General features: G+C 42.5%; 5 protein-coding genes across 7 annotated transcripts in view; 1 reads left to right on the forward strand and 4 right to left on the reverse strand.

Moving 5' to 3' along the window:
* The window catches only part of LOC110503527 (mediator of RNA polymerase II transcription subunit 29), a 3,798-nt gene extending 2,361 nt beyond the window's left edge, over positions 1-1,437 (reverse strand). The window contains exon 1 of the mRNA XM_021581886.2: positions 1,247-1,437. Coding sequence (XP_021437561.1) covers positions 1,247-1,399 — 153 coding nt within the window. The 5' untranslated portion in view covers positions 1,400-1,437. The remainder of the gene's footprint in view (positions 1-1,246) is intronic.
* Positions 1,438-3,617: 2,180 nt separating this feature from the next.
* On the forward strand, positions 3,618-18,850 carry LOC110503528 (serine/threonine-protein phosphatase 2A 65 kDa regulatory subunit A beta isoform). Its single transcript, XM_021581887.2, has 15 exons — positions 3,618-3,781; positions 4,620-4,710; positions 6,308-6,408; positions 6,550-6,782; positions 7,026-7,173; positions 7,559-7,714; positions 8,606-8,720; positions 8,838-8,908; positions 9,716-9,850; positions 10,805-10,978; positions 11,408-11,468; positions 15,576-15,730; positions 16,705-16,847; positions 17,141-17,232; positions 17,488-18,850. Exons 1-15 carry the CDS (start codon positions 3,704-3,706, stop codon positions 17,502-17,504), a joined length of 1,770 nt encoding a protein of 589 aa, XP_021437562.1. The 5' UTR covers positions 3,618-3,703; the 3' UTR covers positions 17,505-18,850.
* Positions 18,851-33,144: 14,294 nt separating this feature from the next.
* Positions 33,145-87,586, reverse strand: LOC110503529 (serine/threonine-protein kinase SIK2). Of its 2 annotated transcripts, XM_021581889.2 has the most exons (16): positions 87,118-87,246; positions 86,161-86,207; positions 81,245-81,361; positions 78,934-78,997; positions 68,401-68,562; positions 58,876-59,000; positions 57,962-58,085; positions 51,606-51,820; positions 48,854-49,006; positions 48,333-48,503; positions 44,889-45,120; positions 43,577-43,876; positions 42,723-42,868; positions 35,202-35,312; positions 34,860-34,954; positions 33,145-34,765 (listed from the first exon to the last, which is right to left on the reverse strand). In XM_021581889.2, exons 3-16 carry the CDS (start codon positions 81,284-81,286, stop codon positions 34,189-34,191), a joined length of 2,517 nt encoding a protein of 838 aa, XP_021437564.1. In that variant the 5' UTR covers positions 81,287-81,361; positions 86,161-86,207; positions 87,118-87,246; the 3' UTR covers positions 33,145-34,188. The 2 variants fall into 2 exon arrangements, with proteins under 2 accessions (XP_021437564.1, XP_021437563.1); XM_021581888.2 differs by lacking the exon at positions 86,161-86,207 and having other exon boundaries at positions 87,118-87,586.
* Positions 87,587-88,620: 1,034 nt separating this feature from the next.
* Positions 88,621-94,541, reverse strand: LOC110503530 (layilin). Of its 2 annotated transcripts, XM_021581891.2 has the most exons (7): positions 94,326-94,539; positions 93,159-93,456; positions 92,136-92,293; positions 91,533-91,577; positions 90,530-90,616; positions 90,129-90,243; positions 88,621-89,781 (listed from the first exon to the last, which is right to left on the reverse strand). In XM_021581891.2, exons 1-7 carry the CDS (start codon positions 94,399-94,401, stop codon positions 89,451-89,453), a joined length of 1,110 nt encoding a protein of 369 aa, XP_021437566.2. In that variant the 5' UTR covers positions 94,402-94,539; the 3' UTR covers positions 88,621-89,450. The 2 variants fall into 2 exon arrangements, with proteins under 2 accessions (XP_021437566.2, XP_021437567.2); XM_021581892.2 differs by lacking the exon at positions 90,530-90,616 and having other exon boundaries at positions 94,326-94,541.
* A 17,974-nt stretch (positions 94,542-112,515) lies between these two features.
* Positions 112,516-114,432, reverse strand: LOC110503531. The gene is made up of 4 exons (XM_021581893.2): positions 114,368-114,432; positions 114,189-114,249; positions 113,922-114,021; positions 112,516-113,643 (listed from the first exon to the last, which is right to left on the reverse strand). The coding sequence occupies exons 2-4, from the start codon at positions 114,235-114,237 to the stop codon at positions 112,827-112,829; spliced, it is 966 nt and encodes a 321-aa protein (XP_021437568.2). The 5' UTR covers positions 114,238-114,249; positions 114,368-114,432; the 3' UTR covers positions 112,516-112,826.
* Positions 114,433-144,179: the final 29,747 nt, after the last annotated feature.

The following is a 144,179-nucleotide window of genomic DNA, read 5'->3' on the forward strand; positions in this document are numbered from 1 at the left end:
CTGCATGTCATGAGTGACTCAGAAATATTGAATGCAGTGGTTGAATTGGGCCAGTTCCTAGACCCTGCACTTATGATCCAAATTAGAGCCAGGTGGGGCTCTTGCACCTTTGGTAATGTTAATTTTGAATATAATGAAAAATTGTTGTCCACATTTAATATTTCCTCAGCCAACAACACGAGTAATCAACAACATACATTTAATATTGCCTGCGCCCCAGACGCACAGAGGTCTAAGGCACTGCATCTCAGTGCAAGTGGCGTCGCTGGTTTGAATCCGGGCTGTATCACATCCGGCCGTGATTGGGAGTCCCATGGGGCGGCGCAGCATCGTCCGGGTTTGGCCTAGGTAGGCCGCCATTGTAAATAAGAATTTGTTCTTAACTGACTAGCCTAGTTAAATAAATAAAAACAAAGTAATCAACACCAGATAATCCAATAGGATTGCATTTCAGTTGTTCAACTGACTAGGTATCCCCCTTTCCCTAGAAGGGTTTACCTATTCAATTGGTAATCTTGTCCCATTCTATGGGAGCAAATAATATTCCTCTGTGGGCTTTCAAATTTCGAGTGGCACTGGGAGAAGAATATGCATGCCACGCAGTTTAATTGCCACTTAACAGAGCAGGATCACAGCTTTCTATTCTACCTACATTTATTCCTCAACTGACAGATGGACCATTTTAAAACCAGGGTTTTTAACAGCAACATGGATTAGGCGCATAGGGATCACCAATGGCGTTGAATGCATTGTCGGAGATCTGAGCTGAATCTAACATTAGCTGTTAGCCCTTCTCATGACACCAATGGATGTATTGGAACGCTGTATCACAACCCATAGTGCGGCGCACAATAGGCCAACGTGGTTTGGCCGGGGTAGGCCGTCATTGTAAATAAGAATTTGTTCTTAATTGACTAGCCCAGTTAAATAAAATATGACGGATCGATTGAATTCTAAAGGTGGACTTGAGTTATCATGAGCTAGTCAGCTGACTACATCCTTGGCTGAGTGCCCCCCGCACGCCCCAGAACGAAGGACCCCCACCTCCCAAATTAACCACTGGTTGAATGACACTCACCTGACTCAATCAATGAGAAGATTTGAAAGACAGATGGCAGCGTACACATTGATTGATTACTCGAAGGATCGCCAAGTAAAGGTTGTTCGAAAATGCACTTCTGTGGCAGTGAAGAGACCAGACTGACTAGCCATTGTTTCCAGCTCATGTAAACAAAACGTGGAGTACCTGGAGGCTCTCTTTTAATTGTGGAATAAGCATTTTGAATCGATGAACTGGGTCGAAATCTTGCTGTTGACTCAACTGCTGTTGTTGAAGTGTAGCAGCTTGCTGCATTCCAACTTGTGGAATCGGTCCACCGGGTTGTTGCTGCGCTGCCATTTTGGTAAACTTCTTCGGTGAAATTTTTACGGGGGACTACATGCTTTCATTGTGTGTTGCCGCCACCTACTGGGTGGGGTGAAAACTGAAACTTTAACCCCAAAGACAAATAGTCATGGAGTCGTCATGGATCCTTTTTTTAGGCACTCTTACTTTGGACAAAGCCTATGAGGAAAATTAATGGAGTTTTTGTAGGATTTTGGGATAAACGCCTTAAATAAGGTATGTGGTAAACACAGTCTTCGATCTTAAACGTTTTGTTCTAGGAGATAATCAGCTAACCTCACTTTGTGAATTTATGTAACAATAAAAACACATACTTCATAAAGGTCATGTTAACTGACTGCTATTATCTCATAGAACAATGTAAAATATATGCCTATATTAACCTCAGACCTTATTTTTCGGTGTTAATTCCAAAACCATATTATTTCCCCATAGGGATGGCCAAATGAACCAGAGCTCATTTATTTCTGGTAAGGACTAAATATATTTTCTACAAGTGAAAAACATAACTTATCCGTTGTAGTGACCAGCTAGTCAAGTGGCTTCTCTATCAATTAAAAGTAAATGTCTCTTAAATGGAAGGCAGTCAGGAGGCAAGAGCATGTGGAACCATTCCAGCCAATGAGAGGACAGATGTGTGCACAGCTGTGTTTTCTCAAAGTTGCCAGGATATCCTACTTATGTCAATACACTTGCAACACCCTAAGCATTATGTAGCGAATAAGCACAAAAAATGTGTTAACCAAATAAAATTCGACAGTATGAGTCATAATACCCCAAAAACCTAGCTGTCAAACAGGGAAATAGTTCCAATCGTTTTTCAACCATTATTTTTTTCCCATAGCAGATTTTAGAACAATTAAAAGAAGGGCTGTGTTCTGTGAAAGCTTACCCTGGCATAACATTTTGATAACCATGTACAATGCAGTCAAAAGTATTCACATTTTTACAAATGTTGTGTTAAAGCCTTATTCTACTATATATATATATATATATATAATTATATATAAATATATATATAGATATATATAGAAATATAAATATATATATATATATAAATATATATAGAGAGATATATAAATAAATAAATAAATATATATATTTATATAAATATATTTATTTATATATATTTATATATCTATATAAATATATATATATATATATATATATAAATATTATTTAAATATATATATATATTATATTCTATTATATTTAAATATATTTATATATATTTATATATATTTATATATCTATATATTTATATATATTTATTATATATTTATATATATATTTATATATATAAATATATTTATATATAAATAATTATATATAAATATATATATAGATATATATAAATATATATTTATATAAATATATATATATTTATTTATATATATTTATATATCTATATATAAATATATATATATATAAATATATAAATATATATATAGATATATAAATAAATATATATATTTATATAAATATATTTATTTATATATATTTATATATCTATATAAATATATATATATATATATATATATATATAAATATATATATATATATATATATATATATATATTAAATATATATATATATATTATATTATATTATATTTAAATATATTTATATATCTATATATAAATATATATATATATATTTATATAAATATATATAAATATCTATATATAAATATATATATAAATATATATATATATATATATATATATATATTTTTTTTTATATATATTTATATATATTTATATATATAAATATATATGAATATATATAAATATATATATTTATATATATATATATTATATATATATATAAATATATTTATATATATTTATATTTATTTATTATTACTTATTATTACTTATTAAAAGACTGAGCATTTTGTTGGGTTTTTTAGTTTACGTATTATTGAGTATTAGATCATTATTCTCAGATCCCTACACAAGCTCTGGGGCCTTTTTGGTGAACTTTCAAATCCAGCGAGAACATCAACTACCGGTATCATACTCTCGCGCCTTCCAAAAATAAAAGTCGGTTTCCATTAGTTACCACAGTCAAAATTGACTATATCGTAAAAAAAATAAAAATGTTGCTCTTAATGTAAGGTTAGGGTTAGCCTTAAAGTTGGGGTCTGGTTTAAAACCAGATTTTAAGGAGATAAATGGTAGAAATGGGCGGGGTTTATTACTTAGTGACTGTGGTAACTAGTGACAAACATAAAACGCCGTAGAGAAAGGAGAGTCCTAGTGATTCGCTTTTGGCTTACTGCAACACAAATCTAAAATGGCAGGAGCTGATGGAGATGATTCTCTCTACCCCATCGCCGTGCTCATTGACGAGCTTCGTAATGAGGATGTGCAGGTAATCACATATGCTCTGTTTATACGAGGTATTATATTGGTGTTATTTGTTTTACTTAAACATGTTCAATTTCAAATAGGATAGCTAGCTAACCGTACCTTACATCCCGAGGCCCCTTGCCTTGGCCTGTTCGTGAAGTCTGCCTGGCGCACCCAGTCTGGCTAACTAGATAGCTAACGTTAGCGTGTTTCTTGGTGTGATAAATATCAACCGGTTAGTTACTGCCGTGTTAGTAACTGGTGTTAGCTAACGTTAACCAAGTGACCTAACGTTAGTAACTAGCTAACGTTAGTTTGCTGGGCTACTGTATCACTATGCTAGTTAGCAGCTAACTACCATAACTAGTTCATAAACGTAATCTAACTAGGTGGTCAAATTCGCATGTTAACTTGCAGAGGCACCTAGCTACTTTATTTTGTTACTGAAATATCAAAATGTACACTTCACACAACTTTACTGTAAAAGCATGTCTATAGCTGCTAACGTTAACTACATAGCTTCCTTCCTTGTTGTACCCGTCGGTCATCCAGCTCCACCCTGGTAATGGTTGTGAGACTATCATTATTGTAACAAACTAGTTATCTAGGTAACGACTGACATGATTAGTTATGTACTATATCTGCATCTTGCTTTGGTGTCTCTTTCAAAAACACCGATTTTCTATACTCTAGTTAAAGGTTGTATGTTCATAGGAAGGCATCTACATGGGAATATGCCCACGTCTGAAATAGTATTTTTAGTTGGCCTTACTGAAACGCTAAGATGGTTTTATAGATAATGGTGGCATCTCTTTTAAGTTTCATGTAATAACATTACCTGGTATTGTCTACTTTCCAAGCTGCGACTGAACAGCATCAAGAAGCTGTCTACCATTGCACTGGCCCTGGGAGTGGAGAGGACCCGCACTGAACTCCTCCCCTTCCTCACAGGTACATTGCATTCAAAGTATTCAGACCCCTTGACTTTTTCCACATTTTATGTTACAGCCTTATTCTAAAATGGATTAAATACATAATGTTCCTCATCAATTTACACCCCATACCCTATAATGACAAAGCGAAAACAGGTTTTTAGAAATGTTTGAAAATGTAAAATAAATACCTTTTATTCACAAGTATTCAGACCCCTTTCTCTGAGACTAGAAATTGAGCTCGGGTGCATCATGTTTCCATTGATCATCTTTGAGCTGTTTCTACAACTTGATTGGAGTCCACCTATGGTTAATTGATTGAAAAGGATTTGGGGAGGCACACACCTGTTTAAGGTCCCACAGTGCAGGCCAGAGCAAAAACCAAGCCTTCAGGTCGACAGAATTGTGTATAGAGCTCTGAGACAGGATTGTGTTGAGGCACAGATCTGGGGAAGGGTACCAAAACATTTCTGCAGCATTGAAAGTCCCAAAGAACACGGTGGCCTCCGTCATTATTAATTGAAATAAGTTTGGAAACACCAAGACTCTTCCTAGAGCTGTCCACCCAGCCAAACTGGGCAATCGGGGGAGAAGGGCCTTGGTCAGAGAGATGACCAAGAACCCGATGGTCACTCTGCTAGAGCTCCTCTGTGGAGATGGGAGAACCATCCAGAAGGACCACCATCTCTGCACCACTCTACCAATCAGGCCTTTAGGATAGTGGCCAGGCATAAGCCACTTCTCAGTAAAAAGGCACATGATAGCCCGCATGGAGTTTGTCAAAATAAGATTCTCTGGTCTGATGAAACCAAGACTGGTTTGTGTCAAGATGCCAAGTTTCATGTCTGGAGTAAACATGACACCATCCCTACAGTGAAGCATGGTGGTGGCAGCATCATGCTGTGGGGATGTTTTTTAGCGGAAGGGACTGGGAGACTAGTCAGGATCGAGGGAAATATGAACGGAGCAAAGTACAGAGTGATCCTTGATGAAAACCTTCTCAGGACCTCTGACTGGGGAGAAGGTTCACCTTCCAACAGGACAACAACCCTAAGTACACAGCCAAGACAGTGCAAGATTGGCTTCGGGATAAGTCTCTGAATGTCCTTGAGTGGCCCAGCCAGAGCTCAGACTTGAACCCGATCAAACATCTTTGGAGAGCCCTGCAAATAGCCTTGCAGTGACGCTCCCCATCCAACCTAACAGCTTGAGAGGATCTGCAGAGAGGAATGGGAGGAACTCCCCAAATACAGGTGTGCCAAGCTTGTAGCGTCATTCTCAAGAATACTCTAGCCTCTAATCGCTGCCAAAGGTGCTTCAACAAAGTACAGAGTAAAGGATCTGAATAGTTATGTGAAAGTGATATTTCATTTTTATGAACTTGCAAAAAATGTCTCAACCTATTTTTTTGCTTTGTCATTATGGGGTATTGTGTGTAGATTGAGAAACACAAGTTAATCCATTTTAGAATAAGGCTGTAACGTAACAAAATGTGAAAAAAGTGAAGGTCTGAATACTTTCCGAATGCACAATGTCCTAAAATGTAAGACCCAAGTTACAGCAAACATGAGTTGTCCCCCTCCCCTTAATTATGTTTCACACCTGACCTCTTGTAGACACCATCTATGATGAGGATGAGGTGCTTCTTGCCTTGGCTGAGCAGCTGGGCAACTTCACCATGCTGGTGGGAGGCCCTGAATATGTTCACTGTCTGCTGGTACGTATCTGTTGCAAACAAAATCTGTCAGTGAGCATATAATGCATACAGATATTCAACAGACCTGACAACACTTTATTTTTTTACTTATCCAGTCAGCTACACATACGCACATTTATGTCCCTGTGTCTTTCTTCGCAGCCGCCGCTGGAGAGCCTGGCTACCGTGGAGGAAACGGTTGTGCGAGACAAGGCGGTAGAGTCTCTGCGTAAGATCTCCCAGGAGCACTCTCCTGTGGACCTGGAGGTGCACTTTGAGCCTCTGGTGAAGAGGCTGGCCAGTGGTGACTGGTTCACCTCCCGCACCTCCGCCTGTGGCCTGTTCAGCGTCTGCTACCCCCGCGTGTCTAGCACTGTCAAGGCTGAAATACGCCAGTGAGTAGCTATATCAGGCGGGATATAGCTTAGACCTGATTAACTAAGATCCCAATGGGATTGAAATATTAGAGGTGCGGACATTACTTTCTCATATCAGGGGTCCAATGCACCCACCTTCGGTAGTCACATACTAGCCTTGCAGGCCCAAGTCTATCAAATTGGGACGATTAACTACACTCTTCTGTAGAGCCAATCCAATGGATTTATGGTCTGACGGTTGGCGGGGTGTTCTCTCCACAGGCATTTCCGCACTCTGTGCTCAGATGACACACCCATGGTGCGCCGCGCTGCAGCCTCCAAGCTTGGGGAATTCGCCAAGGTTCTGGAGCTGGACTATGTCAAGAGTGACATAATCTCCCTCTTCACCGCACTGGCCTCTGATGAGCAGGTACATGCATGTATTGAAAACACACACACGGGGTGTCCTGTAGCATTGCGGTGGGAAGTGCGTGGAATTCTTCCAGCCATTTGCTAAAATCGGCTGGCTTGTTGCCATGGAATTAACATGGCCATACAAATGAGATGTTTTTGAATGGGGATGGATGAATGTTGAATGGGCTTAGAACCGTCATATTTCAGCGACTTCAATAGGTCACCCCAACTGGGACTCAAAACCGGGTCTAGCTATTGTTAACCCAACACCTCAGCAGTTACACCATGACAACCGGCCCGTGGGGGAATCGTGTGTTCCCTCTGCATTTCTATGATGTTGCGACAGTATTTTATTAAATTGGTACAGAATCAGCAATAATCCCATGCCCCCCCGCCTGTAGGACTCAGTGCGCCTGCTGGCTGTGGAAGCCTGTGTGAGCATCGCCTCGCTGCTGCCCCAGGAGGACCTGGAGACCCTGGTGATGCCCACCCTGCGCCAGGCCGCCGAGGATAAGTCCTGGAGGGTCCGCTACATGGTGGCTGACAAGTTCTCTGAGGTGAGCATGTGGAAACATTGATGTGCTGCATGTAGCCATAATGGATCAAAAATATTTTCTCCTTTACTGAACTTGGAACGGATGATATTCAGTGCTTCACATATGGTCACTTTAAAACTGCCTATCAGTAAACATGTTGTGCTAAATTGAGAGATTTGGCAGATGCAATTGCTCAAATGTTTGTCTAGGAAGAGTTATATTTTCAGTGGGATTACTGTATTGAATTTAAGTAATACAATCCAAGGAAGAGTAGTGGACATTTATGGGGCCTGTAATGTTCATAGTCCCCCAGCGTAGAACGTTCTTTTTGTTTTCTTTACCACACGAATCAATTGATTTCTAACCCAAATGACCTTCTCTTGTCATTTAGTATAAAATGGGCCATATTGCCACTTCCATAATGTTATAGAAGTTCAGTCAATCAATATAAAAGCTTTCAGGCAACCTCTCACAAATTAAAGCTCAGCATATGTTTTTTTTGTGCACCACACTTACTGAAAGGACTTCTACCACTCTCTCCCTTGCCACCATGAACTTTTGAACTTTGGTAGCATATGTTCCCGACCCCAAATCCAATTAGATTAGTGTGCTGATCAGCAAATCAGAGCAAGGTTAAAAGGGGGATTGTCAGAGCCGTAGATGGAGAGCTCTGCTGGATGTTAATTGCCATGCCCATAGTTTGTGGTAACCAATTTAACAGTTGGCAGGAAACATCCACACAAATTAAAGCCTGGCAATGGCAAATCGTTGTGTGCACTTTCCCCTTTGCTACCATGGATTTTGTGGCCTGTGCGTTCCCAATTTGAATCCCATCAGTCAAGTGTGTTGGTTATGGAGTCTCACGCAAAGGTTTAGTGGTGGGTGTTAAATGCCTTGTCACTGACTCCACAGCTCCAGAAAGCAGTCGGCCCAGAGATCACGAAGAACGACCTCGTCCCAGCCTTCCAGAATCTGCTCAAGGACTGCGAGGCTGAGGTCCGATCCGCTGCCGCCAAAAAGATCAAGGGTGTGTGTCTGGATGCTATCTGCCAGTCATAAAGCCTATGTTGAAATAATAGTTTGAATGAGAAGCTTTTACCGTCTAATAGACCACGGTATTTACAATCACCATTTCTGTCCTCAGAGTTTTGCGAGAACCTTCCAGAAGACAGCAGAGAGACCATCATCATGACTCACATTTTGTCCTGTGTCAAGGTAAAAAAAAGAAGCCACTTGACTTTTATCCCTTTTTTATTCTGCTAACTTATGTATGCAGGTTTCTTTGACCTGTCAATTTCTCACTCACCCATGACTCACGAAGGGGCCAAAAAAAATCACTTATCTAAAAAATAAAAGCTGTTGTGTTCTGAAGTCTCGACAATAACGCATGTCAATCAATTTCTTGTGTTCAGATGTGCCAATGCGGAAGTAGCAGATATTTTTACACCCACAAATCCATTTTTAGCATTAGTATCTACTGAGCTGTTAAACTGAGGAACTGGTTGTTTTTGACTGTACTTTCTATATGTGAGCCATGAGGATATTATGCTTTTGTAGGTTGGGGTCTATGGCTAGATGAGGAGTTGCGCTCAGCCTTTGGACAGCAGGGGGCACTGTTGTATTCTAAATTACTTCCAAACCACCATCATTCCTATTCTGTCGAAGTGTTAAGAGCTCACTGGTTGGTTCCCGAGTTTAAATGACACCCTTTTATTTAGAAAATATATTTTTTGGCGAAAAACGTCTCTTCCATGAACATCCCCAACCAAAAAAAAAAATGTGTTTACATTTGAGTTATTTACCAGATGCTCTTATCCAGAGCGACTTACTGCATACATTTTCCTACTGGTGTTGCAAGCGTCATACTCAAGCAACTGAGCCACACAGGACAGCTCTGTGCCGGGTCAGCTTGCATTAACTGATGATTCATTTCAACAGAGGCTAGTTTCTTCCCCTCTATTTGAAAATACCATATTTGCTGTCACTGTGCACTGCAATGTCTGACTCTTTCTCCTCTGACAGGAACTGGTGTCTGACACCAGCCAGCACGTGAAGTCTGCCCTGGCCTCTGTCATCATGGGCCTGTCCACCATCCTGGGAAAAGACAACACAGTGGAGCACCTGCTGCCTCTGTTCCTGGCCCAGCTCAAGGATGAGGTAACACCAGTCACTACTGCTCCTACTCGTTCTATTCATTAAGTACCAAATGGTTGAGGGTGGGGGGGACTGCCTGGACTTGGAGAAATGTCTCCCGTGTCTAGTCTGATCTGATCACCCTCTTTAATATCCTCCAATGCTATTGACCTTGTTCAGGATCAGATGTACCTGGCTGGCTCCCTACCAGAGTAAAAACCTAGGGATGACCCTTATAGGGTTTGAACCTTTTTCCCTGGTGACATTTGTTCTAGTGGTGCTAGGCTATTTGATGCGGTTTTCAGTGACGTGTGGTTTCTTTCTGACATATCCTTCCTAAATGTAACATGTATCGCAGCTAAAATCCTGTTGAAGTAAGATGTCGGCATTAGCCGACACATTTACGTATCTCTGGTGGTTTATTAATACCAGAGTGGAAGGTTTTGGTAGATGAGGGAAATTGCACCGACAGCCTTCCTATTAAAATATGTTCTAGTTGCCTCGCAGCCAAAGCTGACTTGACAAGGTTTATGTCATAAAGGATTACAGTCAGAACGGACAACCGAGGTGCGAAACACCCCAAATGACTCACGGATATAAAAAAAAATATCTGTATTCTTCAATATTTCTACTACATATATTTAGTCTCTCAGCTGGCTGCTATCTCTGTCATCTCCTATTAGGGTCACAGAAAGCTTGATGTGAAATCTGTCTGCGTATTCTGAGGCTAGGAATCAAGGGACTGGCGGAAGGTCTTTGGCAATTCGTTTAGCCTTTTTTGCTAATGTCATGTCGAGATTGGAGCCAAGATTGGCATCATTATAAGCAGATAGGGATGCAATTAGCGGTCACAATGACTTTTGCCACTTTTTAAGACCACTTGAAATAAAATGGCTTTAATTCTTAAAGGAAGACAGACATATGAAATGTAATTGTCCCCACAACTTAAACAAGAGATCCCTCTCTCTTGCCCTGCAGTGCCCTGAGGTGCGCCTCAACATCATCTCCAACCTGGACTGTGTCAACGAGGTGATCGGCATCCGCCAGCTCTCCCAGTCGCTGCTGCCTGCTATCGTGGAGCTGGCCGAGGACGCAAAGTGGAGGGTCCGCCTGGCAATTATCGAGTATATGCCCCTGTTGGCCGGACAGCTGGTGAGTCATCGGCTGTGTCCCCAAATGGCTCCCTATTCCCTTCATAGTGCTCTACTTGTAACTAGAGCCCTTGCACCCTTTTCCCTATATAGTGCACTACTTTTGATCAGAGCCCCCTGCAGTCCCACCTCAGAAGACCTGTCTGTTGCATCCTCCCTTCCCCCTAATCACACATCTGTCTGTGGCCTACATCTGCCTTGTGCCATGCATATGTGCCACAATTTATGGTGGGCAAGTGCTCTTCACTAATATCATCCATGAATTTGTAAAAAAAAGAGCTATGCAAAGTAATTCAGCTAGCTTTATTTTTTGCTTTCTGAGTAGAACTCGGTTGAATTGGAACCCAATTCAATAAGTGTTGCTTGCACTGTAATGTTTGGATATGGAACTGGTTTAGAAAAGTATTCTCTCCTAATCGCTCTTCTCCAGGGAGTGGAGTTCTTTGATGAGAAGTTGAACACCCTCTGCATGGCATGGCTCATTGACCACGGTAAGACCCCTCCCCCATACACCACTTTTCAATGCATTTGTCCTCTGTGCGCTTAGTCAGTAGTGTCCTCCATTGGACAGAGGTGGGGATCACGTCCCTGATGGATTGTGTCCCATGCTGCTCTCTAAGCTCTCACTGCTTCCCTCCCCTGCATCCTATGTGGTTTGGGGGGCAGAGATGGAGACGCGTCAGGCTGCAGCTCTCTCTAAGCCTCACGGCTGTGCCAATGACAAAGGTCTGATGACAACCCAGTGACTTAGACTGGGAGAGGCCAAATTCTCTCTCCTTAATTGCTTGCTGCCTTCTGTAGCTGAGCTGGATAGAATGGGAAAACTACTGCAATAGGCTGCAACCCAAATGGCACCATATCCCCTATTGTGCACTACTTTTTTTAAATTTAACTAGGCAAGTCAGTTGTGATACAGCCTGGAATCGAACCAGGGTCTGTAGTGATGCCTCTAGCACTGAGATGCAGGGCCTTGGACCGCTGCGCCTCTCGGGAGTCCAATACCCATATGGCTCTAATAAAAAGTAGTGCACTATATAGGGAATCGGGTGCCAATTAGTATACAAACCATACTGTAATACACCGTAACAGGAAGGCATTTGGATATGAGCAAATCAGCTATTTTCTGCAGTAGCCTTTTCTGTCAAGTTAGTCACATCTCTGCTCAATACAACATTGAATCTATCAGGGACAGGTTTTTGTGCAGAACGTATAGAATACGGGAACAGGCATCCTGGTGATCACGATACCGGTGATACTTGGCCTGTTATCACATTGTTAGTGAAATGTTGGTATTGTAACAACCCCACTCTGAAAATAGGCACATCTTGCAGTTTACGTATTTTTGGTCTTTTGAATGCGCTGGTTAGATTTGCATGTGATATGGAGACCTTGTTGGCTACGTCTTTTCGCTCTGCCTTTAATGTCAGCAGAATTAATTTTTTTACCTGATCCCTTTTTCCTATTGTTCTTTAGACGGGTTGGTCGTTTAGCAACAACCATTGCTTGCCCAACTATGGGTCAAATCTGGCGGGCACTTTGGCTTAGACTGTTGACAACATGTAGTTGTTGACAATTGTATTTAGTGTCCAAATGTTTATTGAAACATAAATAAATTTACACAATGAGCACTTGTCTCTCAAACATTGTTACAGTTGTTGGTTAGCTTGCTAACTATTGTTTGCCATATTAGCTTAGACATGAGTTTCCCTTTGAGTTTTTTTCAGCAGCGGTGGCAAAGTTAACGTGGAGGGCACGTAGTGCTGTCTCTGACCGACATGTTATGCTTTCTTGACAGCAGAGATGATCTGTTTTCAAGCTAATTCTCTGCAGTTCAACACATTTTGCCATGGGGCTGAGAGAAAATGTCAAGTTTGTATGTTTGCTTATGCCATCTGAGTTACTCAAATACCAATTTCAGATAGAAGATGTGGTATATTACCTGGAAAAATAAAAATGCACACACCAGTCAAGTTTGGACACCTACTCATTCAAGGATGTTTATTTTTAATATTTTCTACGTTGTAGAATAATAGTGAAGACATTAAAACTATGAAATAACAATGAATCGTGTAGTAAACCCCCCCCCCCCCCCCCCCCCCCCAAAAAAAAAGAGAGAATAAAAGAAAAAGTGTTGAATAAATCAAAATATATTTTTAAGTTTTCAAAGTAGCCACCCTTGGCATGCTCTCAACCAGCTTCACCTAACCTAGAATGCTTTTCCAACAGTCTTGATGGAGTTCCCACATATGCTGAGCACATGTTGGCTGCTTTTCCTTCACTCTGCGGTCCATCTCAATTGGGTTGAGGTCTTGTGATTGTGGAGGCCAGGTCATCTGTTGCAGCACTCCATCACTCTCCTTTTTGGTCAAATAGCCCTTACACAGCCTGGGGGTGTGTTGGATCATTGCCCTGTTGAAAAACAAATTATTGTCCACTAAGCGCAAACCAGATGGGATATCGCTGCAGAACGCTATGGTAGCCATGCTGGCTAAATGTGCCTTGAATTCCAAATAAATAATTGACAATGTCACCAGCAAAGCACCCCGACACACCACCTCCATGCTTCACGGTGGGAACCACATATGCGGAGATCTGTTCACCTACTCTGCGTCTCACAAAGACACGCCAGATGGAACCAAGAATCTCAAACTTGGACTCATCAGACCAAATGACAGATTTCCACCGGTCTAATGTCCATTGTTTGTGTTTCTTGGCCGAAGCAAGTCTCGTCTTCTTATTGTGTCCTTTAGAAGTGGTTTGTTTGCAGCAATTAGGCCACGAAGGCCTGATTCACACAGTCTCCTCTGAACAGCTGCTGTTGAGATGTGTCTGTTATTTGAACTCTGAAGCATTTATTTGGTCTGCAATTTCAGAGGCTGGTAACTTATGAACTTATCCTCTGCGGAAGAGGTAGCTCTGAGTCTTCCTTTCCTGTGGCGGTCCTCATGAGAGTTATCATAGCACTTGATGTTTTTGCAACTGCGCTTCAAAGTTCTTGAAATTTTCCAGATTGACTGACCTTCATGTCTTAAAGTAATGATGGACTGTCATTTCTCTTTGCTTATTTGAGCTGTTCTTGCCGTAATATGGACTTGGTCTTTTATCAAATCTTCTGTATTCCCCCCCCCCCCTCCCCGCCTTGTCACAACCGATTGGCTCAAATGCATTATTAAGAAGGAATTCCACAAACTAACAAGGCACACCTGTTAATTGAAATGCATTCCAGGTGACTACCTCATGAAGCTGGCTGAGAGAATGCCAAGAGTGTGCAAAGATGTCAAGGCAAAGGGTGGCTACTTTGAAGAATCTAAAATTATATTTTGAGGAACACTTTTGCGCTTACTACATGATTCCATGTGTCATTTCATAGCTGTGATACCTTCACTATTATTCTACAACGTAGAAAATATTGAAAATAAACATCCTTGAATGAGTAGGTGTCCAAACTTTGGACTGGTACTATAATGTATTTGACCACTTTCTTGCAAGTATATCCCTTTTATGCATATCAGTGAGTACCTGGCAAATTTGGAGTGGTGGGGGGTGTTTGCTTTTCAAATTAATGCTAGTTGAATATAGGGGAAGTACTGCATAACATTGTCAAAACGCCTCAAAACAAGACATGGTATCAACACAACGAGCTGGACCGAGAGCCACCTACGATTCCCGTCTTAGTCAGGAACGATGACGAGAAGCTGCGATCTGACCGTTCAGAATCATTATCAGCCAACCTGTACATAAAGCCTTCAACAGCAAGATTGCATCTCTTTTGGCCTATCGCATACATTGTATACTAAACGGTACGTTCAAAGTAGTATGATTAGCACACAGTATGTAGTTTTAGTAAGACGTTGGTAAGACAGGTTTTAATATCCCATATCCCAACAGGCTATTGGCATGGTTCTTCTAACCCCAATGTGGTTCTCTAGCAGTCTTGTTTATGGCTGTATTAGGGGCCAAATAGGATTTGGTCAGTCAATGGTTTAGAAATGTGTTGTACCCAGGCCCCCTGGTCTCCCGCTCTTTGTCCAACAGCTAGTATTGATTATCAGGAAATCAGGCTTGTGTGTACCCAGATATCAAGTCACTGTATTCTGGGCACAATTTAGTGTTTTGAGCAGTTCTGCAGTCACTAGCCTCTTTAGCCATGATTACTGATGGGTATGTTTTCCATGCGAATGGGATTTTTGCCAATATTGTTACAAGGCAAACAAACTGACAATAATCCAAAGATGGCTGCCAAACTGGAATGGAAAGAGCTCAAAAGAAGTGAGAATCCTGGCAAATTTTCAAGGGCTGGGTATTTGATGTTTTTACTGAGTATTGTACTGACTGCCTACTCTTGTAGAGTTTGGATGTCTAAATTTAACTTTGATCTGTGTAATTGAGTTTTGTACACATTTTCTTTTTGGTTAGATTGCCATTTCAATTGAGAAATGCTAGTCAATAGGTTCAATTAATATTAGTGTCAGGGCTTTCCTTTACCAAACAATCTTTTTTTCTTTTTTTTCTGACAACTACAACAAATATACTACGAGTCCTAATTTCTATCTAGTTCTACAGGCCAAGGTCTCTAAGCATGTTTGTGTTGTCGACAGTATACGCTATCCGCGAGGCAGCCACCTGTAACTTGATGAAGCTGGTGGAGAAGTTTGGAGCCGAGTGGGCCCAGAACACCATCGTGCCCAAGGTGCTGGGTATGGCCAATGACCCCAACTACCTGCACAGGATGACCACGCTCTTCTGCATCAATGTGAGTCCTCCTGACCTTTATACCACACACACACAACCCTCAGACCATAGGCTTATACTAAGATGGAAGCTAGATCTACTCAGGTTTTTATAAAGCTAGCCATATTACCAAGGTGGATATTGATCATGTAGCTGCCGCCAAATAAAGTGGCTTGTACCTTCACGTGCATGTCGCACATGGGTAGTTGAACGCCAAACTATTCATTGAGTTGACGCTGAACCATCAATCCATGGGTGAGTCAATGCCACATTTTCACTTTTGCCGAAATCAACAGGAAAGAAGATCTTGCAAATTTTGCAGGCTGAGGTGTAAAATAGGATATTAGAAGTGGGTATTTTATTACGCATCATTAGTGCATTGCAAAGCACAACTATGCACAAACAGCCCCCCCCCCATCAATAAAATGATTGTATTAAGTCATACAAAAGTTTTCCTGTGCGTGAACTTTCAAATGTGTGATGTGTATTTTATTACTATTAACACATTTGATTCATAAAATATTGAATCGGTCTTCCTCAAATTAAGCGGATGACGCAATCTTTGCGAAAGGGAGGGAATCTTATTTCAATGGTCCTCGCCTCGCGGCTCTGTCATTTCATTCAGGGTAAGTGGAGTTAGCCGCCTGCCCTGGAGCAGGTTAGTTATGAAGGATTCTTTGCATAGAAATGTACCTGGCTAAAAGGTGAGACACTTTCGTATGACCGGTTATCCTGCGTTAAACTGTTGACCAAAGTTACCTCGCTTACCTTTCAAACCTGATTTGTAGTATAGGGCTCATGTCATTAAACCTGAGATGGATTTAAACCAAGCCATTTTTGAAAAACATTTGTTTTAAAAGTAAATCATACTGTTTTATCATGACTTATTTTACATCCTGATATTCTAGGCATTTATCAGATGCTCTTATCCAGAGTGACTTAGACAAGTGACTAACAATCATTTGTTTATGCGTTGTTGGTTTCCATCCACCCCAGTCACTGTCTGAAGCCTGTGGCCAGGACATCACCACTAAGCATATGCTGCCCGTGGTCCTCAAGATGTCCAACGACCAGGTGGCCAATGTGCGCTTCAATGTGGCCAAGTCCCTCCAGAAGATCGGCCCTGTCCTGGACAGCAAGTAGGTCCTCCTCATCCACCACAAAGCCCTCGTTCAGGCATACCTGAACAACCATCTCCAATGATTGTACACAGTCTACATCAGGGTCGTTCTCAGTAGGCACAAATTGGGAGAAAATATTGCTTGAACTGGTCCAGTAAGGATGCTCATTTTTTATTCCGTCGCAGAATGTTTTGCGTCTACTGAACATGACCCAGAATGTCCATGCTTAATTCTAGCACTCCGCTAATCTATTATGGCATGGGAGTGTGGGGAAAATGTGTGCTTTGTCTGAAAAGTTTTGTTTTTCTCAGTGCCCTGCAGACTGAGGTGAAACCAGTCCTGGAGAAACTAGCCACAGACACCGATATGGATGTTAAGTACTTTGCCCAGGAAGCTATACGTGGTAAGGATAGTACACTGTCCATTTTCTTCTATGAAGTCTCCTCATAGGACCACGTTCAGTTTGGCACGTTGTGGCACATTGCTGATAAATGTCCTTAATAGAGCTGCCGTAAGTCCTTGTGCTACATGTCAAAGAAGCATGTTTGTTAGGCTGTTTCTATATTATGTACACTGTTATGCCCTGCTGAATGTGTTGCCCAATGTGAACGTTAGTCCATCTTGTCATTCTTCTGATTCCTTGTGTTTTTCCCTGTAGTTCTGGCCCTGGCATAAACCAACCCAAGCTTGGCTATCCAGAGGAAACAAAAACCCAAGATGACACGACATTGAAAACACTTTTCACAATATATTTATTGATGTTCAAGAGCAAATGGTGAATTAATGGTGTCTATTAACATCTATTCTTTTTTTTTTTTTTACTCTGAAAATAAAATGTCCAAGAAAAGCGCAGGCTTCTAATTTCCCCTCGCTGTAAATTTTTTGCTTCTCCAAGTGTGATGAAACGTGCATTTAAGCACAGTATGCTGACCACTGTGCATAAGTAACATTTCTGGTTTGACCCACACATTCCTCCCCGTACATACATAGCCGTTGACTGTAACGTTACTATTAGCACGGCCCCTTTCGCTGACACATTTCTCTGTACGAAGCACCCAGAACACGCAAGCCATCTCTTGGTTGCTTGTCCAAGTGCTAGACACATGCTATTGCTACAGCAGATGGTGAGGAAGGCTGTTTTATTTGCTTGTGAAGAACCGCAAGGCTAAAGGCACCCACAGATTTGTTTACATGTGCTGCTTCCTCTCCTGGGACATTTCTCATGTATTCAGAAAAGCTGTTGTGCAGCACCCCATCCTCTCTTTCTGTCCCGTGTGTCTACAATGAATTACGGTTTAATTTGTTCGAGAACATTGTGGGTTACTCATTTCTATCTAGACTTAAAGGGATACTTTGATTTTTGCGACGATGCCCTGTATCTATTTCCCCGGAGTTAGATGAACTTGGATACCATTTTTACCCTTTTTTTTTTTTTGTCTGTCCACTATGAAGGTAGTTTCATGAGCCAAAGTGAACTAACGCTAGTTGGCAACTTTGTTCAAACTGCACACCGAGACAAATGGTATCCACAAGTCTGTTTGTTTGACGCAGGGAGGAATTGTGGGAGAATTTGTCCACAATCTCTCTTGCTTGTTGTGCCAATTACTGATGAGCAATGGCTTTTTTTTTGGTTTTCATAAGGTTTAACTCTTGATTGTCCTATTTTATGTCAATGTTTTCTGTTCTCTAAAGACAAGGCATCATTCCTCACGGGTTGTCAGTCAGTTTAAACAAGGCTGACCACTACAGCTAAAATGACAGGAGCACTAAGAATATCAGGGCTCTGTGTAGGTGGTTGCATAATGTTTTATTATTGGATGGGAAGAGGGAGTGTGAATGATTTGGTCAATTACGGGCAACTCTTTCCCTCATTGTCTCCCTCCCCATTTCCCATGGTCTATTAAATAAATTAAAAAAACTTGAGTTTCCCATATTATGAAGACCCCACTTTGGTTTTTATAGACATCTCAATTGTGATGCTGTACTTTATCTTGAACTGAATAAAGTAATATAAAAATGTGGTTGTTTGCTGATGTTCTTTTACTCTAGAAACCTTACAATATAACCTTTTGCATTTTAGTGTTGTAGCTGTTTAGTTGTCTGCACACCCAAGGAGTTTACAGATTTTGCTACCTTTTAAAGGTAGTCCGCGAAATGATGTTGCACAGCAGCACTGTAATGAGCTAGATTAAAGACTACTCCAGTGGTGGCTTTGGGTATCGGTGAAATGGGCAGCCATGTCACCGGCCAGGGCCACATCTTGCCGGGGGGAGCCCGCACAAAAATTCTGAATGGTGACATTTGCGCAATCGGTTTTCTATCGCTCATTTGCACTTCACATTAATGATATGTCACCTTGTGGGACTGAGTCAATTAACCTAATTGGAGTGGGCACCCTGATTCTAGTTTGTGAGCTAGGTAGGCTACTGCTTCGGAAGGTCTCCTACTCAGAAGTTTGAGATGGGGCGGGGGTAGGTTGACCTCAGAACTCCCCGCTTGAAGCCCGGGGTACTGTAGGGGGAAATCTATCAAATAGTGCACCTCTAACTTTGTACAGTACTAATGCAATTATTAAAATCAGTCACACTACGAAATGCTACCAAATAAACCACAATTCATTCATAATACTGTGAATATATAGTTTGACATTGTTGCATTTTATTTCTGGTTTGTGCGAAATTGTTAACGAGTAGTATAAAACCAGTCTACACACAATGGTGAATTGATTTAGTCTTGACTCTTGGTTGACAGTGTTGGGGGATGAGTAATGTATTGATGCTCGAGTGCCAAATCAACACAAATGGATAAGAAAAGGTCTAATCCATCAGGTAGCCCAGTTTAGGAAAGAGGAGAAACGCGCAAAAGAAAAAGATATGCAGCTATGGCATCTGAGTATAATATGATGCATGTAATGAAACAGGTTAACACGTGTTATACTAGCATGTGTTGCTTGCTATGCTATTACACATACAGCGACAATATTCCGTTTTCAGTCCAACTAGCATACATGACATTGGATATCATTTCACACAGTTTCATCATGATAATGATGCCTGCAGCAAAACGATCACAACCTAACTAGCACATTATTGATTTGGTCACCTCAACTTTCATTGAGGTGACATCATAAAGGTTTTCTGTGATTGTATTGACTAGGTCCTGAGCTCAGTAAGGGGAATTTCCAATGCTAACTTAAAAGACATTTATACTATGCAAATATTTTGCATATTTTGTGATATATGTAGTGCTGAAGGGGGGGGGGGGGGGGGGGGGGGCTCTGCTCTGTCACACAGAGTGTGCGTACTGGCTTGCTTCAGGCTCTTATATAATAGCCACGGGACCAACACAGCAGAGAAGTTTAGCCTGGCACGCTAAAGCTCTTAATTCTGACCTGAGTTTAGCACGTATTAACGGGTGGGTGTAATTAATTTGGTATGCACTTCCCTCTAAGCGTGTTCTGACTGTACTTAAGCATGCGAATGAAGGTGTAGCGGAGGTGACTACAGATACACCGTATTCGGATTTAGACTTAATTCCCTCATCACTCCACGACCTTTGCGCGCAACATAACTAATAAAGTTGAGCCACCATTGAAAGTGGCACAACCTCTACTTATTTTTTTTCCGATAGAAACAACACCATTCTCCATGCACTGTAATTTAAAAATGCATAAGAGCTAGGTAAACTGTTTTGGATAAGGGGATTGTAAATATAAATGACAATTGATTAAGATCTATTTTGTCACTGGAGAAGTGAAATCAGATGTGGCAACAAACTGAAGCATATCTATCTAACCAACATATCACCTTTTCCACAGTGAAGTTTATGAAATGCTGGCCTTATAATTTGCGATAAAATTTGGAGACCCAAGTTATAGACTTCTGTAGCCATGTGTAAATGTATAGTATAGCGCCAAACCAATCAAGTTGATTTATGATTTATTGAAAGTTTTAAATATATGGCTGGACTTCGCACTGTATTTTTTACAATTTGTATCCCGTTAAATATTAGCCACTATCGGTTGCCATCGTCAGTTATACTCACGTACATTTACACCGAGTATACCAAACATTAACACCTTCCTAATATTGAGTTTGCACCCCTCCCCCTTTGCCCTAAGAACAGCCTCAATTCATCAGGACATGGACTCTACAAGGGATCAAAAGCGTTCCACAGGGATGCTGGCTCATGTTGACTCCAATGCTACCCACAGTTGTGTCAAGTTGGCTGGATGTCCTTTGGGTGGTGGACCATTCTTGATACACAGAGGAAACTGTTGAGTGTGAAAAACCAAGCAGTGTAGCAGTTCTTGACACACTCAAACTGGTGTGCCTGGCACCTACTACCATACCGCATTCAAATGTACTTAAATATTTTGTCTTGCCCATTCACTCTCTGGCTGGGCATCTCAAGGACATTCAGAGACTTGTCCCGAATCCACTCCTGCATTGTCTTGGCTGTGTGCTTATAGTTGTTGTTCTGTTGGAAGGTGAACCTTCGCCCCAGTCTGAGGTCCTGAATGCGCTCTGCAGCAGGTTTTCATCAAAGATCTCTCTGTACTTTGCTCCATTGATCTTTCCCTCGATTCTGACTAGTCGGACAGTCCCTGCTGCTGAAAAAACATCCCCGCAGCATGATTCTGCCACCACCATGCTTCACTGTATGGATGGTGCCAGGTTTCCTCCAGATAAGACACCTGGCATTTCAGGCCAAAGAGATCAATCTTGGTTTCATCAGACCAGAGAATCTTATTTCTCATGGACTGAGAGTCCTTTATGTGCCTTTTGGCAACTCCAAGCGGGCTGTCATGTGCCTTTTGGCTGAGGAGTGGCTTACGTCTGGCCACTCTACCATAAAGGCCTGATTGGTAGAGTGCTGCAGAGATGTTTGTCCTTCTTGAAGGTTCTCCCATCTCCACAGAGGAACTCTGGAGCTCTGTCAGAGTGACCATCAGGTTCTTGGTCACCTCCCTGACCAAGGCCCTTCTCACCCGATTCTTCAGTTTGGCTGGGCAGCCAGCTCTAGGAAGAGTCTTCGTAGTTCCAAACTTCTTCAATTTAAGTATGATGGAGGCCACTGTGTTCTTGGGGACCTTCAATGCTGCATAAATGTTTTGGTACCCTTCCCCAGATCTGTGGCTCAAAACAATCCTGTCTCGGCGCTCTATGGAAGATTCCTTCGACCTCATGTCTTGGTTTTTGCTCTGACATGCACAGTCAACTGTAAGACCTTATAAAGACAGGTGTGTGCCTTTCCAAATCATGTCTAACCAATTGAATTTACTCAAGGATGATCAATGGAAACAGGATGCACCTGAGCTCAATTTTGAGTCTCACAGCAAAGGGTCTGAACACTTATGTAAATAAGGTATTTCTGTTTTAAATTCTAAAAGGCCGTTTTCTCTTTGTCATTATGGGGTATTGTGTGTGAATTGAGGAGGAAACAATTTGATTTAATCCATTTTAGAATAAGGTTGTAACGTAACAAAATGTGGAAAAAGGGAAGGGGTCTGAATACTTTCTGAATGCACTGTACATAGCAGTTTAAACCTGGAGCCTGGTGCACAGTTCACGACGACTGTTGTCATCACAGTTCCATAATTAGTGAGGATTATTAGGGTAGATTTATAGGACTAATATTCAACCCTAATTTGACACTTTTCATGTATTGAACAATTGAATATGGCAACTTTGATTCACCAATATATTTTGTGCTTTAAGGCTCTCCAAACCTGTTTTTGTATTATTCATCAATACTTTCCTAATCCTAAATAACATAGAAGAGCAGAGTATTTTTTTACCTACCAATTGGCGGCGAAAAGGAGATGAATATGCATGTATTTACACAGCTTTCTTTAATTTATCCCTAATATTCTGAACCGTTCTCTTCCTATATTCTAATTAAAGGTACACCACATTTAAAGGGATGGCTTTAGATAAATGTACTGAAGACCCTATTGAATGGAAACTCTACGAGAGAAAATCTTTTGGCCAGCAAGTGGGAGGGTTTTCAGCAGGGGCCCAATTTCAACTTAAAAAAATCTATGCACTTCTCAGTAGTTGGTATTCAGACTTACCTTATGCAGGAGTGTACCAGGCTTTGCAGGCATGGTTCCCTTGCGTCTACTGAATACATTTAATTCAACCAAAAAAAAACTCCCACTTGCTGGCCAACAGATTTCCTCAATGTGGTTTTAAGTACATTTATTTTAATCTATCCCTTTAAATACGGTGTACCTTTCATTTGAATTTTGTCGACAGACTAGAATACATTATGAGAACAGGTTCAGAAAATAGGGATCAATGAAAGAAAGCCATCTAAATATATGCATATTGCATCACTAACTGATATATATATATATATATTTTTTTTTTAAATACTCTGATGTAGATTATTTAGACACATTTTAGGGTTACGAAAGTATGTACAGTACCAGAGAAATGTTTGGACACACCTACTCATTCTCAAGGGTTTTTCTTTATGTTTACAATTTTCTACATTGTAGAATAATAGTTAAGACATTAAAACTAGGGAGATGTGGAAGAAAAAAGGGGGATGTGGGAGAGGCTATGATTGATCTCAAAGGTGAACATGAGATCTACACGTTATACAATCTGAGGCGAAGCCACAGCTGGGCCTGGTGGGTCACGGGCCCTGCCAGATTGAATTCTGGCCCACCCAATCAGGCGGTCTTAAAATATATATACACATTACCAGTCAAAAGTTTGGACACACCTACCCATTAAAGGGTTTTTCTTTATTTTTTACTATTTTCTACAGTGGGGCAAAAAAGTATTTAGTCAGCCACCAATTGTGCACGTTCTCCCACATAAAAAGATGAGGCCTGTAAAATTCATCATAGGTACACTTCAACTATGACAGACAAAATGAGAAAAAAACTCCAGAAAATCACATTGTAGGATTTTTAATGAATTTATTTGCAAATTATGGTGAAAAAACAGTATTTGGTCAATAACAAAAGTTTTTCCACCATAATTTGCAAATAAATTCATAAAAAATCCTACAATGTGATTTTCTGGAGTTTTTTTTTTTTTCATTTCATTTCATGTCTGTCATAGTTGAAGTGTACCTATGATGAATTTTACAGGCCTCTCTCATCTTTTTAAGTGGGAGAACGTGCACAATTGGTGGCTGACTAAATACTTTTTTTGCCCCACTGTATATTGTAGAATAATAATAGTGAAGACATCAAAACTATGAAATAACACATATGGAATCATGTAGTAACCAAAAAAGTGTTAAACAAATCAAACAATATTTTATATTTGAGATTCTTTAAAGTAGCCACCCTTTGCCTTGATGACAGCATCAGTATTTCTGTTTACATTATAGGGAATAGGCTGGCTTGCCAGTCCTCCATATTACAACACACCCCGGAAAATGTTTTTTTCGTCATTCTTCTGAATTGACCGGTTATATGTGTTAACTAGCGGTGACCCACTTCTGTAGAACAAGTTCTAATCTGACATTCAATGCAGAGCTATTCAGTTATGGGCCTCAAGGGCTAATGGTTAATGAATTTATCAATTAATGAAATCATGTAATTGATTGGCCAGGTAGTTCACTCACCACCAGGTCTGAATCAGTCCCTGATTAGAAGGAAATAATGAAAACCAGCAGGCCTGGAATTGAATCACCCTCTGGTCTATTGGTTAAGATGGATGACCAGATGGGCTGCTGGCCCTCTTAACAACAGTAACGGTCAAGCCAGCTGCTTCCCTTCTCTCCCCAGATGTCCATCCATGCCTGGGCCATGTGGAGACCTGGTGGCCTATCTATCCACATGTGTCAGTGCTTCAAAGTGTGTTTGCACAGCTCTCTCAGTGATCAGCCCAGCTATCTTCAGCCCATTCATGGAGACCCATTATGTTCAATTGTTTTCAGATGTTCTTGCTCATGTTTGAGCATTATGGAATGGCAGCTGCTCTGAAGATGAAATATAACTGGCACCACGCAGCTATACCAGAGCTATAGCCTAACGTTACTTACACCTCATGTCAACCCTGTCTCTGCTGCTGATCAGAGAGGTAAGTGGGAAAATATGTGATGTAGGCTGGGCAAAAACTGTCTGCATCAACGTTGTTTCTACGTTATTCAACCAAAAAAATTACATCCGATGTTGAATCAATGTGGAAAACTGATTGGATTAGCAAAAAGTCATCAATTTAAGGCAATTTGGTATCTTTTTCACCCAACTTTTTAAGTAAATCCAATGACATGGTGAATGTTTTTGTTGATTTCACATTAGTTGGCAACTTAACATCTCAACCAAATGTAAATCAAAACTAGATGTTGAAATGACGTCTGTCCAGTGGGTAGGCCTGTTCACAGGTGAATCGTTCAGGGGCTGGTTTTGGTTTCCTGGACACAAATTAAAGTTCATCCACGTTACAAAATTACACATTGGTTTTGTCGATGGACCACTTACAAGGGGATGGATTCCAACCTTACTGCTGAAGTTCAGCGCTCTAGCATGATTACAATTTAAAGGTAATTTCCAATTGAGCCGACATATGCAGCGTTTACCGTGAATCGAGTCTCTGCTAATGCGGGGACATTCCCTTTAAATTTCTATCACCCTGTTGTGCAGCGCTATGGATTGAGTCCAGCCCAAGATAAGGAAACCAATGTCATTTTGTAATTTGGTTAAACTATCCCTTTGAGCCCATTGCCCTAAAACGCATGATAAATAGTGGTTCTCCTTTGAAAGTGCTTCATAGACCAAAACTAGCTTTTTAATCTTTGTCTGGGAAAAGTGCCCCAGAATATTGGGGCTCCCTAGCGGCGCAGTGGTCTAAGGCAGTGCAAGAGGCGTCACTGCTAGTACCTAGTTCGAATCCAGGCTGCATCACTTCCAGCTGTGATTGGGCGGTGCACAATTGGCCCAGCATTGGCAGAGTAGGACGTCATTGTAAATAAGAATTTGTTCTTAACTGACTTGCCGAGTAAAATAATAACATGTTGCAGCTAGAAATATAATAAATAAGTGACACGTTTTGTATTCTACATGATGACAGAATCATATTTGTTCTGGGTGGATCATACATCTGTCGGAATGTTCTTTGCTGATGCTGAACTGGCCCTCATTAGGAAGCAAACTGTACAATACCTGAACTTGTCCAATAAGAATCTGTTGCAAAATGGTTGTAATGAAGAGCACCTCAATGTCAATTTAGGGAGGAAAGGGGGTTTATTTGTTATTACAACTACACTTAGATGACGTCAAATGAGAAAAGGTGAATGATATGATGATTCTGGAATTCAATCCATTGCAGATAGAGGACTTTCACATTTGTGCAACAGCATGGCCTGGATGAAAGGAGTGGACATAGGTGTTGTACAAATGCTATTGTCTATTGAGGACTGTGATTTTTTTATTTTTAGTTTTGACTTGGCCCTCTGCAGCAGCATAGTGAATGAATGATGTTTCAAGTTGTCCTTCATATGCAGCAGTTAGAGGGCAAATTCATTTTTCAGGTAGATTGTTCTTTTTTTTTACCACTTTCACTTGGTTGTCACACTGAAGGGCTACACAAGGGAAGACCTTGGCAGCACATCAAACACCCTTTGTTACACAAAGAGCACTCAGGCAACCAAACCAAACCAAACACTAAACAGAGCTATCGCATGAGAGAGCGTCCGTTAGAATGGGAGCGCTTTTTAAATCTCTCCATCTCCAATCAGCATACATAACCAACCCAAGCCGCGGGCCACCCCCGATTTGTAGCTCATCGCTGTTACGTTATGCAAAGGTTAGTCTTTACGTCACATGGTAGCATAACAGTACTGTACGCGAGGACAGAGTGTTGGTGGTTTAATGGCATGATAGGGAGCCTGGAGCGAAGATGTCACATCTGGACGTTGTTCAATTTGGAGGTTGATGGAATAATCCTCTGCATTGGATTGCCAAAAGTTGATTTATGTCAGGATTTACAGTGATTGTAGCCTAAGTAACAGTTAAACAGAACCTTTTTAAAAGTATGTTTGATTTAATATTATTAGCCATAATTCTTATAGGAAGACCAGAGCTTCTGAATTGAGGAGTTATGGATTCTATTATCTCTTGGATAATAATATTTGAAGCCATCAAACAGAACTGCTGCAAACTTTGAAACTAAAACAATGCAGCTGTCTCTTCTGAAACTAGATAAAGTCATTCATGACAGGATTCAGCTCAGTGGGGGAAGAGATGCCCTCCGGTTGGTTTCTCTCACAGTGACAAAAGACGAAACATAGAAGACGCAGGGAAACAAGCTTTTTTTTTCATTTTCCTAGAGTCAACTTGCCCTCAATATGTCCTTTCTCTCTCACACACTATTTTGAGTAGGTTAGTCTGTCTATTCCCGCCCACTCGACCATAGAAGTGTCTTGCCTCTGTTTCTGTGAGGGCACTGATGGACAAATTCAATATCTTATAGTTAACTGTGTGAATAAACCATACAATATTGACTGCGTAATATATTTAATCCTACAATTGTATCAAATTAAGGGCACCCTGATCAATAGGCATGATGTGTTTTCTTATCATGTAGTTTTATTACATAAGTCATGGCCAAGCATATGCTCTCATTCCATGTAAGAAGGATCTTGCGTAACTGATGGGCAGCAGTCAGTGTAGGTCTCTGTCTGTCTTAGTGTTGTTCTACTTTATCTGATCACCAGACGGTCAGAGACCCTAATCCCGGCCTGCACATGACCTAGAAATAACAACCTTGCATAGTCACGTCTGTCACTATAACACACGAGTAGGTCAGGCTAAAGGGATGTGTCAGGCTAGACCGGTACCTTCATGTGGTTTGCCTCTTTCATTGTCAGCCCTGTCCGTCCTCCATCAGGGTTGTGTTCATTATGGCATGTTTTGCAACGAAAAACTAAAATGTCCAGTTAGTCTTTCCGTTTCAGTCTTTGCTTTTGTTTGGTGCCTAATGAATATGGCCCAGGACTAGCTGCCTTTGTTCAGTGTAGCTTCAACTGACCAGAGGGTTAAACTGATGAGTACTCTGACCTCAGCTGGAGAGCAGAAGTACGCTGTTGTCATTCACACATCACCATGGCAACCATTGATTTGCGTTTTACCAGCAAAAACAGAGGGTAGAATATTGAAAATCCCCATTTTATATCTGGTGCTAACATGTGTCCTGTGTTATCTTCTTGCCATTCTGATTGTTCCCACATTTTTAGACCGGTATAAACAAGTGGAAATACACTTTTCTAGGAAGGCTTGCTTCCACTCAGCCACAAGAGCATCAGTCAGGCAGAGCATCATTCAGGCAGGTAGCGTTCTCCTGGCATCAGCCAAACCCAGATTCGTCAATCGGACTACTAGATGTTGAAGAGTGATTCAACAATCCAGAGAACCTGGTTTCCACTGCTCCAGAGTCCAATGACGGCAAGCTTTACACCACTCCAGCCGACGCTTGACATTGCACAGGCTGATCTTAGGCTTGAATGTTCAGCCATGGAAACCCATTTCATGAAGCTACCGACGAACAGTTCTTGAGTGAGTGTTGCAGAGGACAGACGATTTTTACTCGCTACGCACTTCAGCACTCAGCAGTCCCTTTCTGGGTAGGCTACCACTTCGCGGTTGAGCCGTTGTTGCTCCTAGACATTTCCACTTCACAATAACAACCCTTACAGTTGACACGGAACAGCTCTATCAGGGCAGAAATTTGACAAACTGACTTGTTGGAAAGGTGGCATCCTATGGCGGTGCCACATTGAAAGCCACTTAGCTCCTCAGTAAGACCATTCTACTGCCAATGTTTGTCGATGGAGATTGCATGGCTGTCTGCTCAATTTTATACCTGTCAGCAATGGGTGTGGCTGAAAAAACAGAATCCATTAACTTCAAGGAGTGTCCACATAATTTTGTATGTATATTGAAAGCAGGTGCTTCCACACAGGTGTGGTTCCTGAGTTAATTAGGCAATTAACATCCCATCATGCTTAGGATCATGTATAAAAATGCTGGGCGGGCCATTATTTTGGCCACCATGGCTATGCCCTCATAGGATAACGATGCCCCCATCCACAGGGCACGAGTGGTCACTGAATGGTTTGACAAACTGTGTAAACCATATGCCATGGCTGTCTCAGTTACCAGATCAACCCAACTGAACACTTATGGGAGATCCTGGAGCGGTGCGCGAGACCGCATTTTCCATCAATCTCAACATGGAACATTTTTGTTGCATCACTCCAAGAGAGTTCCAAACACTTGTAGAATCTATGCCAATGTGCATTGAAGCTGTGCTGGCCCAACGCCCTATTAAGACACTATGTTGGTGTTACCTGAAGCTGTAACTTGTCTGAATGGGATTACAGGCCTGATTTGATTAACTGTATTCCTGCTCAAGTTCTAAGGACAAAGACTAAGCTTTGACTGGGACATTAGCTCAATCTGTGCTGGGAATAAGGAGGCCGCTAGGTTGAAGACCAAGTGATCTCATCATCCACTTATGGGGAGGTCCTCAGTCATAGTTCGGCGGACTCACTAATGCACTGGTATGAATAGGATACAGTAGAGTTGAGTGCACTAATGGGAGGACATGACATCTCTTGGTTCACTCATTTCAGCTCCCGGGGAGCATCATTTGCTGATCCATACCCAGATAACTTATAGCAAGGGCATCTGCCGAGAAATGGGAGCAATGCTTGAACTAATCAAATAACCTCCAAAGCAATGACGCTTGGGCCGTGTTTGTGTTGACAACAATCCAGTTAGCAACCTAGACCGACACCAATGGGAATGGGAACTAGTTCAGTTATGAGTAGAACTCCTGTAGGGGATCCTGATTGAATTCCAGACAAGAGAACCAAGAGGGATATAGGCTATAGCCTTTAGGAAAAGTGGAACAATTCACTGTCTGAGATGCTCTATCTATTCATACCCATTCCTGGGCCATATTCATAATGTCTGAGTAGGAGTGCTGATCCAGGATCAGTTTGGCCTTTAAGATCATGTGAATATTATATGGATGGGGGACATGATCCTAGATCAACAGCTTTATGAATACAGGCCCCGATTTACACCACATCTAGATGACAAATGTGCTGTGCTTGTGAGGGCAGACATTTCAATCCATAAAGTTTAGACCATTAACTCTGGTCCAACTATGCCATTAATTACTCACATAACTAGGACTGAGTCAATGGTGTTAATAAGAACCATGAACATATTTATCAACACAGTAATGATGCCACATACCCATCTATTTGAGAGTTTTTACAAAACACATGCCACATTACCAATCAATTTGGATGTTGAACAGGTAATAAAGTGCTGATAACTGATAATGGATGGCCTTTGTGAGACCTTGGATTTAGTTCCTGAAATGAATTCAGGCTCATGTACTGTGGCTCAACTGTTTATGATAAAGGGCTACGTGTCATACTGCTACAATTGAGGATCCGTTGATGTCCCTATTTGGGCTGTTGTAATGGAATCTCAAATAGTGAGCTATGTTTTGGAGAATGACAGTGCCTATAATTCAACCATGGACGTAAATGTATTCATCATTGGATTCAACCCAAGAGTACGTAGTCAGATTTGAAAAAAAAAAAAAAAAAGTAGATCAAGATACTCACAAGTTGCTCGATAAACCTTTTTAATCTCAACAGCAAGTTAGCTTATGTGTGGTCAACATCAATGAAGATTTTCTAACAGGTGTTTGTCAGTAGGAGGTGCAATTATGATACTGAAACACATCCACTACTAATCTTCATTATTTTCTGTATATTTTCAACTATTACTTAAATATTGCTATAATACTTTGTAAATGGCATATACTGATTGACCAAAAAAAGCACTGTCAAGAAGCTAAAACCAAGAAGCTCCTAACTCCACATGGTGGGGTTGTACAGGGAAACTTCTGAGGGGACTTTGGTTTTGTACCTTTGTAAAACCTGGGACTACTTATTTCTGGAAAGGATACCCCAAAATAAAAACAGAACGGAATTAAAACCAGAAAAGCTCAAATATTATCTTAATTCAAAACAAAGTAAAAAAAAAAGGCACACTGAACACTACTCACGCTCAACACAATATTTTTTTCATCTTGAGAGCACTAAAGAGTCTCTAAACCCCTAATTTGTACAAAGCACAATGAACAACCAATAGTGTTATTCTCACTGGTCTTTCTTTGTAAGAACCAAATGTTTTGTGTCCACTTATTGAGATAAGACAGCGAATGGGTCCCTCACTTTTGTTTTAGTCTTCCGGGGAAGCAGCAGACTAGGCTAAACACCATTCTGACTACCACCGTCACCACATCTCTCACTCTAGCTACATTTCCTTTATCGCCTCGTAAAAGTGCTCCAGTAATTCAACTTCCACAGACAATCCTGCAGTCTATGGCTACGTCCAAAATGGCACCCTATTACCTATATAGTGCACTACTTTGACCAGAGCCAATAGGGCTCAGTTCAAAAGCATTGTACTATGGAGGGAATAGGGTGCCATTTGAGATGCAGATTTTGTCTCTGACCTCGAACACTTCGGTTTTTCATCCCATTTAATGAAAAGTAGAGTTATGTCATCATCAGAAATCTGTATGCTTCAAGTAGATTCAAAAGTTGTGTTCATTCGAAGCTTGTTGTAAGAGAGCCATGGTGAAACTTGTCAAAATTAATCCAGTGTCGGGTTACTAGCGTCTTTTTCCCCCTTATTTTTTACAGCAACCTTTAGGTTAGAGAAACATTACTTCAGAAACCCAGTAAACCCACTGTTAGACCCACATCAGCTGCATACAACAGGAGGTATAAGGTCACAATCTGGAGATAACTCACCTAACAACAATAGCGCAGCAAACTGATTTAACTTGACTTACAGTGGCATGCAAAAGTATTCACCCTCCTTGGCATTTTTCCTATTTTGTTGCCTTACACAACCTGGAATTAAAATTGATTTTTTGGGGGGGTTGTATCATTTGATTTACACAACATGCTTACCACTTTGAAGATGCAAAATATTTTTTGTGAAATAAGCAAGAAAGAAAACTTGGGCGTGCATGACATTTCACCCCCCCAAAGTCAATACTTTGTAAAGTCACCGTTTGCAGCTACAAGTCTCTTGGGGTATGTCTCTATAAGTTTGGCACATCTAGCCTCTGGGATTTTTGCCCATTCTTCAAGGCAAAACTGCTCCAGCTCCTTCAAGTTGGATGGGTTCCGTGGGTGTACAGAAATACTTTACCACAGATTCTCAATTGGATTGAGGTCTGGGCTTTGACTAGGCCATTCCAAGACATTTAAATGTTTCCCCTTAAACAACTCGAGTGTTGCTTTAGCAGTATGCTTAGGGTCATTGTCCTGCTGGAAGATGAACCTCCGTCCCAGTCTCATATCTCTGGAAGACTGAAACAAAACAGGTTTCCCCTCAATAATTTCCCTGTATTTAGCATCATCCATCATTCCTTCAATTCAGACCAGTTTCCTAGTCCCCGTCGATGAAAAACATCCCCCAGCATGATGCTGCCACCACCATGCTTCACTGTGGGGATGGTGTTCTCGGGGTGATGGGAGGTGTTGGGTTTGCGCCAGACATAGCATTTTCCTTGATGGCCAAAAAGCTACATTTTAGTCTCATCTGACCAGAGTACCTTCATCCATATGTTTGGGGAGTCTCCCACATGCCTAATTATTTGCTTTCTTTAAGCAATCGCTTTTTTTCTGGACACTTTTTCGTAAAGCCCAGCTCTGGAGTGTATGGCTTAAAGTGGTTCTATGGACAGATATTCCAATCTCTGCTGTGGCGCTTCGCAGCTCCTTCAGGGTTATCTTTGGTCTCTTTGTTGCCTCTCTGATTAATGCCCTCCTTGCCTGGTCTGAGTTTTGGTGGGCGGCCCTCGCTTGGCAGGTTTGTTGTGGTGCCATATTCTTTGCCATTTTTTTTAAATAACGGATTTAATGGTGCTCCGTGGGATGTTAAGTTTCAGATTTTTTTATTTTTTATAACCTAACCCTGACCGGTACTTCTCCACAACTTTGTCCCTGACCTGTTTGGAGAGCTCCTTGGTCTTCATGGTGCTGCTTGCTTGGTGATGCCCCTTGCTTAGTGGTGTTGCAGACTCTGGGGCCTTTCAGAACAGGTGTATATATACACAGATCATGTGACACTTAATTAGTCAGATTGCACACAGGTGGACTTTATTTATGTGACTTCTGAAGGTAATTGGTTGCACCAGCTCTTATTTAGGAGCTTCATAGCAAAGGGGGTGAATACATATGCACGCACCACTTCAGATTTGACATTTTATTTTTTGAAACAAGTTATTTTTTTCACTTCACCAATTTGGACTATTTTGTGTATATCCATTACATGAAAACCAAATAAAAATCCATTTAAATTACAGGTTGTAATGCAACAAAATAGGAAAAACGCCAAGGGGGATGAATACTTTTGCAAGGCACTGTATTCCTTTTAGCTCCTAGTGAAGCAAAGGGCTTCAAACTGATTTGTGTAGTTTGTTGGAAATATCTAGCCGATTTATACAATTTATTTTTTTATCTGCTGCGATGGTGTTAGTGGGGGGATTATCTCCTGATTTTTCATCACGGTCTACGCAGTGATGAGCGGTCACTGTGGATATGTTGGCTGTGAGTCATCATACTGGAATTCTCCCCAAAAACATCACACATTAAAGTACGACTTTCTGGTGAGGAAAAAGCCTGTTGCTTCAATATTGCTACAATAAAATATTGACTAACACTGCACTTATCAAGTGCGCATTAATTCATTACTTTGTCTCTTGTTCGTTTATTATTTTTACTACTTCAAAACACCCAATGTGTTTTTGAGAGTTCTTGGCCTACTTCAATACAAAATAGCATCTTTGTCGTTTGGTTTGTGCTTTCGGTAAGCCAAGTTCCGTTGTGCACGTCTTCCAAAAACGACCAAACTGTGCTAAGTTTTCTTGCATCGTCCAGCACTTGTTCTCGACGGGGCCGCTGTGGCTGCAGTCAGCTTTGAGGCAGTTGTATTCCTGTGGAGCGATATCACTTCACACGTGACACCCCCCATCATGGCAACATCCATCCACACATACCCAGCCAGCCATCCATGCTGGCACACCCATCACCCAGGCAGCCTCCAGGCCTGGGTCCTTGCATAGGGCTGATGGGAACAGAGAAGTGGGAAGGGAGATCGGGAGGATTTTGGTAGAAAGGTTCTGAGGTTGGTTCACCACAACTAAAAAAAATAGTATTCATTGATACAAAAAAACAACACTTCCCCTGTACCTTGACCCCCAACTCCACTCCATGACATCTACGACATGATGCTGTGTAGATTTTCAACTGTCGGTAATACTGCTTTCTCCCCACAGTTCTACCGGCTTCAGTTCACCAGTAGGAAGCCATGCTGCGAGTCTACAGTCTCCATCATCTCGCTGTCCAGAAAGGAGTCCTGGAGCTCGGTGGGTAACGCCAGCCCCTCATACCCGGCAACAGGGGCCTCTCCTGGGCCAGGCCGGTGCGGCTGCCCGGGGTCCAGGTGGAACTCGTATTGCTCTGGATAAAGTGCCTCTTGCGGAGTGTGGAATTGGCCCTGCTGGTCACACAGCTGGTAGCTGTATCCCAGGGCCTCAGGGTGCTGGTTCTGCAGCTGGCCGGCCAGGGCAGGGGGCATTAAAACTGGGCTGAGGTGGGAGTGAGGGTGGGGGTAGTGCTGGGCCAGGTAGTGGTCGTAGACCAGGTTGGCACTGGGCTCAATGAAGGGGCTGAGGGCCTGGGAATAGGGAGGGGAGGCCTGGGAGCTGCCCTGCTGCTGGTGGGCCCCAGCCATGGCCCCCTGCTGCTGTGGATTGTGTATTGCCCCTGGGTCCCCTGGATAGGAACCTTCCACTATCTGCATCTGGTTGAAGTAGGCTTGGAGGTGGGTCTGCTTCTGGAGGTACATCCTCTTCTGGTGCAACCTGAAGATATAGTGATATAGGTTACAGCGACAACCAGGAAAATAAGATGGCAGAGGGATCCGTTTTGATAAGTATGAATAGTCTAATAATGTACCTATGCTCCTGCAGCTGTTGCTCTAGACTCCGAGGATTCTCCTTACAGAAGAGCTGGCAGCTAGCAGGACTCACATTAGCCATAACACTAGCTTTCTGTAAGGGACAGAGTGGGAAATATGAGGGATTCAATAATTTTATCTGTGGTTGCAATGAGGGTGACCAGTCTCAAATTTGCCATCCATAAACATTGACAAATATAAAATTACAATGAAATGTATATAAAATCATACAGTAATGCATACAAACTAACAAATTTGTTAGCCATTTGCTATTGTAATTGATTACTCCCCTAATAAATATTTTGATAAATACAAGCTAGATTTGAGCCGTGTTTTGGTACCTGTAGTCTGTGTGCGAGATATTGTGTCTCCAGGCTCTGTCTTCGAGACAGTAGAGGCTGGGCACCACCATGGTATAAAGCTAAGTTATCCTCGTGCTTAGATGCCTCACCCTGAAAACAGAGTTCAGAGGTTACACTCACAATCACACTGGGTTACAGACCGCCTACGCACACACAAACACAGAGCAGGGTTTTCGTTTGCCAGTAATTGCCAGCTTTTGGCAAAATAAATACGTAAAGCAGTTAAATAAAATTGTCGGTGGCCAAATTGACCGGGAGAAAAAAACTATCCCAATGAAAAACCCTTGTTATTAATTGATGGAAATTTGACAGTCATACTTATCGGCCTGTAGGTTAATTTGCCTAATTTTGTAGAATTAAATTTGGGCATGTGTATTGTTGTTAGTTGTCAGGTCTTATTTATCACACGAGCACAGCATACAGGGCCTATTTTCAGCTAAATATCACTTGTCAGACAGTGCTAGAGCTGCTGTAGCTCCTCAGCTTGTTGCTGCTGGAGTGAAACGTGCAATTTTTCAAGTCCAGTCATTTCGCAACAATTCTAAATGCAATCGCATATTAAACAGTTTATCACCACAATTAGATTGTTTATTTTTTTTAACCCGTTTTCCTTCCCAATTTTCTGATTACGATCGTCTCATCGCTGCAACTCCCCAACGGGCTCAGAGGCAAAGGTAGAGTCATGCGTCCTCCGAAACTCGACCCGCCAAACCGCGCTTTTTAACATCCGCTCGCTTAACCCGGAAGCCAGCCCACCAATGTGTCAGAGGAAACACCGTTCAACTGACAACCGAAGTCAGCCTGCAGGCGCCCGGCCTGCCACAAGGAGTCGCTAGAGAGCGAGAAGCCAAGTAAAAGGCCCCCCGGCCAAACTATCCCCTAACCCTGGCCAACGACGGGCCAATGTGCCTTAGACTGCTGAGCCACTCGGGAGGCCAAGAGCTACTATTTTTATTTCTCAAATGGTAATTGAAGCATGCCTTCCATTCGCCATTGAAGTGCATAGGCAACGGTAGGCAGGCTGTCAGTGCATCACCCATCACTTTGCAATGTGAGCTGGAGGCAGTTTGCATTTTGAAAGTTTTACATCAAATTTTGAGTCTTACCTTGCTTCAAAGTAGCATAGGCAAATTCTGACCATATCATTTTTTTATAAAGACTGCCATTAAAACTTTCATTGTCCAAGAGCACAATCCTAGTCATATAGTACCCCATCCTAGTTGTTGCAACTTTAGATTCCCCAACTCTAAGTTTAGAGATTTATCATTAGCACGTCTTCCATCCAAATGGCGACAGACAATATGCGCATTTTCTCACGATTTTTCCTTCAAATTGACTTGTTGCAAATAAAACGCTTTACGTGATTTTGCGGTTAAATTCCCATGTATCAAATAAAAAAATACGTTTCCATCGCATTTAACTTTCCTGATGGTTTTCTCACAAAAAAGTTTACATTATATAGCGAGTATGCCCACTCTGGTACTGGCACGTGCACTCTAGCTAACAGCGCTATCTGCACGCTTTTATCCTACACGTACTTTACACAAAGGTTGGATGTAAAACCTGGTTATATAGTCACATATGGAACCGCTCACATCAGGTGCGCTGTTTAGAATGGTGTGATCCCACAAATTGCATTTTGACAAATGTTTAAAATGAAGTTTTATTGGCTTCATTACAGCAGTTGCATGTTACGTTAAGAAGACTTACCATAATCTAAATATGATTACGTTCATTCTGAGCACCGTGGGTGGACGCCTTAATGGGTTATGCACCCTATGCATATGGGTCCGATAAATCTCTGATGGCCGGTAAATTAAAATCTTCCCGGTAAGGAAACACTGAAGCGGAGGCGCACGCACACACACAAAGCTCCACTGAGTAAAGTTATTGCCACTCTTGTATACAGGGCAATGTATTGATGCTGATTGTGTATAGTAATTGTGTGGTAAGCAACTATAGGGACCTTGTAGACAAGACATGCTGCCAATCAGCCCTTAGACCACCAGTGCTGTGTCTCAAATGGGACCCTATTCCCAATCCCTGTAGAGTGCACTATTTTTGTCCAGAGCTCTGGTCAACCAACCAACCAACCACACAGGCCTTGTGTTTACACTGTTCTAGGGCAAGGGAAATAGATGCACTGATTCACAGATTGATCACGCTCTCTCTGTAGGGGCCATTGAATTGACTCGTTGTTGCCTGTTTACAAGCAGCAGCCAACGGTGAATCAGTTCAGTCACTCTCCCTCTTTCTCATATTACCTCAACAACAATGGCTGCATTCACTATGTGCAGCACCAGGGGTTGACTAACTGTCAACAAGGGGACAATTGGCTACCTCTTCGTCCGGACGGAACATTATATAACCAGCCTCGTCTGTGATTCACCGGCTGGCTGGCTAACAGATCACTGGTGAGGTCAGGAGAGGTGCTGCTGGGTGGGGTCAAAACAAGACATGGTATCAAGTAATGTTTGTACCATGTTTTGTGCTGATACCATGTTGTGTTGCTGCCATGCTGTGTTGTCATGTGTTGCTGCCATGCTATGTTCAAGTCTTAGTTCTCTCTTCATGTAGTGTTGTCTCTCGTCGTGATGTGTTTTGTCATATTTTTTATAAAATATTAGTCACATGCGCCGAATACAACAGGTACAGTGCCTTGCGAAAGTATTCGGCCCCCTTGAACTTTGCGACCTTTTGCCACATTTCAGGCTTCAAACATAAAGATATAAAACTGTCTTTTTTTGTGAAGAATCAACAACAAGTGGGACACAATCATGAAGTGGAACGACATTTATTGGATATTTCAAACTTTTTTAACAAATCAAAAACTGAAAAATTGGGCGCGCAAAATTATTCAGCCCCTTTACTTTCAGTGCAGCAAACTCTCTCCAGAAGTTCAGTGAGGATCTCTGAATGATCCAATGTTGACCTAAATGACTAATGATGATAAATACAATCCACCTGTGTGTAATCAAGTCTCCGTATAAATGCACCTGCACTGTGATAGTCTCAGAGGTCCGTTAAAAGCGCAGAGAGCATCATGAAGAACAAGGAACACACCAGGCAGGTCCGAGATACTGTTGTGAAGAAGTTTAAAGCCGGATTTGGATACAAAAAGATTTCCCAAGCTTTAAACATCCCAAGGAGCACTGTGCAAGCGATAATATTGAAATGGAAGGAGTATCAGACCACTGCAAATTTACCAAGACCTGGCCGTCCCTCTAAACTTTCAGCTCATACAAGGAGAAGACTGATCAGAGATGCAGCCAAGAGGCCCATGATCACTCTGGATGAACTGCAGAGATCTACAGCTGAGGTGGGAGACTCTGTCCATAGGACAACAATCAGTCGTATATTGCACAAATCTGGCCTTTATGGAAGAGTGGCAAGAAGAAAGCCATTTCTTAAAGATATCCATAAAAAGTGTTGTTTAAAGTTTGCCACAAGCCACCTGGGAGACACACCAAACATGTGGAAGAAGGTGCTCTGGTCAGATGAAACCAAAATTGAACTTTTTGGCAACAATGCAAAACGTTATGTTTGGCGTAAAAGCAACACAGCTCATCACCCTGAACAAACCATCGCCACTGTCAAACATGGTGGTGGCAGCATCATGGTTTGGGCCTGCTTTTCTTCAGCAGGGACAGGGAAAATGGTTGAAATTGATGGGAAGATGGATGGAGCCAAATACAGGACCATTCTGGAAGAAAACCTGATGGAGTCTGCAAAAGACCTGAGACTGGGACGGAGATTTGTCTTCCAACAAGACAATGATCCAAAACATCCTGCAAAATCTACAATGGAATGGTTCAAAAATAAACATATCCAGGTGTTAGAATGGCCAAGTCAAAGTCCAGACCTGAATCCAATCGAGAATCTGTGGAAAGAACTGAAAACTGCTGTTCACAAATGCTCTCCATCCAACCTCACTGAGCTCGAGCTGTTTTGCAAGGAGGAATGGGAAAAAATGATGTGTAAAACTGATAGAGACATACCCCAAGCGACTTACAGCTGTAATCGCAGCAAAAGGTGGCGTTACAAAGTATTAACTTAAGGGGGCTGAATAATTTTGCACGCCCAATTTTTCAGTTTTTGATTTGTTAAAAAAGTTTGAAATATCCAATAAATGTCATTCCACTTCATGATTGTGTCCCACTTGTTGGCCGAATACTTTCGCAAGGCACTGTATTCACCTTAAAGTGAAATGCTTACTTACAAGCCCTAACCAACAATGCGGTTAAAAAAATAATAATTAAAAACACAAAAAAAGTAACATAATTAAAGAGCAGCAGTAAAATAATAACAGCGGGCTATATACAGGGGGTACCGGTACAGAGTCAATGTGTGGGGGCACCAGTTAGTCGAGGTAATTGCGGTAATATGTACATGTGGGAGGAGGAGGAGGGGGCAATAAATAGCCTGGGTAGCCATTTGATTAGATGTTCAGAAGTCTTACGGCTTGGGGGTAGAAGCTGTTTAGAAGCCTCTTGGACCTAGTCTTGGCACTCCGGTACCGCTTGCCATGCGGTAGCAGAGTCTATGACTAGGGTGGCTGGAGTCTGACAATTCTTAGGGCCGTCCTCTGACACCGCTTGGTATAGAGGTCCTGGATGGCAGGAAGCTTGGCCCCAGTAACGTACTGGGCCGTACGTACTACCCTCTGTAGTGCCTTGCAGTTGGAGGCCAAGCAGTTACCATACCAGGCAGTGATGCAACCAGGCTCTCGATGGTGCAGCTGTAGAACCTTTTGAGGATCTGAGGACTCATGACAAATCTTTTCAGTCTGAGGGGGAAAAGGTGGCCGTGCCCTCTTCACAACGGTCTCGGTGTGTTTGGACCATTTTAGTTTGTCGGTAATGTGGACAAGGAACTTGAAGCTCTCAACCTGCTTCACTACAGCCTCGATGGGAATGTGCTCGGTCCTCCTTTTTCCTGTAGTCCACAATCTACTTTGACTTGATCACGTTGAGAGAGAGGTGGTGCCAGCGCAACAACATGGCAAGGTCTCTGACTTCCCTAAAGCTGTCTGTTGTGTAATCGGCAAACTTAATAACGGTGTTGGAGTCGTGCCTGGCCGTGCAGTCATGAGTAAACAGGGAGTACAGGAGGGGACTGAGCACGCACCCCTGAGGTGCTCCCGTGTTGAGGATCAGCGTGGCGGATGTGATGTTACCTACCCTGACCACCTGGGGGTGGCCCGTCAGGAAGTCCAGGATCCAGTTGCAGAGGAAAGCGTTGAGTCCCAGGGTCCTTAGCTTAGTGATGAGCTTTGAGGGCACTATGGTGTTGAACACTGAGCTGTAGTCAATGAATAGCATTCTCACATAGGTGTTCCTTGTGTCCAGGTGGGAAAGAGCTGTGTGGAGTGCAATAGAGATTGCATCATCTGTGGATCTGTTAGGGCGGTATGCAAATCGAGTGGGTCTAGGATTTCAGGGATAATGGTGTTGATATGAGTCATGACCAGCCTTTCGAAGCACTTCATGACTACAGACGTGAGTGCTACAGGTCGGTAGTCATTTAGGCAGGTGTTCTTGGGCACAGGGACTATGGTGGTCTGCTTGAAACATGTTGGTATTACAGACTCAGACAGGGAGAGGTTGAAAATGTCAGTGAAGACACTTGCCAGTTGGTCAGCGCATACTCAGAGTACACATCCTGATAATCCATCTGGCCTTGCGGCCTTGTGAATGTTGACCTGTTTAAAGGTCTTACATCGGCTGCAGAGAGCGTGATCACACAGTTGTCCAGAACAGCTGATGCTCTCATGCATGTTTCAGTGTTACTGGCCTCGAAGCGAGCATAGAAGTAATTTAGCTCGTCTGGTAGGCTTGTGTCACTGGGCAGCTCTCGGCTGTGCTTCCCTTTGTAGTCTAATAGTTGGCAAGCCCTGCCACATCCGACGAGCATTGGAGCCGGTGTAGTACGATTGAATCTTAGTCCTGTATTGATGGTTATAGCCGGAGGGCATTTCTTACAAGCTTCCGAGTTAGTCCTGCTCCTTGAAAGCGGCAGCTCTACCCTTTAGCTCAGTGCGGATGTTGCATGTAATCCATGGCTTCAGGTTGGGTATGTACTGTGGGGACATCATCATCAATGCACTTGACGAAGCCAGGAACTGATGTGGTGTACTCAATGCCTTCAGAAGAATTCCGGAACATATTCCAGTCTGTGCTAGTAAAACAGTCCTGTAGCTTAGCATCTGCTTTATCTGACCACTTTTTTCATTGACCAAGTCACTGGTGCTTCCTGCTTTCAGTTTTGCTTGTAAGCAGGAATAAGGAGGATAGAATTATGGTCATATTTGCCAAATGGAGGGCAAGCTTTGTACGCATCTCTGGGTGTGGCGTAAAGGTGGTTTATAGTTTTCCCCCCCTTTAGTTGCACATTTAACATGCTGGTGGAAATTTGGTAAAACAGTTATAAGTTTCCCTGCATTAAAGTTCCCGGGCCACTAGGTGTGCCACCTCTGGATGAGCATTTTCCTGTTTGCTTATGGCGGTATACAGCTCATTGAGTGTGGTCTTAGTGCCAGCATCAGTCTGTGGTGGTATGTGGACAGCTATGAAATATACAGATAGTGTGGTCTACTGCTTATCATGAGATACTCTACCTTGAATATTCCTTAAATATTGTGAACCAGCCGTTTAAAAATATACATAGACCGCCACCCCTTGTCTTACCAGAGACAAGTCTGTTCTATCCTGCCGATACAGTGTAAAACCCACTAGCAGTATGTTGTTCATGTCGTCGTTCAACCACGACTCAGTGAAACATAAGCTATTACAGTTTTTAATGTCCCGTTGGTAGTTTGCTCGTATGTCATCGATTTTATTTTCCAATGACTGCATGTTTGCCAATAGAACGGATGGCAGCGGGGGTTTCCTCGCTCGCCTACAAATTCTCAGAAGGAAGCCCGACCTCCGCCCCCTTTTTCTCAGTCTTCTCTTCACGCAAATGACAGAGATCTGGGTCTTCTCTTTGCGCAAATGACAGATCTGGGCCTTCTCAGTCTTCTCTTCGCACAAATGACAGAGATTTGGGCCTGTTCGCAGGAAAGCAGTATATCTTTCACGTCAGACTCATTAAAGGAAAAAGCTTCTACCAGTTCGCTGTGAGTAATCGCTGTTCTGATATCTATAAGTTATTTTCAGCCATAAGAAACAGTAGCAGCAACATTATTTAAAAATTAAGTACAAAATTAAGAAACTAACCAAATAACAGTTGGTTAGGAGCATGTACAACGTCAGCCATTCTAATCCCAGCCCCCGTCCCCGCAAGAGGCCTTTTGCCTTGTGGTAGGCCGTCATTGTAAATTAGAATTTGTTCATAAATGACTTGCCTAGTTAAATAAAGGTTAAATAAAATACATAAAAAAAAAAAATCAAGACAACGAGTGGAATCCCCAATTTGTAGCTTTTTGTTATTGTTGCTAACGATCTCGCTGTCTTGTCTGTCTGTTCCATCCTCTCCTGACACTTTGGAGACAGTACTGACCTGCAGCGTGGGGTCCAGCAGGTTCTGCAGGTTTGCATGGAGCCCCTCCTCCCCGGAGCCCATCTGCTCGTACATCTGTTTGTTCAGCTCCAGGATGCCTTTGGTCCGTGCCAGGTTCTGGAGATGCTGCCGGAACGCAACCAGACCTGACAACATAGTTAGGAGTCAGGTGATTCTAGCATCCAAACTATTCGTTATAACCCGGTTCCCTTGTATTTTTCCGACTGAAATTACAGAGCTATCACTTCTAGCCTACTTCCTCTACCGCCTGCAGGGAGAGAGTATGTACGTCATGAGTGTGTGTGTGTGTGTATTGGTGGTGTGTATCTCTGGCTCCTAAAAGGCTGGGTGACTGTTCCTGATGGCGTGAACCATGGGACCTGACTCATCCTAACGATAAGGCTATATAAAGATTTGAGACGCTCCAAGTCTCCCCCTGCAGCGGCACGCAGAACCCAGCCGCTGATTCACTGACGTTTCAAACAGCCATTAGAAAGAACTGGGGCTCTGGTGACTCTAAGCTCCTGCTGGGTGTGTCTGTGTGTGCAGACTGAACGAGGCAGCTGGGGGGGGGGGGAAATAACACATCTACCAATACATTTTACAGTCTATTAATTGAGTTACTTTACACGGTGCTTCTGCAACGGGATGAAAAATTCAACAGAGCTATGTAGGTCAAACCTTCAAAGCACAGTCTGATTCACAAAATGAATCATCAGAGAGAGAGAAGAAAATAAGAGAACGAGAGACAATTTTCAGCTTGAAAATGTGCAGGGGTGAGAATGAAGCTGGAAAGAAGGAGAGAAAGATACACGAAGAATGAGATGGGTAAAGAGACAACCAGTGGATCTCACCTTGTGTGAGGGAGGTGTCGGAGGCACGGCGGCCCTCCCTGAAGCTGATGGGAGAGCGGTTGTGGGCCTCCCTCTTCTGTGAGCTCAGGGCCTGCATGGTGGGGTTGGGGGGCCGCTGGCTCATGAAGGGGCCCTGGGTCACGTGGGACCCCGAGCTGTGGGTGTTGGCCAGGACCACCTCGCTGAGAGAGGGGGCGTCCTCCAGCAGACCCAGGTCACTGTGCAAGGAGCCCATGTCGTAGCCCATGTCAGAGTCCACACTGCCCAGGGACGGGTTGTGGCCCATGGTGAACAGTTTATCTGTTGGTTCACAGAAATACAGGAAAGCAAGGGTTCATTGACAGTACTACTGATGGATTGGATATTGCTCTAATTGGGTCACAGGTTTTTCAGGGTAGGGTTGGCACAATTATCATATAAAACGTGTAACCGTTAACTATGGACAATTAACCGTTGTTTTCATACATTCATGTTATGATAAGGGAATCAACTTTATATTTAATTAGATATAGTTTACCCAATAGGAGTTTTTAAGTAGGTAGGAAGTAGGTAAAGTTAACAACCATTTTACGAGCAGAACGGCATGGTCGGGAGGAGACGCTTCATTTCCAAAAGTTCAAAGCAATAGTTATTGAGACTATGAGAGGGTGTCACTAAAGCCGTGTTGTATTCATTAGGTATGTGAATACAAATTTTAAAAGATGCATTCAGATGCATTACGAGCTCAACATTTTCAACAAAATTATAATTTTGAATATAACCGTAGCCATTTGCATGACAACTAATCGTTACCCAAAACTCCATAGTTGTCACAGCCCGTTTTCCGGGTAAGGTTGCCGGTCAGGAAAGATTCCAGAGGGGTATACTACAAAGCAAGATCAATGACTTAGCCAGTTAACTTTCCAGAATATTCTGAAATAAATAAAACATTTTTAAGAAGATAAGCATGAAATGGGCAAGGTCTAATTGCCTCAACAACCATAATACACTAAGTTTAGCTTTCTTAAATGAACCAGAAAATCTATTGTAATTTCTGGTTGTTTATCAAAGTTACCGCGTTGATCCTGCTTTGTAGTGTACCCCTCTGGCCTTAGCTAATAAATAAATAAAACCAGCCATCCACATATCAATAAATGTGGTGCCTTTAAAATAACAATTTCCACTGGAAGCGCACATTTTCACCATTCACAAACGCAATACTTGCTGGCTCAGCAGATCAACAACCCATCATATGAACACAGCCCTATGTCCCCTATCTAGCCAATGGCGTATAAGATTCTCTAATGTCCCAGAACCTTGATTCAGATCTTACCTTGGTTGATGACGGGGCCCAGCTCATTAGTAACCTCGGACAGGGTGTGTCGGCGCTGGCCGAAGCGGGCCGTCTGGAAGGCGGAGAAGAAGTGGGCGGGGTCGTCCTCGGCGTCGGGCTCCTCCGTCTCTATGCCCTCGTCGATGGACGTCTCCATCATGTTACTGGGTGACGACACGCTGGACTTGCGCAGCACTGTGGGGGGCAGGGGGTCCAGCATACAGCCGTTCACCTAAAGGCGAAGACAGGGGGAGGCATGTTACTTGCTGGAGCAATTCATTAGCTTAATCCATTTTACTAAATGTGTTTATGAAATGTATTTCAAAGACAGTGCACAGTAATCATCATTTCCCTTTCCACATTGATGCTCAAGTGTCAGCAAAAGAGCACATTTTCATCCATACTCGCTAGAGTTGGGGATCGAACTGGGTTTCTAACCCAGACTCTCAGGGCATTATCTCTAGGGAGCTAATACGAGTTCCCAGCAAGGTTACTCATCATGCGAGAGGGTCTCTCCTTAACGCCTCTGTTACGCTTCACTCTGACGTGAATGGGACCTCCTTCTCTGTCACGCACGGCCTAAGAGGGTGAAACCATTCATCAGGACATGGCTCCTCTCTCGGTTACATGACCAGGCAGCTTCCCCCTAATGTACACATCCAGAGGGTGCTCTTTTCTTGTGTTATTGGAGTGGACAGCTCTGGAGCTACAGAAACACAATATACTGCAAGGATTGGGGAATGGATGGGTAAACAAAATGTGTCTGCCATTTCTATCCCGCCCTCCCTTTCCCCCCGTTGCTCAGACACTGTGAGAGGGGGAGAGGGGTGGGAGTCTGGAATGCATGCACAGGAAGTGTGCTTTGGCCAAAAGCACAGCGAGAGACTCTCCCACAGACACAGGCACACTGAGACACAATCACACTCGCTCATCAAACACACACACAATGTCTCTTGCTCACACAGCGTCTCTCTCTCGCACTCACACGCTCTGTCTGTCTGTCTCACACACACCCCTCGCTGACACGGATCAACTGAATGAGTTGCCGGGGAAACCAGAACCCTGGGCTCCTCCAGTCAGAGCTGCTTTGTACAATTCCTGATCCCAGTTTCCTGAAGCGTGCTGGGCCAGGAATGCTGCCTGTTACTCAACACACTGGGGAGGGAGAGGGGCTGGCTGCTCAAACCCAGGCCACACCAGGCTATTACGGCACACTATACCCTATTTAGTACACTGGTTTGACCAAAAGTAGAGCACGAAATAGGTAACAGAGTGCCATTTGGGACTCATTCCTGGTACCTACAGTGCCTAGAGCAAGCAGGGGCTCATCAGGAGTGAGGGAGGGCAGAGGGAACAGCCTCAACAGACAGCATCCTGGACATGTGTCCTGCTGGTGCTCCTGCTGCTGAGATTATGCTAGTTCCTTGTTCTTGAGTGGGCCCGCCGTGTTCACTCACCAAGATAACACTTGAGCGGTGCTTTGATTTAATCCCTAGCAAGTCATTTTTTTTACGAGGGTTAATATAAAAATAAAAAGGCCCATTTTTGTTGTAGTAAAAGTGATAAATAACGAAGTGGTCAAAATAAAACTAGCATAGGGTCTGTGTGTAAGGCAGTTTTTCAAAACCCAGCAGCAAGCAGGGGAATGGTAGGTTCTTTAACGCAGAGTGCTGACGTCAGGAGTGAAGTCGAATGCTAAAGCCTGGCCAGGCTGGAAGAAAAGGTCACAGTCTGGCACAGATAAAGACAGAAACTTAGCAGAGAGGGAGTAGGGAGAGAGAGTCTGGGTCCAGACCTGCAGGGGCAAGAGTACAGCGGATGTCACATGGGCCAATGCTAAGTGTGCATGTGGTCATAGTGTGTGTGTGTGTGTGTGTGTGTGTGTGTGTGTGTGTGTGTGTGTGTGTGTGAGAAAGAGGTCTCTAACTGTGCCTGAGCTGTAGAGAATTGGGCAGCTGTCACGTCAGATGTGTGGCCCCAGCGAGTGAGACAGACAGAGGGGACGGACGAGGCTGAGTGGAGTGGCTTACGTAAGCTGGCGAGGGACAGCTGTGCCTTGCCTGCTGTGCGGTTACTGTTAGAACCAGCCAGCCCAGTGCCTCAGCCTTAAGGGCTCTGGGGAGCTGCTCACATGGTAGAACACATCCCTCCTTTCCCCCACCAGGCTGTGCAACGGTGCACAGACAGAGTGTGTCCCAAATAGCACCCTGCTCCTTATATAGTGCACAGGGAATCTATGAGCCCTAATCAAAAGTAGTGCACTATAAAAAGGGAATAGTGCGCCATTTGGGACACACCAGAGGAAAAGGGGGCCATCCAAGTAGCACTAGCAGCAGGTGCCAGTCAGGAGGGGTCAGAATAGGACAGGAGAGGCCAGGGGATTTGAACGAGGTTAACACCCAGACACGTTTCCAGCTTATGTACTCTACCGTGGAGCCCCGTTCTCAGTGAAATGTGAGTCAGAGCTCTTTCATAACAAAATTGTGACGTAAACACCACCATCCATCACTCAGAGCCTCAAAGGCAGTGCACTATAACGGCACCATATTCCCTTTATAGTGCGGCACTTTTGACCAGGGCCCAGGTCAAAAGCAGTGCACTACTAAATAGTGAGTAGGATGCAACCTCAGTCGGAACTAGCTAGAAACTCCCACACAAGGTATAAAAGGGGGTAAGAGGGGACTGGGGCTGGACTATGTCACTCCTCTGCTGATTTTGTGTTGTTGTTCTATTGAGTGCCAAACTGGAAATGCTCCCTTCTCTCACTGCCTGGCTATGGGGAGTTGGGGACAGTCTTGAACAAAGAGCTCCCTGGGGAGGGAGGGAGAAAGGATGAGTGGGCTAAAGCAAACAAAACAGACAGACAAGAGTCCCCTCTTAGATAACTCAACAGCAGTGGGGTGGCCTTGGGGGAGGATCGGTCCTGTTGCAATCAGTGCTCCATGGGGTTGTGTTCAGTTAGGAGAAAATGTTCTGAAATCTTTTCAAACAGAGTACTCCCTGAGTTTGTCCAATGCGAGAAAAAAAATACAAATAAATAAATCGATGTTCGTGTTGCAATTAGTTTTGCTACGATGTGCCCTAATGAGCACAACTCCCACATGACACTGACTGTGTGTATTTCTGTGCAAACATAATGTTTATATTAGAATTGAAGCATGAGTCTAAAATACCAATCCATTTGATGACACTCTCCTTTATGGTTTTCTTCGAACTTCCCAAATGTGTATAAAGATACAAATACTTTATTTTTTTGAGCAGTGTAGTTTAATATATAATATTTAATATAACAAAATGCTTAATTCCACTAACTCAACAGTGTTATCCAGCTGGAAAACTGGATAACACTCCACATAGTGGGTGTCTACAGGCCGGGGTGCTTCGGTTCAGAATAGCTTGTAACCTTAGATGACATGGGGCGACTTGTTTGGAGTTGTGACTTACTTTAGGAGTGACCACATCCTCGACCATGAAGCTGTGCTCGGGCAGAAGCGGCGACTGTGGGAAGTTAAAGGCATCAACAGAGGCTTGGGACAGCGCTGGGGAGCGTAGTAGACCCCGCACCCCATGGGGCAGGAGACCCACCTGGGGGGAGCAACCGCTTGGCTCGCTCGGCTGTAGGGGATATAGATGGAGGGGTACAGAGAGCACGAGAGAGAATGAGGGAGGAAGATAAGGAGACGAGAGAAAGAGATGAGGAAAAAAGTTGGATAGAAAGAGAATCAAAGAAAGAGGGCGAAAAGGTGAAAAAGAGAGCGGAAAAGAAAAGAAAGGAAGTTGAATGGATAAGAATGAGAAAAAAAAAAAGAGAGCAGTAAAAGGAAGAGAAAATATGTTTTATGAACAGCCAGGTGTGTGAATGTAAATGTCCTTGATCATTACAACCACAGACAGCCATACTAATGCACCACACAGACATGTCTTGTGGCGGCAAAAAAAACGGCAACGAAGACAGAGAGGGTTACCTTGACGACAGTCTGCTCGGCAATGGTGCTGGGCCGGCGCTGGCGTACGTCAAGCCGCTGCTCCACAGGGAAACTGCAGCGGTGGGCATTGAGACGCTCCACCAGCAGGTAGTAGATAGCAGCAAAGTGGTTGTAACTCTTGTTCTGGAGCGACTGGACACAGGAATGTTAAAGCTGCAATATGTAACTTTTTGGGCGACCCTACCAAATTCACATAGAAATAGAAAGCAAATCTAAGAAGCAGTAGATCTGTTTTATGTGCACCATTTATATGCTTTCCGTTCTTAAGTTTCATTTTTGCGTCTTTTACTTTTGGGTTTTGTACACCAGCTTCAAAACAGCTGAAAATATAATATTTTTGTGTCATGGAAAATATATTTATTTTACAGCGGTATAGATCAGTGGTTTCCAAACAGGGGTACTAGGACCCCTGGTGGTACTTGTCCTATCCAAAGGGGGTTACTTGAGAAGAATCATAGGACAAACATAAAGCACCCACTAGGGCTGTTGCGGTGACCATATTACCGCCACATCGGGCGGTCACGAGTCATGAAGGTTGTCAAATTCCACGTAACCGTTTAGTCAAGGTAATTAGGCTTCTCCAAAATATGATGATGCTGCTGGTCATTAGTAGCCTACCAAACTTGCTAACTGCTTGGGACTCAGCACTCTATTGTCCCTCTAAATCACTCTGACATCAATGCAAATGTGATCGAAAATATAATCAAACACTTCATGAGAGCCCAAGAGCACATGTTGAGCAACATTTCTAAAGGCTATGCAATTGTGCAATAAAACAAAGTGATGGCCTCTATTAAAAATAGGCGGATCCTATCAGCTTTCTATAGGCTAGGCCTACTATAAGCAAATATTAAGCACGTTGCTTATCTTTAAAAACAGGAGTATAGCCTACCTGGCTGGCATGAAAATGAACCACGGGAAAAGTGTCCTCCATTCGATATTTAAGTGCGGAGTGGACATGTATTTTTCCCCGCTGCCCGTTTCGAGACAAGTGCATGATGATGGTCTATTCGAAATAATGGTCCGTTCGAAATTCAAAAAGAATTTCACACATTATTTAGTATATGTAAAGACAAGAAGAGTCTGATGGGTGAAAATATTAGCTTATTACTTGTCAATGATATATTGTCACTACCAGCTTAAGGTAAGAAACCATTAAAGTAGTCAAATAGCATATTAAATCTGCTTTACAAGGGTTATAGAGCCTAACTGGCATACATAAGTAGCGCGTGAGTTTCAAGTTTGGGGAAGAAAATGTTCACCATAAAAATGCACCTTTATAATTAAAGCATTATGTGCATAATATCATGTGGTCGCTTTTGATAATGGTGTTTCCTGCTATAGTCTACGATTTTCTACGCGTATAATGTGAAAATTGCATCCCATAAATGTCCTAGACTATGTTTGGAATATTTATATCTCGCACAGGTCAACTTTTGTACTATGAGGGATAGTAGATTGACAGAGGCTAGTGCTTTTGCTGTTGTTTTAGGCCTACTCATCTTGTTGGCTGACGGAAAGTAAATGCGGACAGTTCTTCCAATATCTTCAATATGCACCTCGGAATTGGATAAGGACGAGCGCAGTTGTGTCCGCAATGTGTGAGAAAGATCAGATCAGGAGTGAAAGGTGCATTTTTTAAGAGTGCATTATGGCCCCACAAAGGGGATGCCGCTGGGATATTCAAAGCATTATCAAGTGCTTGTCAAATTGTGAATGAGAGACTGATGAAGTGTGTACAGCCTACGCAAAAAACAAAGCAAGTCTCATGTCTTTCAAGCAACTTTTTCAAATCATCATTAGTCGCATAATGCAGCCTTACAATCTATTAAAATATCTAAAAACATATAGCCCAACTCAGAATATGCTATTCTGTTTCTACATTTTCGTTATAATCACATTTCTTGAGACCTGTCCAAAATAAATAATGGATTTATTGCGAAGGTTTAGGCTATATTACATGGATTTATTAGACTTTTTAAATATAGATGTTCCAAAGGTCTGCACCAGTGGTTTGTAGGCTATGCGCGGAAGCCAAGAGATGATAAATGTGTTTGTTAATTAATGGTCAATTACTGTGACAGTTATTTGCTTGACATTCACTGGCTGATGAAATTTCATGACCACCACACCCACCAAATTATAAAAATTGTATTATTAGCTAACTTTAGCCACCGCTAGCTAACAACCAACAGAAGTAATAGGGGCAATCATTCAAGTAAAAAAGAAAAGAAAATATGAATAGTTCTGGGTCCAGAGTGATGCCTAGAGTATCTATGAGGGAATTTGTCACCCAAAGCGACTTACATTTATGCGTACACACATTTTTTAGGTATAGGTGGCCCTGGGAATCGAACCCACTATCCTGGCTTTGCAAAAGCCATGTTCTCCCAACTGAGCTACAGAGGACCACACCTGTGCTAACATCAACACTCATAATAGGGTGTCATTAGAGATACAGTATACTCACACTTGCACAACACATTGCTTCATTCTCTTTAGTATGCTAGTTAATGCTAGTGTACAAATGTACACTGGCATATAGTATGCAAGTACACAAAATTGTGTTGTTTTGCGACGAGGTGGGGGGGGCCGTCCAACCAAATCTTGCTTAGTGCCACCAAATGGCACCCCCATTCCCTTTACAGTGTACTACTTTTGACCAGGGCCCTTTGGTCAAAAGTAGGGAACTATATAAGAAACAAAGCACCCTCTCTCGGCCACCTCTCACCTCAATGGTCTTGTGTTGGTCGATGCCCAGGCTGTGCATGAGTCGCAGAACCTGCTCGCTGTACTCGCCCACGCTCAGGTCCCCCTCCTGTTGGTACAGCATGGGCCTCTGCACCGGCACATCCAGTGCCATCCACTTGTGCTCCTTGATCTGAGCCACCGACAGACGCTTGGACGGGTCCAGCACCAGCATCCGCCGGATCAGGTGCTCGCAGTCTGAGAAGGGGAGGGGAAAATGAATAAAGATGGAGACAGAGAGAGGGGAACAAAATCAATGTACAATCCCTGGTACTCAGAACCATAACAGTTCTTCCAATATCACTTGAGACATCATCTGATGACAGAGAGGAGTGTGTTCTCCTGTCACGTCTGACTTTCCACAATTGCCCCGACACATCAGACCATACACAATAACACGCAGCTCGGGACAGTGGTACTGTGTGTACGGACTGTACCATGTACCGAGAGTACAGAAGGAAGAATACCCCCATTTGAGTGAAGAGAGCGCTCCGGCTAAAACGTTGGGGGAACAAAGCGGTTCTATTAAAGCAGGGCCGGCCACAGGGAAGGAGTGCCTCCACTACTCACGCTAAGAAAAACAGATGAGCTCAGGCAGGAATGCACAGCAGGCTTTCTCCCTCTTTTTTCTCTAACCCCCTCTCTCCTGTTCTCTTTCTATCCCTATCCCTCTCTGCTTTCTTTACTCCATCCCTCTCCCATTCCGAGGATGGAGAGACCTCTTATCCTTCAGTTAGGGGCTAAATGAGCTTGACGTCACCAACCTCTGGGTCTTAATAGGATTACTGCCCACTGGGCTGAGGTTCTGTTTTGTGCGCGTGTTTGTTTGTGTGTTTGTATCTGTGTGTGTGCGCACATCGGTCTGCCTGCATGCATGCGTCTCTGCTCTTCTCACCTCTTCGGCACGAGCAACGTACTTATCTTGCCTTCTGCGGTCTTATTTACAGTGCCTAAAGTATTCAGACCCCTCGACTTCTTCCACACTTTCTTACAGCCTTAATCTAAAATGTATTAAATTGTCCCCCCCCCCCCCCCTTAATCTACACACAATATCACATTATGAAAAAGTATAAAAATGTTTATAGGCATTTCTGTACATTTATAAAATAAAATAAATGTATTAAAAAAATACATATATCACATTGACATACAGTTGAAGTTGGAAGTTTACATACACTTAAGTTGGAGTCATTAAAACTTGTTTTTCACCCACTCCACAAATTTCTTCTTAACAAACTATAGTTTTGGCAAGTTTTTCCAACATTTGATACAGCCAGATCATTTAACTTAATTCACTGTATCACAATTCCAGTGGGTCAGAAGATTACATACACTAAGTTGAATGTGCCTTTAAACAGCTTGGAAGATTCCAGAAAATGATGGCACGGCTTTAGAAGCTTCTGGTAGGCTAATTTACATAATTTCAGTCAATTGGAGGTGTACCTGTTGGATGTATTTCAGGCTTACCTTAAACTCAGTTGCTCTTTGCTTGACATGGGAAAATCAAAAGAAAATCAGCCAAGAGCTCAGAAAAAAAATGGTATACCTCCACAAGTCTGGTTCATCCATGGGAGCAATTTCCAAACGCACCACGTTCATCTCTACAAACAATAATATGTAAGTATAAACACCATGGGACCACGCAGCCATCATATCGCTCAGGAAGACGACGTTTTCTGTCTCCTAGAGATTAACGTACTTTGGTGCAAAAAGTGCAAATCAATCCCAGAACAGCAGCAAAGGACCTTATAAAGATGCTGGAGGAAACCGGTACAAGTATCTATGTCCACAGTAAAACAAGTCTTATATCAACATAACCTGAAAGGAAGCTCAACAAGGAAGAAGCCACTGCTCCAAAACCGGCATAAAAAAGCCAGACTACGGTTTGCAACTGCACATGGAGAAATGTCCTCTGGTCTGATAAAACAAAAATAGAACTGTTTGACCATAATGACCATCTTTATGTTTGGAGGAAAAGGGGGAGGCTTGCAAGCTGAAGAACATCATCCTGACCGTGAAGCACGGGGGAGAAAGCATCATGTTGTGGGGGTGCTTTGCTGCAGGAGGGACTGGTGCACTTCACAAAATAGATGGCATTATGAGGCAGGATATATTGAAACAAAATCTCAAGACATCAGTCAGGAAGTTTAAAGCTTGGTCGCAAATGGGTCTTCCAAATGGACAATGACCCTAAGCATACTTCCAAAGTTGTGGCAAAATGGCAAAAGGACAACAAAGTTAAGGTATTGGAGTGGCCATCACAAAGCCCTGACCTCAATACCATAGAAAATGTGTGGGCAGAACTGAAAATGCGTGTGCGAGCAAGGAGGCCTACAAACCTGACTCAGTTACACCAGCTCTGTCAGGAGGAATGGGCCAAAATTCACCCAACTTACTGTGGGAAGCTTGGGGAAGGCTACCCGAAATGTTTGACCCAAGTTAAACAATTTAAAGGCAATAAACTCAATTAGAATTTAGTAGCATGTAAACTTCTGACCCACTGGGAATGTGATGAAATAAATAAAAGCTGAAATAAATCACTCTACTATTATTCTGACAATTCACATTCTTAAAATAAAGTGGTGATCCTAACTGACCTAAGACAGGGAATTTAAATGTCAGGAGTTTTGAAAAACTAAGTTTAAATGTATTTGGCTAAGGTGTATGTAAACTTCCGACTTCAACTGTAAGTATTCATACCCTTTACTCAGTACTTTGTTGAAGCACCTTTGGCAGCGATTACAGCCTCGAGTCTTCTTGGGTATGACGTTACAAGCTCGGCACAACTGTAGTTTTGGAGTTTCTCTCTGCAAATCCTCTCAAGCCCTTTCAGGTTGGATTGGGAGCGTCGCTGCACAGCTATTTTCTGGTCTCTACAAATATGTTAGATCGGGTTTAAGTTTGGGTTCTGGCTGAGCCACTCAAGCAAGGACAGTCTCCAGTCTCCAAGTCCCTGCAGCTTAAAAACATCCCAGCCGCATGATGCTGCCACCACGCGTCTCCGTAGGGATGGTGCCAGGTTTACTCCAGACATCACGTCTGGAGTAAACCTGGCACCATCCCTACGGAGACGCGTGGTGGCTTGGCATTCAGACCAAAGAATTCAATCTTGGTTTCTTAAGACCAGAGAAACTCCAAGCTGGCTATCATGTGCCTTCTACTGAGGAGTGGCATCCATCTGTTCACTCTACCATAAAGACCTGATTGGTGGAGTGCTGCAGAGATGGTTGTCCTTCTGGAAGGTTCTCCCATCTCCACAGAGGAACTCTGAAGCTCTGTCAGAGTGACCAGCTGGTTCTTGGTTACCTCCCTGACCAAGGTCAATCTCCCCCGATTGCTCAGTTTGGCCAGGCAGCCAGCTCTAGGAAGAGTCTTGGTGGTTCCAAACTTCTTCCATTTAAGAATGATGTAGGCCACTGTGTTCTTGGGGACCTTCAATTCTGCAGAATTATTTTGGTAGCCTTCCCCAGATGTCCCTCGACACAATCTTGTCTCGGAGCTCTACGGACAATTCCTTCGACCTCATGGCTTGGTTTTTGCTCTGACATGCACTGTCAACTGTGGGACCTTATATAGACAGGTGGGTGCCTTTACAAATCATGTCCAACAAAATTGAATTTAGCACAGGTGGACTCCAAATTGTAGAAACATCAAGGATGATCAATGGAAACAGGATTCACCTGAGCTCAATTTCGAGTCTCATAGCAAAGGATGAATACTTATGTAAATAAGCCATTTCTGTTTTTTAAAAACCTGTCTTTACTTTGTCACTATGGGTACAGTGTGTAGATTGAAGAGGAACATTTAATTTACTCCATTTTAAAATAAAGCTGTAACATAACAAAATGTGGAAAAAGGGAAGGGGTCTGAATACTCTCCGAACGCGCTGTATGATGACTGCCCTGTTAACGAATGAGCACTTCTCTGGCCGAGAAATCCAGCAAGAGAGAGGGATATGAGAGAGAAACTATGCAATCCACATTGACCCTCTTATTTTCTCTTGAGTACATTTAAAATACATTTTTATTCATTTAACTAGGCAAGTCAGTTAAGAACAAATTCTTATTTACAATGACGGCCTACACCGGCCAAACCCAGACGACACTGGGCCAATTGTGCGCCGCCCTATGGGACTCCCAATCATGGCTGGTTGTGATACAGTTTGGATTCAAACCAGGGTGTCTGTAGTGATGCCTCTTGCAATGAGATGCAGTGTCTTAGATTGCTGCGCCACTCAGGAGCCCAGTACATCATGGAAATATTCAGGGCTGGACAGTTAACACCTCCTTTCGACAGTTAAAGAAAGCAGATTGGGGGGGGAGATGTTATCTCGGATTTCTGTTACACCAAATCTCCTGGGGCCACTTCGTTACGGCGGTCAAATAATGTACGGTCCTGGGATGTACAGTACTGAAGGTAATAATAAAGTAGTGTACTACCAGTACAGCTCTGCCAAATGTTTATATAGAGGCTGTGTACTGTACCGTACAGTGTGTGTATGTGTGCCAGTGTGTGTGTAGCAGAGACTGAACATGTGGGGAGGAAACGGCACTCTGTTCTTCTCGTTTGAAGCGGAAGGAGGGAACAGGACCGGAGCGGTCCGTGAGGCTGCATTCAACATGGACTAAATAGTCCACCCCTATAGGGGAGGCTGGCAGAGCCCTGCTTGAACTTCACTGGCTCTTCCCCAGGTTATGTAAACACAATGACTGGCTCTCTCTGATTAGAGTTAATCGCACCAGGTTGGCGTATAGCGTTAGCTCAAACCTGACATGCTGACTTCTCTAGATTTGGAGCACCACCAAAAGGAGCACTGTTAGGATCTCCTAGGAACAGTGCCCATATTCATAAAGCGTATCAGAGTAGTAGTGCTGATCTAGGGTCAGTTTAGCCTTTTAGAGCAGAATGGATAAGATGCACAGTATATGGACAGAGGACACCTGATCCTAGATCAGCACTCCTACTCAGATGTTTTATGAATGGCTCGCTCTTGTCCCTCTGCAGCAGATGTATGGTGAACAATATGTTAGGAATATTGAATTGCAATAAAATCACAGTATCGAATCGCAATACATATCGTATTGGTACCTAAGTATGATAATGTCGTATCGTGAGGTCCTTGGCAATTCCCTGCCCTAGTAGTAAATGGGTTCCATTTTGGACAGGTGTTTTGAACAGGTATTTATGCCATGCCGGGCAGTTGAGCCTCACTTCAAAACAGTCTATGCTTTCCCTGCATGCTAGACCCCTGTGCAGTGGTGAGACAAGAAGGGGGATTCTGAAGAGCTCCAAGCAGACTGTTAAATGGGTTACACAGTATTGGTGCATATACTGAACAAAAATATAAAACGCAACATGTAAAAGTGTTGGTCCCATATTTCATGAGCTGAAATTTCCCATAGGCACAAAAATATTATTTCTCTTACATTTTGTGCGCAAATTTGTTTTCAATCCCCATTAGTGAGCATTTCTCCTTTGCCAAGATAATCGATCCACCTGACAGGTGTGGCATATCAAGAAGCTGATTAAACAGCATGGTCATTAAACAGGTGCACTTTGTGCTGGGGACAGTCAAAGGCCACTCTAAAATGTGCAGTTTCATCACACAACACAATGCCACAAATGTCTCAAGTTGAGGGAACAAGCAATTGGCATGCTGATTGCAGGTATCCACCAGAGCTGTTGCCAGATAATTTAATGTCCATTTCTCTACCATAAGCCGAGAGAATTCGTTTTTGAGAATTTGGCAGTACGTCCAACCGGCTTTAACTGCTGGCGGCGTGTAACCACGTCAGCCCAGAACCTTCACATCCGGCTTCTTCAACTGCGGAATCGTCTGAGACCAGCCACCCGGACAGCTGATGAAACTGAGGAGTATTTCAGTCTATAATAAAGCCCTTTTGTGGGGAAAAACTCATTCTGATTGGCTGGGCCTGACCCCCCAGTGGGTGGGCCTGGCACACAAGTGCACCCCTGCCCAGTCATGTGAAATCCTTAGATTAGGGCCTACTGAATTGTAACTCAGTAAAAAAAGTGAAATTGTTGCATGTTGTTTTTAATTTTTTTATTCACTATACATTTTTGGGAACTTTTAAATGAACAATATATAGCCATTGATTCGAGGAGGTTGTATTTCTACAGCTTTATATCTCAGCCATTTACTAAAACAAGTGGTGGGGTAACCACTTTGTTGTATCTTGGGTTGCCCCTTTAATGTCCTCTGCTGGCATCACAAGTAAACAAAACCCATTCCAACAACCACACACTGTTTTTCCATAGGAGCAGTGGTGTCACTTCAGTCTTTTCTGGGGTGTAAAGCAGTAGGTTATTGAGTCTCACCTTCTGTCATGAAGTAGGGGATGCGGAAGCGACCCTCCAAGACGCGCTGTCGGAGAACGGGCAGGGTGGGGCCATCGAAGGGCAGGGCGCCACACACCAGCACGTACAGCACCACCCCCATACTCTACATTGAGACACAAAAACACACGCGCACAGACAGACGGGCGGACAGACTAGGTCAGGGGCTGCAGTGTGAACAATTACACTCACATAACTAGATCAATCAGGGTAGAAAGGCACCCAGATGTATGCGAGGGCGAGTTCACCATCTCGTAATACAGGGAGGGCTATAAAGAGAGGTTGGAAAATCTTGTGATTTCACATGTCGTCTTCAGGTCACCTTTGAAAAAGAGTGTAAGTAGGGCTATTTGGTTTTTTAACAAGATGTCATTCTCATACACTTATCACTGCAAGGGGGAAAGCAAACATTTGATCAGCTGACTAGGGTTGATGATTCACAATCAGATCCCCGAAGCAATCACCAAAAGCAGTATATTTTTTATCCCACCTTCTCGCAGTTGAGCACCTTGACTGCATCCCAAATGGCAACTTATTCCCTAAATAGTGCACTGCTTTTGATAGGGCTCTGGTCAAAAGTAGTGTACTGTGCGGATTAAGATGCCATTTGGGACAAAACTTTTCCCCGGCTTTGTCTTTGTTTAATCTGGTTGGCCTCACTATTGCTTCTAATGTCCATGATTACACTCGATCCAATGTCAAAGACAATGTACAGTCAGTTCTGGGAAACTCCGTGTGTATCACCGAGGGACTAGTTGGCAGTATGTGACTCATTGCAGAGCAGGTGTGTGAAAACGGCACCCTATTCCTTGTATAGTGCACTACTTTGGACAAGAGCCAATAGGGCACTATTGGAAGGAATGCCATTTAGGATGCAGACAAGAGCATCGTCTTACCCAGATGTCCAGCTGGGGGCCCTCATACTGTTGTCCCTCAAACACCTCCGGAGCGGCGTAAGGGGGGCTGCCGCACCATGTGGCCAGGGGCTCCCCGGGCTGGAAGAAGTTCCCAAAGCCAAAATCTAACAAAAAGGGGAGAATGACGCAGTTAACTTATTACGCACCTTCACCTTGACTCAAACAAACATACACTGGGTTGAGTTCTTCTGCCCATAGACGGTATGGATGGTTCTGCCTGGGCACATTTAGCTGGCTGACTGACTAAGTGAGTGATGGGTGGTAAGAGATGAGGGAAGGATGGAAGGGAACGGATCGGAACAGATGGGAGCGCGTCAGTACTCAGTGAGCGAGAGCGCACGAGTCAAAGGATCAGAAGGTGGCTGACTCACAGGAAGTCAAGACAGATTGACTACCTGTAGCCTGTGGCATGGGGGGGGGGGGCTTTAAACAATAGCTCCAGATTAGAAAATGTGACTGTGTGTGTGCGCAAAGAGTGGGGGTGGTTGCTAAAGAGGCAGAAAAATATTCCTTGCACAGCAGCACCTGTACATGCTAATCATTTTCCAACATTAAACAGCAATTTTAGGCACCCTAGGATTCTGTTCCAGCAGACAGAAGAAATTGAGATGTTCCAAGCAGGAACAAGGATTTAACTGTTTTTGTCCGGCAAAGAACACTATTCGACCTATCGCTTTTTCATCAAGGATTAAAATGGCTTTAACTTGTTTAAATAGGAAGGTGAGCTGCATTGTGTTCAGACAGTATTCATATGCCTTGACATATTCCAAATTTAGTTGTTAGACGGAATTCAAAACGGATTCAATTAATTTGATTTCCCAACCATCTACACACAATACCCCATAATGACAAAGTGAAAACTTGTAAAAATATATTTTCTGCACATTTATTGAAAATAAAATACATATCATACAGTACCAGTCAAAAATGTGGACACCTACTCATTACAGGGTTTGTCTATTTATTTATTTTATTTATTTATTTTTATAAAAAGTTACATCAAAATATATTTGATATTCTTCAAAGTAGCCACCGACAGCTTTGCACAGTCTTGGCATTCTCTCAACCAGCTTCATGAGATAGTCACCTGGAATGCATTTAAATTAACAGGCGTGCCTTGTTAAAAGTTAATTTCTTGAATTTCTTTCCTTCTTAATGCGTTTGCCAATCAGTTGTGTTGTGACATGGGGGGGTATACAGAAGATAACCCTATTTGGTAAAAGACCAAGTCCATATTATTTGAGAACAGCTCAAATAAGCAAAGAGAGACAGCAGTCCATCATTACTTTAAAGACATGAAGGTCAGTCAATACGTGAAATGTCAAGAACTTGGAAAGTTCCTTCAAGTGCATTCGCAAAAACCAAGCGCAATGATGAAACTGGCTCTCATGATGAGGCCTGCCACAGGAAAGGAAGACCCTGTTATCTCTGCTGCAGAGGATAAGTTCATTAGAGTTACCAGCCGCAGAAATTGCAGCCCAAATAAATGCTTCACAAATTTAAAGTAACAGACACCTCAACATCACCTGTTCAGAGGAGACTGCGTGAATCGTGCCCTTCTTGGAAAACCTCCCTGGTCTTTGTGGTGGAGGTTTTAAATTCACTGATTGAATGAGGGAATTACGGGGGTACGGAGAGGAGGTAGTCATTCAAAAATCAGAGTGAGTCCATGCAACTTGTCTTGTTAGGCACATTTTTACTCCTGAACTTTCAGGCTTGCAATAACAAAGGGGTTGAAGACTCAATGTATTTCAGCTTTTCATTTTTTATTAATTTGTAAACATTTATTCTAAACATAATTCCACTTTGACATTATAGGGTATTGTGTGCATGCCAGTGACACTAAATCTAATTTTAAATTCCGTCTAACATAACATTACTTTTTGAAGGCACTAATATATATATATACACACACACACTGTATTTATTTTTTACAAAAGTTAGCCTACTAATTGACTAAAGTGTTAGTGTATATGAAATAACAGGAGAAAGGCCGGAACTGTGTAAAAAGCATAATGAACGGATTCAGTCTTATCTTTGGAACGTGACCATCTACTATCCCTGGAAGCAAATTATCTATAGTTTGTAACTCTGCTTCCATCTAACAAACCATGAGTATTAGGAGAAGTGCAACATAAGGACAGACTACAAAGTATCACACAAATGCACCACAAATCAAAAATAACAATACAGGTAGGTAGCAATACTAATAAATAACTATGTAACAGTATAGTAGTCAAGTCTAGTGGCTATGTTTGAAAAACTGTTCCTTTCTAGGGAACTGTGTCCCAAATGGCACCATATTCACTGTAGTGCACTACTTTTGACCAGGGCCTCTGGTATAGAGAGTAGGGTGTTATTTAGGACGCAGAGTAGAACAACCTGCAGGTTTTTTTAGCCAATGTGATATGTAATGCACATATTTGTGTGTTGAGGCCATTGGTCGGCTAGCTGGGCCTTCATGAGGTCATCTCCCAGGAGACTGACATGAGCTCATAGAGTGACTGTGTTCTGATTGTTCCAAGGGAGAGAGAGAGAGAGAGAGAGAGAGAGAGAGAGAGAGAGAGAGAGCGCGCGAGTCAGTGAGCTCCAAACTTACACTTGATCTAAATCATAACTCGGAAAGAAAAAAAGATCTCTCTGCCTTTCATTAAAATTAAACTTCCAACAGCGTGTGGCCAAATCTTTTACCAGAATGAAGCTGCTAGCTTTTTCTCTTACGCAAATCACTACCTCCTCCCCACCCCCTCTGTTCCCGCTCCCTTTCTGTCTCACTCCCTCACGTGTCTGTTCCTTATGTTTAAGATTCCCATTAGAATAAACTTCAGTGTCGTTGCCCTCGAGTGTGAGAACGGAGAGATCGTTATCTGTGGAGCCCGACAGTGTTAAGGGACCCTGTTGTAACAACTTTATCAAATGAATAAAAAGTATTTTGTATTCTCCGCTCTCTTTTTATTTATTTTTTATCATCCCCGTTATATAAAGCCGAGGGAAGAAGATGCGTTGCGAAAAAAACAAATAATAATACGCTGCCTTACGTAATGGGGGCAGGTTGTGTTGGACTGTGTGGCACAAAGCAGTGTTCAGTAGCTCAGCAAATTGATTTAGTCTCTTCAGTGCTCTGGCCAAATGCGCTCACCCCCCCTCCCATGAGAGGCCAATGTCCAAGATCAACCCGTATAAAGCTACAGCAGTGTCCTGGACTGCAACACAAATGGCACCCTATTCCCTTTTTAGTGCACTACTTTTGACCAGGGCCCATTAGGAAGCCCATAGGCAGGACTCCAGACTAACATTTGATTAACTCGAACAGGAAGTACCAGTGACGCGCTCAATATGGAAGTTTTCCGATGAAACGGATGCTAAGCTACAGTACTGTTTAGTACAGACTGGAATATGGTCCAAGATTCATCAGATAACATTTAAGGACGCTTATAAGAAATACCGCTACAACCCCTGACAATCCATCAAACAGTAAACATTTCAATACAGGACTAAGATTGAATCCTACTATGCCGGCATTGACGCTCGTTGGATGTGGCAGGGCTTGCAAACCATCAGAGTACAAAGGGAAACTCAGGCCCGAGCTGTTCAGTGATGTGAGCATACCAGACAAGCAAAATTCGTTCCATGCTCGCTTCGAGGCAACCAACACTGAACCATGCATGAGAGCATCAGCTGTTCCGGACAATTGTGATCTCGCACTCCGTAGCAGATGTGAGTAAGCCCTTTAAAACAGGTTAAAATTCACATGGCCACATAGCCAGATGGATTACCAGGATGCGTACTCAGAGCATTGCTCTGACCAGCTGGCAAGTGTCTTGACTGACATTTTCAACCTCTCCCTGACCCCGTCGGTTATACCTACATGTTGCAAACAAACCACCATAGTCCCTGTGCCCAAGAACGTCAAGGTAGCCTGGCTAAATGACTATAACGCCGTAGCACTCACATCTGTAGCCATGAAATGCTTTGAAAAGGCTGGTTATGGCTCACATCAATACCACCATCCCAGACACCCTGGGCCCACTTCAATTCACATACCGTCCCAACAGATCCATAGATGTATTGCATCTATATTGCACTCCACACTGCCCTCTCCCACCTAGACAAGAGGAACACCTACGTAAGAATGCTGTTTATTGACTATAGCTTAGCGTTCAACACCATAGTATCCTCCAAGCTCAGGATCCTGGGACTGAACACCTTTTGCAACTGGATCCTGGACTTCCTGACAGGCCGTCCCCAGGTGGTGAGGGTAGTAAGAACACACTCTCAACACGGGCCAGTCATTTGACATTTTAGTGCATTCATCTTAAGATAGCTAGGTGGGAAAACCACATATCACAGGCATAGTAAGTACACTTTTCATCAAAGTAGTGAGGAGAGGGATTATTTAAGATGTAGAGTTAGAGGTAGGGTTTCAGGTGCTTGGACTGGGCTGAGCGGGAACACCAAGAGACCAGAGGTGACAGAACGGAGTGCTCGGGTGTAGGGTTTGAGCATTGCCTGAAGGTAGGGAGGGGCAATTCCTCTTGCTGCTCCATAGGCAAGCACCATGGTCTTGTAGTGGATGCGAGCTTTGACTGGAAGCTAGTGGAGGGTGCATAGGAGCGGGGTGACATGGGAGAACTTGGGAAACTTGAAAACCAGGCGGGCTGCAGCATTCCGGAAAAGTTGCAGAGGTTTGATGGCACAAGCGGAGAAACAACAGTGAGTTGCAGTAGTCCAGATGGGCGAGGACAAGTGCCTGGATTAGGACCTGCGCCACTTCCTGTGTGAGGTAAGGTCATACTCCACGGATGTTGTAGAGAATTAACCTGCAGGAGCGAGTCACTGCTTTAATGTTTGCAGAAAACGACAGCTGCATAGCCACGCACGACTCCAACACCATCATTAAGTTAGCTGATGACACGACAGTGGTCAGTGCCAGGACAACAACCTCTCCCTCAACTTTAGCAAGACAAAAGAGCTGATTGCAAACTACAGGATATGGCGGGTCCAACACGCTCTCATCCACATTAACGGGGCTGTAGTGGAAATGGGTCGAGAGCGTCAAGTTCCTCGGTGTCCACATCACTAAGGAATTATCATGGTCCACACACACACACTAACACAGTCGTGAATAAGGCACGACAACGCCTCTTCCGCCTCAGGAGGCTGAAAATATCCTCAAAATGTTCTACAGCTGCACCATTGAGAGCATCTTGACTGGCTGCGTCACCTCTTGCTATGGCAACTGCTTGGCATCCAACCACAAGGCACTACACAGAGGGAAGTGAGTATGGCCCAGTATGTCACTGGGGCCGAGCTCCCAGCCATCCAGGACCTCTTTTACAGGCGGTGTCAGAGGAAAGTCCTAAAGATTGTCAAAGACTCCAGCCACCAATTATCAAAGACAGCACGGTAAGCAGTACTGATGCACCAAGTCTGGAACCAACAGGACATTGAATAGCTTCTACCCCAATGCCAAGAGACTGCTAAATAGTCTGGGTAGCGTTAACTATTTAACTATGTGCATTGACCCTTTTTGCACTAACTCTTGACTCATCACGTACGCGGCTGCTATATTTATCCTGCTGCCTTGTCATTTTATCCCTACCGATATGTACATAACTAACTCAATTACCTCGTACCCCTGCACATCCACTCTGTACTAGTGCCCAGTGTATATAGCTAAGTTATCGTTACTATTTGTGTATTTATTCCTCGTGTTATTGTTGGGAAGGGCCCGTAAGTAAACATTTCACTGTTAGTCTACACATGTTGTTTACAAACCATGTGACACATATACTTTCATTTTAAATGACAACTGGATAGCTGTGTTTTCCCCACAATAGGATTTTAAAATGCTATACATTTATCCAGGAAATCAGAGCGAGTGGCTCGCTCAACACAGCAGCAGCAGTTCCCAGCTAAACAGGTACAGGCAGACACTTTAATTACAGGAGTGATGAGGATAAATGTACTTTACTGCTTGACCAAATCATGGGCTTTAGCCTCCTAAAGAAAATAGGGTGTTTTGAGTGAGGTGAACATGTAGAATGTGCTGCTGGCACTGATGCTACCAATTTAAAAAAATTCACTCGCACAGCCATGTAAAAGGGACGCAAAGTGCGACTGAATGGTTGAAAGTAGTGCACTATATGGGGAATAGGGTGCTACTTGGGACTCCCTCTCTCTCTCTGCCACTAGTGTGACGTCAGGGTTTCCGTTAGGAAAATGTGGCGCTGGACAACATGACTGGGGAGATTTTAATTTGACGGCCATTTGAAACATTTTAACCATGAGATTTTCTACCCACAGTGCTCAAAATGACAGAAATCACATTTAGATTATGGTAATGCATCTTAACAAAACATGGAACTAACTCATGGAATGAAGCAGCCAATAAAACCTTATTTTCAAACAGTTGCCAAAAAGCAATTTGCGGGAAAACACACTATAAACAGCGCACTTGACAGCAGTTCCATATGTGACAGAGATGAAAATCTCTGTTAGAAACTTAGAAAGAAGGGGGGGGGGGGTCTAAAGACTCCAATAGGGAAGTAAATTGAACTAAATTTGCCAAAATTATATACATTACTCCCGTTTATACAGGAAGAAATAAAATCATTCAAAATACTTCACCAGAAAGCATGACTTAGCCACAGAGGAATCAAGGACCACTAGCTTCTTTAAAAAAAAATAGCTGTGGATTGTTTCAAAATCATAAGCTCATAGGCGTATGCCTATTTGGGCTTATGCCTATTTGGGCAGTGCGCATGGCAATAGGCCTAGCTGATCATTGAGTTGCAGTTGTCAGTGAAAAGCATAAGTAAAATGTGTGAAACAGTGGAGGCTCCTCAGAGGAGGATCATCCTCCACAGTGAATCTCATACAAATAAAAAGTGAAACATTAAAAAAATATATATTTTAGATAAAACTACACTAAATATATTCACATCACCAAACAATTGATTAAAACAGTGTTTTGCCTGTGTGCAATCTAATTACGTGACTTCTGAAGGTAATTGGTTGCATCAGAGCTTATTTAGGGCTTCAAAGCAAAGGGGGTGAATACATACGCACCACTTTTCAGTGTTTTAATTTGAAATTTTTTTAAACAAGTTATTTTTTTTCATTTCACTTCACAAATTTTGCGTATGTCCATCACATGAAATCCGAATAAAAATCTATTTAAATTACAGGTTGTAATAGGAAAAACGCCTAGGAGGATGAATACTTTGGCACGGCACTGTAAGCATGATCGTCAAATGTATTTACATTGACTTGTATCTCCATAAATGAATAAACAGCATCATTTTGCAATGGGATTTTTTTTCCCTCTCGGTCATTTTAGCCTGCAACAGATTTATTTACAGTTTTTTCATTTTTGGGGGGTGGACAAAAGCCAGCAACTTTTGGCTTACGGAAACCCTGTGTGACGTGTACCACAGACTGCACAACACACACTTAACAACAGCAGTGCAGCATTGCCATTGACTTGTCTAGCTAAAAACAAGGTTTCATAACCATCACCTAAAATTAACAGTAATCCAATCCCATGCAAATCTGGATTCTATTCTGGTAATACTGTGAATCTGGGTTTACTGAATGAAAGTAATCTGAAATTTGTTCCCCCCCCCCCTTTTTTTTAATACCTCACCTGAAAAACTGTCTAGCTCTGACAATGCAATGCATCAAGGTCAGAGTGATGCTTGCCACAAGGTCAAAATGTGAAATGTTAAAAGAAGTGAAGGCACGGTATACGTACGTCTAGATTTAGCCTAGTCTTTAGGCTACATTTGAACTAGAGACAAAAGAAGCGGTCAATCATATACCTTTATGCCCATATCTAAGACGGGGGATCTAAAGGTGTGTATTACCCCGAGACAAAGGGAGCTGTAGATAATTATATCTCGGCTAGTCTATGTCGGTGAGGGCCCTGGCAAGGCACATTAAGGCAGAGTAAAGAAGGAGTGAGGGCTTATCAGAGGAGCTGACCCACTTTGCGGGCTGCATACTGAGCAGCGTGGCTGGCTGACGTCAATGCTCCCAACAGCCCAGGGGCTCGCTATGTGGGGAGGGTGGGCTGCGCAACGCCACGCCCAGCACCAGTCACTCTGTCTGTGTCCCAAATGGATCCCAACAGTGGCTGTTCCTTTATAAATGAGGGACAATGCGATGTGTCCTTGTTCAAGTTGACACAAGTGCATAGAGAGCTCAGCTTACAATGGTGATTTATACAGCTGGTGGACAGTGTGTGTGGTTGAGTATCACCCTGTCTGAAGTACAGAGGCATGGGGGGGTGAATGAGAGGGTGGCTTAATGATTATATCACACCTGCACCTTGAACATGTGATTCTGTGTAATGGGTCACCTTTCAGCTTGGTCCATGAACAATAAAGCAAGACATAGTGTAATAGTATGGGTGAAGGGGGTGTACCACTGTGAACAAATGTTAATTGACCCAATCACTGGTCACATATGATATGGCAAGTGTTTTCAAAGCAGTTAATTTGATGCCAGCCTCAACCCCAAGTGTGATTAAGAGGCTTCCTGATTAGTGCATGATCTAACACACACACACACAGAGAGAGAGACAAGCTCTTTGAAGTAGAAACATAAAAGCAACACCCCCTGCTGAATGGCACTTGGGTGACCTTTCCCTGACTGACCATCAACCACGACAGCACTATGGAGCGTCTGAGAGACTGACCGCCCGGGCAGTTCTGGGTATACAAAAGGAGACCTTTAAAAAAAGGGAGACTAGTGTGGCAGTGCATCCTCTTCTTTGAGGTTAAAACATGAACCACACAATGTCCTTCGGTGAGGTAAAACAAGAGGTGAGATATCACTGGGGGAACATTTATCTGTTTCTCTGTGCAGTGAGTCTCTTTTTAGTCCAGAGAGACTAGAACAAAATGACAAATAAACATTGTCCTCATCTAAGACAAGCAAAGCACAGGATGTCCCAATGTCCTTGTGTGCCTGCCTGATGTATTTGTAATCCTACGTTAATGTTTTCACTGGTCCATTTCCCCCAAAAAGTGTACCTTTCCCAACAATTGGATCGGCGTCATTATGGTGGCGATTTTGCCTTTGGTAATAACAACCACTACCTGCCACCACAACCGATCATCTTCTCTTACATCCACAGAGAGACAAACTGAGTCGTGTTGATTAGATATCAAACGGAACAAAACAGACTAAAACCGAGGAGGGACTACAGGGACTCATTTAACCAACGAGTAATCTAACCTAACAATTTAGATTACTCTCAGGTTCCCCTGAAACACTAAGAGTAGGGTTGCAAAATTCAGCTCACTTTCCAAAAATTGCCAGGACTCCAACCAGGATTTCTGGAAAACAGGGGGAATTTTGGAACCCTAGCGATGAGAAAGTACAGGTGTTTTTCTTGACCAAGTGACTTGACCAGAAAAAATGTCTGGTCTCTCATGACAGGTTATGGAGTCAGGAAAAAACACAAAAATGTCTGGCTTCACTGCACTGACCACCTACCTGCTATCTTGATGTTCATGTGTCCGTCCAGCAGCAGGTTCTCAGCCTTCAGGTCTCGGTGGACTATGTTACGATTGTGGCAGTACTCCACCGCTGATAGGATCTGCCAGAACTTGCGCCGCGCTTCTAGCTCGCTCAGTCGCCCGTGTTTGGCCAGGTAGTCTAGAGAGGGGAGAGGGATAGAGTCATATATATGTTCATCAGCTGGCATACATTCAAATCAAGGGTGGCTAGGATGCGTAGCCCTCAAACATGTACTGTAGGCCTGTGTGTGCTCCATGTCTTCTTCCTAGCTAAGGCTTGCTAGACTACACATTAGACCAAATCCATCTGTGTGCCTAACAGAATCCACACTCTGCTCATGCCTGAACAGTAATAGGCTAGTACAATTTCATTTGGGTTTGGTTTGCCATACGCCATGGTTGTAGAGTACAATCACATAGTGGCATGGAACACCTCAGCTCTCTCAACTATTCTTACAGTAACCACCCCTCCTCCGGCCAGCCTACAAAGGAAAGGACAGTGATGAGCCACAATAAGGAGCCTGGCCTGTGATTCTGTGGTCGGGTCGAGGCAGCAGAGTAAACACGGACGTAATCATGTGGTCAGTCACCACACCCAAGAGTGCTGGGTCAGGCCCTCAGACCTCAGCCAGCCAAGCCCTCAGACCATACAGGCCCAACTAACGCATACAGTGCTCGACTAACATATTCTAGCCCAGCCTGGCTAGCTCCGCTCAGCTTACAGCTGGAGGGCTGAGGTGAGCTGGCAGGGCTGGGCAGTGACAAACACATTAGCCTAAGCTTACTGTAATACACAGAAAACATTGAAAATGTCCTCATCAGCTAACTCAAGGAGGGGATAGAAGGAGGGTTACTCAGAACTGCCCTGTTGTTTGTACATTAGCACATAAGAGGGGGAGGGAGTGAGAAAGAGCCAAGATAACCTAACTCCAAAGTCCCTGGGTGCTTCAATGTCGTACAAAGAGCTGCATGACGCTCTTCTATTCTGACCCCTACGCTGCCTCTCTAAGGGACAAACGGGTGGAAACAAATTTTGGCCACGGACCATTTTCCTGAGACAAATGCAAACACTTGGAATCTATTTTGGGGCTCCAGAGTGATGCAGCGGTCTAAGGCACTGCACTCACTAGAGACCCTGGTTCGATCCCGGGCTGTATCACAACCGGCCGTGATCGGGAGTCGCATAAGGCGTAGGCCGTCATTGTAAATAAGAATTTGTTCTTAACAGACTTGCCTAGTTATTAAATGGAAGGTTAAATGAAAAAAATGTTTAAAATGTTGGGGTCTTGGCTTGTTTGAATAGTGTACATGTTAAAGAAACCTCCCCATCCATCTCCAAAGATCATGGACCCATCATGTCTCGATTCTGTTGATATTTCTTGAATTAGTATTCAGCGATGCTGACAAGTCCAAAAATTCTCCAACAGCAAACACTTCGCCCAAACTCTCACAACATCGCTGGGACCAAAAGGCTCCTTAACAGCTTTTACCCCAAAGCCACAAGACTGCTGAACAGTTACTCAAATGGCTACCCAGACTATTTGCATTGACCCAGTTTAAAAAAAAAATGTTTAAAAATAAATTCTACAACTTGCTTGATGTACATTCACTGGACTCTAACTACACACACACACTACTGCTACTACTTTGTTTATTATCTATGCATAGTCACTTTACCCCTAGCTCCAGTGCATTCGGAAAGTATTCAGACCCCTTAACTTCTCCACATTTTGTTACAGCTTTATTCTAAAATGGATTAAATAAATAATCTCAATCTACACACACACACACACACACACACACACACCATAATGACAAAGCAAAAACAGGTTTTTAGAAAGTTATAAAAAACAGAACCTTATTTACATAAGAATTCAGACAGACTAAAAATGGAGCGCAGGTGCATCCTGTTTCCATTGATCATCCTTGAGATATTTCTACAACTTCATTGGAGTCCACCTTTGGTAAATTAAATTGATTGGACATGATTTCGGAAGGCACACACCTGTCTATATAAAGATCCCACAGTTGACAGTGCATGTCAGAGCAAAAACCAAGCCATGAGGTCAAAGGAATTGTAAGTAGAGCTCCGAGACAGGATTGTGTCAAGGCACAGATCCGGGGAAGGGTACCAAAAAATGGCTGCAGCTTTGAAGGTCCCCAAGAACACAGAAGTTTGGAATCACCAAGACTCTTCCTAGAGCTGGCTGCCTGGCCAACTGAGAAGGGCCTTGGTCATAAAGGCCTGACAGAGCTCTAGAGTTCCCCTGTGGAGAACCTTCCAGAAGGACAACCATCTCTGCAGCACTCCAACAAATCAGGTCCCTCCTCAGTAAAAGTCACATGACAGCCCAGTTGGAGTTTGCCAAGAGGCACCTAAAAATGACTGACCATGAGAAACAAGATTCTCTGGTCTAATGAAACCAAGCTTGAACTCTTTGGCCTGAATGCCAAGCCTCACGTCTGGAGGAAACCTGGTACCATGTCTACAGTGAAGCATGGTGGTGGCAGCATCATGCTGTGGGGATGTTTTTCAGCAGCAGGGACTGGGAGAATAGTCAGAATCGAGGGAAAGATGAACGGAGCAAAATACAGAGAGATCCTTGATGAAAACCTGCTCCAGAGCGCCCAGGACCTCAGACTGGGGCGAAGGTTCACCTTCCAACAGGACAACGACTCTAAGCACACAGCCAAGACAACTCAGGAGTGGATTCGGGACAAATATCTGAATGTCCTCGAGTGGCCCAACCAGAGCCTGGACTTGAACCCAATCGAACATCTCTGGAGAGACCTGAAAATAGCTGTGCAGCAACGCTCCCCATCCAACCTGACAGAGCTTGAGAGGATCTGCAGAGAAGAATGGGAGAAACTCCCCAAATACAGGTGTGCCAAGCTTGTAGAGTCATAGCCAAGAAGACTCGAGGCTGTAATCGCTGCTAATGGTGCTTCAATAAAGTACTGAGTCAAGGGTCTGAATAGTTATGGAAATGTGATCAGTTTAATTTGAAAGACATTTGCAAACATGTCTAAAAACCTGTTTTTGCTATGTCAATATGAGGTATTGTGTGTAGATTGATGAGAAAAATAACATGAATTCATTTTAGAATAAGGCTGTAACATAATAAAATGTGGAAAAAGTCAAGGGGTCTGACTACTTTCCAAATATACATAATTACCTCAATGACCTTGACTAACCCGTAAGCATTGCCCATTGACCCAGTACCTCTTGTGTATAGCCTCATTGTTTCTATTTTATTGTGATACCATTTTTCCTTTAACATTTATTTGACCAGTTAAGTTGACGGAGAACACATTGTCATTCATAGCAATGACCTGGGGAATAGTTACAGGAGAGAGAGGGGGATGAATGAGCCAACTGGAAGCTGGGGATGACTAGACAGCCATGATGGTATGAGTGTATTTAGCTAATTATTATAACGTAAAATTTGAATTGTAACCATCCGCAAATTCCAAATCAAATAAAACTCGTCACGACTTCCTCCCGTCAATTACAACCATGAACAGATATAATGGGAGAGAGAATTAATCACTCTCATCAACAGCCTCTGGGGAACTCGTGTCATGATGGCATCTTCACACCTGCAACCAGCAGGCAGCCATGCATGCAGCTCTGTATTTCACACCCTCACATAGCATGGAGGGAGAACGACAGAGAGGAATGGGAACTCATTTCCCTCTACAGTACAAGGGCAAAATCACGTTCAAGACATTTCAACGATACAAAACATTTCAGGAGACCAACCAGAGTTCGAGTTTTAAAGAGTCTGAGTCATCTCAACAGCGTCAACCACCCTGTGCTCACACGAGAGGGTGAAAAAAATGAAAAATGGAGCAACTGCAAAGTTAGGCTATTCCTAAGGGAAATATCAAGCATTAACTCCATCAATCTGAATTATAATTTCCTCATATCCAGTTCATTATGCAAATGAGAATGCATACAGCTAAGGTTCCAGGAAACTGTGACATTATGGCCAGACTTCTACTTCTGATGAATGGTTAACTTCAGAGGGAATTAGAAAAACATGACACTGATTAGAGAGGGTGCCATATTCCATATTGTTTCCCCTCTTGACTGAGGCTTCACTTTGTCGCGTGTCGCTAATAAAAAATAAATAAAAACTCACTTGGCATGGGAATGTGGCGAGGTGCTCTGAATACAGAGATTGGGTGGGTGGGCTACTGCAGCTACACAACACAGCTATGTGATAAACCTCTCTGCATATACTGAGTAGTACGCCTACAGCGGCCTCTTGCCCTATAGTACCTAACCAATCCCTCGCTAGAGAAAGTCTGGACTTTGGATCCTGGATACCCATTTGGCTGGAATTAGCTGACACTTACATTGGACAATAGAAGTGTTGTTCACTGTGCTAGATACTATTTTTATTGCACTGAAATAGACATGAGAAATACAATATAGGGGTTGAGATGATTTTTGAATGACCACTCCTTCCTCTGTCCCCCATAGATACAATCTCTTTAAGGTCCATCAGTCAAGTATTGAATTTCAGCTTGTCGAAAGCCTCAAAGAAGGGCAGTGATTGGACAATGGGTAACAATAATAAATCAGACATTGAATATCTCTAAGCATGGTCAAGTTAATAATTATGCTGTGGATGATGTATTAAACCACCCAGACACAAAGATACAGTCGTCCTTCCGAACGGAGCCGCTTTACACCAGACACTGGGAGAGGAATTCACCTTTCAGCAGAATAATAACCTACAACAAAAATACAAATCTACACTGGAGTGGCTTACCAAGAAGACAGTGAATGTTCCTGAGTGGCCAAGTTACAGTTGACTTAAATCTACTTGAAAATCTATGGCATGACTTAAATTGCTCTCTAGAGCCTTGATCCCCAACACCTTGACAGAGCTAAGCCGTTCCATTCACACGCGAGCAACAGAGTCTGGTGCGCTCCAGAGTGCTTCCGCTAAGGGCTAATGACACAAAAAAAGCAAGCTTGTCACAGCAGCTACCGTCACACCAGTGAATGAATGAGTAATGCACTGCTTCAACGTCAGAAGGGGCAAGGAGGAGGACCAACAACATGGCAGCACAGTCAGGTGTACTCAGTCAAAGAAGTGCTGCATTCTGGGAGAAAGTGGGAGAGACGGGGGGGATGAATGATGAATCACAGGTCCAGGACAGGGTGTTAAAAACAACGAGGGAAAATCTCAGAAGAGCACCGTGTTCCAGTTCTGTTGGGTAGATTTGTAATCTCTTAACAGCTGCTCAGGTTTTGAAGAGATTGGAAAGCCGAGCGAGAGCAGGACCTGGCGTCCGTACATTTCTTAGCTGGCCGGCATCCAGACAGCCAAGCCAGGGGGAGCCTGCCCACTGAACAAGGGAAATAATGACTCTCTCCCGATCAATCCTGCAATGTCTCAGCTCCAAACTTATTTTCCTGAAATTTAGTACGGAAGTAAAGACGTGTAGCGTATGCGTACAATTCAACACTGCCTACCATGCCCCAGGTCAATCAGCCATCAAAACGATGCTACTAAGTGTCAGCTAGGTGAGTCAACAGTGTAGCCAAGCCTTTTCAGTTCAGACAAAAAACACCCGATACCTACTGAGTAACAGAATTAAAAAAATTATAGACCCAACTACTGCAGCGGACAATAGAAGTTGACAGCCAAAATGAATCTCACCGTGGCACACTCTCAGGAAGACAGATGTGTTTAGGCCTAGTCAATTAAACCCAGCTACTCTCCTGTAGTGTTTTCTTCTTAATATGCATGGCCTACATGTTTTTTTTTACCCCCTTTTCAAATTGATGTCCCCTTGCCTCTACCTCCCCACCCCCACCCCCCCCCCCTCCCCTCCTCCTCCTCCTCCTCCTCCTCCGCTTGGCGTTTCTGTTCCTCCTCATTATTTGTAGTTGACCCAATTTCTCCAGGTTTGATCCACTCCTGCAGCTTGTTGGGTGGGTGAGGCTGACAAGCCAGCAGACAGGTTGGCATGGCTGCTTTCACTGTGTCTGGCCCACCACCCTGCCAGACTCAAAGTCCATAGGGCTGGGATGGATGGATTGTAGAAATAGCCCTACTGGAACTAAGTCATTGACTTGTATAGGAACGTCCGTCTTAGTAATTCCAATTCTATGGGATGGACACGGACAGACAGACTAGATCTCCTCCCAGACAGCTAGCTAGTTGACACAGTCTGGGACAAAGCTGGATGGATACGGACCGAGAGCAGCAGGCTTATAAAAAGGTCTTCTAAGCAGTGATAACAGATAGGTGGGTGAAGTGCTTTCTGGTGATTGGATAAAGAACTGTGGCTTCACAAAGCCACTAACAGACACTACTTGACAGCCAGCTACTAAGTCAAGTAGCACAAATGTAGCTTGGTGGGTTTAGTGGATCTTTAGATTGATGTTAAGTGGAAGGAATGTCTGTTTATAGTGGAAGAAAACAGAACGTCATAATCCTGTTTACCTACGTCAGCTAGTGCTACTTGCTGGCGTCTGAAAATCTCAGTGATGATGAAAAGCATATAAATATGCATTATATAACCATTTTACATTGTGCAATAGGAACAATAAGTGGGGCCAAATGGTTCTGTAATACCTAGACATGATCAGTGGAGCAATCTAAGAATTCTCTGAAATTAGGTTACCCAAATGTACTGTCCGCCCTTCAGTTGGAGTGCTGCGCTGATGAACTATCAAGCCCAGTCTATTTCTATCATAATGGGCTTGTCGTGGGCTGATTGCAAGACAGGTCCTCCAAGCGCCACATAAGTCAATACAGCCCCAGAAAGAGTCCTGAGCCCTATGGACTTCCCTATGGGCCCTGGTCAAAAGAAGTGCACTAAAGGGGAATAAAGTGTCATTTGGGATGTGGACCCGGTCTCAATTCAGTCGACTTTGTTCCATTCACTCGCCACTACTCTGCACCCTTCTTTATCAGTCGTGGTGAAAACAAGATGGCTGTTGTTAGAATCAACACCAGTGTCAGGTCTGAGCTTGACCCTGGCATAACCCAGACACAGGGAGAAGAAGAGTGTCAAACAGTTTGTTTATTTAGTGCAGTATCGCTGCTTTGCACACACACACAAACACGTGATGACCATCCAAAATAAGGCATCAATCACTTGACAATCATTGCCACATTTCCCTACTCCGACCCTCTGTAAACATGCATTACTCTGACTAGGCAAAAATCACACAAACACACCACCTAAGAACTGAGTGTAAGAACAAAAAAGACCTGTCACATACAGTGCCTTCAAAAAGTATTCACACCAATGTACTTTTCCCACATTTTGTTGTGTTACAGCATGAATTTCAAATGGATTGAAATTAGATGGATTTTTATTTATTTTTTACACCTTTTTGTCCCCAATTTCATGATATCCAATTGGCACTAGTTACAGTCTTGTCCCATCGTTGCAACTTCCGTACAGACTCAGGAGAGGCGAAGGTCGAGAGCCAAACGTCTTCCGAAATAAGACCCTGCTTCTTGACACACTGCTCGCTTAACCCGGAAGCCAGCCGCATCAATGTGTCGGAGGAAACACCGTACAACTGGCGACCGTGTCAGCGCGCATGCACCCGCCCCGCCACGGGTGGTAGAATATTTATGTAATCAAGAAACGGTGCATTCGGAAAGTGTTCAGACCCCTTCCCTTTTTCCAAAATGTGTTACGTTACAGCCTTATTCTAAAATTGATTAAAATGTATGTTTTTCCTCAATCTAAACACAATACCCCATAATGAGAAAGCGGAAAATCAAACTGAAATATCTTGTAAGCATTCAGACCCTTTGCTATGAAACTCTAAATTGATTTCAGGTGAATCCTGTTTCCATTGATCATTCTTGAGCTGTTTCTACAACTTGGAGTCCACCTGTGGTAAATTCAATTGACTGGACATGATTTGGAAAGGCACACACCTGTCTATAAGGTCCCACAGTTGACCAAGCCAGGTCGAAGAAATTGTCCGTAGAGCTCCGAGACAGGATTGTGTCGAGGCACAGATCTGGGGAAGGGCACCAAAAAAATTCTGCAGCATTGAAGGTCCCCAAGAATACAGTGGCCTCCATCATTCTTAAATGGAAGAAGTTTGGAAACACCAAGACTCTTCCTAGAGTTGGCTGCCCAAACTGAGCAATCGGGGGAGAAGGGCCTTGGTCAGGGAGGTGACAGAGCACCAGAGTTCCTCTGTGGAGATGGGAGAACCTTCCAGAAGGATAAACATTGGCACGGATAAGGCAGACAACTTTGCTGAGTGCCCTGCATCACTTCACTTTGTTCCACGTGTAAAAAAAAAAAACTGTCATCCTTCATGTGTCAAGCAAGCACTCCCTTTCCTCCCTCTATACAAACAAATAAATAAATAAATGAGAGAACCAGAAAACGCTGCTTGTATAACCAAGATGGCTGGTGGCAACAGTGCTGGTTTTCATTGGAGCAGACCAGAGAGCATGGCGTGTCTGTTAGCGATAGAACATGCGCCTCATACCTCAAATGGTACATCAAGATTGGTTCTATAAGTCCTAATAGGTTACTTCTAGGGCTTCTGGTTTTGCCCTCCTTTCATGACCAGACTCTTATTCATTCTTCACGGCTAGGCTATCTAGCATTTTCATATCAATAACCGCTCCAGTCCAGTAGTAAAATCCCACCAATTGTTTGTCTTCCACTTTTTAAGGGGCAAAGGTTAAGCAACCCACTCACCTTGTGCACACCTTCGAGCACACAGAACAGGAGAGTCACTGTACCCATCTCTGCATTGCCTACAGTACAATGATGTGTCAAACATCATGCAACACAACTCATCAATACAAAAATCACTTTACATAACCATTGGGAAATGGCTTGCCTTGGGAAGAAGGCCTGTCTGTGAGGTTCATGTATTGTACAAAAAACGAAATGTGCTTTGGGGTAAAATAGCATTCACATTTCGCATCTTTACCTACATCATATGATATTCTCTTAGGTTTAGATTCTGTCTTATTTGGTGGGTATATAGAAGACAGGTAAGCCTGTAACAACTCTGCACAGATACAGAAGGGTATTTGAGGAAAGGCTGTTTTGACTGACCCCTGAACTGAAAATGGAGGTCAGACAAGCTCTATTAACCTGTGACTCCTCCTCCTTGCCCTCTCCCTACCCCAGTGGGTGCCATCCAAGTGGCACAACAACATAAACAAGGGTATTTGGACAAACTACCAGCCCTGTTTAGTCAAAACACAAGACCAGGAAATCATCTCTAAATTCACTATCTACGTGGTTCATAATCATATATGATAGAATTCTAATTCTATGGGTTTAACGCAATGCTTCTCACCTATGACAATCAATCTTCACTGAAAGTAGGATTAAGGGCAAGATATGCAAATGTTGAGGAGCTCAAGGGAAGATTTAATCAAATCATCTCATTGTCTCTCAACAGGTGGAGGCATTCCTTTGTCCTACTACCTGTCCTTAGACAATGAAAGAAGCCTTCCTTTTTGATTAAGCAAAAGCCTATCAGGAACATAGTGAGTACACCAAACATTATGAACACCTTCCTAATATTGAGTTGCACCCCCTTTTGCCCTCAGAACAGCCTCAATTTGTTGGGGCATGAACTCTACAAGGTGTCAAAAGCGTTCCACAGGAATGCTGGCCCATGTTGATTCCAATGCTTCCCATAGTTGTGTCAAGTTGGTTGGATGTCCTTTGGGTGATGGACCACTCTTGATACACACAGGAAACTGTTGAGCGTGAAAAACCCAGAAGCGTTGCAGCTTTTGACACAAACCCGTGCGCCTGGCACCCACTACCACAGGGGTTCCCAAACCTTTTCACCCACATTCAGCATTGGGGAACATCCCGCACCCCTCCTTCATGCGCGCCACATTTATTTATATGGGCACAAGCACTGTTCATGACAAACTGTTCACCCCCCTCTTGTTGGCAGAGAGAAAATGTTGCTGGTTTAAAGCACATTTTGTCATTGGCTGCAGAGAACATTTTGCAGTTTTAAAGCAAGTGTTCTTGCAATTCTATACATTTTGCCATGTCTAATGTGTATTCATGTGATATTTGAGTTATAAAACATTACTACAAAATCTATTGGCTAAAAAAACCTAGCCGACATGGGCTAGTTGGTCCGGACATTATCTAGAAGTTATAAATAGGTCTCTAATGTACGCCATGACTAACAATGACAAGAGGAACTGATGATGCACTACCTAATTTGTAAATTTGTAAGTTCCTTAAAAAAAATGTAAAAACACCCCCACGGGCACGCCCCACAGTTTGGGATCCACTATCATACCCCGTTCAAAGGCACTTAAAGATGTTGTCTTGCCAATTCACCCTCAATGGCACACATACAATCCATATTTCAATTGGCTTAAAAGGCTGAAAAATGCTTCTTTAACCTGTATCCTCCCCTTCATCTACACTGATTGCGATTTAGAGATTTATGCAAAAATTGTTCGACATTGTCGTCGGGTAAAAATTTGCTTGGTACGTCTGCGTCACTTACCGAAAATCTCCCCGTTCTTGGCATACTCCGTCACCAAGTAGAGCATGTTCTTCGTCTCCATTACCTATGAAAGAGGGAAGGAAACAATGAGTAAGCAATAAGCACACAGCAAAACAGATTAAGACCAATTTCAGCAATGACCTCGGTGCTGTTAAGATGTAAATTCATCTGATAATCCTTGTGCATGGATTCCTGGAATAGTATTAGGCTGGCTGACGTGGGCCTACTGAGAACCACAGAACAGTCTTGATGAAAGGATCATAAAGAACAAATGAATGAATGCAAACTTGCACTGATCAGCAGAGTAAACAGCTTATACTGGCTGCACACAACAATAACAAAAAAGTCATTATTTTTTTCGGAATTACAAAAATGACACAAATATGAGAGAACAGGAACGATGTTCTGTTCCATGGTTGAACAGTTCCTCTATTCCCTGTAGAGTGCCAGCGGTGTGTGTGTGGGAGGACACCAGGGTCTACATCCCAAATGGCACCCTATTCCCTATGAAGCGCACTTCTTTTGACCAGGGCCCTATGGGAAGTAGTGCACTACATAGCGAATAGGGTGCCATTTTGGGGCGCATACCCTGGTGTCCTCCCACACACACCGCTGGCACTATCAGTACAGAATTAGCCAAAGAAAACAACGGGATGAAGAGAGCTAAATTGAGAGAGCGGAAAAGAGATGCATTAATGAATCAGATACATTCACATCCCCCAGTGGTTCTTTCATGTAAATTCCCATCTGGGCACACTAACCCGTTGCTCTGCACCCTTTCTGACCAATATGCCACTGCCTCCATGACTTTATCAAAGACGCTGTAGGGATAACCAATGTGACTTTCCCCAGTGCCTTCCATAACATGTCGACCACATGGCACTAATCATCCAAATTCTGCCAGAGTACTCTGTCAATGATACAAATGGGGGAATGACATGGATTGTTGTCCCATGTAAAGGACAACATTATAGCCTACAACTTCTCTGTGTTGTTGTGAATGCTTGATGGGGACAAATAGGCAATATATTGATGAAGGTGGAGATGAGGAGTTTATTTGAAACAGTGAAGTGGCCGAAGCAAGAGCTGTGTGTGTGTGTGTGTGTAAAACTTGGGTCTCTGAGTCCACTGAGGGGGCATCCTGTGAAGCAAAGACCCCGGGGGGGGGGGGGGGGGGGGGGTTGGTTGTTTGGGGATGAGAGAGCGAGAAGAGAGCCGATGCCGAGCCTGCTGCCCTCTGTTCATGAGGCCTGAAAGGAAATTACTAATTGACCCAAGCTGTTTGAATGGAAGAGCTGTTGGAAATAATGGTACACAATGATTACACATCAATGTCTGGACCCGAGCCATTTGGTTGTGTAATAACAAACTGCTATTCACATTGCCAATGACCAAAGTGACCTAAAGTCTTATGTAATAAAGTGAAGTCTGGGGTGGGCTTTTCAGGTTGACTAGTAGGACCTCCTCTGATGATAGAGCTTGGCAGCTGAACATTTCTTTCCCCTTCTGCTATTAACACGAGAGGCTGAAACCTACAGTGCAGTTTGGGTGAAATTCTGTCAAGCACCTTGACACGTTGCTTGAAGATGCAGAGGGTTGGTTGTTTAGTCATTAACTCCGTCAGACGTCAGCTCTGATATCTATGAAGGTCTAGGACTGTGAAGGCCAGGTAGATTGGAGATGTTTGCTAACCTATTAGAAAATATCCTGAATGACCGTAGGCGTTTATACAAAAAACAGTGGTGTAAAGTACTTCAGAAAAAATACTTTAAGTCATTTTTTGGGGTATCTGTACTTTACTATTTCTAGACAAGTTTTACTTCACTCTATTCCTAAAGAAAGTACTTGTTACATTTTTAATGCTTAGCAGGAGAGAAAATGGTCCAATTCGCACACTTATCAAGAGAACATCCCTGGTCATCCATATTGCCTCTGACCTGGCGTCCTCACTAAACACAAATGCTTTGTTTTTAAATGTTGTCTGAGTGTTGGAGTGTGACCCTGGCTATCTGTAAAAACAATTATAATAATTAAAATTACGGTTTGGTTAATTATTATTCCTACTTTTACTTTTGATACTTAACTATATTTTAGCAACTATACTTAAGTATCAAAAGTAAGTGTATTTAGAATTTCACTCAAGTAGTACTTTACAGGGTGACTTTCCCTTTTACTTGAGTCATTTTCTATTAAGGTATCTTTACTTTCACTTAAGTATGAGAACAGAATTCCACCACTGACAAAAACCCAGAGGACCAAATAAAAAGGGAATGTAATGTTGCATACTGTTTTTTTAAGAGGAGCGATTTACCTGGTACAACTTGATGATGTGCGGGTGGTCCAACATTTTCATGATCTGTACCTCCCGGTAGATCTTCTCCAGGTTCACAGCATCTAGTTGGCTCTTGTCTATTATTTTAATGGCAACCTGTGGAACACAGTGATGAGTCCCTGGACAAAACTTTCAAAGGATTCCCTTGAGGTCTTTGTATGTAGGAAAATAAAATAACACTTTTTTGTAGGCCTACATTTTTAAGTGTCGCTTAGACTGAGGCAGATAATTCTAAAGACAAAAGGGGGAAAAAATGGTAAGCAGAAAGCCTCTCTCTCCATAATATAATTCCACAGCACTCTCAGTTCTAGCAAGCACAGACAAAAAAATAATAATCTCAAATGCTCTCCTATGTACAAAAAACTGTTTGCTGGAGGTAATCATAAACAGCTTTTATATTCCGTCACCCACACTGGGTGAGAGGCAAGGGCGGCAAACATTAGCAGAAGCTGCTGGAAAACAGGCCATTTCTTCATCCTTGCGAGAGTTGATTAACAGTGTGTCCATGTCATGATAACATGCAATATCCCAAGTCTCTCTCTCATAAACAGCATTTCATCACCAGGACTTAGAGATCCAAATGTCTGCGAGCCAAGCGAGGGGAGTAAACAAAAGCGAGGGGAGGCCTTTAATCATTCCACTCTAATCTTACCCAACACAACGCTTGATTAGATACATAGCACTACACTAACGCTCCTCTCGTTCTTCGTTATAAACAGAATACATTGACGCCTCGATCACACCTACCGCGTCATAGCGCAAAATGATATGCAGCATCATCTGGATATTTGTGCAACAAAAGTTCAACATTTACCTTCTGCAAACATTTCTGTCAAGCCATCCACACACAATTTGATGCATACGCCCAATATATCCAATGAGGTCAAGTAAGGTTGGGGGCATTCGTGAACTGAGGTCCGACTGATCACAAGATCATAAATGAAGGAGACCAATGAAAAAAAGGGAACAACAGGAGATGGATAGTGGTGTAATGATTATTGTGCACCATAGCAAACAGTCGCAAAACGTTTTGTAACAGAACACGTTTTGCAATGAAAACAAGAGTTGATGGACAAATTCACGTAGGTCCCTTGCCATTTGCTTCTGTTGGCTTCCGTTTTGTTCATACACCCTAGTTCTCCCATCGTTGTCCTACTGACTGACTGTTTTAACGCAACATGGATAGGCTAGGATTTCATCCCAAATGGCACACCATTTACAAAGTAGGGCACTGCTCAAAAGTATCACACTATGGGCCCTAGCCAAAAGTAGTGCACTACATAGGGAATAGGGTGACATTTGGAACACATCCTGGATATGGAGAGTCTGGACAACATGGTCAGAGGGAGAGCAGCAGAGTAGACCCATGTTCAGTGGCTTCAGCTGCCTCACAACATAAAATACAGTGAGGGTCATTCTAAGTACTGTACTGGTCTCTGCATGCTTATGACTCACGTTACATTCCGTAATGGTCATCAATTTGTATTCATCTGTGGAAGAGGGTGTCACATTGTATGTTATTCCTCGCTTGTTTCAACAAGTAGCCAGGCTTATGTTGGTCTTTGAACTGACCAATGTGACTCGCTTGTTTAGCTGAGAAACATTGCCACTGACTAGCTAAATAGATACATATGCTATTTTCAGAGGAATAGCACAGGACAGGACTCCAAGGTTCAGTGCCGAAATTGTTTAATTTTGCACCTTAGAGAGCTCTGTGAGCTCAAAGCTAATGAAGAAAGATGACCCATCTGTGTCCGTGTTAAAAACAAGCACAGTCACAATGGTTACTAGTCCCCCTGTGTAATCGCAGTAGAATAGAAAGCTCATGGTGTTCCGGACATTGAGGATGTTGCCAGTCAGGTGATTCAATCCAAACATGTCCTTCAAATGCAATTTTAACGAAACTATAAGATCTTATGATTTATGTTTATGTAGCTCTACTCAGCTCCATACACATCCTCAAAGAAAACATTTATGAATGTATCACACATTGTTGTCTTTCTTTTAAAAAAAAGGTATGACATTGCATTGGCCTATTCTAGATCCTTCATTATTAGACCAAATGTTTTGCTTTAAGAGAAAAGACTGACAAGAGACTATCAAACTACATCCCCTCTCCGTACTGCAGGACAGCGTTGCTCTGCATTGGTCGGAAAGCAGGAACTAAGGATGCACTGTGCCCTGTGATGTGTTGTCAGCTTGCAGGGCAAACTCTCCCATTGAGCAGTAGACTATCAAGGTGACTACCAATATTACAAGTTATTTCTAGTGTAAGCTGCTATCTTACTCAAAATATAATCAAGTGGGATGGAACAAGTTGGTCACGTTAGCTACCTCAAGCGATATGCGATACAGCTGCCTGGGGAAGCAAAACAATGGGAGGCACCTCGATACGTTAGCCAATTGGCATATCCCGGTGACATCCAGATGGAAACCAATACTATAAGTAGGGCTGTGACGATTATGGAATTTTGGATAACGATTAGGCCCAATTGTCATGCAAATGACCACGTTTATTGTCATATCTGTCATGTTAGTAGAGAAATGTGTTTAAGCTTTGAATGCATCTTAGAAAAGTTGCTATGACATATATCATGAATAAATAACAGCTTTGGTGACACCGCTGTTTCCAAAACAAATGATTTTGACCGATTGGAACATTACGAAATGATGCTTCTCCTCCCAACCGTGCCATTCTGCTCGTAAAATGATTAACAACTTTATGCACTTCTTGTAAAAATGAGTAAGTGTTATTGGGGAAACTACACTGCTCAAAAAAATAAAAGGGAACACTTAAACAACACAATGTAACTCCAAGTCAATCACACTTCTGTGAAATCAAACTGTCCACTTAGGAAGCAACACTGATTGACAATAAATGTCACATGCTGTTGTGCAAATGGAATAGACAACAGGTGGAAATTATAGGCAATTAGCAAGACACCCCCAATAAAGGAGTGGTTCTGCAGGTGGTGACCACCGACCACTTCTCAGTTCCTATGCTTCCTGGCTGATGTTTTGGTCACTTTTGAATGCTGGCGGTGCTTTCACTCTTGTGGTAGCATGAGACGGAGTCTACAACCCACACAAGTGGCTCAGGTAGTGCAGCTCATCCAGGATGGCACATCAATGCGAGCTGTGGCAAGAAGGTTTGCTGTGTCTGTCAGCGTAGTGTCCAGAGCATAGAGGCGCTACCAGGAGACAGGCCAGTACATCAGGAGACGTGGAGGAGGCCGTAGGAGGGCAACAACCCAGCAGCAGGACCCCTACCTCCGCCTTTGTGCAAGGAGAAGCAGGAGGAGCACTGCCAGAGCCCTGCAAAATGACCTCCAGCAGGCCACAAATGTGCATGTGTCTGCTCAAACGGTCAGAAACAGACTCCATGAGGGTGGTATGAGGGCCCGACGTCCACAGGTGGGGGTTGTGCTTACAGCCCAACACCGTGCAGGACGTTTGGCATTTGCCAGAGAACACCAAGATTGGCAAATTCGCCACTGGCGCCCTGTGCTCTTCACAGATGAAAGCAGGTTCACACTGAGCACATGTGACAGACGCGACAGAGTCTGGAGATGCCGTGGAGAAAATTCTGCTGCCTGCAACATCCTCCAGCATGACCGGTTTGGCGGTGGGTCAGTCATGGTGTGGGGTGGCATTTCTTTGGGGGGCCGCACAGCCCTCCATGTGCTCGCCAGAGGTAGCCTGACTGCCATTAGGTACCGAGATGAGATCCTCAGACCCCTTGTGAGACCATATGCTGGTGCGGTTGGCCCTGGGTTCCTCCTAATGCAAGACAATGCTAGACCACATGTGGCTGGAGTGTGTCAGCAGTTCCTGCAAGAGGAAGGCATTGATGCTATGGACTGGCCCGCCCATTCCCCAGACCTGAATCCAATTGAGCACATCTGGGACATCATGTCTCGCTCCATCCACCAACGCCACGTTGCACCACAGACTGTCCAGGAGTTGGCGGATGCTTTAGTCCAGGTCTGGGAGGAGATCCCTCAGGAGACCATCCGCCACCTCATCAGGAGCATGCCCAGGCGTTGTAGGGAGGTCATACAGGCACGTGGAGGCCACACACACTACTGAGCCACATTTTGACTTGTTTTAAGGACATTACATCAAAGTTGGATCAGGCTGTAGTGTGGTTTTCCACTTTAATTTTGAGTGTGACTCCAAATCCAGACCTCCATGGGTTGATAAATTTGATTTCCATTGATAATTTGTGTGTGATTTTGTTTTCAGCACATTCAACTATGTAAAGAAAAAAGTATTTAATAAGAATATTTCATTCATTCAGATGTAGGATGTGTTATTTTAGTGTTCCCTTTATTTTTTTGAGCAGTGTAGATATACTAAATATAACGTTGAATCACTCCTTCTCCTGAAAAGAGTAGTAAGACGATTATGTTCACGGTTATTGTCGGTTACACAATAATTGTGCCAGCCCTAGCTACAAATTATTTTTCCTTCACCCATCGAAACAATCACTTTCTTTTACAAGTTTTAACTAGTGCCATGCTGCTATTGTTGCCAGCTAGCCAGTATGAACTAACTAGCTGGGAAGGGCTCATCAGGATGACTGACTGAACCGAATCCATTCATCTCCACTTGACACAACTGCGCAACATTCATCTACAATTTGGGCACCAGGCGTGTCCGTATAGCCTATCCCTAGTCCATCCCGTCTTCCATCTGTTTCTGTAAACAAGCGCTGTAACATGGAAATACAGCCGTGTGGGAACCCTAACCCTATAAAAAGGTGTGTAGTAGTTTAACCTTTTGTTTCTTGTAAATTATTTCTTGCTGATATGAAAGATACATTCTTATGTTTCCAAAACCATACCGCAAGCGATGCATGTTAATAGCAAGCGTCGTGGCTCAACAAAACTCACCCTGTAAGGAAGACGCCTTCGTCCAATGACTCTTATGTGTAATGGAACTGAAAGTCATGATCAAGGGCTATTAGCGTCTGTGAATGGAGTATGTACACAGCAGCTCCACAGTGATTGTCCCAAGAAGAGGCAACAAAATCACATTATTATTGGGTTATGTAACTAATGCAATGCACTAATGCCATGCTGAATGCCCTAGATATTTATGTGGTTGTTTACACCAGTCTAATTCCAATAATCAAAGCTCGATGATGAGTTGGTCATTTGAATCCATTTTTTAGTACTAGGGCAAAAACCAACGCGCACTCAAGGTGGGCTCCAGGACCGAGTTTGAGAAACCCTGGTCTATGGGGTGGCTTGTTGAGCACATTATACATAACATTATACAAACGTCACACAATTGTTACTTCGAGTAACGAAGCAATGTAATGATCCATGGTCAAATAAAGGCAGTGTATTGCACAACATTGAGGTTGCAAAGAGATGGGATAATGATGTGTCTCATGAATCTGCTTCACGGTTAGGCTAACGTTAGCTACATCTAAAACTGGGTGACACCCAATTCTACTAGTTAACCATAGTCGGACAGTTTTGATTAACAAGTTATATAATAGTTGGTACTACTCTATTGCTTTCTTCATGTGTGGGTCAAAAGCTTTGCAAAAAAACGACCGTGTTTGCAACAAAGCAAGCTAACGTTAACGTTACCTAGGTGTGAAATAGTCGAAATATGTCAATGTCAAATGTGAACAGAATGAGTTAACTACAGAATGTGCAAATACAACTTTAGATAGCAAGCTAATTTATCGCTGCAAAACAGGGGGTAAGTAACTAACGTTAGCTTGTTAGTTCAAAGGCAAGGTTAGTATCCTTTACAAGAGAATCACACGCTTAGGCTTACTGTAGTTCACGGTTACCTAACATGCTAGCCAGCTAGCTAGTTTGTTCAGTACTCACCTCGGTCTTGGTAATACGATGTCTAGCCAGCTTTACAACGGCGAAATTACCCTTTCCCAGAGTACGTTCGATATCGTAGAAGCCCACTCGGACAGGACCCCGGAACATCGGTTTTTGGTGATTGTCAGCCATGACCATGCTGTATTAAATGTGGTTTTGGGGGGTGAGGAGGTAAGGGCTCGCAACTTTCGCCTACAATATATCGAGGAAGGGAAAACAAACCGCCCAATGAAATGTGTCTATTCAAAATAGACAAAAAAGTACAATTCTCGGTCGCCCTGCCAGTTTGAACGTGAACGACCCTTCAGACCAACGAGACGACAGGTGACATGTACGAGTGCCACAGGCTGCCACGCCACGTTCTCCAACACAACACGGCTAGAATATTTCAGCTAGCTACCTCTATTAACTAAAGTACACGAGTTGACTTGCAGGAGGCATCATATTCTCTCGTTGACGTACATTGACGTCAGAGCTATGGGGGTATTTGTACAGGAGGCGGGCCTCTGAAGCTGTTCCACGCTTCAGTGCCAATTCGTTTCCAAGGCAACCGGACCCACCTCTAACGTCAACCGGTTACATTGCTATTCTGAAATCTGTTAGCTCGCCGCCCTGAGTGGATAGTTGACTTTGAAGTTTGGCCTGCAGGTGCCCACATAAAGATTTTGTTACTCATGGTCAAAGTGCAGGGACTGGACTGTGGGCATTATTTATGTACATTTATACTAGCAAATTACTCTATGCATCCAAGTTGTTATGTAAAGTTGTGTGTGCAGCTAGGCTCTTACTATGAAACATATGCATGTTTATGCACAAAGCAAATTATGCATGCAAGTGATGCAACCACAAATACACATCAGTACCAGAGGCGTCGCCACAGACACTGGTTCGATTCCAGGCTGTATCACAACCGTTGATTGGGAGTCCCATAGGGCCGCGCACAATTGGCCCAGCATCCGGGTTAGGGTTTGGCCGGGGTAGGCCGTCATTGTAAATAAGAATTTGTTCTAAACTGACTTGCCTAGTTAAATAAAGGTTAAACAAAGATGCTTGCCAGGTTTCCCAGCTATGCATTAAACGGCAAACATTCACTTGGATTATGCTGGATGGTGTGTATTCTGCAATTCAGGTTTGTACATTTTGGATACAGGTTATTATACCGAATCAATTGGTTTGAGACTAATAAAATAATATAACAGAATATGAGCAAATTATTATCCTTTTTTTAACATACCCGTTGCACATCTAACGATCAACATAGAATTTGAGTTAAGGTGCTGGAGTTCGAGACCAATGGAAAGACAGTTAAAAAATGACATGAAACAGCACCACCTGCTGGTTAAACAAACAATATGGAAGTCATAAGTTTGCAATAGTACAGTGAAGTAAGCTCTATTTTACCAAAGGTTTTATGACTTAGAAATTGTCTATTTTTCTGTCTTCTTGTACACAAAAACACAACAAAGTCACATTCAAGTAAAACTAACAAAATAAAAACACTTATGCTGGTCATTCATAGGCTTTATTTGTAGCCAGAGCAGTGTGTGTGATATTTGATAGGCCTACATGTCCAGCAAGTGCATGTTTTGTTAATTAACCTATCGTGACAGCCTTACATGGAAAACTGTTGAGAGCAGCAAGCCAAAAGCCTCTGCTGTCACTGCTAGATTTCCTGGATGTGCGAGTTCCAGATGTGCTTTCGGAATTTCCTGTCAGACATCCTTCAAGAACACTCAGCTTTAGCTAGTTAGACTACTTTTTCACAACACTCTAGTCAGCCCCACTTGAATATACAATGTACACAAAACATATATTTTCTTGATTTTCTTCACAACATTGTGATAAATACAAGTTTATAAGATGAAGACAGGAATAGGCAAATAAACGAATGCTACACACTGTTATTCAACCTGGACTTTGGTGTAGCCATGAAAAGGCACGTTAAAGACTGTATACAGCCAGATCAAACTGGTGTCATAACAGTGGGGCTTTGGTAAACATCATTGGGAGGGTCATCTCTCGCAGACCATTGCTCAGCGGTATCGTGGGGTCAGACTTCTGTCATCCGAGTTTCCGAAGATATTGTCCTTTTCACTGACATCAGCCTCCACACAGGAAGCCTCAAATGGGTCTTCTTTGTATGGTTAATGGGCATACCCTAAAGCAAACACTTTATAATACCACACAGGATCTGTCCGTCCTGTCTCGCGTCACATGATGCCATACAACCCACCAGCAGGATATATGAAAGATGAATGGAGACACCAACAGTCAAATGCCCAGATGGCTCAATGGACATGTGTTAAAGAGAGAGGCACTGCAGGACAGCAACATTATTCATAGATCTCATTCTCCACCCATCCAGTCTCGTTGAGATAGTGCCGACCCTGGTCTTGGCAGGCCTCATAGATGCCATTGGTCACAAAGCCACTCTCTGTCACTGTCTCCTTGTTTGAAACATTCTCGTAATCATCACACTGGGTATGAAGAGAGGAGTCACAGAAGGACATCTTCTTGATTGATTCAGGTGCCATGCTCTCCAGATCGGCTGGTTGAAGCTTAGTGATGTCCTGGTAGGCATAGGGTCCTTGGATGTTGCAGGCCGCTGTGGACATTGTACCCCATTGCTCTTGCTTAGGGTAGCTGTCTGTTTGAGACTTTCTCCTGCGTAAAGACAGTCACACTATCATTTACAGAGGCATGTAGTGAGCCACACACACATCCAGCATTGCCTACTTCAAATACAGCATTCAAAACCACCTGAGACAAGGACATCCCTACTGACCAAGCCCTCCCTAAGCCCTCCCTAACCCGGACGACGCTAGGCCAATTGTAGTACAGCGCCCTTAACCACTGCGCCACCCGGGAGGCCGTTTTGCCACTCTTATGTCATTTTTTGAAATTAGAGATGTTTTACACACATTAAAATAATGTTAGGTGCCCTTGAAAGGTGCCTATCGTACAAAATGTATTATTGCATGTTATTATTTAATGAAGCAAACAAGTATTACCTTTTGGCTGCCCGTTTATAGCAGAAGACTCCTGTAGCCACAAGCAGCAGCAGTAGAACGGGGATAGTGGCAAATAGAATGTAGGAGACATATAAGGCATTATCCGAAAGAGTTACTGCAGGGAGAAAAAGAACACCAGAGGTAAGATAATGGTATTCTAGCCTGGTCCCAGATCTGTTTGTGCTATCATGCCAACTCCTTGTCACTCATTGCCAATGACAAGGAGCTGACATGATAGCACAAACAGATCTGGGACCAGGCTAATGGCAGTAAGTTGGCACCTCAACTATGAATACTTTTGGAAAAAACGTTGGAAAATAAATGAGGAGATTACTTATTGCATTTGGGACACAATGTACAAGGATCAAACTCGATAGACCTGAAGAGTGCAGATTTTTTACCTGATGATTCAGACATTCCTATTTTTGTTTTCTCATCACTCACTGTAGCTGATGGGAGGTTTGGCATTAGAGATTTAATTGGGGCAACTGGAAAACAGATCATGAACAAAACGTGTAAATAGACAGACACTGTAAGATCGTATGATATCCAAAAACGTCATATAGCCCATATAAATATGTAGACTAAAAATAAGCAACATTTGTCTCCATCTGAGATGAAAGAATGAGCATGTGTGATGCAGAAATGGGTAGACTAGTATAGTATGACTAATATGCAAATTAGCAGCATACTAGAAATAAACTCCTACGGTTTCAAGCAGCATCACTGGTAATCTATAATTGTACTATAGCCTACTGTAGCCTAATGCATTGCCTCTATTATCTGGGAAGAGGATGAAATGAACGGGACTCTGATAAAGTTTTTCTATTTTACCCTCTTCTATTCTATTATATTGCGATTCATAAATCTTGACCACTAGATGTCATCCTATACATAGACACTTCGGTGATTGAGACTGGTGATGTCATAATCATGTTCGAGCTGTTGATCTCAGTATCAACAAATTACTCATCCCAAGGATTCACATATTTGACCTTAACAAAATCTAAATGTTTCTGTTAAAAATGTCAAAACAATGTTTTTAAATAGCACTTTTATGTAAGCGTAACTTAGTGAAATCATCACTTACTGTAGGACACAGCCAGGCCTAATTGCTGAACATTAAAGAAGGTAATTCACTAAATTGATGGACAAAAATAACCATTATATCTCTTTTTTATGCAGACCTTTACCTATATTGAATGGACTCAATCACTGGTCTATGTGTTACGGTAAATGTGTCAAATCAGACCGTCACACTGGTAGGCTAAATGTGTGAAAATGTATAGATTTCCAGATTTGACACATTTACCATAACATATGCACCAACCATCTGTTTTGTGGTCCAGTGGACTCTAAAATATCAGAGTCATAATGTTTTGTTTGCTGCAGGAGTGGGTTTACCTGTGTATATTGAATTCCACGCCACAGTAAACACAGGCAACTTTTCTGTAAGAGAAAGAAAGAGACAATCATCAGCTGCAAATTAATATGGACTATATTGATTCTGAATTATCTTTTTCTCTGGTTCCTTGTTGATAAGCTGGTATTCAATCAAAATCATACCATACAATATGATCTCCTTCAGCAGAGATAAACTACAGGATTGAGATTTGATAAATGTAATGTAACATGGGTCATTTTCATTAGTGCACACTGTTGCAAACCGTAACAAAACATTTTGTCAACGGAAACAAGAGATTATTATTGGACAAATTCAGGTAGTCCCTCCCTTTTTCGGTACATTTCCTTCCGTTTTCTGTCTATTGAATACAACCCTGGTTTAATCTGTTTATGTCTAAATATGGACACTATCAAGGACACCGGGGCCATGTTCAGAAGGGCACAATGTTGTGGAACATGATGTTGATAGAAAAACATGATGTAGAACAAACATAACTTTCTGACATGTAGAATAATGAATCATGTCAGCTCTATTCATGACATTTCTATCTGCAATGTTCCACAGCGTTTGCCTACTCAGAACGTGTCCAGGGTACAGTTCACCTTCAGAGTACTTGCAGACGAAATTGTTCTTGGTGTTGCAGTTTTCATCGTTCCACTGGAACATGAAGTGCCCGCCTTCGTCAGGGGGGGCAGAGGGCTGGTGGTACAGCACCACACACATCTCGTTTCCACACGATGGCTCGTCCCAATGCCAGTTTCTGCAACGAGCGTGTTTTCCATAGGTCAACAACTCTATCAGAAATTCTCTGATAGTCACCATCATGCTTCTAAAAATGGACGCTCATCCTACTGATACCCGGTTTTGGGGAGTAGTGAACTACATGTAGTTCTGCTAGTAATTTAACTACATTTTGCAGTAGTATGGTGGCATTTGAACTAAATTCAAATCAAAGTAGAGTTTTCAGTAGTTAATTATTTTTTTTGCCATGTAGTGGTGTAGCTAACTACTGGAACAATACACTATTCTTTTTTGCTAAATAAAATAATATATGGGTGAAATCGGCAATCATTTCCTTTCTTTTTTGGCCTCAGGCCTGCCTAATTCTCACTTGAAAGATTTAATTTGTGATTAATAGGAGAAATTACACATTCTGTTCAAATCTGACTACAGTGAACTGTTATTGCAATTTGACATCTTGTGACACTTCGGATTTACATATGATCATTTTTCACGAAGTAGTTTGGATGTAGTGAACTACTTTTTCAAAGTAAACTATGTTTTTTTAAGGATAGCTTTAGTGTAGCTTAATTTCTGCCAGTGTGAAGTAATTAGTACCTTGGTAAACTATATTTTCAGAATAGCTCCTTCAACACTGCCGATACCACAACATTCATGGTTATTAACATTTTACAGATAAAATAGCAATGACCCTCAAAGCATGAAGACACCATATGTTAATCCACAATGCTCTTTGATGACTCTCAGACTATTGTGAGTCATGTGAGGTATCGCTATGGCCCTGTATTTTCCTGTGGTGTGCATGGCAACAGCTGCAGGGATCTCCTAGACTTTTTGCTACAGGGATCTCCTAGACTTGAAACCAAAGTAAAACACAAGGACACCTGAATCTGGCCTTGCTGCCATCCAGCCAGTAGTACTGCGAAGGGCAGCCTATGGTAGTCACCCGGTGGCGTGGGCTTCTGTGCAGCCCGATCCAGAAGTCCCCATCAGTGGCCTGCAACTGCTGGATGAACCTCTCTACCAGGTGCTGCTCATTGTCAGTCTCGATACTGAGGATCTCCCCCCCATCCGTTCTGCAGGCTTGGCTGGCATCATTGAAGGTCACCCTCCGCCGTGGGTCCTGGAAGTAGTTGATCCTGTAGCAGGGTCGCTCTGTGCCACGTCGACAGATCCTCTGGCCTACAGTGCATCGCATTGGAAAATAAGAAATTGCAAATCAAGAATGCAAATCAAATTGCTAATTCAATTGCAAAATTGCAAATCTAAGCATGGCTAATCAAGATTGGCAAATCAGAATGGTAATTAATTAATATATATTAATTGGAATAATATTGCAAGTTGTTATGCAAGATGTGAGGACATATGGCACACATTTTAGCCTACATGAATTACATGATAATAGGCCTATGTGCAAGATCTCTTGATTATATGTTGGCCTATTGCCATAAGCTTAAGAAATGCTTTACTGTTTTTCATAAGCGCTGGCATGTAACACTATGAATAGGCTGCATGTTATTATTTATTGATTATTACTCTCTTATTTTCTTTATTATTAGGGCCTTTATTAATAATGTTGCGAACCACAGTGATTAAGCTTTCAAGTAATATGGCCCACCTTGATTTTGCGCGTTGATTTTTGCACCTCCTTTGGGCCATTGAATACCACATTGGTCTTGTAAATCTGTAGCCTACTTGGGAGCACAATACCCCATCTCAAAACGAATCATATTTTTTCCGACACACAAACCAAAACAAAAAGCCTGCCCTGGGTAATGTAAAGGCCTATTGAAGTGAAATTTCGCAGTTACTGTTTTTTCCATGTAGCCTACTAAAGCACCCGACTTTGAGCGACGTTTGAAGTTTCTATATTTAAACATTTTAGTCGTCCAAAATCTTTCTTTCGTTAGGCACTAAAGAAACATGTTTTTCCCGCACAATCAACAGGGCGCAATATTTTCATGCATTAAATAACTTTGGTTAATCATTACCGTTACTTTTTTGACAACGGGCTTTGACAAGTTTGACATTTTTTCCCTGTAAACACTCACCATTGAGTTCAAATTGGGTGAATCCTGGTTGGCAGAAAACAGCGAAAACAATCCCGAGCAGTTTAATAAAATCCATTTCTTCATCTTCACTAAAGCGTTCGCGTGAATTCGAGCAAATCCGTGGCTGCTCGTCAAAGCCCGAGAGAGGGAAACAATCGGATATGGTCACATCAGAATTAGGTCGAAGAGTTTTTGTAGGATCCGGTTTTTAAACCCCTCTTACGGCGGATGGCCTTTGATTTTGTGTAAGTCCATCCAAGATAAAAGTTTAAAGGAGCAACGCTTCTCATATCTTGCTATGTTTTTTTGAGCTCATATAAAGGCATAATAAATAACATTAGGCTACTCCATGCTGTACCCACACAATAATCAAAGTCACATATATTTGATACGAATGGGAGAGAGACTAGAATGAATGGATGGATGTCTTTGTATGTTATACTGAGTGAGAGAAACATACATAGGTTTGAACAAGTGTATAGTAAACATTTTCAATTTCACATTCATACACACGCGCCCACGCACGTGCACACGCAAACACACATATGCAAACACACACACACACACACACACACACACACACACACACACACACACACACACACACACACACACACACACACACACACACACACACACACACACACACACACACACACTACTTAAATTGAATATCAATCATTCATATGCAAATGTTCCTGTTATTATAGCCTAGATCTACTGTGTGCTAGAGGAAAGATCTGACAACCGGGGTGGGAAATAAGAAATAGTTGATAGAAAAATGTGTCATTAAAAAATGTGAAGCATTACAGTTTTTTACAATCACTTTGGCACTAATTTCAGAACCTTGATGTCATTTTTCAAAACTCTCGACACAAAACTCACAACCAATGATCAAAATGCACATTTTTCAAAACTCTTAACACTTTTTCCAATTGCTTGGATACAATACACATAAAGTTAAGATCATTTGTTCATTGAACTAAAATCACCTGTTCAAAATGTCACAACTTAACATCAAAGTATTACCATTTCAAAATACAATTCACACATTACATTTGAGATGACTGTCTATTCATTTCATTACAATGATCTAACTATCAATTGATACAACTGATCAAAATGATAAGTAACTGTTGCATTACTCTTAATGCATAGTTTCATGGAAACTGACAAACAATATTCCATGTTTAGATCATGAAAGTTTCAGGATAACGAGATCCATTGACACCAATTACCGTGGAACATGAACCAATTGGACTACATTATCTATGGATGTAATATTTCATCATCATTCTTTATCAAACACTGTTTCTATGGTCCCATGTACCACTTTTCCAGACCATGTTTTCAGATTTGACATTACTGTACCCTCACCAGCCACTTTATTACGTACACCTATCTAGTACTGGGTACTAGATAGTCCTTTTACAGTGATGTATTTACGTGTAGTAGCATAATGAAACATGTATCACATATTTTGTACTACAATATTTAATGATTGTACGAACAACTACACAGTGAAACTATCGGTATCTTGTGTGTGGGTGATCTAAATGAATGTTCCATGATAAATAAGTTATTTGAACCAATGATTCTGCAAGTGCAAAGTTTCTTTAACGATATGAATGCACAATGCAATGTTTTGAGCATTGGACAGCCTGTGTTACAAGTGATGACCGTTTTGAGTTTGGTGTCTAGATTTTTGAAAACTGACCACAAGGTTCTGAAATTAGTGCCAAAGTGATTGTTAAAAACTGTAATCTCAGGATTGTGTTCATCCACATGAGGAAATTATGAAATTCTAGAGCCGGGTGGCGGGTGCGTATTTAGCAAGGACTTTGCAGTCACTTTTCTTTGTGGACTGCCCTGCAATGATCCATTGTACTGTAGCTACTATATATTTTTTGCTCACTTTACCGTTTGCTCTAGTGGTTGCAGAGCCATGGAAAACTTTGGCGAGACTTTGGGAAATGTTCAAGTGTTCTAGGCAGCAAACTCCAGACAATGCAAGAAGGTGGTGAGCATTTTTTTGTTGTTGTTGTGAGGTTACTATGTGATGACCAATATAACCAGATAACAACGGCCCTGAAATCTGTATCCACATAATTTACACATGGTCAGTCAGTAAAAAAGCCTGTTTTATGCCAGAGCAGATCTGAGATATAATTGAGTGCTGATGCTCAGAGAGCCAACATCAGAGAGCCAACATCAGTCACCTCAGACTCTACCATAATAACACATTTGGTTGTATGCTGTGGCCTAGGCTACATGGGAAGGGGTGACCTAACTTGGCAACAAACAGCAATGGGTTGCCAGGTATGTTAAAACTGGAAACCCAAATTACCCCTATAGTGAACCGTTTTCAGTTAGTGTTTTGACTTCCACTATCAGAAACGGAAAAGTCCAGGGCCTGCATTCATAAAGTGTCTTAGAGTAGGAGTGCTACTCAGATTTAATTGCTATTGAGGAGAGTTGATCACGGTGAGTTCATGGGCTCAGAGGAGTGTGCAAAGCATTGGCCCCTAACAGGAAGCCAGAAAGGAGGAAAGGGAACAGCTGTTATTTCAACTCTATATTTCCTGTCCCAGTTCCTTCTCGTTTGTTTTTCAGGCACTTCCACTCATTTCCCCTACTCTCTAGAAAAATGTAAATAACTATATTTCACATGTTTTATGGTGAAAAGGATTGTAGAAATTATTTGACGAAATGATGAATAATGAATTATGAAGAATATGAAGAAAAATGTAGAGGCTTAAAAAGGCTTAAAACAGAGTAATCAATAACAGTATTATACACATGACATGCAGCAAATAGAACCCTCATCTCTCAACTAATAATATTAGTTACACATAAAGTAGTCAGAACTTAATTTTATGCAATATTGTCAAAGAGCGATCATGCCCAAGCAGAATCAGGAAAGAACGACAACAATCTTCTATGAACGAAGAGGTAGAACATGCTTTCTCATTACCATAAACAGCATTGTCGGTGTCCTGGAAAAACCTATTTATTTTTCATTAAAAAAAGAAATACAATTGATGTTCAGATATATTTCCATGTAAGATTTTTGAATGACCTAGACTCCCCAAAAATATATATATATTTTCATCTACATATAAATTAGCAAAAAAAAATGGATACAAGATTGTTCCAGGAAGCAGACAGCATGAAAACAGAAAAGACTAGACTATTTGGCCCAGCACACACAGTAGTAGTCAGCCACAAGTAAATCAGCCACAAGACCGAGACTCATTGGCCACTCTTCTATCAGTCATCAGCAGATGGTAACCCTGCAACACATGTTTTCTGGGAGCAAATGAAGAGCTCAGACAAGCTGGGCTGTGTTCCACAACACAGGCATTTTATGTGAGGCACTTTTGTGCTGTCTGGTTGGCTCTGGGCCAGAGGTTCACTACTCTTCTTCCTGGAATGTAACGCTCTATCATGTCCCTTTATTAGTGACACAAGTCTTGGCCCCATGAGAGGGTCGTAACCTGAGTGAGACCAGGGTAGTGTTACTCAAGTCATGCAGTGTCATGCACTGTCTCTCTGTGAGGGGCTCCCCATCTGCTGTAAATCAGGAATGGACTAGGCCCTTTTGATTTCAAGCCATCAGTAGGTTATATAGTATGTTATATAATTAAGCAATAAGACATGGTGGGGTGTGGTATATGACCAATATACCACGGCTAAGGGCTGTTCTTAGGCACAACGCATCACGGAATGCCTGGACACAGTCCTTAGCCTTGGTATATTGGTCATATACCACAAACCCCAGAGGTGCCTTATTGCTATTAAAAACTGTCTATCTGTAGCCAATGAAATTAGAGCAGTAAAAATACTTGTTTTGTCATACCTCTGGTATACAGTCTGATATACCACGGCTGTCAGCCAATCAGCATTCAGGGCTCGGAAGACCCAGTTTAAAATACTAAATAGGGTCTTACTGAAAGGTAACACAAGTCTATGATTTGGAACAGGCATTTTGTTTATTTTTTATGATCAGATTTGAATTTTTGGGTATTTCCAAATAATAAGAGGAACATCCACTGAGTGCACAAAACATTAGGAACACCTTCCTAATATTGAGTTGCACCCCGTTTGCACACAGACCAACCTCAATTCATTGGGGCATGGACTCTACAAGGTGTCAAAAGCATTCCACAGGGATGCTGGCCCATGTTGACTCCAATGCTTCCCACAGTTGGGTGTCAAGTTGGGTGGATGTCCTTCGGGTGGTGGACCATTCTTGATACACAAGGGAAACTGTTGAGTATTAAAAACCCAGCTGCGTTGCAGTTCTTGCACCTGACACCTACTGACATACCCTGTTCAAAGGCACTTCAGTCTTTTATCTTGTCCATTCACCGTCTGAATGGCACACATACACAATCCAAATGTCAATTGTCTCAAGGCTTAAAAATCCTAATTTAACCTGTCTCATCCCCTTCATCTACAGTGATTGAAATGGATTTAACATGACTAAGGGATCATAGCTTTCAAATGGATTCACCTGGTCAAGTCTATGTCATGGAAAGAGCAGGTGGTCCTAATGTTTTGTATACTTTAGTCCACAATCACTGATAACCACCCAAACTTGGCCAGCAGATGACAGCAAAAGACTACTTCTCTCACGACAATCTTTTGTTAACTTATATGTTGACCGTCATTGCATTGTCTTATCCAAGCAATGGCAGTGACCAATAATCACACTATTTCTACTTTCACACTAGTTCTACTCCAACATTTCTAACACACAAGAGCCATCTCAAGGACACACCATGAAGCCATAACTAGACAATGGCCCTTGTATGGCCACAGAACAGGTAAATGGTCAAACAGGGAAATGGTTCTAATTGTTTTTCCACCATTCATTTTTCCCATAGGGGATTTTAGAAACACTTAAAATAAGGGCTATGTTTTGTCTAGGTTTACCCTGGTGTGATGTTTTGATAACCATGTTAATCTCTCTCGGACAAGGTGATATATTCAGTTCTATTTACTCTCAGATTTGAAAATGCTAATTAACATGAAAGACATATCATGTAAAACTACAAATCCCTGCAAGCTTCTGCATCTCTAGCGGATACCTTTTATAACAGATAAAACGTGCACAAGACAGATAGTAGTCTATCTGTAGTCAATTTATTCATTACTACATTTATCTAACATTAGATTCTTACCTTTGCCTCGATTCGGCAGTCTCGTCCAGATCATCATGGCATTTGTAGTTGTTTATGATAGCCACATTTGCAGCTAATTAGCGTTTCATTTTTGGGTTGTAAATACAGGTGAATATATTGATATATTGATCCTCTTAAAATAGATTTATACGGTTATGAAAACGTCACACCAGAGTAAACCTACATATTGTAAGTGATTCTAAAATCACACATGGGAAAAATGAATGGTGGAAAAACTATTGGAACTATTTCCCTGTTTCACCTCTAGGTTTTATGGGTCTTATGACCCATACTGTGGTATTCTACAGTATGTCCACCTTGCAAGCTGACATGATGAGAAAGGAGAGATAAGCTAGTTGTGTGATGCAGGAGCTGTCCACGGAGACACACAGGTAGTATTATGACTCCTTGATCTATCCACTATACCCTTCCAAAGTGTACAGTATCATTCTCTTACCCATTCCCAGCATCTCTTCTTTCCCAAATCAAATCTAATTGCCCTTGGTTATTGCTATGACTGTGATCGAATTTCTGCCACCATTGTTGAGTCCTGAGAATGAAGACGGTAAAAAGCACAATGGCGATTACTGTGTTGCAATATGTTGTCACTACGGCATAATCCTGGCTGACATGTCTTGACATTATTACACTTGTCATGTTGTTTTATGGCTCATTTTCAGTGGTGAAGTTCACAGTTCATGCAGGATTTAACTTTGTGAAATTTGAGGGTTCCTGCATTGGTGACTGAATGAATGAAAACCTTTATTAGGAAGACTGAATGGAGAACGATTCCACATTTAACAGCTATTATTAACCCATTCATCTTACATATGAGTTAATTGTTCTAAAATCCTTTGTGTCCCCCTCTCAAACCAGAAATAATATAACAAAATAGATATGCTTAATTGTTTAGCTAACAAAGAGTCTGCCAAAACACTGTTGAGGGGAGTGCACCACATGATGCAGTCCACACCATGTATCATTCACATTTTCGGCCTACATTATGCTGAGAGTTTGGAGCTTCGCCAACCACACTGCCCTCCACACCACCATCCTTAATTCCCCCCACAGCCTACCTCCCAGGCTGGTTTTGGTTACTCTCCCTACTTCCATCCCAAGGACAGGCCTGGGACACTCCTGCCCCCCATGGCATCCCCAACCCTGCAACAGGAGCCAAACCAAGACCTCCTGTGCTCACCCAGAATTGAGCAGTGGCAGTGACTCTGGTCCCATGCAGCAGCTCCACTCCTTTGGCGGGAGCTTCAACTGGGTGGACTGAGCTCTGCCAACACCGCTCTTCCAGTTCACGCCCCTGCATCCAGCTACTTGAGGGAGATTCTTCAAAGTAGCCACCCTTTGCCTTGATGACAGCTTAGCACACTCTTGGCATTCTCTCAACCAGCTTCATGAGGTAGTCACTTGGAATGCTTCAACTAACAGGTGTGTCTTGTTAAAATTTGATTTGTGGAATTTCTTTCCTTCTTAATGTGTTTGAGCCATCAGTTGTGTTGTGAAAAAGGTATCGGTGGAATACAGAAGATAGCCCTATTTGGAAAAAAGACCAAGTCCATATGGCAAGAATTATGGTCCATATTATGAACGGATAATCTCTGCATGTGTGATTCCCACCATGAAGCACGGAGGGGGAGGTGTGATGGTGTGGGGGTGCTTTGCTGGTCAGTGATTTATTTAGAATTCAAGGCCCACTTAAACAGCATGGCTACCACAGAATTCTGCAGCGATACACCATCCCCTCTGATTTGCGTTTAGTGCGACTATCATTTGTTTTTCAACAGGACATTTACCCAACACACCTCCAGAATGTGTAAGGGCTATTTGACCAAGAAGGAGAGGGATGGAGTGCTGCATCAGATGACCTGAACTCAACCCAATTGAGATGGTGTGGGATGAGTTGGACCACAGAGCGAAGGAAAAGTAGCCAACAACGGCTCAACATATATGGTAACTCCTTATAGACTGTTGGAAAATCATTCCAGGTGAAGCTGGTTGAGAGAATGCCAAGAATGTGCAAAGCTGACATCAAGGCAAAGGGTGTCTACTGGTACTGTAACTGCAGATGACCCTATGCCTCTTAGCTCTTTTGAGAATGAACTTAATACCCCCTCTGACTTTACATCTTGTAGAGGGCTTAGGCTAATGCACTTAAATGTGAAAATAAGGACATTATTGACATTTGGGTACAGGAATCATGTCCTGACATTCTGGTTATCTCAGAAACACGGTTAAATGGTTCTGTCTCTGACAAAGACAAAGTAAGTGATTCAATTGTATTTAGATGTGACAGATTACAGAAAGGGTGAGGAGTGGCCATATATGTAAAATCATGTTTCATGACGTGCCAATCTTTAAATGTTTTTGTTCCCAAGACGTTTGAGCTCCTGGTTGTAGATGTGTCCATAAACCAGAATATAAATGTATTTGTTGCTGGGATTTACCACCCCCCTGCTGCCATGGTGGATGCTATTGGTGCTATATCTGAGTGTTTAACACCTTTTCTGTCCTCAGAGTTGGTCATTTTAGTGAATTTGATTCTGGATTGGCTATCTCTGGCCTCAGATCAATTTAAGAGAATGTGCATTGATTTTTATCTGACTCAAATTATCTAAAAACCCAAATGTCTAAAGGTGAAAAACCCTGTTAACTCTTCATTGATTGATAGCCCACATAAATAACCCACATAAATATTTGTTTAGTGGAGTATTTGCATGTGATTTCAGTGATCATTGTCCCATAGTATGTATTACAGAGAAACAGCTAAATACTAATCCTTGTTTAATTAAGAAGATGCATTTAAAAAAGTTTTCTGATCAAGGGTTTTTACATGACCTGCTCTCCTCTGATTTAGCCACTGTCTCATGTATCCCTGACCCTGAGTTGGCTCTCCAAATGTATCCTCCCTATTTATTAATCTGGCAGATAAACATGCCCCTTTTAAACAATTTAGAGTCAAAGATAGATTGAACACTTTGTTTTCTGCAGAATTATCTGAGCTAATTCAGAGGAGAAATTAGTCCTAGGCCAAAGCAAGGAAAACTGACTAAAAGAAAATAAAATACAATTTTATTGGTCACATACACATGGTTAGCAGATGTTAATGTGAGTTTAGCGAAATGCTTGTGCTTCTAGTTCCGACAGAGCAGTAATATCTAACAAGTCATCAAACAATTCCACAACAACTACCTAATACACACAAATCAAAAGGGATGGAATAAGAAAATGTACATATAAATATGTGGATGAGCGATGACCGAGTGGCATAGGCAAGATCCAATAGGTGGTATATGTACAGTATATACTGTACATATGAGATGAGTAATGCAAAATATGTAAACATTATTAAAGTGGAATTATTAAAGTGACTAGTGATCCATTTATTAAAGTCCAATGATTTCGAGTCTGTATGTAGGAAGCAGCCTCTCTGTGTTAGTGATGGCTGTTTAACAGTCTGATGGCCTTAAGATAGAAGCTGTTTTTCAGTCTCCCAGTCTCAGCTTTGATGCACCTTTACTGACCTCGCCTTCTGGATGGTAACCCGATCGAGCCTGACTTTAACCGAATCGAACATCTCTGGAGAGACCTGAAAATAGCTATGCAGCAAAGCTCCCCATCCAACCTGATAGAGTTTGAGAGGATCTGCAGAGAAGAATTGGAGAAACTCCACAGATATAGGTGTGCCAAGCTTGTAGCGTCATAGCCAAGAAGACTCGAGGCTGCAATCACATCCAAATGTGCTTCAGCAAAGTACAGAGTAAACGGTCTTAATCCTTTTGTAAATGTGATATTTCAGCTGTTTATTTTTTAATAAATTAGCAAAAGGTCTTAAAATCCTGTTTTGCATTGTCAATCTAATTGTTTGTAGATTGATGAGGAAAATAAACTATTTAATCAAAGAATAAGGCTGTAACTTATCAAAATGTGGAAAAAGTCAAGAGATGTAACTACACTCTGAAGGCACTGTATGTTGTTCTCTAGAGCGCATAAAAATAAGTCTGATGATTTAAGCATACCGTATGTACTTTGGATGGTCTCCAAACTGATCGTGTCATGCTTACCCAGATATTTGTATCTGGATAGATGAAAAGCTATCTGGTAAAAAACATATTGATGAGTTAGTTAAGAAGCTGAGAATTAAAATGGACCTATTCTATATCAATAGGTCCTGTCCCTCGCTAAATAGTAGAAAACAGATTATTCAGTCAACACTCCTATCGGTCCTAGACCATGGCGACATCATCTATATGAACACAGCTACCACTTAATTAAAGCTGTTAGATGCAGTTTATTTATTTAACTAGGCAAGTCAGTTAAGAACAAATTCTTATTTTCAATGACAGCCTAGGAACAGTGGGTAAACTGCCTTGTTCAGGAGCAGAATTACAGATGTGTACCTTGTCAGCTCAGGGATTTGATCTTGCAACCTTTATGGTTACTAATCCAACGCTCTAACGACTAGGCTACCCTGCCGCCCTATCAAAGAGCAATGGTCTTTTTTACGAGCTACAGTTTTTGTACTCTCTACCAGAACGTTGTTTGGCCCTCTTTGATGTCACGTAAGTTGATACATTGCTTTGTTTTCATTTATAAAGCTCTTTTACCACACCCGGTCTCAGGGATGGCTAACTCTGGAAATTCCTTTGGTCTCTACCGAGTTAGGGTAAATCAGCTTTTAGTTTTCTGGCACCTTATTTGTGGAACAATCTTCAAAATGTTCTGAAATGCCATGTTCTAGTGCCTCTAGTGCAATTCATGACCGTCAATTTTCTTTCTGCTTGCGTTTTGTATTTGTATTTTGATGTGTGCATTTCCTGTGATTTATGTCATTCAGGACTCATCTGTAAAATAGACCTTGGTCTCAGTATGACTCCCTGATAAAAATAAACGTAAAAAAACAACAACAGAAAAACATGTAAGGCAAGCAACATGCATTTGATTACTGTGGTATTTCCAGATGTAGCGTACTGCCCTTTCATTCATTTTCAGAATCAATAAACCTTGATTATCTATTGATTTAAATAATAGTAAACAGCTTAGCTTCAAACTATGCTATCTTAATCTGGCATGGGTCTAGAGTTTTGCGTAATCTGGAACTCTCCCATTGAGTGAATCCTGCAGCCATTAGGATGATTGGAATCTGATAATATGATTCGACCGCGTAAGAATGCTCATTGCATCCCCTATTGAACACTAAACTGTTGTCATTGGAGAGATCTTGGGCAGAGACAAAAAGGGAAGGGACTATCACCGAGTGACGCATCCGTATAGTATAATAAATCTCTTCTCTCACCAAGCGGATTTTGGCAAAAACATATCTGGTCTTTTTCATTCTATATTTCACACTGAACAATAGGCCTTGACCAGTAGCAGTTGTAGCCTATAGTGAAGGCTACTTGCAAGGAGCCTCTATACTGGAATAGAGGCCTATTTTTGGTTTTGTGTGTTTCTTACCTTGTGGCGTGGGTTATCCGATTTCCAAAATTCATAGTGTTTAATTCCCAAGATATTAATCCACTCTTCTACATAGGACATACCAAAGACAGCTTTGTCTCTATTGGATGTTTAAAATCTCACTTTTAGATGGAAGTTTGATAAGAAACGCAAAAGGAACCCCAGGGATGCCAAACCTGTGAAGTTCTAAGGGCCTGTATCCTAGACAGAGGTTAAGCCAAGTTCTGGGCTAAAACCCATGCTCAATGGAGAATCATTCTATAGTATTCAGTATAGAGTTGTTGTATCATGTCATTGGCTCAGAATTTATATTATCGGATATTCTACACATTATCTCAACCTATCAACAAAAAAACGATTAAAAAGGTTTACATACACCTTTAATTCCCTGTCTTAGGTCAGTTAGGATCACCACTCTATTTTAAGAATGTGAAATGTCAGAATAATAGTAGAGAGAATTATTTGTTTCAGATTTTATTTATTTCATCACATTCCCAGTGGGTCAGAAATGTACATACACTCAATTAGAATTTGGTAGCATTGCCTTTAAATGGTTTAACTTGGGTCAAATGTTTCGGGTAGCCTTCATCAAGCTTCCCACAATAAGTTGAGTGAATTTTGGTCCATTCCTCCTGACAGAGCTGGTGTAACTGAGTCAGGTTTGTAGGCCTCCTTGCTCTTTCAGTTCTGGCCACAAATTTTCTATAGGATTGAGGTCAGGGCTTTGTGATGGCCACTCCACTTTGTTGTCCTGAAGCCATTTTGCCACAACTTTGGAAATATGCTTGGGATCATTGTCCATTTGGAAGACCAATTTGCAACTGATGTCTTGAGATTTTGCTTCAATATAACCACATAATTTGCCTACCTCATGAAGCCATCTATTTTGTTAAGGGCACCAGTCCCTCCTGTAGCAAAGCACCCCCACAACATGATGCTGCCACCCCCGTGCTTCATGGTTGGGATGGTGTTCTTCGGCTTGTAAGCCTCTCCCTTTTTCCTCCAAACATAACGATGGTCATTATGGCCAAACAGTTCTATTTTTGTTGCATCAGACCAGAGGACATTTCTCCAAAAAGTAAGATCTTGTGCAATTGCAAACCGTAGTCTGGCTTTTTTATGGCAGTTTTGGAGCAGTGGCTTCTTTCTTGCTGTGAGGCCTTTCAGGTTATGTCGATATAGGACTCATTTTACTGTGGATATAGATACTTTTGTACCTGTTTCCTCCAGCATCTTCACAAGGTCCTTTGCTGTTGTTCTGGGATTGATTTGCACTTTTCGCACCAAAGTACGTTCATCTCTAGGAGACAGAAGGAGACAGAACGCGTCTCCTTCCTGAGCGGTATGACGGCTGCGTGGTCCCATGGTATTTATACTTGCATACTATTGTTGACATGGTACCTTCAGGCGTTTGGAAATTGCTCCCAAGGATGAACAAGACTTGTGGAAGTCTACAATTTTTTTCTGAGGTCTTGGCTCATTTCTTTTGTTTTTCCCATGATGTTAAGCAAAGAGGCACTGAGTTTGAAGGTAGGCCTTGAAATACATTCACAGGTACACCTCCAATTGAGTCAAATTATGTAAATTAGCCTATAGAAGCTTCTATAGCCATGACATACTTTTCTGGAATTGTCCAAGCTGTTTAAAGGCACAGTCAACTATGTACACTTCCGACCCACTGTAATTGTGATACAGTGAATTATAAGTGAAATAATCTGTCTGTAAACAATTGTTGAAAAAAATTCTAATGACATGCACAAAGTAGATGTCCTAATCAACTTGCCCAAACTATAGTTTATTAACAAGAAATTTGTGGGGTGGTTGAAAAACGAGTTTAAATGACTCCAACCTAAGTGTATGTAATCTTCCAACTTCAACTGTTTATATTTGTAATACATTTTTTCCAAATCACTTTTTAGCAAATCACTGAAGAATATTGCATTCAAGTGGGTTCATTATAATGTTAAAACAAATCATGATGCTTCATTGAATGAATCTAACATGATATTTGAAACAGACATGAATGCAGTGTATAATCTGTCTCTGTAAAGCAACAACGCTCAATCATTTTCAAGATATCCCTTATTTGTTTCCAAGAAATATGAAATATCTCATGCAGCTTAACCTTTGAGATCTACAGTGCCTTGCGAAAGTATTCGGCCCCCTTGAACTTTGCGACCTTTTGCCACATTTCAGAATTCAAACATAAAGATATAAAACTGTATTTTTTTGTGAAGAATCAACAACAAGTGGGACACAATCATGAAGTGGAACGACATTTATTGGATATTTCTAACTTTTTTAACAAATCAAAAACTGAAAAATTGGGCGTGCAAAATTATTCAGCCCCTTTACTTTCAGTGCAGCAAACTCTCTCCAGAAGTTCAGTGAGGATCTCTGAATGATCCAATGTTGACCTAAATGACTAATGATGATAAATACAATCCACCTGTGTGTAATCAAGTCTCCGTATAAATGCACCTGCACTGTGATAGTCTCAGAGGTCCGTTAAAAGCGCAGAGAGCATCATGAAGAACAAGGAACACACCAGGCAGGTCCGAGATACTGTTGTGAAGAAGTTTAAAGCCGGATTTGGATACAAAAAGATTTCCCAAGCTTTAAACATCCCAAGGAGCACTGTGCAAGTGATAATATTGAAATGGAAGGAGTATCAGACCACTGCAAATCTAATCTAGTCCCTCTAAACTTTCAGCTCATACAAGGAGAAGACTGATCAGAGATGCAGCCATGATCGCTCTGGATGAACTGCAGAGATCTACAGCTGAGGTGGGAGACTCTGTCCATAGGACAACAATCAGTCGTATATTGCACAAATCTGGCCTTTATGGAAGAGTGGCAAGAAGAAAGCAATTTCTTAAAGATATCCATAAAAAGTGTAGTTTAAAGTTTGCCACAAGCCACCTGGGAGACACACCAAACATGTGGAAGAAGGTGCTCTGATCAGATGAAAGCAAAATTGAACTTTTTGGCAACAATGCAAAATGTTATGTTTAGCGTAAAAGCAACACAGCTGAACACACCATCCCCACTGTCAAACATGGTGGTGGCAGCATCATGGTTTGGGCCTGCTTTTCTTCAGCAGGGACAGGGAAGATGGTTAAAATTGATGGGAAGATGGATGGAGCCAAATACAGGACCGTTCTTGAAGAAAACCTGATGGAGTCTGCAAAAGACCTGACTGGGACAGAGATTTGTCTTCCAACAAGACAATGATCCAAAACATAAAGCAAAATCTACAATGGAATGGTTCAAAAATAAACATATCCAGGTGTTAGAATGGCCAAGTCAAAGTCCAGACCTGAATCCAATCGAGAATCTGTGGAAAGAACTGAAAACTGCTGTTCACAAATGCTCTCCATCCAACCTCACTGAGCTCGAGCTGTTTTGCAAGGAGGAATGGGAAAAAATGTCAGTCTCTCGATGTGCAAAACTGATAGAGACATACCCCAAGCGACTTACAGCTGTAATCGCAGCAAAAGGTGGCGCTACAAAGTATTAACTTAAGGGGGCTGAATAATCTTGCACGCCCAATTTTTCAGTTTTTGATTTGTTAAAAAAGTTTGAAATATCCAATAAATGTCGTTCCACTTCATGATTGTGTCCCACTTGTTGTTGATTCTTCACAAACAAATACAGTTTTATATCTTTATGTTTGAAGCCTGAAATGTGGCAAAAGGTCGCAAAGTTCAAGGGGGCCGAATACTTTCGCAAGGCACTGCATGTCAAATCCCACTGACAGTCCTCTCAGTGGTTGTTGATGGTTTCGCTTTAAAAAAAAAGCTTGTGTGTGTGTGTGTGTTGATGGGAGGGATGTGTGTTTCACTCCCCTTTTGATATTAGATGTCAGGGAGGTCTAACACCTGCAGTATATGAGACACACCCCACCACCACCTGCTCACACAAACACCTCCTCAGGAACCTCACAGGTAGGATGGGATGACTTGAGACTCAGCTCTCCTTGCTTTAGTTTTGAAAGGTCCAATCAAACTTACTTAGTCTAAGGAATCATTTTTGGGGGAAGTTTATCATTTTAGAAATGTTACAGATTTTCTTTAGTGGGTACATTTAAATGTGCATTTCCTACGTGGGATAACAAATCTCCCAACCATCTCTGCATTATCATCTCCTCTGCACTCTGATCATGTGAGTGTCCTCTGAGTATGTCTCTCATCCCCTCTCGCCACAGTAGTTAACAAGAATAAAACTTTTATTTTTAAGTGTCAAGTAAAAAATAGATAAGTAAAAAAATGTAAAAAAAATTAGAAAATAAAAGTAACAAATAATTAAACAGAAGCAGTAAAATAACAAGCGAGACTATATACAGGGGCTACCGGTACAGCGTCAATGTGTGGGGACACCGGTTAGTTCAGGTAATTGAGGTAATATGTAGCACATGTAGGTTGAGTTAAAATGACTATGCATAGATTATAAACAGAGTAAAAGAGTGCTCTGGGTAGCGCTTTGATTAGCTGTTCAGGATTTTTGGATCTCGACTTGGCGCTCCGGCACCGTTTGCCGTGCAGTAGCAGAGAGAACAGTCTATGACTAGGGTGTCTGGAGTCATTGACAATGTTTAGGATCTTCCTCTGACACTGCCTGAAATAGAGGTCCTGGATGGCAGGAAGCTTGGCCCCAGTGATGTGGTGGGCTGTATGCACTACCCTCTGTAATGCCTTGCGGTCGGAGGCCGAGCAGTTGCCATATCAGGCAGTGATGCAACCAGCCAGGATGCTCTCGATGGTGCAGCTGTAGATCCTTTTGAGGACTTGAGGACCCATGCCAAATCTTTTCAGTCTCCTGCGGGGAATAGTATTTGTCGTGCACTCTTCACGACTGTCTTAGTGTTGTTGGACCGTGATAGTTTGTTGGTGATGTGGACACCAACTCAACCTTTACCACTACAGCCCCGTCGATGAGAATGGGGGTGTGCTCGGTCCTCCTTTTCCTGTAGTCCACAATCATCTCCATAGTCTTGATCACGTTGAGGGAGAGGTTGTTGACATGGCACCACACGACCAGGTCACTGACCTCCTCCCTATGGGCTGTCTCATTGTTGTCGGTGATCAGGCCTACCACCATTGTGTCATCAGCAAACCTGATTAGGTTTGTGTCACTGGGCAGCTCGTGGCTGTGCTTCCCTTTGTAGTCTGTAATAGTTTGCAAGCGCTGCCACATCCGATGAGCATCGGAGCCGGTGTAGTACGCTTCAATCTTTGTCTTGTATTGACACTTTGCCTGTTTGATGGTTCGTCGGAGGGCATAGCGGGATTTCTTATAAGCGTACGGGTTAGAGTCTCGCTCCTAGAAAGCAGCAGCTCTACCCTTTAGCTCAGTGCGGATGTTGCCTGTAATCCATGGCTTCTGGTTGTGGTATGTACGTACAGTCACTGTGGGGACAACGTCATCGAAGCAGTTATTGATGAAGTCTGTGACTGATGTGGTGTACTCCTCAATACCCTCAGAAGAATCCTGGAACACATTCCAGTCTGTTTTAGCAAAACAGTCCTGTAGCTTAGCATCTGCTTCATCTGACCACTTTCTTATTGACCGAGTCACTGGTGCTTTAGTTTTTGCTTGTAAGCAGGAATCATGAGGATACAATTATAGTCCGATTTGCCAAATGGAGGGTAAGGGAGAGCTTTGTATGCGTCTCTGTGTGTGGAATAAAGGTGGTCTAGAGTTTTTTTTTCTCTGGTTGCACATTTAACATGCTGATAGAAATGAGGTTAAACTGATTTGAGTTCCTCTGCATTAAAGTCCCCGGCCACTAGGAGCGCCGCCTCTGGATGAGCGTTTTCCTGTTTGCCTATGGCCGTATACAGCTCATTGAGTGCGGTCTTAGTGCCAGCATCGGTCTGCGGTGGTGTAGACAGCTACAAAAAATATAGATGTAAACTCTCTAGGTAAATAGTATGGTCTACAGTTTATCATGAGATACTCTACCTCAGGTGAGCAAAACCTTGAGACTTCCTTAAATTTTGTATATCAGCTGTTGTTTTCAAATATGCATAGGCCTCTTCCACTTGTCTTACCAGAGGCTGCTGTTCTATCATGCCAAAAAATCTTAAATCCTGCCAGCTGTATGCTAATCATGTCGTCGTTCAGCCATGACTGTAAAACATAAGCTATTACAGTTTTTAATGTCCCGTTGGTAGGATATACATGCTCGTAGTTCGTCTATTTGTTTATCGATTGATTGATTGATTATAAGTTGGCTAATAGGAACACAGCGACCTCGTCAAGGTGTATGTAGCCTCCACTCTGGCACTTTCTTCTGGGAAAGCTTTCCAGTAGATGTTGGAACATTGCTGCGGGGACCATTCAGCCACAAGAGCATTAGTGAGGTCAGGCACTGATGTTGTGTGATTAGGCCTGTCTCACAGTCGGCGTTCCAATTCATCCCAAAGGTGTTCGATGGGGTTGAGGTCAGGGCTTTGTGCAGGCCAATCAATTTCTTCCACACCGATCTCAACAAACCTTTTCTGTATGGACCTCGCTTTGTGCACGTGAGCACTCTCATGCTGAAACAGGAAAGGGCCATCCTCAAACTGTTGCCACAAAGTTGGAAGCACAGAATTTTCTAGAATGTAATTTTATGCTGTAGCATTATGCATCAAAATGCGGCGGTTCGGCCACAGAGACCGATTTCATGAAGCTCTCTATGAACGGTTCTTGTGCTGAAGTTGTTTCCAGAGGCAGTTTGGAACTCGGTAGTGAGTGTAGTAACAGAGGACAGGCGATTTTTACACCCTACGCGCTTCAGCACTCCGTGGTACCGTTCTGTGAGCTTGTGTGGCCTAACACTTCACGGCTGAGCCGTTGTTGTTCCTAGACTTTTCCATTTCACAATAACAGCACTTACAGTTGACCGAGGCAGCTCTATAGCAGGGCAGAAATTTGATGAACTGACTTGATGGAAAGATGGCATCCTATGACGGTGCAACGTAGAAAGTCACTGAGCTTTTCAGTACTGGCCATTCAACTACCAATGTGTGTCTGTGGAGATTGCATGGCTGTTTGCTCAATTTTATACACCTGTCAGTAATGGGTGTGGCTGAAATAGCTGAATACACTAATTTGAAGGGGTGTCCACAAATACTTTTTGCCATGTAGTGTATGTTAAAACACTTGAGCAATACTGTACAAGATAACATGAGGCAGCATCAATACTTCTTTTTTTACCTATGACATTTATCCGACTACTATGACTCCATAGATATATGCACTGAGTCATCCACAATGTTCTGAAATGAAATTGGGTTTTGGGGATTTTATTTTGATATACTGTACTCAATACAGCTGACTTCTAACCTAAGATGGCTGGTTTTCGTGTCAATCATGCTCCAATTTCAGTCCTGCTACTGCTACTGCTGCTCTGTACTGTATATTATCTGAAAAAGACTACATTCTGTTAAATACGAATTCAATTGTATCTGTAATGATGTCTGTTTTTATGAAAATATAGTAAAAGTACTGCTTATGAACTAGCCGTAACAATACATACTATTTACACAGTGTAAACTTCACACAAGCTTTATTTACAGTTGACAAAATGTCTTTACAATAATCATCCACATGAAATAAACACAACAATGAAATCATAAATATACATGGATTACTTACTGTACTCTATATACAATGGTAAAGGAGTTGATATATATAAGCACGAGGAGCAGAAACAATTATATAGTTTAAATGTTCCCTATAATGGGACACAATGTTCTCTCTCTCTCTCTCTCTCTCTCTCTCTCTCTCTCTCTCTCTCTCTCTCTCTCTCTCTCTCTCTCTCTCTCTCTCATTCTGCTATGAGGAAAGTTCTGTTCTGCTTTTACTGGACATTGTGAAGAATATCCTGGAGGAGAGCACTTAGTTTCGCAGAGAAGTCCTCCTCCAATAAGCCCAGAGGTTGTAGAGAGAGCGGCTCGCTAGGGCTCTGAGCCTGTGACTCCTGCCCCAGAAGGTGCTTCTCAATTCGGGCATGGAACAACTGGTCCTGTAAGGCGACACTCTGGCAGAACTGCTCCATACTGGTGGACACCACTGCCTTGAGGGGCTGTGGAGCCAGCAGGAGATGGGCCAGCTTTGCTTTCAGCACCCCCACCCTGCCCTGGACCTCCAGACTCAACGCCTGCACCTCCTGTCCCAGCCGGACATTCACCTCCTGCCAGAAGTCCCCCTGAATGGTACCATTGAGCTCCCTGATCATGCTGGACGTCTTGGTTTTGAAGTCCTGGATGAGGAAGGTCATTTCGGCACTGCTGTCGTCCAAGGTCTGGCTGATCCACTGCACAGCCTCCAGGTATAGGATGGGTCCGGCCACCGCCTGGCGTTCCGCGGCCTCCAATCCCTGAAAGTAGAGCCTGAGGTGGCTACACAGCTCCTGGCTGTTGCCGTCCAAGGCGCTCTGGAGCTGCTTGATCAGGGGGCCTAGACGATCTCTCATGCTGGCCAGGGTGGACTCGTTGGACTGGGGGTGGGCAGGGTACGGGGCTAGCATCTCCCTCAGCTTAGTGAGCTCCTGGCGAAGGCGGGCGCGCAGCCTCTCGGACTCCAGGGTAAGCTTGTGCCTGATCTCGCTCACCATGGGGTTGGCGCTGTCCTGGAAATACAGGTTGCTGTTCTCCACATGGCTCTTCCACAGCCCGCTGTTCACATACAGGATCAGTTAAAACACTGTTATAAGGCTGTTATGGGGCTGTTAAGGGGTTGTTGGAGGACTGGTACAGGGCTGTTAAATACCATTATTACCATTATTACTGCTATAATACCATTATATGACTGTTATAAGGCTGTTATAAGTCTGTTATGGGACTGTTATACGGCTGTAATAAGGATGTGTAGGATTGTTAGAAGGCTCACCTGTATACATGCATTTCTGATTCATGATTCAATTGTTTATGTCATATATTGTATGAGGACATACTTGACATCCTTGTTGAGGTCTGTCTTCTCATGAGCCTGATTTGTCATCATGTCCCGTAGTGCCTGGGATGTTTCTCTGCTGGTACGGTGGAGTGGGTATGCTACAGTAGAAGATAGGAGAAGTTAACACCATTGATACATGAACTCCTTTTAAATTCTATTATTCTCTTTAAAACACCATTACATCTGCTCTATATTATGACAAACACTATTTGATAGCAGATGCAATTATGTTTCTAATGAAAAGGAAAGGGAAGAAAGCACAAACCTGTGGTTGTCAAAAATGACAAGGCGAAGATCACTACTTTGAGATGCATGTTTTTTTTTCACTGAAGAAAAATGGGAAAATTAATTTTTTGATTTTTCACAGGAATCTTCAGACTAAATAGACCAAACAACAATAGAAGTAGCTGAAGATCAATAAGTGAGAGAGTGGCCTGTCCTTACCTGTATACTAGGATTGGCAGAATGACTCTTCATCAAGACCGTGCTTATAAAGGGATGGGTCCTTCTTTTCATTGGCTGCCCTTAACTCTGCCTGTGTCAACACACAACACGTGGAGGGTCATGTTGATAAGGAATAGCACCCAACACAACGCACAGTAACTCTCCCTGTCACAGACTGCACAAGCTCCAACATTCCTTGCGACATCGGTTTAAAGAATTTCAAATGATGTCATCCTGTATTAAGGGGCAAGATTGTAAAAGCGTTGTGGTCTTAAAATGAGTCATGTGGGGCGACAGGGTCAATATCAGGAAGAGTTTGCAGGTCAATAAAAGAGGACATGCAAAGTTGATTCAATGCAACTACCATGGGGACACGTGTTCCTAAAAAAACACCACGTTGAATTATAATTTAAATGCACTATTAAATTCATCCACAATTCATACACTACATGGCTTAAAGTACAGTATGTCAAGTTTTTTAAAACGTTATTTCAAAAGCATCAGCGGGGTTCACACCATTCACACACACAGTCCCAATACACAGTCCACGCTGCTGGAGGTCCTCAAGATAGCCTCCGCCACCACCGTCGGTCACTCGTCCAGCATTTGTCCATCGGTTGTTGGTTGCCAGTTGTTCCTCTTCACCCGTTATCATCAGGCGTCTGCGGCACGGAGCCCATGGTCTGTTCCACACTGGCGATAGAGGGGGAGAGGAAGACATGCATGAGCAGGAGCCGTTCTGAACAGAAGTATTTGACCACACTCACATGTTATGGGGTTGACCGTCCCTTATCTGCAGAATAGAGCGTTGTCGACTCAGGTCCCCCTCTGGCTGCAGGCTGGATGTGACGTGGTGACTACTGGTGGTCGTGGTCGTGGAAGCAGCAGCAGTTCGGCCAGTGCTTCATTTGTAAATTGGGAGGTGCGGGAACAAAATGTGAGCCAAGATGGGGGGCTATGAGGTACCTGAGAAAGCATGAAAGAAAGATAACCTTTATAATAAAGCATTGCATCATCATTGCTTTTGTGTGCTGGCATAGAGCAGTAGAGTAGAGCCGCTTGCAAAAGTTGCACACATAGGAGAACCCGAAATTGAAGCCTGGGATCTGGGAAAAATGTGGCCTGTTATGAATGTATTTCATGCAATTCATGCAAGTTTTAGATTATTGGAGACCTTAGCAGAATCGTTTTTAATACCTCACAAATGATCAAAATGACAGGCTACTTTGACACTGACAAACAGAATCTGAGATCAATAAAAACAACCTTGTCTTGAATCCATCAATAGCCTGGGCCTACTTGTGTGGAGACACATTGTACAACATGAGGAAATTATAGTCCTAAAACAGCTTTCCAGTTTCACTGACTCACCCAATGCTCGCTCGCCATCGATGGCAGATGTGCGCTGCCTAAAGACTATCTCTCTCGTTTTACTTTGTGTAAAACAATGCTGTTTTCTCAGGAGGCCTATTTGGAAGTTGACAACATATTTGGTAGCCAACAGACAGATTAGTATTCTCTTTTCACTGACACATTTGTCACGTGTTCCCAACTGTAGGCATGCCATGTGTTTGGGCTGCACACAATCCACAGCTAGGCTTTTTTAGGCTGCGAGATTAAGTGCAATGCTGGAAATTAGTGGCAACGCGTTTTTCATAGGCTACAATGTTGCAATGTTGCACGGGCCAACCCAACATGAATCCATTCTTAGAATATTAGCCACATTTCACATTACATTTTTTAGGGGGCATGAGAACTACAGAGAAGGCAACTTGAATTAACTCTGCTTTTATTAGAATTTTTACATTGCAAACAGTGAAGAAAATGTGTCCTGGATCCTGGCAAATGGGTTCCGGAACCAAACGGTCCATAAAATGGAGAGGTGCCGAATCCTGTTCCAGCAGTATCCGGCTTGGTGTGTTCGCCATCCAGCTGCAGTCCCCAAACTCTTCTTTGGTGGGGTTTATCGTGCATGTACTAGAGTGTGGGCCAGAGACAGTGAGAAACTAAATCCTACCTGCCAGCCCACTTTCTCTTAAAAAATGTCTAATGATGGTCTACTTAATAAGCTCTTGAAACACATTTTCTGTGTCTCCTTCTCCCTCATACTGGATCTCAACCTCTCTTTCCCTCTCGTACTGTCCACACTGTATCAGTATAGTTCCACTGTCGCTGTTTCCTGGCAATAATCACACTTTCCTGTTGGATGCTTTCCTATCACATTCAATGTGTTATTCAACCAGCTGCATCCCACCCTTAATCTTGTAAAAATAGTATCCTCCCCCCCCCCCCGATTTTCCTCTGTACTTGGAATAAATGCCTGCCCTTAGTGGCTCTGTTCCACAGCTCCTGCCATCTCTGCACCACAACTGTCCATATCAGACCTTTTTCCTCTGCCTTGCTCATTGAAACTTCAACATCCAATTCCCCACTACTAAGGGCCTGTTTACCCAGTACATCAGCTGGCTCATTCCCCTCCACCCCCACATGGGCAAGTCTTGTCTGCTACGTGAGCGAAAGAACTTCAGACTCATCAACACTGCACATAAGTCAGAGCAAATAACTATTCTGTCTGGCTTGATTTCCTCCACCCACTGCAAGGCCAACAGTACGGACATCAGCTCCACTGTGTAAACAGCCAGGTGATCTGTAATACGTTTCCTGACTGCCACCCCACATTCCTGCACTACAAATGCTGACCCAGTATGTCCTCTCCTTGGGTGTTTTGAACCATTTGTGAATATGGGCATAGAATCCTGATATACAGACATCTATTTTACAGACATCTATTAAACAGATTAGATGGATCAACCCCCTCCCTATCTTTCCCTGAGTCTCTCCAACACGTCTAGATCAACAACTGGAGGTGGAAGTAGCCATAGTGGGTTCACAGGAATAGCTACATTAGGGCTAAACTCCCTTCTCCCTCATCTGGTTATTACCCCACCCAAAGCTTGTGTTCTGTCCTCGCTCATGTTCCCAGCATGTCTGTAAAATCCCTTTTGCAGGATAGTCTCCGACCTGGAACGTTATTTCAATCATGCCCAGGTGTGGCAGACCTGGGGCAACTCCCTCTCCAAGTAGACCAGCCAAGGGGGAGGAATCTGCAATAAATAAATCAGAAAACACAAAAGGAGGGAGAGGCACAGCACACTATTGAAAATCATGTAACATAGAGTAAAGCACACAAATTATGATAAAGGTCACTGGAAACTCTAAATAAATATAAAATATACACAAAAAGGGCTGGTTTCCAATTGGGGGAAAAAACAAAGGGATGGCAACATGTGACAGGCAATTAATGGCACTATCAGATATAGAACACTGAAGCCAACTAGGATAAAGCTCAATGGTTGCTTCCCACCAGTCCCTGTCATGAGTCAACAACTGGGTGAGCCTGGAAAAACTCAAGTTCCTTCTGAATCCCCTCAGTCTGGGGCAGAGACTATGCCTACTGTGCTTAAAACGAAGAGTACACAGACATGGAAAGTAGGCCTCTGTTAAAGACCTCCTCTGAAAACAATGGTAGTATATATTATCAGGGTCTGGCTGCACTTGGTTGAATGTTCCATCTGACTAGAGTTCTCTAATCAGTTCTGGAATACCTCATGGAACACTCAGGATCATGGAGGCACTCGGCTACATTCACAGACTAGTGCTATAAGACTAAATATAGTTTACATGTTGTCAGTACTGTTTTGACTGTGAGCCAACCCTGTCTGTTCTGCCTCAAAGTTGCGTATGTATCGGTTTTGTTGGTTAACAGCCCACCCATCGATATTACTCTCACCTCATATGAGCTCATCTGTTCCAATAGCTCTATACGAGTCATATTTATATGTGAATTAGTATAAACAACCATAATGTCATTGATCTGCAGTCGTCATGCCAACACAGATGGTTTAACCATTGACTGCAGCCAGGACACATCCTTCACTAATCTCATCCCGCTTGAATGTGTGTGAAAGGTCACCACAACTCTTTTAGGTAACTAGCTAGTTGTCATTGACAGAGCTTCTGTGGTGAATTATGTAGGCTATTCCAGGTAGCCAAAAACAGTGGAAGAATATGTTACAGGGAACGTCCTCAAAAGTGGATAACAGTGGCGTTCCGCAAGGTCTGAGCAAGGAAGGAAACAGCTAACTTCCTACAATTCTACACATTTTGCCATGGGAAAATGAAAACATTTAACTGTTTTAAAGCGCATTTCGTGCAATTCCACTCACATTGACATGGAGCAGAGAGAAAAAATGGGCAGTTTTAATCTAATGCTATTGTTCACATTTTGCTATGAGGTTGAGAAGATTTATTAGAGTTTTTAAAGCAAATTTCTTGTCATTCAAAAAAAAGAAATTGCCATCACTTTTGACATGTTCATCTAAAGCATTGTACACTTTAGTTCTATATTTGTGGTTTCTAGGCAGTTAGCCTATGTTCATATTGCGCCTTGTTTTCATTGATGCTGATTTGGTTGGTGACATTGATTTAGTGTATGGGTATGTGTACCACTAGATAAAGGCCGGGAGAGTCCTGTTATCTCTTAATTTGATGAGGAAGCATCAAATTAAGAGACAAGGGACATCCAGTTCTAGATTAAGGCCACCTGCTTCTGCTTGTGCAGGCGGTTGACTTCTGAACATACTGCAGGTTATTACACATCCCAGGCACACACACAAGTGCATTCACACTCAAGCGTTTGCACACTCAAGCGCACATACACACACGCACATACCCATGCACATGACTAGTGTATACAAACACACACAGACACAAACGCGCACACACACTTGCATTATACACTTCCATTCTGTATTTGTGGTTTCTAGGCGGTTAGCCTATATTGAAAATGCTACTGGTTTTCATTGATATTAATTTGGTAAGTGGTATGGATTTGGGGCATGCATATGTGTATGCGTATGTGTTCCACTGGATAAAGGCAAGGACACGCCCGTTATCGCTTAATTTGATGAGGAAGCAAGGGTGAAGATTAACCTTGGATTTTGAAAACAAGCTGGCAGCATTTCAGTACACAGCACAAAGTTTGACGCAACTGGATAAGCAGCGAAACATAGTACTCATTTCTCACGGCCACTCTTTGACCTGGCAAAACGGCAAACAGAAACCGGCTTAAGAACAGTCTGCTAATTCTGAACATCAATGCAAATAAATAGCACATTCCTAGAATTTGGGGAGAATTGCAGTGAACCGTAAAGCGAAGTTGATGATGATGTGACGAGAGCTAAATACCTATCAGTCCAATATCAGTACCATGGTAGGATTGATATGAAGAAATCCTGTAATCTGAACTGGATATATTGGGTTACCGCTTTCAACCCACCAGTCCCCCATGTTACCTTACCTCTCAGGCCCCATCAATGATTCAGTAGGCCAGGGAAAGTGCTGGTCTCCTGTACCCCACTGACTCTCACTGAGTCTGGGACAGCAGTAGCAGGACTGTCCAGGACTGGGATGATGCTAAGGAAGTCAGGGCCAGGGGTCTGCAGGTGGCCCACCCTGCTGCTTTGGTGGCCTGTATGTCTGTGTGAAGGAGCACACTGTCTATGACCACAACAGAACGGAGAAATCCAGGGAGATGGAAAGGCCAAGAAACAAGGTAGGCTGTCTGTGTGTCTCTGCATGCTTAGATAGACCTGGATATTGAGAATAATTGTGATCTTATTGTTAGGCTATTGTGTTTTAACTGTGTGTGGCATGAGAGACAAAAGCTGACTATGCCACCTTGTGACAATATATCAATACCCTTGGTGGTACACTACCACTACCATCTCATGTGGTAAAACTCTATTTATTCAATCAGGATACTATTGTCCAGTGGGAAGTCCCACACCAGTGCAATGTCTGAAGGGTACGTTTGGGCCGACGGTTGGTGCTAGATCCATGGACAGCTGGCTCAGCTGCCCAACCAACCACTACTGCCCCGCGGTCTGCTCTGCACTCCAGCCTGCCCTGTGGAGCCTGGGCACAGTAGCCCCTACCTAGCCAGGACAGATGTATTTATGTTTCGTATCGTGTATCAATGACTCTGTCCTATCAGTCTTTCGTAGTACCAGGCACACAGGTTTCATGCACGAACAGTTAACACAATATGCTGTATCCACTTGATTCATGGGTACAATCAACATAGCCGGAGTCTAATTTCCATCCGTGTCAGTCACCCATCCATGTCAGTCAGGAGCCTTCCACTCAGCAGTTGATGTTCAAAAGGGAAATGACTGTAGGTACTCGGAAGGACTTCCAGTTATTGGAGATTGAGTGTCGATCTAAGCATTTTGTTGATGTCAAATCAAATTAAATCCAATTGCATTTGTCACATGCTTTGTAAACAACAGGTGTTTACTAACAGTGAAATGCTTACTAACTGGACTTTCCCAACAATGCAGAAAGAAACATAGGAAAATAATAGAAAAATCGCATCAGCGATTCATTGGACTCTCCTGGACTCAATTACCTGTTTTTTTTAATCTCCACCAAATCTGTCTGTTCTCCAGCTCCTTTCCCGCTTCAGCATTGATTGTTGTCAGTCTTTGTGTTACCCAGTTCTGATGCTGTTCCTGTCCTGTTGCATGTCCATTCCAAATTAAATGTAAACTCCTCGTGCCTGCTTCTCTTCTCCACCGTCGTTCCTAACATAACTATACACAGTACCAGTCAAAAGTTTGGACATAGGTCATTCAATGTTTTTTTTTTTTTTTTTTTACTATTTTCTACATAATACAGAATAATAGTGAAGACATCCAAACTATGAAATAACACATATGGAATCATGTAGTAACCAAAAATGTGTTAAACAAATCAAAATATATTTTATATTTGAGATTGTTCAAAGTAGCCACCCTTTGCCTTTGATGACAGCTTTTCACACACTTGGCATTCTCTTAACCAACTTCACCTGGAATGCTTATCCAACAGTCTTCAAGGAGTTCCCACGTACGCTGGGCACTTGTTGGCTGATTTTCTTTTACTCTGCGGTCCAACTCATCCCAAACCATCTCAATTGGGTTGAGGTCGGGTGATTGTGGTGGCCAGGTCATCTGATGCAGGACTCCATCACTTTCCTTCTTGGTCAAATAGCCCTTACACAGCCTGGAGGTGTGTTGGGTCTTGTCTTGTTGAAAAACAAATTATAGTCCCACTAAGCGCAAACCAGATGGATGGCGTATCGCTGCAGAAAGGTGTGTTAGCCATGCTGGTTAAGTGTGCCTTGGATTCTAAATAAATCACTGACAGTGTCACCAGCAAAGCACCCCCACACCATCACACCTCCTACTCCATGCTTCACTGTGGGGACATGCAGAGATCATCCGTTCACACAAAGACACTCCGGTTGGAACCAAAAATCTCAAATTTGGACTCATCAGACCAATGGACAGATTTCCAACAGTCGTTGCTCGTGTTTCTTGGCACAAGCAAGTCTCTTATCATTGGTGTCATATCGTAGTGGTTTCTTTGCAGCAACTCGACCATGAAGGCCTGATTCACGCAGTCTCCTCTGAACAGTTGATGTTGAGATGAGACTGTTACTTGAACTCTGTGAAGCAGTTATTTGGACTGCAATCTGAGGTGCAGTTACCTCTAATGAACTTATCCTCTGCAGCAGATGTAAGTCTGGGTCTTCCTTTCCTGTGGTGGTCCTCATGAGAGCCAGTTTCATCATAGCGCTTTGCAACTGCACTTGAAGAAACTTCCAAAGTTCTTGAAATGTTCTGCATTGACTGACCTTCATGTCTTAAAGTAATGATGGACTGTCATTTCTCTTTGCATATTTGAGCTGTTCTTGCCAAAATATGGACTTGGTCTTTTACCAAATAGGGCTATCTTCTGTATCTCACCCCTTTCTTGTCACAACACATCAGATTGGCTCAAACGCATTAAGGAAAGAAATTCAAAATTTTTACTTTTAACAGGGCACACCTGTTACATTTTTTTTCAATTACTAGCAAGCATCGGTCAATACTGAAGCCACCTTTTCAAAACTATTCACAGTCTGCGTTACCAACATGCATCTTGGCCAAACAGTTAGTCTCTCCCCCAAAACTCACTCAAATCACTCCATACATGTCTCAAAATAAGCACGTTCGACCATAACACTGGCAACAATTCTCACTCAGAAAGCACACATTGTCACTCTTAACACAGTGACCTAAAAAACACTAACAGGGAGCATTACATAAATGAACATAAATGAAGTTTGAAGGATTTTCACAAATATCAGTATTTCATTGTAGAATAAGAATAACACCTTTTCCCTTTATTAACTGTACTAAAGTATATGTAACAAGAATGAATCAGAAATGCAGCAATTTGCTTCAATAGCCTTTATTTTTTCTATATTTTGCATATAGTAATTTACTTATATGTACAGTACTGTGAGGGTTCTAGTTCTCCCTCTCTTCTGCATTTGGCCACAAGTTCTCATCAACATCACATCTTATGTCTTCTCTGGCGATGCATCTTGGAAAGTATCTCCTGGAATGTCTAATCCAACCCTGGCAGTCTTCAGGAGAAGTGTCTCCACACCCTGGCAGTCTTCAGGAGAAGTGTCTCCACACCCCACATTCATGGCATCCAGTAAGGACATCTGGTCATGTGGATGATGGTCATAAACCTTCCACCTCCATGCAGAGAAAACCTCCTCTATGGGGTTTAGGAAGGGGGAGTACGGAGGCAGGAATAGTACTGACATCCTGGGATGTGCAGCAAACCAGTCGGTGACTGCAGCAGAGTGGTGGAATGCCACATTATCCCACACAACAACGAAGGTAGGGGAGTTTCATGCCCCTCTCTCCTCTGCTGGCACAAGTCGATTATGCAGGTCATCCAGAAAATAAATGAGCCTCTATATTGTAGGGGCCAATGAGTGGTTTGTGTAACAGCAAACCATCATTGGACAGTGCTGCACACATTGTGATGTTAGCTCCTCTTTGGCCTGGGACATCCACGGTTGCTCTCTGTCTAATCACATTTCTTCCCCTGTGGCATGTTTGTGCCAGGTTGAATCTAGCTTCATCCACAAAGATGAATGTATGTGCAGTTTTCCAGTACTTTACATTGTACATAGCTGTGTATGTACCTGTTTGGTCATTGAACAGACATCTTACCTGGACATATTGATACCGGATGTCACGTTCTGACCTTAGTTCCTTTATTATGTCTTTGTTTTAGTTTGGTCAGGGCGTGAGTTGGGGTGGGGAGTCTATGTTCTTTTTTCTATGTTGTGTTTATGTGTTTGGCCTGGTATGGTTCTCAATCAGAGGCAGGTGTCGTTCATTGTCTCTAAATTGAGAATCATACTTAGGTAGCCCTTTCCCACCTGTGTTTTGTGGGTGATATTTTTTCTGTTTTAGTGTTTTACGCAACTTACAGGACTGCTTCGGTTTTTGTTTATTTTCACATTGTTATTTTGTATTTTCAGTATAATAAATCATCATGAACACATACCACGCTGCGCATTGGTCCGACATTTCATACTCCTCGTCAGAGGAGGACGAAGAATATCGTTACACCGGAGACCTTTCACACGTTCACCGTTTCTCTCAAAGGGTACAGTGTACAACTGCTTCATCCTTCTTTCATGTTTCTCTAGGACTCTGGCAATTGTTGTTGTGCTGACCGTATTCACATTTCCAAAAGTGATATTATCTGCCAGGACTCTGTCCTGAATTTCCAGCAGTTTTATTGCATTTTTGCCAATTACCATGTCAACAATGGCAATTTCCTGAGCATCTGATAATATTCTGCCTCTCCCTGCTGTGGGAGCCAACCTTTGGATCCTACTGAAAAACACAAAACAATCAATATATTTCAAAATGTCAGTACATGTAAAAATGTGAACATACTGTATTGTACTGTAATATGTAGTTCAATTATCATTGAAGAATGCACATCTCACCTGTTGTTTTTCTGGAAAATTTGTACTATTGATGCAACGTTGCAGATTTGGTTGCACCCTTGCCTCTCTCAAAAGAGACCATTGTTTACACCATGGTCAATAATTGTGTCCCTTATCTCATCAGAGACCATGGTGTTCCTCATGGTGTTCCTCTCCTTTGTCCTGCATGCATTCTCCCTCTCCCTGCCACTCTTCTTTCCCCACCAACCTGTCTTCCTTTATCCATGTTTCCAAACTAAATCATTCCGAAGCCGTCCTCTTTTGTCTGTTTGGTAACGAGACTGGAAACAGGATACTTGGGTAGGCTTTCAGCTGAAATTACAATCAGCTGTGTTTGGAATGATTAAATATTCTGCTGAGATTTTCTATATGTTTCTATCTGATTCCTGCATAAATGCACATCTGCCATCATTCTGTTTTGAATGTGTTTTTAACAGTTTTGGAAACAGTGTGTTAGTATTCGAAAACGTGCTGCAAATATATAGTTTTGCAGGTGGTGGAGTATGAATGAGAAGAGTTAATGGATTTTGGAGAATGCGGTCATTGAATGCATTTTGTGTGAAAACAGTGAAAAATGATTCACAGTTTGGTCCACATACACTTCTGTTTTGCTGACTGTGTGAAGAGTTGACAGTGTGACTTCAGTTTTGACCAATGCATGTTAGCAATTGAAAAAAAACTGTAATTGAAATGCATTCCAGATGACTACCTCATGAAGCTGGTTGAGAGGATGTCAAGAGTGTGAAAAGCTGTCATCAGGGCAAAGGGTGGCTTTTTTGAAGAATCTCAAATATAAAATACATTTTGATTTGTTTAACGCTTACTACATGATTCCATACGTGTTATTTCATAGTTTTGATGTCTTCACTATTATTCTACAAAACCCTTATATTAGTAGGTGTGTCCAAACTTTTGACTGGTACTGTATATGGTAGAGGTAAAGTGACTAGGCAACAGGACAGATAATAAACAGTAGATGCAACATATGTGAGTGTGTGTGTGTGTGTGTGTGTGGTGACAGTATGCCTGTGTGCGTGTATATGTTTTGTGTGCGTGTGTGTGCGTGTGTGCATGTGTTGGAGAGTGTCAGTGTTAGTTTGTGAGTGTGGGGGAGAGTCCAGGGTGTGTGCTTAGAGTCAAAAGAGCTAGTGCAAAATATTGAATGTCTATATGTGTGTGTTGGTGTGTGTGTGTGTGTGTCTGTGTTTATGTGTGGGTGTATGACAGTGTTGGTGATTGTGTGTGTGGGCTTGCGCCAATGTAGGCCAGCAATGGGCAGTGCCAGCGATGGACACACACACAAACTCTACCTGTGTGCAGTACAGGTGTGTTAATAATACTTTTTTGATAAATCAATTTGCTTTACCATGAAATGCGTACAAAAACCATGGGAACTGTTTCCATTGATCGATTCTATTATGTGTACAATCACAGACAATGTACAGATGGAACTGTAGAAACATGGATGTCTACTCTGTACTTGTCCAACCAATAATTTATATATATACTAGATAAGTCGCGAGGGGGCTTTTTTTTCTTCCAAGGAAAGCAATCCGGCTTTTTACTTAAAACCTGAAAGTTGTAATAGTAAAATGCACAAGGTGCACTTTTGAAATGTTGTAGTGCATCATCTGTTTTCCTCTTATGTCAGTCATTGCATACCTTAGAGATCGATTTATAACTTGTCAGAAATATCCAGATCAACAAGCCCATGTCAGCTAATGGTTTTTAGCTCGGTTTTTAAGCCCGTAGATTTTGTTGTCATGCTCGAGTCACTCAAATATCACATGAGTAGACCTATAGACGTAGCAACATTTATAGAATTGTTTAAAACCTGCAAAATGTTCTCTCCGCCAACAAGAGGGGTGTGAACAGCCTGGGTCATGAACAGCGCTTGTGCCCATGGCGTACATGCGCAGTGGGGGTGAAGGATTGTTCCCCAATGCTGGAAGGGGGGTCTGAGTGAAAACGTTTGGGAACTCCTGCACTAAATGACTGACAGGGGGCGCTGTTTTGAAGGCACCACGTCTCCATCTGGGCAGTCTCCCACCATTGTAAAAAATATTTTGGAAGCTATCGAAATGCATTTATTCATGTCTGCATTTGTTTTTGCCACATTTATTATATTATTCTGTCACTGGCCAATACATAGCATCAGCAATCCAGGGTTTATATACATCAACGAGTACAACTTAATGTGAAACCTTTTTCCCTTGACTGGCTGCTGCTCATTCCCAGCCCTTTCCTTTAGTCTGTGGGTCAACAGATCCCAAATGTTCCTCTCTTTCTCTCCCAGGCGTGTCTCATTCAGGGGACTACCAGGGCTTTGAATGAGCTCTGGGCCTGTGTCTGTGCAGGGAACCCCTAGAGAGAGCAGTATGTGGGGGCTGGTGTAGGAGCAGGCCCAGCTGGCACTGCATTTAGTGTGTGCTGCTGTAGACTGGCAGCTTGCAGCTGGTCTATAGCAACTCTGAAGGCCAGGTAAGCCATGATAACTTTAGGAAAGAGTTGTATGGCGAACACATTATGCACACAAGGCACTATGCAAACACACACATGATTATTTGTGTCTCTGAAATGAAAACAGCAAGTGAAAGATGTCTGTCATTGAACAACAAAATGGATATATTGCATTTTGGAATGAAACTCTTCAATTACAAACTGTTCCCTTAACTCCAACCAACATCCATAGGACCATTTTAATGATAAAGTATACAGTACGACTAGCTTGAGTTACAACTTAGCTTATACAGTCACACACAATGTACAGAAGATGCAATGAAAAACTTGGGATATCATATACTTGGATATCATATATTTGGATATCGTAGACAGCCACGTAGAGTAACACCCTGGCATTTTTATCAGTATACGGCCTGGTGTTTTCTCTAACAGGTGAACGTTTAAGGGAGTGTGATGCTGAAGACGGTGTTCAAAAGCTTGTGGGACACGCCGTAGGGTTCAGAATCCCCACAGAGCTGGGGTTGATAGTTCCTCCCCAGATGGTGTCTCTGCTGGACCAATCAGACTCAAACCAGCCCCTCCTTCCTCTCTGATACCAGAGTCACCTGGTAGCAAATAGCAATGGGAGGGAAGGAATATGAATGAACAAATTAACAAACCAACAAAGAAACAAATGGAGGAATGGATGGATTAATTTAATTCATTCATTCATCTCAGAGATAATGTTTTATCAGTAACCGTGTGTGGACAGTAAAATTATAATAACATGTAGGTTTTGTATCATTATCTGACAATAGGTCATCTGTTGAGTTGCTTTGCTCTGGAAATAACTTCTAAATCTCATTGAAGAGACCAAGGAACCCTGCATCTTTAAAAAAGCAGACACACACAAAGACAGTCATTGTTATTATTGGTCCAACTATGGGTTAAGGGCCAACTGTTACTGGGCCCACTCTGTATCCGTGGAGCTCACCACTTGTCTGCACTGTGTACACAGGAAGGGAGACATTGTGGCGACCGGCACACTGCAAGATCCCCTGGGAGTCCAAGCGTAATCAAATGCACTTCTGATAGTACAGTATGGAAAAACCCCTATTTGCAACAATTATTTTGGCCTTTGTGTGTGTATCTGTATATGATCTGTATTTTATTTATCCTGTTTTTGCTACTGAGTTTCAAGCTTCCTGTCTTGTTGTCCAGAGAGAACCTGTACAATACCAACCGTGACTTTGACTGGGGTCCTCTGAGGCTGCTTACTGAGGACCTGACACTGGCCAGGACTCCCCAACACTCTTTTCCATGGTCTTCACTCAACCTGGGGTGTGTGCCTTCAAACTCAGTGGGCATCAATATGAACACATGGTATTACAGCCATTTCTAACTGAAGTCTGTTCATAATCTACTTACTGGAAGTGCAAATCAATATAACGATTTTCTCTTTGATTTTGGCTGAGCCCTGTAACCCAGTTACCCTGTTTGCTTGAACAGGGCCTTAGATGTTCTTATGTAATGAACAAAATGGGTGAACGGTGCAATCGTTGCATAGTAATGCCCCGCTCTTCTTTATTGATTTCCTTTATTGCGTCATGGAGTAACTTTAAACAGATAAGTGAAATCCATAAGCCTTCCAAATATCTAAAGCACATATGCTCACGTGCTCCTCCTACAGTATGTGAGGGTAATGCCAGCAGGTGGACAGTGCTATGAGGCTGAACTGTTCTTCCCCACTGTCCCCTGTCATGTGACAAGGATGGGCATCGACAAGAGACGCCACCTGCTCCTACTGGTTGGTGACAGGAGCAGTGGCGACCCGTCATTCAGGGCAGGTGGGACAAAGCCTGTTTTGAGCCTCACATTTTCAGCAGCAAATTATTTTGTTTATTTTATTTGGGGAGAAGGGATGCCTGTTTTGTTATTTTGGCATTAATACATGTCACATATTAGTTTGCAAACAATGTAAAAAATATCTATATATAATTGAGTTAATACAAACATGTTCTCTTTTGTTTTCTTGAGTAAGGCAACTCCAAAATGCAGGTGTTTCAGCCTAGCTCAGTGCTTTCTGTGGTGGTGGGGCAAGCCATCAGAAAATACGGTGCGTTGCGCCGTGATTGGCTCAGTGTTCTGTCACTCATGGGGTCACTACAGTACGTCACAACCAAGTCTAAGGGTAGAGCTAGAAAAATCTAGCCCCTTGGGGGCTGACAGAGTTACATTCAAGAAGGCTAAAGGTCATTGGCCCCAGATAAAATGACATCAAATCACGTTACATGTACAGTAGCTTTGATTGGACTGATCATGTCAACATCATACTTTCAAAATCTTAGCTAGCAGTCATCATCATGAATTAAGTCGACAATCTACTGGCAAATCCTTTTTAATCCTTGTCACATGAAGATAAATTATTTGAGAAATTATAGATAAAACTAATCGGTGTTCCTTGGCCATTGGACATAAACATTACACAACAAGTTGGAAATAGCAAATTCAACAATGAGTGGTTTGGATGGAATCAGTGACAGTGGCAAACTGCAAGCATTGCAAAGCAATCACTAGCCTGCTATTCAGTGGAGTGGCTGTGTGGTCCCAAATCTGGGATTAAGGGGCTCTTATCCAAGTTTAAAATGATTAACATTCAACATTGGCCATGCTGTCAATGAAGCATGATTTGTGGTAAGGTCAAAACAACCGGAACTCAGAAGTCTTGAACTCACTGATGTCAAGTTAACTGGGAAGTCGGGAATAAACGAGGTCCGACTGGGAAAATACGCGTCGAACGGTCAGCCAACTCGGATTTGTAAATCCAGCCTCTTTAGAGATACGACCTGAAGATCAAAGATCATGATCATCATGAGTCGACCTGTTTTTTTCCAAGTTCCCAGTTGTTTTGAAACCCCCATAAATCTAGAGAATGCCAGACTTTGATGACAAAATTTGCCCACGAAGGACCGCGCGTCACCTTCCTGTTCAAGTGAGCGCAGCACACCAAGGTGAGTCCAAAAATATATTGTATGCTGCTGCATAAATGATGCAATATGCCAGGGAGATTCAGGTGAAGTCGGACATTTATATACGTACACCTTAGGCAAATACATTTAAACTCAGTTTTTCACAACTCCTGACATTTAATCGTAGTAAAAATTCCTGTCTTAGGTCAGTTAGGATCACCACTTTATTTTAAGAATGTGAAATGTCAGAATAATAGTAGAGAGAATTATTTATTTCAGCTTTTATTTCTTTCATCACATTCCCAGTGGGTCAGAAATTGACATACACTCAATTAATATTTGGTAGCATTGCCTTTAAATGGTTTAACTTGGGTCAAACGTTTCGGGTAGCCTTCCACAAGCTTCACACAATAAATTGGGTGAATTATAGCCCATTCCTCCTGACAGAGCTGGTATAACTAAGTCAGGTTTGCCGGCCTCCTTGCTCACACACGCTTTTTCAGTTCTGCCCACACATTTTCTATAAGATTGAGGTCAGGACTTTGTGATGGCCACTCCAATACCTTGACTTTGTTGTCCTGAAGCCATTTTGCCACAACTTTGTAAGTATGCTTGGGGTCATTGTCCATTTGGAAGACCTGATGTCTTGAGATGTTGCTTCAATATATCCACATCATTTTCCTACCTCATGTCATCTATTTTGTGAAGTGCACCAGTCCCTCCTGCAGCAAAGCACCCCCACAACATGATGCTGCTAACCCCGTGCTTCATGGTTGGGATGGTGTTCTTCAGCTTGCAAGCCTCCCTTTTTTTCCTCCAAACATAACAATGGTCATTATGGTCAAACAGTTCTATTTTTGTTTCATCAGACCAGAGGACATTTCTCCAAAAAGTAAAATGTTTGTCCCCCTGTGCAGTTGCAAACTGCAGTCTGGCTTTTTTGTGGCGGATTTGGAGCAGTGGCTTCTTTCTTGCTGTGAGGCCTTTCAGGCTATGTCGATATTGGACCCGTTTTACTCTGGATATAGATACTTTTGCACCTGTTTCCTCCAGCATACTTACAAGGTCCTTTGCTGTTGTTCTGGGATTGATTTGCACTTTTCGCACCAAAGTACGTTCATCTCTAGGAGACAGAACGCGTCTCCTTTCTGAGCGGTATGAAGGCTGCGCAGTCCCATGGTGTTTATGCTTGTGTACTTTTGTTTGTACAGATGAACATGGTACCTTCAGGCATTTGGAAATTGCTCCAAACAGAAGTTTCTAAAGCCATGACATAATTTTCTGGAATTGTCTAAGCTGTTTGAAGGCACAGTCAATTATGTAAACTTCTGACCCACTGGAATTGTGATACAGTAACTTATAAGTAAGTCTGTAAACAATTGTTGGAAAAATTACTTCGGTCCTAACCGACTTGCCAAACCTCTAGTTTGTTAACAAGACATTTGTGGAGTGGTTGATAAACAAGTTTTAATGACTCCAACCTAAGTGTATGTAAACTTCCAACTTAAACTGTATGTAAACTGTAGCTAAGAAAGTAATACTACGTGTGTTGTGTAGTAAGATGTTATTAGGGTGAGGCACATGGGCTACTAATTTGTACTATGTACCCCTCTTAATTTTGCCTACTGTTCTGACTTGGTGGTGCACATGTAGCTTATAGCCTGTTTTAGAGAAATGTAATCATTGAATATTGTAAGAGCTTTCATTGTCTGCTTATATGCCCCCTTTATCTATCCTATGGTTCTGACTTGGTATCCAGGGAGAACACTGTAAGAACCGCCCATATTCTGAATTCTGTCGCTGTACATTTCAAAAAAGCTAAACAAATAGTTATATTGACTATGTCCTTTCTAGCGCTCTCATTAATGTCTTAATCAAAATGACGGATTGCCCCTTATGCCCTTATGCCATAGTCTGTACATCTCAATTGTCATTAGAAACCACATTTGTTTAAGCAAGTCAGCCATATCAGCTGTTTTTTTTAAAGGCAGTAAATGAGGCTGAATGAACTGTTTCGCTGCCAGACAAGGCTCTGCTGATAGCCAGGTTCATTTTTTATTTTACTTTTATTTAACTAGGCAAGTCAGTTAAGAACAATATCGGCCTACCTTGGCAAAACCCGGACAACACTGGGCCAATTGTGCGCTGCTCTATGGGACTCCCAATTACGGCCGGTTGTGATACAGCCTGGAATCGAACCAGGGTCTGTCGTGATGCCTCTAGCACTGAGATGCTGCGCCACTCGGGAGCCCGTAGCAGTATTAGATGTTGGGACTGCTGATGGGAAAGCTTTATGTAGGCCCTAACAGTTTGTGGGCACCGTTTCTCAATCATTTTCTATTAAGGCATCTTTACTTTTACTCAAGTATGACAATTGGGCATTTTTCCCACCACTGTATTTTTCCTTTCTGTAATACAGAAGTGTTCTATTTGTGACACTCAAGGTGCAGGTTGATGGTCAACAGACCTGAATACTGAATGTTTTGGACTATTGTCATATCTGTTGATTACCACCAGAATGGAGGTACAAGGACCTGGGACACACTGATTATTCACTATTCTATTGTATTGATGACATTCTGTGAACACTGTGATTCTGTAGCAGCTGACAGTCACTGCCTTTTTTGTTTCGACTTCCTCTCTGTCTGGTGTTGACTAACTTTTAGCTTCTTGTGGAGCAAAGGTCACGCACATTGTACACACAATTATGTTTTTACACACAAGTCAGGCAGATTTGTATTCCCTCGTGTGGATCTTGTTCCGATAGTATGGCTGGCCAGAGAAAATTGCCAGTACTGTACGCTCCAGCTCCAGTACCCCATGAGTTCCAGGGTGATGACATTAAATAAGCACCACAGAAACCTCCAAGCCAGGATGACAGAGGCCTCTGTACAGCCCAGTGGAGTAGAATATATCCTCCTTACTCCCACTCACTCTTCACCCACCGTAGCCCATAGGCAAACAAGCTATTATACAACATTCGGACCATAGTATAGCAGCTCACACCTGCACCCTTTACTTACTACCTTACACAACCCACATAACAGTGAACCCTTAGGCATCCCAAAGCCACAACCAATCACACTGGTGTGGTGGTTGCAAAATTCCACCATTCAAATAATCACAAATACTACAACTGAAACGGTCTTGATCAAGTTGGACAATCAGCCCAAATACGCTTATATCTGTTATATTTATATTTTGCAAATTTATATTTTTACAAATGTACATTAGAATGAAGTCACTGCAGTGGTGGAAGAATAAGATCAGTATACAGAAAAATGTGCTCAGTAGCTGATTCAGCATAATATAGAATGGAATATAATATAGATTGTGAACCAATGATATTATAGACAGGGAAATCTGTCTATAATTTCATTGGTTCACAATCTATATTACAGTAATATCAGTAGCAGTGCGTGGGTAAAATCACTGGGGAAGCCAGAGAAAAAGCCATATTACAACCTAAAGTACCAGTCAAACGAGTGGACACACCTCCTCAGTCAAGGGATTTTCTTTATTTTTTACTATGTTCTACATTGTAGAATAATAGTGAAGACATCAAAACTACTAAATAACACACATGGAATCATGTAGTAACCAAAAAGGTGTTCAACAAATCAAAATATATTTTCGATTTTAGATTATTCAAAGTAGCCACCCTTTGCCTTGATGACAGCTTTGCACACTCTTGGCATTCTCTCAATCAGCTTCATGAGGTACTCATCCGAAACCATCTCAATTGGGTTGCGGTTGCATGATTGTGGAGGACAGGTCATCCGATGCAGCACTCCATCACTCTCCTTCTTGGTCAAATAGCCCTCCAAAGCCTGGATGTGTGCTTTGGGTCATTGTCCTGTTGAAAAACAAATGATAGTCCCACTAAGCGCAAACCAGATGCAATGGCGTATCGCTGCAGAATGCTGTGGTAGCCATGCATGTTGTGTGCCTTGAATTCTAAATAAATCACTGAAAGTGTCACCAGCAAAGCACCCTCACACCATCACACCTCCTCCTCCATGCTTCATGGTGGGAATCACACATGCACGGCGGTTGGAACCAAAAATCTCAAATTTGGACTCAAACCAAAGGACAGATTTTCACCAGTCTAATGCTCGTGTTTCGTGGCCCAAGCAAGTATCTTCTTCTAATTGGTGTCCTTTAGTAGTGGTTTCAATTCAACCATGAAGTCCAGTCACTGGCTTCATCAATAAGTGCATCGATGACGTCGTCCCCACAGTGACTGCATGTAATACCCCAACCACAGAAGCCATGGATTACAGGCAACATCCGCACTGAGCTAAAGGGTAGCGCTGCTGCTTTCTAGGAGCAGGACTCTAACCCAGAAGCTTATAAGAAATCTCGCTATGCCCTCCAACAAACCATCAAATATGCAAAGTGTCAAATCGTACTACACTCATCGGATGTGGCAGGGCTTGCAAACTATTACAGACTACAAAGGGAAGCACAGCCAAGAGCTTCCCAGTGACACGAGCTAAATTACTTCTATGCTTGCTTCGAGGCAAGTAACACTGAAACATGCATGAGAGCATCAGCTGTTCCGGACGACTGTGTGACCTTTAAACAGGTCATCATTCACAAGGCCGCAGGACCAGACGGATTACCAGGACGTGTACTCCGAGCATGTGCTGACCACCTGGCAAGTGTCTTCACTGGCATTTTCAACCTCTCCCTGTCTGAGTCTGTAATACCAACATGTTTCAAGCAGACCACCATAGTCCCTGTGCCCAAGAACACAAAGAAAACCTGCCTAAATGACTACCGACCCGTAACACTCACGTCTGTAGCCATGAAGTGCTTTGAAAGGCTGGTCATGGCTCACATCAACACCATTATCACAGAAACCCTAGACCCACTCTAATTTGCATACCACCCTAACAGATCCACAGATGATGCAATCTCTATTGCACTCAACACTGCCCTTTCCCACCTGGACAAAAGGGACACCTATGTGAGAATGCTATTCATTGTCTACATCTGTGTTTCAACACCATAGTGCCCTCAAAGCTCACCACTAAGCTAAAGACCTTGGGACTAAACACCTCCCTCTGCATCTGGATCCTGGACTTCCTGATGGGTCGCCCCCAGGTGGTAAGGGTAGGTAGCAATACATCCGCCACGCTGATCCTCAAAACGGGTTCCCTCTGGGGTGCGTGCTCAGTCCGCTCTTGTACTCGCTGTTCACTCATGACTGCACGGCCAGGCACAACTCCAACACCATCATTAAGTTTGCAGATGACAAAACAGTGGTAGGCCTAATCCCCAAATATGACGAGACAGCCTATAGGGAGGAGGTCAAAGACCTGGCCGTGTGGTGTCAGGACATCAACCTCTCCATCAAGGTCATCAAGACAAAGGAGATGATTGTGGACTACAGGAAAACGTGGACCGAGCATGCTCCCATTCTCATCGACAGGGCTGTAGTGGAGTAGGTTGAGAGCTTCAAGTTGCTTAGTGTCCACGTCATCAACAAATTAATATGGTCCAAGCACACCAAGACAGTCGTGAAGATGGCATGACAAAACCTATTCCCCTCAGGAGACTGAAAAGATTTGGCATGGGTCCTCAAATCCTCAAAAGGATCTACAGCTGCATCAACTGGTTGCATCACTGCCTGGTATGGCAACTGCTCGCCTTCTGACCGCAAAGCACTACAGAGGGTAGTGCGTACGACCCAGTACAAAAATTGTCAAAGACTCCAGGCACCCTAGTCATAGACTGTTCTCTCTGCTGCCGCATGTCCAGGTCCAAGAGGCTTCTTAACAGCTTCTACACCCAAGCCATAAGACTCCTGAACATCTAATCAAATGGCTACCCAGACTCTTTGCATTGCCCCCCCCCCCCTTTACGCAGCTGCTACTCTCTGACCAGTGCTCCCGCACATTGACTCTGTACCGGTTCCCCCTGTATATAGCCTCGCTATTTTTATTTTACAGCTGCTCTTTAATTATTTGTTACTTTTATTATTATTTTTTAAACTGCATTGTTGGTTAAGGGCTCGTAAGTAAGCATTTCACTGTAAAGTCTACACCTGTCGTATTCGGAGCATGTGACAAATAACATGTGATTTGATTTGATTTGATTCACGCAGTCTCCTCTGAACAGTTGATGTTGAGGTGTTGAGCAATCTCTGTCCGGTGAAGTCCACAAAGCATATTGCACGTAACAAACAGTTAAATAATTTACAGCAAGTAAAATGTTTCCGACCTTTTCTGACTGATTAACAACTATTGATTTAGAACCACAGAGAGTTGCAAGTTGCAAAGAAAACAGGAGCTGCCTCCACTATTCCAGCACCATTTCAACTTCAATATTTCAACATCATCAAATCACCTATGGTTAGTCTAATACATTGACAACTAGAAGATACCAAAAACAATTTAGTTGAATCAACGTAAGCTAAATATGATTTGGCTGTCCATGGTACTGCTTTTTTTCTCTGTGGGTGCATCAGTGCAAGTAGAAAAAAACATGTTGAGTCACCCTAATGTAGAGAAACGCCAATGCCATCCTCCTCTCTTCCATATTGACGAAACGGTCTATGACTCGCTTTTAGGATTTGTTGTCATATGCTACCTGGCTAAAATGCTTGCTTGCTAGACTAACTTCCTTTCATGAATGGGTTTTTTATTTATTTCTTTTATTTTACCTTTATTTAACCAGGTAGGCAAGTTGAGAACAAGTTCTCATTTACAATTGCGACCTGGCCAAGATAAAGCAAAGCAGTTGACAATGACCATGACCCAGCTAGTTAACATTAGCCTACTAAATCTAGCTACATATTGAACTTCCATCCTCTCAGGCCAGGGGCAGAAAGTATGGTTGGTTGGATCAGAATCACCGTTATAATCATTGGCCAGTACGGAGAATTAAATAAAACCCACAAGTCAAAATCGCTATCTCCATCCATGGTTAATTAATGGTATGAAAGGGACAATTTTAGCCACCAGAGGACAACAACACAATGAGATGCAACAATTCAAGTTGTTTCTGTCTTTTGAAGTTTTGCTTTTGATGTGATGTGAATGGTGTGAAGCCAAATCCAAACTTGACACAATTTTTTGGTGTGCCAGTCTAATTCACAGTTGAGCTCACTCAGTTTAGCTCTAGCTGACTGGCTATTAGTTTATACTTTCTTTTATCAAGGGAGGCCTTGATGCTTGCTGGCTTCCCTTGCATTCAATGGTGGCAACAATGTCATACTCTTTTTGATCAGACTGCATCAGATAGGCCGAGATTTTTGTGGAAGGTACTACACAGCACACAGATTCCCTCGCACACTCAACGTCTGTCGAGATGTGTCAAGTTTCCTTGTAGGCCTGCCTATTTGGCGGGGATACTGTTAAGCCAGCTGTACATCCTATTGCCTGTTTATGTGACTTTTATTAAAGAATGTGAAACATTGTTGTGTCTGTTTGCTGCTTTTCATTAAATCATGCATACTGTAGCTGTTCTGTATATGGCCTAAAATGCATTTGTTCATATGGGCAGAATATTATCTATAGGCTATAGCAGAACAAATGTTTATCAGTTATGATAAATGCGCAAGAAAAAAATGTATCTATTACAGTTCGACATTTAGGCGATTCAAACATTTTTTTAAACTGTCACATGACTATAGAAATTGAAACATTGTTATTTTAGTGACATAAAGTAACAATAACCTGGGATTAAAGAGTTATATACCAAGAAAAAAGGGTTCCAAAGGGTTTTTGCGGCTGTCCACATAGGAGAACCCCTTTTGGTTCCAGGTATAACTATTTTGGGTTCTAGGTAGAACCCTCTGTTGTAAAGGTTCTTGCTACCCTCAGCATTACACTGCTACCCTCAGCATTCATTATTCTTAGAGGTCAGAACAAGCAACAGAGACGCCCCAAAGTTTCAGAGCCAGGGGCTCTGCCTTGAAGACAAGGGGCTGACGGGGGATCGCAAAATCATCGTATTCTACACAATTTCACGACTGGAGACATTACAATAATATTTTTTTAGGAGTAACCCAGTTACTTAGAAGTAACCCAACATCATTCTCTGCATATTGTAAAAAAAAAGATACAAAAAAGTGTCTCCATTGCCTAGATATTTCCTTATATTGAAGAAGGTATGACACTGATGGTGTGATTTAGAATTTTGTGCAGTACTATTTACAGATTGCCAGAAACAGTGAAGACATTTCTCTTCTGATGAAAATATGTGTTAATATTTGGTGAACCTAAGATAAGATATGCAAGTCGGGTACAAAGGGAAGAAAATGATCTGAAGTTCTGTAAATGTATTTAAGAATTTGATCATTGCTGCTGTACTGCTGTAAATGTTTCAACACAGACTCATGAAGAAAAACGAACTCACCTCTCATTGGCTGTTAAGGACATGGGTGTCAAGCTTGACTCCTGGAGAGCAGCACATCAAATCAAATCCAATTGTATTATCACCTGTGTTGAATACAACTGCTGTAGACAGTGAAATGCCTTCTTATGAACCTTCCCCGACCTTCCCCAGAGTTGAAATATAATAATAAAACATAAAATAGTAACCAACACAAGATAAATAAAATACACAAGAATTGGGCTATACACAGGGAGTACCAGTATCAGATTAATGTGTAGAGGTACAAGATATTTGAGGTAGATATGTACATGAAGGCAAGTTAAAGTGACTAGGCATCTGGATAGATAATATGAGTAAAATAAAGGACTGAGTAGCAGCAGCAAATTATGAGTGTAAAGGTGTGTGTAAGTATGTTTGTTGTGTATATAACGTCTAGAGAGTGTGCGTAGGGTCAGTGCAAGATAGAGTCAGTGCAAATAGTTTGTGTGTCATTAATTGACTATTTAGCAGTCTGGCTGTTTAGCAGTCTTGTGGCTTGGGGGTAGAAGCTGCCTCGGTGCCTGTTGGTCCGAGAGACGATGCTCCGGTACCGGTTTGCCGGATGGTAGCAGAGTGAACAGTCTATGGCTTGGGTCTTTTTTGGGCCTTCCTCTGACACCACCTGATATAGAGGTCCTGGATGTCAGGGAGCTTGGTCCCAGTGATGTACTGGGCTGTCCGCACCACCCTTTGTAGCGCTTTGCAGTCAAGGGTGTTGCAATTGCCATACCAAGCAGTGATGCAGCCAGCCAAGATACTGTTGATGGTGCAGTTGTAGAACTTTTTGAGGATCTGAGGGCCAATGCCAAATCTTTTCAGCCTTCTGAGGGGTAAGAGGCGCTGCTGTGCCCTCTTCATGACTGTGTGGGCATTTGGTCCATGTTAAGTTCTTAGTGAGCTCTCGACCCTCTTTCTCCTGAAAGTCCACGATCAGCTTCTTGGACTTAATGACGTTGAGGGAGAGGTTGTTGTCCTGGCACCACACTGCTAAGTCTCTGACCTCCTCCCTGTAGGCTGACTTATCGCCATCTGTGATCAGGCCTACCACCGTTGTGTCATCAGTAAACTTGATGATGATGTTGGAGTCGTGCACAGCCACGCAGTCGTGGGAGAATAGGGAGTACAGGAGGGTACTAAGCACACACCCAAGGGACACCAGTGTTGAGGGTCAGCGTGGCAGAGGTGTTGTTGCCTACCCTCACTACCTGGGACTGACCCACCAGGAAGTCCAGGATCCGGTTGCAGAGGGAGGTGTTCAGTCCCAGGGTCCCTAGCTTGGTGATGAGATTGTTTATCCTTGCCTTTAACAGAAGTTACATTAGTAACAGTAAACCTGGAAAGCAACAACCATGGAGAAATGAAAACCATTAGGAATACAGCAGCCCCTGAAAACGGGAGCTATGCACCCAAGTTAGATAGATCTTGCTATGCTTTGTGATCAGAGCTTTGTGGTACACAGTTAAGACCTTGAGTTTTCCCCATTCCTGACAATTTTACCTGACCAGAAAACAACTTTGGGCCCTATGATCTTTAATGCAGTGTTGTCCAGAGGGTGGCGTCACAGGCATCTGAGATGGCAGAGCAGGTGTCGAGGGAGTGCCAGCGGCAGGCAAAGCTTCTGAACACTGGCTCAGTCCTTAGCAAGGAGGACATCATAGGTGAGACCTCTTGCCATTCTGCACCAGGCTTGAAACCGAAGGCTTAATCTTTAACTAAGGATACAGTATCTTACAGTACAGGCACACAACAGTAGTCTCAGACAGATCAAAGGTTATATTCTAGGCTATATTATCTGTCCCTACTAAAGTTGAGAAGTTCAGAGAAATATACATTTCATATGAATGAAGATAAATAAATAGTACAGTGGTTACTCACACGAGTCACCCTGTTTTGTGTTGTGTTCACTCCAAAGCTATAACAAGTGAATTGACGCCACCTTGTGGTAGAAATATGTTTTGTGTTTGGCAATGGGTCAAAAAAGGGACAATTTATAATGTAAACCAGTCTACATTCAAGTCACATACATTTAGCTTCATAGACACATTGGCTGGGTAAGAGACTTAGGTCAGATTTACTGAAATACTGTTATAAAGTTTGACATATCACTTCCTATGAGGTGGATCAAATACTTCTCTAACTTAATTTCTTCCAGCCCCTGACGGGTCAGTGCGTGCCTGTGGAGCGGTCCACTCAGTCTCATACTATCCAAACCCCACACTCACGTGCTCCTGGCCAGCGGTCACAGTATGTCAGTGCCCCCTGTCTTCTTCTTCTACCCTCAGACTGGCAGACTGCTCCCCGTAGCTGGCAAAGTGGGCAATGACCCAGCCAGCTCTACCCTAGTCTCCACAACAGACTCATGTTCAGGTGAGTCAAGAGCGCTGTGTGGTAACCACAACTAGAGATCGACAGTACATGCATTACGACTTTGCACTTTAAGTTCAAATCCAAAAATGTACACTATTTCACTTTTGAAAGGAAAAATAATAATTTATATTCACTTAAATCCAAATATGTGATTTAGATAAGGATGTAGATGCTTAAAATGTCTTGCTTCTTGTTATCAGGGGATATGAGAAAGTGGGAGTTTCCCCTGCTGCCTCTCTCGCCATTCAGCCCAGCCCGTGACCACCCGACTAAGGGTCCTCCGCCCCAGACAAAGACTGCTGCTAGGGGGACACTTGTGTGACCTGGACACAGGTCTCCTGGTGCCCACTTTAGCTGTGACCATCCACCCTCAGACTGGGCTGGTGTAACCCCTGGGAGGGGTGCATGTGTTCCCCTGACCCGTCTCCCCCAGCCCATCCAGGTGGGCTCTCAGATGTTGGACCCCATGACGGGAAATGTGGTGCTGACTGCCGGAGTCAATCTAGATCTAATAACAGGTCAGTACTGCCTGGGTGAACACATTACACACATGAACAAAAATAGGGAGAAAACAGGTTTGAGACCGAGTCAAGACAGAGTCCAGAAAAACGGGTCATGTAGATCTCGCCTACCACACAAACGTGAGATGGCTGAGTTTGAGGAAGGTGCTTAAAAGGGTGTGGAACCTGAAGTATGAGATGGCTGAGTTTTTGCAAATGAAAGGAAAATATGTGGATTTCCCTCAACTGCAAGAATGGTTGGCTGATTTTGCGTTCACCGTGGATGTCATGGCCCTCATGCATAAACTGAATTCCAAACTAAAAGGGAAGGGCCTTTTTGCAGATCAGATGTCAAAGCCTTCAAGGGAAAATTACTCCTCCTGCCCCACCAAGTAGAAGCCAACAATCTCACCCACCTTCCAACACTACTAGTCTGTTCCCTATCAGATGACCAGCGGGAGAAGTATACATCGCTGCTCCGTGCTTTGAAAGGTGAGTATTGTCGTCCTTTTGAGGATATCAAAGTGTTGGAAAATGACATGCTGTTGGTTTCCTCTGCTTTCACCTTCAATGTGGATAATGTTCCCACTGACCTGCAACTTGAGCTTATCGATCTTCAGTCTGATGCAGTGATTGGAGAACTATTCAAAACAATGTCACTGACAAGGTTCTATGCATCTCTCGATGAACTCAACTTTCCAACCATTAGGAGTCATGCTCAGAAGATGTTTGTACTATTTGTTATGAAATATAGCAAGTCAAGACACATCTCTTACTGACTTTCACCTCTCAGCAATTCTGCACATAGCGACGTCAGAAACTATACCTGACTTCACTGCTCTAGACAATGCCCATCAGACTTCACTGCTCTAGACAATTCCCATCAGAGACTTCACTCCTCACACTGATTGACTAGTTTAAATGTAATGCTGAGCTCTCTCTCTATCTTGTGTTTTTGTCCATCCCAGTTAACAAGAGTTCAGTCTGTGGTGCTGAATGCACAGTGTACTTTTCCCTTCATGTAGTTCATTGCATGTTTAATAATGAAAATACCTACCAAAAGGAGAACATGGATGTGGTTTATTTCTGTGCATGTTAAAAAAGTTTAAGTAGCATATCTGGACGTGATTTACAGTAGCCATAACTGTCAATACAGTCATACACTTGATGTATAATCCTGTAATAGCATTTTTGCCCGAAATGGCAAAAATATATTCTAATGTTGCCCTCAATGGAAAATAATTGCCCAGGCCTGAGATAAGGGCTAAGGATTTACAAAATAATGATTATAATAATATACAAATAATGATCATTATATTATTATTTTCAATGATGTTCTGATTTAATCTCTCAATTTTTGTTGGAAAGGGAAGGGTTAACACCGAAGAGAAAAAAACATCTAGCTAGCCACATCTAGTCAGCCATTGACTAGGCCATCAGAAGCTAGATGAAAGGAACTGCCATTCAACTGTACTAGGAACAATGAATGGGGCCATTTGTACAAAAATGTATGAAAACTTCTGGCTTCTTGAAGGCCACTAGCGAGCAGTAGTTTCTAGCTTTTGTTGTCGGCTAGTTTGCAGCAGGTGCTATCAAAGAGGATGTTGTTGTTAATTTGTTAGCTACTACATTTTCAAGAATAACTTTCAACAAGAAGTTAAGTTTCATATTTTCATCGTCTGGTGAGTGGATCTGTGTTTTTTACTGTTAGCCATCTCTTTGAAAATAACTTGTGTGTGAAACATTGTTGCGTTTAACGTGGAACTGACAGAATTGTAGCAACATGAAATCTGATTAAAATCTGTTCATATACATCCCCAGGAAGAATATGACGCTTAAAAAAAGAAAAAATATATCTGACAAGCGACCACTTAGATATGGTCATTTTCAGGTTTTCATCAATTATTTTGGAAATTCTATAGCAATATAGAGTGGGGAAAGCGGCCATGCGTTTGGACAATTAATAGACACTGCAGTAAATAAAACCAAATAAAAACATTGGTCTTGTCCAGGACTGGAGTCTACACAGACCGGTGAGCTATAGCTAATCAGAGCTAGAGTAGACCTATATACGAACAAGCCATTTGCCACACGGGCCTACCATCATTCACTTTGAACTGGATTGTGTGTTTACAGGCAGTTGCAACAACGTGAATTTAGATCATTAGAACACATTCACCAACAGCAACAAAAAACACCTGAATGGATTTCTGCAAATATGTAAACACCACGGGAGTCCTCTTACATTTGGGAACTTTACAGTCCTATTTATCAAACAACTATGAAAAGGTTGCCTCTATTTCCCTCAATTACTGTATGCACATCAACAACAACAAGATCAACAACTAATGCTAGCCAGAGCAAGGTGAGATAGAATCTAACAAGGAACATTAGATAAATCCTCTCAAACTTTTTCAGCTAGGTAGGCCTGAAAAATGGCACTGATAAACTTTTGGGAATTGTAGCCTCCTCGTCCTTCTGCAGCTTGCCTGCCAATGCATGCTTGTCCCAATCAAGCACCCAAGCTAACTGGCTAAAGTTGGCTAGCTTGCTAGCAAGCTACTTCCAGACACAAATGAGAGAACACCAATTTTCCTCACCGTAGCAGAGCTGGTTAGGTTGTTTACATGTTATCTAGAGCATTCTTGACTAACTGTGACTTTTTTTTGCCTACATTTACTGACACCGGTCATGTCCAGCAGTTGTTGAGCATTCGAAAATGCATCAGTTGTTCTGTGCTCTGGCACACTCAGATGAGAGTGCTCTGAAATCGAAGTAGATATCCAGAGTGAATTTGCTAACGCAAGAGATATTTTAACTGTATAACAGTTATTCAAGTTCTTGCTAGCTAACCAAATGGCACCTGCATCTCTTGCTATGTATAGCCACTGAAAAACAATATAAGGGGAAAAAGTCAGTCACTCACCCACTCCTCCAATGGCATGACATGACATCCTCCTAGCAGCTAGCTAGATAGCTATCTAATGTTAGGCTCCATGTTTTTAGCTTGCTACATAAATAGATACGCTAGCCTATAAGACACATTTATGACTGAATTGTGATCATTGGCATTCCCAGCCTTAGTTACATTAATCCGCTTATGTCCAGAATATCGAGTCATTTGAACTGAAACAGTGCATTTTATTTTCTATTGCGTTATTGACTGTACGCTTGTTTATTCCATGTGTAACTCTTGAGTTGTTTGTGTCGCACTGCTTTGCATTATCTTGGCCAGGTCG

This window comes from Oncorhynchus mykiss, chromosome 24 (assembly GCF_013265735.2).
Source record: "Oncorhynchus mykiss isolate Arlee chromosome 24, USDA_OmykA_1.1, whole genome shotgun sequence".
NCBI lineage: Eukaryota > Metazoa > Chordata > Actinopteri > Salmoniformes > Salmonidae > Oncorhynchus > Oncorhynchus mykiss.

Excerpts from the sequence above, each read along its gene's own strand:
- LOC110503529 (XM_021581888.2), bottom strand. The coding sequence starts at position 87,255 with ATGGTCATGGCTGACAATCACCAAAAACCGATGTTCCGGGGTCCTGTC. Across the intron at positions 43,877-44,888 it reads GGGCCCCGTCATCAACCAAG|ATAAACTGTTCACCATGGGC; the intron begins GTAAGATCTGAA and ends GTGAACCAACAG. Across the intron at positions 42,869-43,576 it reads CGACACCTCCCTCACACAAG|GTCTGGTTGCGTTCCGGCAG; the intron begins GTGAGATCCACT and ends CTATGTTGTCAG.
- LOC110503530 (XM_021581891.2), bottom strand. The coding sequence starts at position 94,401 with ATGGATTTTATTAAACTGCTCGGGATTGTTTTCGCTGTTTTCTGCCAA. Across the intron at positions 93,457-94,325 it reads CACCCAATTTGAACTCAATG|GCCAGAGGATCTGTCGACGT; the intron begins GTGAGTGTTTAC and ends GATGCACTGTAG. Across the intron at positions 90,244-90,529 it reads AGGAATGTCTGAATCATCAG|TAACTCTTTCGGATAATGCC; the intron begins GTAAAAAATCTG and ends TTCTCCCTGCAG.
- LOC110503528 (XM_021581887.2), top strand. The coding sequence starts at position 3,704 with ATGGCAGGAGCTGATGGAGATGATTCTCTCTACCCCATCGCCGTGCTC. Across the intron at positions 8,909-9,715 it reads ACATTTTGTCCTGTGTCAAG|GAACTGGTGTCTGACACCAG; the intron begins GTAAAAAAAAGA and ends CTCCTCTGACAG. Across the intron at positions 11,469-15,575 it reads GGCATGGCTCATTGACCACG|TATACGCTATCCGCGAGGCA; the intron begins GTAAGACCCCTC and ends TGTTGTCGACAG.
- LOC110503531 (XM_021581893.2), bottom strand. The coding sequence starts at position 114,237 with ATGCATCTCAAAGTAGTGATCTTCGCCTTGTCATTTTTGACAACCACA. Across the intron at positions 114,022-114,188 it reads GTCATTTTTGACAACCACAG|CATACCCACTCCACCGTACC; the intron begins GTTTGTGCTTTC and ends CTTCTACTGTAG. Across the intron at positions 113,644-113,921 it reads GACCTCAACAAGGATGTCAA|CGGGCTGTGGAAGAGCCATG; the intron begins GTATGTCCTCAT and ends GTATGTGAACAG.